A 142,119-nucleotide genomic window follows, 5' to 3' on the forward strand; every position below is an offset into this window, starting at 1 on the left:
CACGGCTCGTCGATGGTGGTCTGGTTTACACCGTCCGCCGCCTGCTTCGGTCCAGACGGAGGGGTAGGGGTCTCCAGTACCTCGTTGACTGGGAGGGCTATGGACCTGAGGAAAGGACCTGGGTGCCGGCTTGTCGGATTGTGGATCGGACCCTCATCACCGCCTTCCACCAACGGAATCCTGATCAACCTGCAATCCGTAGGGGCCGCCCCAGAGGGGTCCCTAACCGTCCTGCCCGCTCGGCTTCCTGTCCTGTGCCTGACCCTGTTTCGGGACCTGTCCCGTCTCCCGACCACGACCCTCCGGCTTCCTCCGAGGATGAGGACGTTCACTCGGACCGTTCGGAGGAGTTCTAGCCCTCCGCCGGCTCCCCTCCTCCCACCCGGCATGGTGCTGCTCTTGGGACTTCTGGGGCCGTCCCTTGGGGGGGGGGTTCTGTCATGAGCCCTCTCACTCCACCGGGTTACCACCTTAATTGGTTTCCATTATCTTCCACTCTGCTCACCACTCTCTCTACTCAGCCTAACTAGCTCCACCTGTCTCTGCTCTGCTCTGCTCTAATTACTCTGCCAGCTGCGCTGCATTACCCACTAACCTCTCCCAGTATGTAAAGCCCTGTCTTTCAGCTCTCCTTTGTCAGATCGTCTGCAAAGCTCACACCCGGAACCTGTTTGCTCGCGCTTCTGGCTGACTCTTGTTTTGTGACCACGGACCTGCCTGAATCTTGGCTACTCTTCTGCCCCTGAAAACCAGACCTGCTTTCTGCTGTAACGACTCCTGACTACTCTTCAATCCCGGACTTCCGGACCACCCACCACCGGCATCACAGGACGCTTCGCTGCCACTGGGGGGGGGGGACAGACACAGCACGTTCCCGGCTACCCCTGGAACCCCTGGAGCCTTCATTCACTCCCTACTTCCCTTTTCCCTTAAGTTTAATAAACTTTCTGGTGTGACGCAATTGTGGTCCTCTGGTCGTCTGTCTGAACCGTGACAAGAGGAAGTAGATTGGGGCCCAAATAGAATGTTCAAGCATTGTTTTTGTTTACCTTGTTGAAAGGGTCTATATGTGACAAAGCAAATAATGTCCTTTTTACAGAATCCGGAATTTTCACAATTACCGTTGTGCAGTAAATATTTTTATACAACAATCCATTTCATAAACTAGACATATCAAAGATATAAAAAAAAACATGATTGGGTGGAGGTATCTCAAAAACTAAGCCATTTGGCCCTGGACTAATAGGGTATTCTATTTGTCCATTCTATTGGCTCCATTCTATTTTGAAGACTTGTGCTGGCTACACAAGTAATTTAAGGCTCTCACAAATAAATAGTATAGCTATATTGTATATTTTGTACATTTTCTGAATCATCAGAGTGCCTTGAGTATTGAAGTTGTTGAGTTTTGTGTCCCTGGTGTTCTGTCAAACCACAGGGATAAAAGAAAGCATAGTTTAGGCGGAAATTGTGAGAAAATGTGTGCTATTTCTGGTTTAAAGAAGTCATGTGACGTCTGTGTTTGTCAGACAGGTTCAGCACTGGGCTTAAATGAAAGCCTAGGTCCCCTTTCCAATGATACCAAGCACCATATTATAGAATATTGTCAATATCCCTATCATGAGCACAAACAAGATATACACCAGATTTTAAAAACTGAATTTATCTTAGGGGGTTAGTAACTTCATGAGCTGAAAAAAGTGATTTCGCTACCACCCTCTGCACTGCTATCGTGATTCTTCTAGTGTATACCTTGCCAAAAATCTCGTCACTATGAGACTTAGTCCCCCCAGATGATACCGATGGCCCAAATTTGGGGCCCTGGCTCATGGACTACCAAGCTCTGGAACACTCTTCCATTGTACATCAGATCCTGTCCTTCCATAGATTGTTTGTGTTTCTCTTGCTTTAAGTTCAGTCTGAGGTTTTATTGGAGGTTTAATTTAATTTATTTATTTTTACTTTTAACTTAACTTTACCTTTGGATTTTATCCAACCGTTTTATTTATTTCTTAACCTGATTTTGACTTATTTGTGAAAATATTTATTTATGTTTAAACTTGGTTTTATTTTATGTTTTTATTGGCCAGTACCTTTCTTCTCAGGAAACCTAGCTGAGGCAATGAGATTGGTCATATTTCTTAAGAACATAGCTGGTTTGAATCACTTTATCTTGTTGCCAAAGAAGTTCAGCTCCTGAAGACAAAAGTGATGACAAGCCCACGAGAGGGCTTACTAGTGCAAGAGGCTTGTATTATGCAATGCTACTGGGCAATTCCATGGAAAATTAAATTTTTTGTAACATCCATAACGCCAATAAAATGTGATGGTATGGTATGATGTGAATGATTACATGAAATTTGAGCATTTGCAATTTTTGGCTGAAGAATGTACATGAGAAAAAATGCACAAAAAATGAATTATCATTCACATCAAACAAATGCCAAGGCATTTTACTGGCATGGCATTATGGATGTGACAAAAAGTCAATTTTCTGTGGAATTGCCCTACTACTACCACACTATAAAAGTTACAACAAAGAGATCGTAGAGCACAATGTCCAATTATTTGTCTTCAATGATGATGACGAAAAACCAATGGGCTTTCACCATAGTTCCATCAGCGCTCAAAAACAGATTTAATTTTTATGTCATTTTAATCAGATCGATAACTATATTTCAACTCAAAACTTAACATTACACATGTACTTCAAGTAAGTAATGTTAAATGTTAAAATGTATGGCCAGAATGCACCATGTTATATCTTGCTCATTGATATTACTGTAATAGAAGAGAGATTAAATAATAAGTTATATTGATGGGGACATAATAGTTTAAATATTTTCCTTAAAGTAGCATAATGTGAGGATTGCCCTTTTCGTCAATTTTAAATGTACTGAGTAGCCTTATGGTAGGCTACCATATTTTTTGCTGAGAATTGACTTTGCCAAGTTTGTCACTAAACCACGTACATGGTGGTGCAAAGGTATTTTACTATTTTAATTAAGGTAAACCTACTGCGGTGAGGTAGGGCTGTCAACAATATCGCAGCTACCGGTACAATTTTCACAAAACTTGTTGGAAAGGTGTAGCACAGGCTAAGGAAATCCCATACATTTTTGGGGCCGATCAGACTCAAAGGGAACTTTGAAACATTTTCCATATTGTAGCCTATTCTCGCAATATAGCGAAAGTGAAACATTTTATTTTAAATGATGAATTTGTGCGAGCCTGAGTCATTCATTTCTTTCACGTCTTTCAACATAAATAATGCATTCATATGCTAGTAGTAATGCCAGAAATTGCCGTTTATAGGCCTCTTAGAAATGGTTGTTGCATCTTGCATATTATTTAGATGCGCACTCAGTTGCGTAACCATGCAGGCAAAACGTAGGAATTAAATGTGGTGACGGCACACAAGTTGGAAAAAACTTTTACAGTGCACTGGCGGTGATAACCTACAGTTAATGTAAATCGCTAAAGAAAGGAATTTGCACCTCCATTCATCAATTAAAGGCTGTAGTAGGCCTAGTGTTTCTACATGTTGGCACAAAACATAATTTCTGTCAGAAGCCAGTCAATGCAGGGGGTAACATGAGGTGAGTCAGACAGAAGAGGGGCCTGTTCCTGAATCCTGTCCCTTTTAAACTATGTTAAAAGTGTGTGATTAGCCGCCAGCATAATAAAATCTAAATTAAAAGACAAAATCTTATTAGGCTATAAGTCCAAACCTATGAGTCTAAGCCTTAGTTAAAAAAGTGTAAGTAATAAGTCAAAGAACCACATTCTGTGTAATATAGAGTTTAACAACTCTAGTTTGTAATTCCTTTTAAAGTATACATTTTGAAGACAAATGGAGTCATAATACAGGTCCAGGGATGGACTACTGAATGGGCTTACTGGGCCTTCTCCACCCTTCTCTTTTCACAAAACTCACCAGATGTCATCATTTAAAGGGTCATTTTAAAAAAAATAAAAAATCGTACGTGAGAGAATGCCTCAGGACCCGTCTATCTGGAGGAGGAGGAGTGGGGGGGGGGGGCATCTGTGCCCAGGGGTTCATAATCCATCCATCCATCCATGCCATGCCTATGTCTGTCAAAAGTTTGGAATACCCAAATTGACTGTTGTGATTTTTAATAATATTTTTTGCATGGTAGGAAATTTATTGAAATTCTGTTTGGGGGTCTCTCAGTACCCACCACAGATTTGGTCCACCCCAATGTTGACATCATGACTACGGCCTTGCATCTGTAACATAGGTAGGTAGCTTGGAGTGATAGACAGCCAGAACAGGGCTTTTCAAAAGTAACATTTTCATTGAAGCTCTGGTCTGCTGCCTGCATCATTCCACTGTAGCTCGGCCTGTGTGTTAGCTCTGAGCAGCTGTTGCAGTGGCTCCACTAGTGTAGCATTGGCAAGAATGTACTGAACCAGGAAAGGAGTCCTAGGAAGGAATGTAGCTCAGCATTGAAATACTCATCGTCGCCAATTTGTTGGATTCTTGGATTAAACGGAGACGGATATTTTATTTAAATTCAGCATCACTCTTACACTGATAGCAGTTTTCGAACTCATATTGTAGAACTCATGTTGTGTCTCATTGTCTTACTACAGCTACACACATTGCATTCATTCATTACACCAACCAATTTGGACTGATTACAAATGGTCCAAAATGCAGCTGCTAGGCTTGGTTCAAAGGTACAAAGAAACGTCAACACAGCAGTTTTCGAACTCATATTGTAGAACTCATGTTGTGTCTCATTGTCTTACTACAGCTACACACATTGCATTCATTCATTACACCAACCAATTTGGACTGATTACAAATGGTCCAAAATGCAGCTGCTAGGCTTGGTTCAAAGGTACAAAGAAACGTCAACACATCACCCCAGTCCCTACCCAGCTGCATGGCTACCAGTGAAAGTTAGAGCTGATTTTAAAATTTTATTATTTATTTTTATAACTCTAAATTGTTTAGCCCCTCAGTACATTTCCGATCTGCTTTCACCTTACTCTGACCCCCGGTGGCCATTTTCACACATTAAATCCAAAGCTGACCATGCCTCAGAGGTGGGCACAAATACTAATCAAAAAATCAAAAACTATTTTGTTACAAACTACAAATACTGGCTCATGAAATGTAACAACATAAAATACAATATAATATAAAAATGTATTTAACTAAAATACAAATAATTAGTCATTTGAAAATACAAAAATGCCCACACAATAATCATGGTATACCAACTTTTAAAAGAAACTACAAGGCATACTGTATTTTCTGATTGGCTGACAGGAGGGCTATTACTTCTGTACACTGGAGCTCCTTTGAAGTAAAAAAAATGAGTGTATTCACTGTCCCATTTGAACTGGCCGTTTTAAAAATGAACTGCATTTCCCTTTTTGTGCTATACAGTGATGGCCAAAAGTATTGGCACCCATGCTAAAGTTGACTGAAAAGAGGAATATAAAATCATCTTTTGGAAATTGATCTTAATGCCTTAAGTGAAAAATGAGGAAATATCTAACCTTTAAGAACACCAATTTTCTTAGTGAATGAATAATGTGTCATAAATAAATAAATGTTCTTCCTTAAAATACAGGGGTCATAAGTATTCCCACCCCTATGTTAAATTCCCATAGAGACAGGCAGATTTTTATTTTTAAAGGCCAATTATTTCATGGATCCAGAATACTGTGCATCCTGATAAAGTTACCTTGGCCTTTGGAATTAAAATAGCCCCACATCATCACATACCCTTCACCATACCTAGAGATTGGCATGGGTGTTATTTCAGTTAGCCTATTAGCTGGTTTGATTTGCATTGAGCTCAATGAGCATCAAACCAGCTAAAAGGCTAACTGAAATAACACCCATGCCAATCTCTAGGTATGGTAACTTTATCAGGATGCACAGTATTCTGGATCCATGAAATAATTGGCCTTTAAAAATAAAAATCTGCCTGTCTCTATGGGAATTTAACATAGGGGTGGGAATACTTATGACCCCTGTATTTTAGGGAAGAACATTTATTTATTTATGATACATTATTCATTCACTAAGAAAATTGGTGTCCTTAAAGGTTAGATATTTCCTCATTTTTCACTTAAGGCATTAAGATCAATTTCCAAAAGATGATTTTATATTCCTCTTTTCAGTCAACTTTAGCATGGGTGCCAATACTTTTGGCCATCACTGTAAACTGCATGACTGGCAACATGGGGTATACACAGAATAACATCCTGTAAGGTGTGCCGATATACAGAATTAATTGGGGACTCCTCAGGTCTTATCCTCCGTCTCCACCATTATCTCCACATATCAGGACACCTCGGCGGCAGTTATCCTTTACTTATCACCCAGAGAGAAGAAATACTCTTTTCTGATTGGCTGGTGGGGTGGCTATTAATTCTGAATAATGAGACACCTATGAAGTAAAAAAAAGTTTAATCACCATTCCATATCAATGCTTAAGCAATGGTAACTATAACAACCATAGTAGGACAACGGTTGAGCCTGGAAGCAGGCTTTCCAACAATGGAATCAACTGTAAACAACCTAACTGTCGATGCTATCGCTGTTAGAGTCAAAGAAAGCCCGCTGCATGTCGGGGAATGCTTTGCCTCTCCCTCTTCCATTAATTCCGTAACAGGTCACCTCGGTGGCTGTTATCACTTACATAAATCTTCAGTTCATGTCAAATTCATTACAGTAAGTGGTTTTAATACTGTCATGTAGTGAGAATGAACATCAGCTATTAGGTACTTAAGGTCATGGGGTCCATGTCCTAATGTTCTACCTCAGTATCAACTCATTACAGTCCAAATTTGGTGAGTTTCTGGTGATTACTTCCAAAGATATAGACCCTTTCAAGAGAGTTCCATTATCAGCATCTTATCACCCGGAGAGAAGAAATACTCTTTTCTGATTGGCTGGCGGGTGGCCTTTAATTCTGAATAACAGGACACCGTTCCATATCAATGCTTATGAATGGTAACTATAACAACCATAGTAGGACGACGGTTGCAGCGCTCTAGAATCTTTTGGTTGCAGGCTTCCCAACAATGGAATCAACTGTAAACAAGCTAACTGTCCATGCTAAAGTTGTACAACAAGCTGAACTAGTGAGCTTCTTTTTAAACACACTGTAAAAAAAAATACTGGCAATTGTTGCTCTTAAATAGATTTTAGAATTTATTTGACTTAGAAACAAGAGCTTCCACTTACAATGAACAAAACCAAGTCTACCTAACACACTTGTCTCCATAATGACCTCACTAGAATTTTTAAATCAAAGTATCAAAGATATCTGAGTTGTAAGTACTTCAGCCTCACAGGCATGCGCGTTGCAGTACTCTTTGGGGTTTCCGTACCTCTGAGCAGGGGCCTACTTACGACAAGTTCAACTGTGGACATGCCCTTTCATGCCTGTGGATTTTGCTGATTACCTTGTGGTGGACATAGCCTTGTCTTTTTTGGTAAGTGGTGTTTATATTGATATAAGACGTGTTAATACCATTGTGTACTTGAATATGTGAAGGATTCAGTTAGTTTGCACGTTTATCATCCCAGACGAAAGTTAGAAAAGTTGGCATTGTCAACATTGTTGTTAACCTTAGCTTCGCTAGACACGTTTGCCACGTTAGCTAACAACGGCGATTTAACACGTTAATATGAATTTATAGATGGGGTTTTATGCATTGGCCATCTTTGTAGAATTTTTAAAATAATTACGCTACATAGGCCTACTCTAAATTATGCACAACCGTTAAATGTGCTTTAATGGGGGACTACGGTATTGGGTAGACGGATCTTCCAAGTGGAAGAAATGATAGTAACGTTAGTTAGCAAGTTACATGCTAAATTGGGTGACTGGCAATGTCTGCATGCAGTAACGTTAGCTACCAGTGTGCAGTAACTTAAACGCTACTAGTGGGACTTTGACAACGGCCGTGAGAAGGCCTGCTTCACTTTAGTTTAGCTAAGACATTGGTGCATCAGGCATTGAATATGAACTTTGTAATGAGTTAGAGCTGTGAGGGTACAACCTGCATAGTGTAGTTTGCCTAACTATAGTTAGCCATCCTCCCTTCAAGCCAAATTCAACCTGGCTTCAGTTTATTATCTACATTGATCTAATATTGTTATCTGTAGACTACATAGTAAAACGATGCAATTCAATAAGTAATTATAATTACACGGAACACTATAAAGAATATCACAGTTGTTGACTAATAACACATTTAAAGTTCATAAGTCATGATGATCATTAACCATAATCATAATATTAATACAAGATACAATCGTAGACATACTTTTGATCTGAGCATTTTGTAAACCTAGTTTACCAGTCATAGCCTACTAGATGTGCAGTGCAGACATACATTTTTTCCATTAAAAGTTAAAATGTGTGTAAATTATTACTAAAAATGTCTAATATTTTGTGTCTCTTGTGTTTCTGTGTTATAGAAGTGGATTGCATGCATTGCAAATTCTGTAAGTTTGAGACTTCTGAAGAGTTGCTACTGAAACATTGTCGCCTCAGTCACAAAGGTGATCACTGGCCGTGCATTTACACAGAGTGTGTTTGTGTGTTCAAAACACCCGGTGCACTTAGATCACACCTTTCCTGGTCACTTTCCGTGCATCACTTGACAAATATGTGCTTCGCCTATTAAAACTACCGGGCAAAGAAGGGAACATTTGGTCCAGAGATGGAAGACCTCCTGGATAAGCTTGATGAAGAGGTGAGTAAGTGCCTGAAGCTGATTATGTATGTGAACTCTTTCTTTTGCAATTGCCTAGTTTTCTGCATTTATTGGTTATGAGCCTCATCCAAGTCACTAGTGTAGATAAACACAATTGAGTTTGGGATTTACATCACATGAGTGTGGCGGCGGCCATATTTAGGGACCCTGAACTTTGACAAAAACAATATTACTAATGGTAGCAATAATTATTAGCCTGACGAGCCAGACCCACATTAAAATGTAGGGTCTTGGCACTCACCGTTCGCAGTGCTCAGTCCCAGGGGCGGGATTATCGGTTGTCTTTCAAATTCCCTCTGCACGCAATAGGACAGCGCTATCCCCAACGCGAGTCCCATGCGTTTTCCCACCAGTGGAACTAGTTGGCTAGTTTAAACTTTTGCCGCTAGGGTGCGTCTAGATTTCTAGGCTAATTAATTGTCACAGAGGTGAACAAAACTAATGCACAGTTATGTGAGCAATTATGTTTCCATTAGTAATAATCACTTTATGTTCGGTGTCCCTAAATATGGACGCTGCCTCACTCATGTGACCTAAATCCCAAACTCAGTATGTTGAAGCTGATGGCACAAAAGTGATTGCTATGTTTTGTCTTTATTGATCCATACTTTACATAATGTTGGTGGCAAAAGTGAACTTTTTTAATTAATCCTGTTTGAATCTACACTCAAGCCTGGGCTACTGATGACTAAATCAAACCTACCCAGTATACAAGAGGTACTTTCCCATGACACTATTTCCATGTTCCTAGGATGTGTTGAGAATGATGTTAATGTAGCAGCTGGTTAAGGTCATTAGACTATTGAAATGTTGATAAATGTTGAAAATCATGATGTTCCAGCAACTGCATATACAAAGGGAGCAGATTGTTTCATTTTTCAGTGCCATATTGGTCATTGTTACCATACCTCAAAACATTCTCCCTGTAGCAAGGTGCTCTGGCAAATTTTCATTTTCTGAAGAGCAGTTCACTTGCTTTTTTACTAGCATTGTGAATTTACAGTATTATGGATCATTTCTCGATGTTAAATGTAATATTTACTTTTGCACTTTTAGACTGAGAACATTGTGTTTTTCCATACTAATGACTTGGATGAAAATTTCATATTTTATTAATAATTAATGCTGAAAATAAACAAACACGTTTTACATTTAATATCTACAGTTTAATTCTTCATTTCATTTACACTGTTTATCTTCAGTTTTGCACTATGTGAATGGTGTTTGTATTTGTGTGTTGGTATTATCTTTAGACAAGTGACATTGCTTTTCAACGAAAGACAATAGCTCTGAGAGGACTACCCATCTTTATCTGTGAGGACACATCAAAGTTTTTCTTGAAGTGTTTGGTAAGTGATTTCTTTGTTTAATATACTTTAAAAATGTATCTGGGGTGTTACCAATGATATGATTTCTAAGTGAATTCTGATAATTTTGAACATAATAAACTTTGGAACATATCCTCAGATGCTCAAATGCAGTTTCTGTCATTCTATGAGCGGTTCATCAGTCCAGATGTGTGTTGCAAGGCTTGATGTTAAACTACTTCTGGTAACTGGTATACTAATGGGTGATGGTATTTAGGCTTTAGATTGTGAGAGCTAAATCCATCATGGGGTTGCATGTACTTAAAGCACAAAGTTCTACACAATTCCCAGATCCCTGGGTTTGCTTTCTGCATAAATGTTGTCCTAACACATATCACAATGCCAATTTCAGTGACATTAAAGGAACCCTCTGGAGAGTCAGTCCATATCCCTGTTCTTTGAGGCTGCTGAGTGCTGTTGATGGTTATCATAACGACAGCAATGAGTTGCATGCCCTCTTCGGTTAGAGTTGGCTGCCGTTTCGCTATTTGGTCTACCCTGCATGAAATTCTGTCGTTCTCATACCTATCGACAGCACTCGGCAACAGAAACAACAGGCCCACGGGTTGATTCACTCCAGATAATACCTTTATTCCCACACTGTACTGGGTTGCCTTTGGAGTTGAATGGAAAAGTCCGTAGCATAATGGTAGAATATCGGTGTAACTGTTTTGCTTTGTATTTAATATTGTTTCTGATTTCTTTAGGAGACTGACCCTGCGGATGCTGTGGTCCAAGGTGTGTCTGTTGGCATTCTGACTGTCTATGAAGATGAGGATGCCACCATATCACCAATTGTGCGAGATGTACATGTTGTGTTGGAAGGACAAATCATACTGCATGACTTACCTGACCTCCAGCCTGCCTTTGCATACCTGCCTTTGGCCTTTTGTATGCCATAAACATTGAATATCCAAAATTGCTAAAGTATACCTTTGAAGCAATTCAGACCATCTTTTTTGAGCTTGGGTCCCTATGCTCATAGCGCATCAGGTCGCTCAAAACAAAGCTTTTGCAGTAAATGTCTGTAGACTGTTGAGTCATTTCTCTTTTACCCTCTGAGTTGAGAGTTAAGAGTTGCATATATGCTCAGTGCTAGTTTTATGTGTTTCCTCAGAAATAAACATGGTATGCACACATCGTTTTGTAAAATGCCTATTCAAACTCCCTATAGGACTTTTTGTTATCCAAAATGCATACTGACAATCAAATGCTTACTGCACATTAACCCCTTTGTGTAGAAGTATAATCCTGGTCTCAAATGAAAGGTAACACTTTGAGGTTTCTTGTGAACTATTTAGATTGTATGGCAGGTGTTCTGATATAGACTGACTACACAAAATATGGAATAATTACAAAAAGGCCTCTATTTTTGCATTTACTTTGTTCAATGAGTCTGTATAAGATAGACTATACATCTATACAACTGATATTGGATAACACAACAAAAAGATTGAATTTCTGTGGATTCTTGTGAATATTTCAGTACCCAATATGTTGCATCTACTTATTGTGCTGCCGCTGCACTGCAGCCAGAAGTCAGGGTAGCACCAAAAGCGGAGGGGGGCATTTTGGATCAAATTTAATTGAGACATTATACGATTAATCTGAAAATGTAGAGCACTATACAGATTGTACATGAAAAAAAGTTGTCATTTTTAGACTCCCAAGAGTCAAAGCTTTGAAATGGTGTACAGTATAACATTACTATGCTACATAGCGATATGGTGCATACAATTGATTTAGAATGTGTGGGGGAGGGGGGTAACCATCCCGCTTGCGGGACACTGAAAATTATGTTAAGGAAAATGTACCAAAATGTATAATCAGCTTCAATTATATTTAACATTTCATAATTTTAGGGTACAGATAACTTGAGACTTGAAGGTAGAACTACATGCTAAAAAAAAACCTTTCTTTGTTATTGTAAGGAGAATAACCTGGTTTGGTCATCAAAAAACTTTAAGTTGGCTAAACTCAAAAACCTTTGTAAGGTCAACAAAAAACGAAGTTGGCTAAACTGAAAAATATTTGTAAGGGCAACAAAAAAAAACTAAGTTGGCTAAACTCAAAAACCTTTGTAAGGTCAACAAAAAAGGAAGTTGGCTAAACTCAAAAACCTTTGAAAGGGCAACAAAAAAATCTAAGTTGGCTAAACTCAAAAACCTTTGTAAGGTCAACAGTAGTAAACTTGAGTTGAGAAAACTCAAAAATCTCTTGCATCATGTTGCCTAGAAAATTTGAGTTGTCGCAACCATTTCTTTTTTTACAGTGCAGAACCGCGTGTTTACAGTGTTTACAGTGGCAACCGGGTGATAAGCGGGATAACGGCCTCCGAGGTGTGTCCAGTTATACGGAATTAATGGACTTGGGCGGAGGCAACTCCCCTCCGCTGCGCGTCGGGGAGTTTTTGCCCCTCGCCCTCGTCCATTAATTCCGTATAACAGGACACCTCGGCGGCCGTTATCCCTTACATAGTTGGCCCCACAAGACTTCCTTTTTAACATTCCATATGTTATCTTAGTGCAGAGGAAGTAGATTGGGGCCCAAATAGAATGTTCAAGCATTGTTTTTGTTTACCTTGTTGAAAGGGTCTATATGTGACAAAGCAAATAATGTCCTTTTTACAGAATCCGGAATTTTCACAATTACCGTTGTGCAGTAAATATTTTTATACAACAATCCATTTCATAAACTAGACATATCAAAGATATAAAAAAAAACATGATTGGGTGGAGGTATCTCAAAAACTAAGCCATTTGGCCCTGGACTAATAGGGTATTCTATTTGTCCATTCTATTGGCTCCATTCTATTTTGAAGACTTGTGCTGGCTACACAAGTAATTTAAGGCTCTCACAAATAAATAGTATAGCTATATTGTATATTTTGTACATTTTCTGAATCATCAGAGTGCCTTGAGTATTGAAGTTGTTGAGTTTTGTGTCCCTGGTGTTCTGTCAAACCACAGGGATAAAAGAAAGCATAGTTTAGGCGGAAATTGTGAGAAAATGTGTGCTATTTCTGGTTTAAAGAAGTCATGTGACGTCTGTGTTTGTCAGACAGGTTCAGCACTGGGCTTAAATGAAAGCCTAGGTCCCCTTTCCAATGATACCAAGCACCATATTATAGAATATTGTCAATATCCCTATCATGAGCACAAACAAGATATACACCAGATTTTAAAAACTGAATTTATCTTAGGGGGTTAGTAACTTCATGAGCTGAAAAAAGTGATTTCGCTACCACCCTCTGCACTGCTATCGTGATTCTTCTAGTGTATACCTTGCCAAAAATCTCGTCACTATGAGACTTAGTCCCCCCAGATGATACCGATGGCCCAAATTTGGGGCCCTGGCTCATGGACTACCAAGCTCTGGAACACTCTTCCATTGTACATCAGATCCTGTCCTTCCATAGATTGTTTGTTTTTCTCTTGCTTTAAGTTCAGTCTGAGGTTTTATTGGAGGTTTAATTTAATTTATTTATTTTTACTTTTAACTTAACTTTACCTTTGGATTTTATCCAACCGTTTTATTTATTTCTTAACCTGATTTTGACTTATTTGTGAAAATATTTATTTATGTTTAAACGTGGTTTTATTTTATGTTTTTATTGGCCAGTACCTTTCTTCTCAGGAAACCTAGCTGAGGCAATGAGATTGGTCATATTTCTTAAGAACATAGCTGGTTTGAATCACTTTATCTTGTTGCCAAAGAAGTTCAGCTCCTGAAGACAAAAGTGATGACAAGCCCACGAGAGGGCTTACTAGTGCAAGAGGCTTGTATTATGCAATGCTACTGGGCAATTCCATGGAAAATTAAATTTTTTGTAACATCCATAACGCCAATAAAATGTGATGGTATGGTATGATGTGAATGATTACATGAAATTTGAGCATTTGCAATTTTTGGCTGAAGAATGTACATGAGAAAAAATGCACAAAAAATGAATTATCATTCACATCAAACAAATGCCAAGGCATTTTACTGGCATGGCATTATGGATGTGACAAAAAGTCAATTTTCTGTGGAATTGCCCTACTACTACCACACTATAAAAGTTACAACAAAGAGATCGTAGAGCACAATGTCCAATTATTTGTCTTCAATGATGATGACGAAAAACCAATGGGCTTTCACCATAGTTCCATCAGCGCTCAAAAACAGATTTAATTTTTATGTCATTTTAATCAGATCGATAACTATATTTCAACTCAAAACTTAACATTACACATGTACTTCAAGTAAGTAATGTTAAATGTTAAAATGTATGGCCAGAATGCACCATGTTATATCTTGCTCATTGATATTACTGTAATAGAAGAGAGATTAAATAATAAGTTATATTGATGGGGACATAATAGTTTAAATATTTTCCTTAAAGTAGCATAATGTGAGGATTGCCCTTTTCGTCAATTTTAAATGTACTGAGTAGCCTTATGGTAGGCTACCATATTTTTTGCTGAGAATTGACTTTGCCAAGTTTGTCACTAAACCACGTACATGGTGGTGCAAAGGTATTTTACTATTTTAATTAAGGTAAACCTACTGCGGTGAGGTAGGGCTGTCAACAATATCGCAGCTACCGGTACAATTTTCACAAAACTTGTTGGAAAGGTGTAGCACAGGCTAAGGAAATCCCATACATTTTTGGGGCCGATCAGACTCAAAGGGAACTTTGAAACATTTTCCATATTGTAGCCAGAGGCGATTCTAGGGTCTGTGGGGGCCCCAAGCAAAAATTCCAAGGGGGCCCTACCGACAAGTGTTATCACCATTATGTTATATTACTATTAGGTTATTATGTTAAATAATAAAAATTCAAAAAGCGTATTATAAAAATTCTTATATTTTGACATGTATCTCACAAAATATAATTTTGAGTGCATGGTGTATGCACTCATAATGATTCTCTACAACATCTTTTTACTGCATTGCCATGAACAAAGTAGAGGCAAAAGAGGGGTTTCTTTGTTGAACAAATTGGGATGCAATGTGAGCCTTGAATTGGATGTCATGCAGGAATTAGCTAGGATCTCAAAAACGAATTATGAACATGCTTTGCCATAGAGAAACACACGATAGCGTTGGATTATAAACATGCTTTGCCACAAAAACAGACAAAAAAATCGTAAACGTGGGGTAAGTCCAGCTATATGAAGTTATTTTGTTATTTTCAGTTATTTTGCCGTCACTTAGTCTGTTTTATAACCCAGAAGGATGTACTTGATATCAAATGATCCTCTTTCATCTGACGTACGTGGCATATCTATCCGATCACGGGTCCGCGAGTAATTCAAACAAGAGTAATGGGTGTGCAGCGTTGGTTTGTGTACATGACATTATTTTGCAGTTACTTCGTCTGTTTTTATAAGTCAAAAGGATCGATATTCATGGTACTAGTGGATAGCCCTGTGTCTCCTCTTTAATCTGATATGCTTGCCATATCTATGCGATCACGGGTTTGCGAGTAATTCAAACGATAGTAATGGGTGAGCAGGTGAACGCAGAGGAGTATAGACTGTAAATATGATGCAATTTGATTTAATTTCATGATTTTCTTTTATTTTCATACTTGATCGTACAGACACGTGCGTAGTCTCGTTGGAAAGCCCCACTTCTGCTCTGTCACACAATAAAAGTTTTTATCTCGCTGCAATGAACAGTTCCGGAGCAATGTAACAAAGAAGAAAGGGTGTGTTTTTTGACACACTTTGCGTCAATCGGGCAATCTAACAAATCGCGATCAACATGTTATGGCTGACAGCCCTAATACAAACATAACGTTAACCATCTCACTAGTTGTAACTGCCGCTAGCTAGCTGAAGTTTACTGTCGTATAGATGTAGCAAACCATGTTCAATCTTTCTGCCAATTAACATTAGCCTACTATAGCTTCATAGGCTAAATGCCAAAATCCGATGTTGATCCGTCATCACTGCACCCTCAATTGACATTTACCACAGTTGCCTAAATATGTGCAGATTCTTTGAACTTTTTTGAACACAGATCCGCTGTTCATAAGGCCATAGCATAGGGCCTATGTACAGATGTAGCCTACTGTTTGTACAACAGGGCAGGAGCACGCAAAATACATCATTCAATCTCTATGGACGAAATTCTCGCTTGACCCACCGGCAAACGCGCTGAGACCAGGTCGGGGCCCCCTAGCGGCTCGGGGCTCCAAGCAGTTGCCTGGTTTGCCTGTTGACAAGGTGCGCCTCTGATTGTAGCCTATTCTCGCAATATAGCGAAAGTGAAACATTTTATTTTAAATGATGAATTTGTGCAAGCCTGAGTCATTCATTTCTTTCACGTCTTTCAACATAAATAATGCATTCATATGCTAGTAGTAATGCCAGAAATTGCCGTTTATACGCCTCTTAGAAATGGTTGTTGCATCTTGCATATTATTTATATGCGCACTCAGTCGCGTATCCATGCAGGCAAAACGTAGGAATTAAATGTGGTGACGGCACACAAGTTGGAAAAAACTTTTACAGTGCACTGGTGGTGATAACCTACAGTTAATGTAAATCGCTAAAGAAAGGAATTTGCACCTCCATTCATCAATTAAAGGCTGTAGTAGGCCTAGTGTTTCTACACACCCCAGGGGTGCAAAGGTATTTTACTATTTTAATTAAGGTAAAATAACTACTTTGTGTTTGTGTTGTGTTTAGATTTAATCACTGAATCTAGATTGATATCTCTATCTATCTTACTATGTCATCATAGGACCACTAGAGGGCCCTCTTTAACAACTTCAAGTTCTTTCAGTTTTTTCTTATGGTATGCACAGGTGTTGTGGGGATAAATCCAATAGAAGCTTATTACATGAACATTTAAACAACTTTACAAGTAAACATGGAGCTGACTGTGTCGGTTTATCCTATACTACATTGGGAAGATTTAACACTACTTATTGTACAGGCCATGGTTCCTCCCACTGGACTATTGCAATACATTGATAGCTGGCCTACCTGTTATGATATGAGACCATTACAGATTATTCCAAATGCAGCAGTACTTCTGATCTTTCATCAGCCAAAGGAAACACATTGGCTTCCTATAGCAGCCCAAACTAAATTCAAATCCCTAACATGGGCCTACTGGACACTTGATTCCATATTAAGCTCTACATTTTTTTATTCTTGTTTTTCTTAGCTTTGTGTTGTATTGGTTTTACCCCAATCTATCTATCTGTCTATCTGTCTATCTCTCTATCTATATATCTATCTATCTATCTATCTATCTATCTATGTCCCCTCTTGACCACTGACGAGAGTCTGCTGTGTTGACCATCCATTATCAGTCAAGGCTCTTTTCCTCCATGATTCCTCGCCAGGGTTGGGTCAGATTACTTTGAAATTTTTGTAATCAGTAACATAATCAGTTGGATTACCAAAAACATGTAACATAATATAAATATAAAATATAAATATGCCCATTAAGTAAAAGACACCACAACAGAATTGATAAAAGAATTCTCATTCTATTTTTCTCCACTCTTCTCCAAACATGCACAACTCAGCTTAACCTTTATAAGGGCACACTTGGACAAAGAATTTAGCTTTCGCTGGATTTTTTTGAGCCAGGGACATGGCCTAAGATTGGTATAAAAAAGGGAAGCATTAAACCCAAATGACACCATGTCCATTTCAATTGTGGGGGTGAGAAAATGATTATTTTGGGATGTTTTTCAACCAGGGGGACCTGGTCACTTTGTCAAAGTAAACAGTAACACTAAAACAAGAGGCTACATTAAGATTAGGAGGAAAAGATCAGGCAGTGTGCCGAGAGACCTGCCCCAATAGTATGTAAGTTAGTAAGTAAAGTCAAAAAAGTGAGCACAAGGCCAAAGTGATGGCAAATAATTGTTCCTGCCTCAAAACCCAGATTGCTGCTAAAAAGGTGCAGTCTACAATCATTGTGGAGACATGAAGAGGCTTGGTGGGTATTATGAACCATTTTGAGAGCTGTGGTGGTAAATAAAGATGTTTCCAGTGATTGTTTAAAAAGGGTATGAATAATTTTGGGAAACGAAGGAGTGCGCGCCCATCACAGGAGTGCAGGTGCTGAACCAAAAAAGTAACTGAGAAGAAATAGTAAAGGTCCGCACACTGATTGAAGCTTCGAGTTTGCTCGGTTGTGCGGTAAAGGATTAGCCTGATCCCGCCGCATATTATCTCATTAATATCAGCTGACTGAAACTGACGTGTGTTTTGGTGATAGCAAGGGATGGGAGGTTGATGGTGATGCACATGCGTTAGAACCCAAATGCAAATTAGAACCCAAATGCAGAAAGTTAAGCTACTGTGTACAGCTTAATTTGAATTATATTTGATGACAGTTAAAAACTAATAATAAAATTATGAATGGGGGGGGGGGGGCCCTGCAAAATGACTACTCTTCAAGAGGAGTTAGAGGCCAGGTGCTTGCACCACATATGGTTGATTTGTGAGGCATTTAAAGCAGCGATTCATTTAAGATTAACCCATGACATAATATGACATATATAGTTTTGATATTCACTTGATTCTCTTCAGCTGACATTTTTTACTAACAACAATAGCATCATACAGTATATTTACTGTGGACAGTGAGCGATGTAATAATGCATATAAAACATTGTAATGTATAAACATGTTCACTGGATCGATCATGATTTAATATATTTATGCAATGCAAAGAAAATGACATGCCGGACACACTTTAAAAAGACTTCTGTGTCATATAGGCCTACAATAATTTGTTTTTATTTTATAGACATCAAACAACAGTAAACAGTTCCCCCCCAAGAAACATTCACCCATGTCCTTTCAGAATCCGTTGTGCTTCTCTAAAAACAAATACAATGTATCACTCGTGTACTGTACATATAGCATTTTAGTTACATTAATATACACAAATCTAAAAAAAATATTCTTCATATTCTCTCCTCACTGTGGAGGTGACAGTTTTGCAGTTGCCAGCGTTTCAGGGACCCAACTGCAGATCTTGTGTTTCTGCACAAAAGTCTCACTCCAGGGAAAGGCCAGGCATCAGCTGTTTTGGTATGATAAAAAACGGCCTCTATCTCCTTTCATTTTTTAATTTCTGAAAATGTTGGCTTGTAGTTTTCAGTGGTCATTTGTTCCAAGTCATGCAAGTCAGTGCTTTTACGCGCACCGATGAGCGAATGTTCACTTTGACGCTTCAGACAGCGGTGAGCGAGCAAAACCAGGGCGACCAAGACACACACAACACAAACAATAATTCCAAGTAGACCACCGGCTGTCACAGCTGACGGGCTCTCTGTTGTGTACTTGACGGTCGGGGTGACATCGCTATATGATGGCGTGGAGCCTGATCCTTCAGTTGGTACACATTTATAGTCGTCCACCAACTCATATCCCTCACCACACCAACAGGTGTATCCACCAAAGCTGTTGTCACAATGCTGGTCGCAAGAAAAATTATTACACTCGTCGATATCAACACAAAAGCGGTCATCTCCTCTAGCGTCGATGATGAAACCATCTGGACAGTCACACTGAAAAATTTCGTTGGGGTCACAAACAGCTGGACATTCCTGGTAAGGGCAATGCAATATGCATTTGTGACGGTCTTCGTCTGATACCTTGTGTCTCTCATAGCAAGAGCAGTTGTAGCTGCCAGGTGTGTTAATGCATTCGTGTTCACATGGCATTTTAGCGCATTCGTCGATATCCACACAAAAGCCTTTCTGCATTTCAAACCCCTTCTTGCAAGTGCAATGGAAACCTCCGTGCGTATTTACGCACATCGTGTGAGCCCCCGCGCAAATTCTTTCATCTGCGCAGTCATCTATGTCTTTGCAGCTCTTGCCGTCTACATCCAGAGAAAAACCTTGTTCGCAAAGGCAGGTGAAACTTCCATTATGCGGAATGCAGATTTGCTCACACCCAGATCCCTTACAAGGATCATTCGCAGCTAAACGGCAGGATTGACCGTTGCGGTCATCAACCAAGTAGCCAGGAGAACAGGTGCATACAGGTTTACCATTAACCCTGGTACACTTCTGCTCGCAGCCGCCGTTCAAGACCTCACAGGTCCACGGTGATTTCTCCCAGTTACCAATGCAAATATACTGAGTCCCACCATTGAGCTCTGCCACACTTCCAAACGGCAAAACGTTAAGCTCAGGCCCCTCAATGCCATACGGTGTCCGGTATGTTAGGATCTGTGAATTCGACAGTGGTTGACAACCTGAGTCAAATCCAAACTCGCATATAAATCCATCGACTTTATCAGTACACGATCTCTCCCTCCACTTGAGGTCGTCTGTGGACACCGTTACGCACTGTTCGGAGGTAGGGCAAACAGCGTCGTTCTTGTCCCAGTTGCGAAAGTCGGCTTCTTCTTGTCCCGTTATCCATTTGTATCCTTTCAAATCAGAGATTTGGGGACAGTTGCCATTAAACTGTAGCCCGATCCAGAAGTCACCTTTTAAGTCGGTCAATAAAGTTGAGATGGCGCTGTTTGATATGCTTGATCGCACTGTCAATAAATGTCCGTTTAAATCTTGACAGACCTTTCTTGCGGCAGTAAAATCTGCCATGTCTTCGTGTACACTAAAGCATTGATTGTCCACACAGAAACCGGTGAATGATTCCACGTCCAAGAGGAACGTCAAAGTCAGGATCACTTGCATAGACGCCGCCATCGTCGAAGAGCTCCTTTTAGACATCATACACGGTGGGATGGGAACTAGAGCTTACAGTTTTATGGCGTGTCACGACGTGAGTATCAAAGTAGAATATACGCTGTCTTGTGAACCTTGCTGCAGACCTTTATAAACCATTCATGCTGAATACAGAGGAAGGAAGTTCCTCTCGAAGTTTAGACGGGTGCAGTTGCTTAATCGTCTTCCAATAACTTTCTCCTCCCTGCGAGTCAGCGTCAGGGAACGGTCAGGAATATGGACACGTAAAAAGTGACCTACCGTTTAACCCCAATCCCCACCCACCTTTCTTTTTTCCCCCAACTGTCGTCTATATTTGGGGATTAACTTGACTAATGTAATCGAGTGCTGCCCAACATCAGTCTAGAGAGACTTTTTCATAGACTTTTCAGATTATGTTAAAATCGTATTCCAACCCATAGCTTATCACGAATATAGTTTGCTTTGAAATTAAATGAATGGAAACACAATAGTAACGTCGGATTTAAAATACAAAATATTTTTAATATTGTCAGTCTTATTGATAGTCCCCATTAGTTAAATAGATTGTGTTATTCTTAAACAGAGCCCACTGTCAGGCGGTGAGAACCAAGGTCCTCTGTTTCTTGCATAGCCAATATTTACCTCTTAAGATAATTTTGTCTTTTAGATGTCAAATTCTAGCCTGAAGTAGGCCTACCATCATGAAAATTGGTATCATCTGCTAAATGAGTGTGAATGTATTGCAAGAGGGAAGTGTGATTAGAAGAGTTTGGGTTAATTATATGAAACATTTAATTACTTTGAAATATGTCCAAGACAGACCAATAACACACAATGCATTAGATTCTGAATGGTCATACAAATTACTGGGTTTTATGAGGAGCTATTTATGATTTCCCTGATATAGCAAAAATCATTGTGTTACATACACGTGGGTACCATAAATCATGACATCATAAATGCATGACTTACAATGACAGTGATTCATGTCAACAAGAGAAATCTAGGCAATTATTGCATTCAATTAAGGGCATAGGATGATTAATATGAATGATTAATACATTTTTCAGGTTGTTCTGTCATTAGTTGGGCTCTAGGTCTCAGCATCAGGATGGGAGAGGAAGAAAGGTGTTCTGAGCACTCTGCCCTCTTTCTGCCTGTGTGTGTGTGTGTGTGTGTGTGTATGTGTGTGTGTGTGTGTGTGTGTGAGTGAGTGAGTGTGTGTGTGTGTGAGAGAGAGAGTTTATAGAGGTAACTTACTCCACAGGAGGAAATGTGATGTGATTACATTTCCGTCTCCTTCACACCACTGGCTCAGTGCAACAATCTTTTTCCCCTTTTCCAGGTTTCCACCCAAAGAGACTCATGAACAGCACACCGCACGTATTGAGGAAAGAGCTTCTTTTGAGATGCATGTATCCTTTCCCCTGAATCACCCACTATATGAGGCATTTAGAAAAATATTTAAAGGTTACTGGAAAAATCAACTGGAAAAGAGGAGCTGGAAGAAGGAAATTGTGCTCTCCCACGTTGGCTCTGCTGTTTTTGTAATTCGTCAGAAAAGCGATGGAGCTGGTGCCACCAACAACAGGCATGACTGACAACAGAATACAGATAGGCATCTTATGATAAATACCGCAAAGCAAATCAAGGTGTTTTCGCTGGTCGTGCAGGAAGTGGAGGAGGACAAGACAGGAAGTCCACTGGGGTAACCTCCCTGTACCATGCCTCCCAGAGGACGTTGAGGAACAGTCATGAGAGGGGTGGGCACTTTTTGGGCTGTGTACCTTTCCTCTCTGGAAATGACCTAGCTGGGTAGGTCCCCATAATCAGAGTAACTGTGTAGTGTTTCCTACTGTTGTGTCACATCTCATTGCTTGAGAGTATTTTTTTTAAACTATTAGTCAGGAGCGGAGTGAAGTTCAAATAGTAAACTGGTAAAAATGAAGATTTCTACAGGTAATCCAGAGAACACAAATAGAATGTTATGAAGATTTCTACAGGTAATCCAGAGAATACAAATAGAATATTTCTACAGGTAATCCAGAAAATACATATAGAATTTTTCTACAGGTAATCCAGAGAATACAAATAGAATATTTCGGTTAAAAGAATCTCGTTGTGGCCTGCTAGAAAGCGTTTGCCAAAATCTGCACCATACGTATAATAACATCACAGAACAATCATCACATTGTTTTCATGACCCCTACCTGACTTCCCGGCATCTCTTTTCAAAAGCCCTTCAGAATTATGCTCACAGGGTTGGTGGTTCCGGAAACATAGGCGTAAATCTCGTCCTTGCAGGACTGTGGGAAGCCAGAGCTTCAACGTGAAAGATCAGAAGGTCTCTCGGGTCTTGTGGCTTGTATCGTCACAAAAAAGAATAGCTGAAGTTATTCCTCTTAATCAGCTTTAATTGCTGTAAGGTGGATGAGGGTGCTTCTTTCTGACCCCAGGTTTGAGCACATAACATGGATGTCTCAATGCACTTGAACAGATGTCAAATGAATCATTTCTACAATGTAGAAATGACACCAACTGTATTCGGTTGGGAATTTTGTGCCCCGAGCCCTTCAGTGTACATGGCCACCAATGTTGTATGAGCTTAACTAGAGTGTTGAAATGTATTTCACTGATAAAACAAGGTTCTTCAGGACTTCTAAATATTAAAGCTGCAGTTGGCAAGTCTGACAGATTGAGGGGACTTAGCCAACATTTTGAATGTTTACAGAAGAACCGGGAGCTGTGGATTTTTGCAAAACAAATAACAGGCTCTGGGTGGAGGTAGAAGTGCGGGTTTTTTTTTTTAAACCGGCTGATTTATGTTGTTCTGTCGGAGCATAGTGTCGGTTTCAAGTGAATATGATCAAAAAAATCTTGCCAACTGCAGCTTTAAAGAAGACTGGTCACAGTCGCAGGAAAGGTTTACAGGAGGATGTACAAGCCTTGTTCTTGCATAAAGCAAAGCCCTTGTAAGGTGTTCGGGTCTGTGGGGCCTGTATCCAATGTATGCTAAAAGAAAAATGATGCTATTTATCAAACTCATTGGCCTTGGTGGTGTTTTTCCACCTATACCTTTGTATTTGAATTTCCTTTTTTACTGCATTTTCTCACAAAAAAAAACACAAATAAACAAATAAATCATTCATATGATCATAAAATTTGTGATCTCACAGGGGTAAATGGCAAATATTAACCATAAATGGTTAAACCACTGGTATCACTGGTAATTGAGCTAAAGCACACGTCTGATAAGTATGGTTTACATAAATTGTTATGGCTGTATTGATTTAAAAACCTATTCATATGGTGGGTCCACCAGACCCGGGAACATTAGCTGAGTAACAAAAATATGAACACCTTACAAAGATTAAAATGATTAAGTCAAAAAAGCTGTACAAATGTCCCTAAGTTCTGTAGAATCTTAGGTTCATCATGTTAAGAACATTCATTTTATCAGGTTAAGAATAGTAAGTTCATTAAGTCACTGTACTGTATTGCCGATATGATGAAGGATTACAAAGGAGGTGGCCCAGTTTGTGTAGAAAGCTCGCTCTGAGCCACTTCTAATTTTCTGGTATGTGGCTGATTGAATTCTGCAAACGTTCTGAATACAAGCAGATTACTGCTGTTCTGTGTCTCTTGGCAGAGGGATCTGGACAAAGACAAGTGGGGGCTTCACAGGAATGCTGTGTCCGTCGAGGCCTCACATGGAGGGGGACTGGCCTTCTCCGAGCGAATTTGAAAACGCAGACATGTTCTTGCCAGCTGTTTTTTTTAACAGTCTGCTGGAGATGTTGCCAGAGGAGAAAGTCCTGATTTGTGTAAATATTTTGATACCGGTGGGTTTCGGGCCATTGTTAAACTATCACACCAAAGAGTCAGAGCAACAATGAACGAAAACGAGGCTCGTGCTAGAACAGGGGAGGCGGGGAGGGATTGTTTATGAACAAGAACGCGTCTGGGGAGCGCAGATAGGCTTGCTGGAGACCAGAAGGGATTCTTCCCCTTCAGTACAGGGCAGGCACTCCGCTGTGTCAGAAAGAGCAGTGGAAAGCCAAGATATATAGAGAGATCCCAGAGCGCACAGTAATGTGGTTAGAGTATTGTAACTACTGGCTCATGCATTCAATTTACGGAGATGCCGACCGACCACCAAACAAGATGGCAACAGATGAGACAGTGAGCGCCTTCGCCCGTACTTTACATGTCATCAAAGACGTTCTGTCAGAGATGTCCACTGAGGGGAAAAAAAACAAACCGATTAAGGAAGAAGTTACCGGATTATCTTACCCCAGGGCCCTGTCTTGTGAGTCTATCAGATTCATTCTGACACTTGAGAGCACCAGGCACATAAGTAAGTATAAGTATAAGTATAAGTATATATACTCTTTTGATCCCTATATAAGTATAAGTATATATACTCTTTTGATCCCGTGAGGGAAATTTGGTCTCTGCATTTATCCCAGTCCGTGAATTAGTGAAACACACACAGCACACAGTGTGGTGAAGCACACACTAATCCCGGCGCAGTGAGCTGCCTGCACTAACAGTGGCGCTCGGGGAGCAGTGAGGGGTTAGGTGCCTTGCTCAAGGGCACCTCAGCCGTGCCTACTGGTCGGGGTTCGAACCGGCAACCCTCCGGTCCGAAGTGCTAACCAGTAGGTCACGGCTGCCCATTCAGCACACTCATGTCAGCGCACTCAAAGCGCTGCAAGACTCAGTGACCTGCTCTACTGGGCCATGCAAATTCAGCTTTGATCTTATTATTCTGTAAGTGAGAAAAACAACAACACACACACACAGACACACACACTTGCGAACACATACATATGCACTCGGACACAGACTCACCATCAAGAGCAAGCCTGTTTGGCCTGCTGACAGGAATATTATGAACTTACAGTGAACCCCCTATTAGCGAGAATGCATTGGCCCTCTGTCATTTTGGCCTGCACTTAAATTTTTGAGCTGCAGGGTACTCTCTGCTGTAATAAGATGGAGTACAAGAGTTCCAAATATCATTTGCAATAACTGAATATTTTGTTATCACAATAATGGGTAGAACTTTGTTTTACCTTTAAAATATTTCAGCCCTTTTATTATAGTATATGGTGATGCCAGGCTCAGAAAATAACTTGCCAATGTCCCTGTGTGTTTGTGTCTGTGTGTGTGTATATTATATTATATTATATTATATTATATTATATTATATTATATTATTATATTATATTATTATATTACACCTAATGCCATGTCGAAGGTCAGTTGTTTCAAACGTGAGGTTTTTCCAATGGCTCCATCTTGTCTACATCTCAGTGTGGGATGTCAGGGAGGAAGCTGCACTCCCCAAAGTGGAACATGTGGAAGTCCTCTGTAGTGTGCATCAAAAAGGCATCTCAGCTGTCTTCACTAAGAAGGCATCTCAGCTGTCTTCACTAAGAAGAATCTCAGACTAGTTATCATACAGTTAGAGTGGAACAGTAAGGTAATTGATAACTTCCTGAGCCTGTGCGTATGAGGGTGTGCACGTGTATGCGTGTGTGTCTGAGAGAGAGCGTGCATGTGTGTGTGTGTGTGTGTGTGTGTTTGTGCAGACACATCTTCTCCTTCCTAGGCGACTATACTCACATCCTTAGTTCACGGCCTCGCAGGCAAAACATGTCAAGTAAATCACTGGAGATCGATCACATGACCACACAACACTGCGGACTAAATTCAAGTCATGCAGCTTTTTAGTCTAAAGGTGGTTTCCCTCCCAGCTGCACACCCCCCCCCCCCCCCCCCCCCCCGCTCCAGTCTCCTTAGTAAACAAACTGGTTCCTTTCTCAATATTTCCTTTTTCCTTTTTCAATATGGTGCACTCGGTGCCAATTCCAGCAGAGGAGCATTGTAAAACATATCAGGCTTGCCAGCAGAGGAGCATTGTAAAACATATCAGGCTTGCCAGCAGAGGAGCATTGTAAAACATATCAGGCTTGCCAGCAGAGGAGCATTGTAAGACGTATCAGGCTTGCCAAGAGGAGCATTGTAAGATGTATCAGGCTTACTAGCGCTTCGGACTTGTAACTTGGAGGGTTGCCGGTTCAAACCCCGACCAGTAGGCACGACTGACTGCCCTTGAGCAAGGCACCTAACCCCTCACTGCTCCCCGAGCGCCGCTGTTGTTGCAGGCAGCTCACTGCGCCAGCATTAGTGTGTGCTTCACCTCACTGTGTGTTCACTGTGTGCTGAGTGTGTTTCACTAATTCACGGATTGGCAGAGACCAAATTTCCCTCACAGGATCAAAAGACAGTGCAAAAACTGGAGAAAAAACCTTCCTATTCCTTTTGAGAAGTTACCTTGTATGCATTTCTGTTCCTTACATTCAAAACTAAATAGTAGAAAGCAATAGTAATTACCCTTGGTAATTCCATTAACGATGACTGTAGCTGTGCATCCTTACACATAGTCGGTCTTCCATATAAATTTTTGCAAATATATGGCATATAGCTATTTATACATACAAGGATACATACATGAGTAACAAATAGCAAATTGTAAAGGAAAAAAAGAGGAAAAAATATATTAAAAAATAAAAATATAAGAAATTATACTGGCTTTGATACTTTTACTATAGTATTGGGTTGTCTTCAGAGGTATTTTTTCATTTAATTTAACCTCCTCAACTTTTATCCATTATTAAAATGTATTATCCTATTATTATTCTATTACTTCTTTTTTTTGCATGGAGCTACAATTCCATGGCAAAACATGGCCAGAGAGCACAAGAGTCAGATTCCGAGTCATGGTGTTGCCAATGCTTGTGGACTAGCTGACTCACAGACCTAGAGCAGATTCATCATGCATCACACTTAGTTGGATTTGCACCCATGTATAAAAGAAAACATGGGGATCACAACTTTCAATGCATAACAGCCATTTCGTGATTTCGCCTGTTATTTATTACAGTCTGGGCCCAGAGCCTGATGATGACTCACACCAGTTTTTATGATGAAGACCATGTGTAGAGACACAGTGCCAGTACTAACGACAGAGCTTACGTGTCCACTGAAAACGCCATGTGTCACTAGAGAAATATCCCTTCATTTTTCATGCATGTATAATATTCGTGACAGTGTTTGGTTTATTGTCCTCCGTGTCAAGCCACGATTAACCATGGACTTTCCAGTACATTTTCCAGACTATTTCAGTGGCACTGTTACGCGGTAGCAATGAATCAACGTTTCCGGCTGATGTTCAGTTGTAGTTTTGCCTCTTAGGGATGGACGCACATGAGGCATGGCTTTGAAGCTTATCTCTGTGTCTCACTGCCCTGTTAGCAATGTTCAACGGGCTACTGGATCTCCTTCCCTCCTCTCTGGTCTATTTTGTTGTCATCCATCTGGACTGATTACCCAGCCTAGCTTTTTATTCGTCTTGGCATCACAGCAGTCACAATGGGGATTCCATGGCAACCCTAACGTCACAGTAACCAAATGGAACTTTTTGGTGATGTGTAAGTATTGTCGTCATCCGTGCTGTCCAGACACAGAATCACTGCATCTGTTCATCGCGCAGCTTTTTTAGGATATGAAGAAGGATATGAGTGTGCAAGCAATGACATCACAAACAACCCCAGGATGGGTTGTGACGAAAGCGAGGGAGGCATCACCCCATCTGTAAACCATTTCTCTTACAATGAAAGTCTGGAAGACCAGACAAAGCCAAGGTGGTATTTCAGGAGCAAAAGAGAAAGTGTGACATGTAAAACAAGAACACACACATCTATGAAACAGTGAAGGGATTCCGATTTTCTACAGCTGACAACATGAGGACAATGTTTTTTCTGATTGATGTTTTTTTTTTTTTTTTTTTTTAAGTTTTAAGAATGTCTGCTCAACAGGGAAATGAGCCTAGCACAGGAAATTTCCTCAAATGCATTACACAAGGCACATTGCAAGACAGTGTTCCAAAGAATGTCATGGGCAATTGATTTTGATTTCGATTCACCTTTGACCTTTTTCAGTTTGATGTTCATCACTGAAAATAAACTGGTAAGTTTAGCAATACAACAAGCAAAAAGATAAGAATGTGTCCTAATTTTAGTAATTAGTAATTTTGTTTTGAACAGTAAGAACATTTAAACTGATGTGATGTCATGCGGATATTTATTGTAACCATGGTATCGGCTTGGACATAGTGACAGGTATACGGCTGTTTGTCAATAGTGACACATACAGAGAAGCAAGAACAAGTCCCAACGCAACACATTCTATTTCATTATTGCATCAACACCCAAACTGGATCATGTTGACATTTATAGTAACCATGGTAACAATTGAGACTTGACAGGGACAGATTTACTTGTGTGGTTCTCGATAGTGACATGTACAGATAGATAGACAGATAAGAACATGTCCCGACAACAGTTTTTGAATTAAAGCAATGAAATCATTGCCCAGAGTGAATCATTTTGGACATTCATTGTGGCTAATCACAAAAATGGAATGCTAAATGCAATGAGGTCAGTCTCACGTTTGTTAGGTGTGTTGTGTGTGACAGTAGTTCTCAATTGTTTTTGAGTCACAACCCCTCAGAATAATCAGGTTGGTGTTTGTGATCCCCCACCCCACCCACCTCCACCTCCACCTGCATGCTCTCTGCACTTTTTTGCCCACAAACAGGATATTAAATTCCATTTTAGCTTTAATGCTGTGCTTTAAAATTAGATTTAGATTGGAGTCTTGAGATGGAATAACATATAACATTACTTTTTCTGAGCCATCTCCATGGGTGGAGGGTGAGGCCTCTACTTTACCAAGTATCACAGGTGTTATGGATACTTACAATGTACATGAGTCTTTATGTGTCAAATCAGACAAAATCCAGGAGAATGGTTACTGCACAGTCTTGCCTACCTAATATTTAGGTCCCAAAACTAAGACCTATATTTTTGTTAAATTCCAAAGTTTTCATACACTTTTCACCCTTGCCTTTGTATACTTTTTACACTCTCATAAATGCCTTATCTTGGAGGCCATGTTTGGGCATTAATATCTTCAAAACGTATTATTCCTAGCTTGCCCAAGCCTGCTCAATAGTTTTACTGTATATAAGGCCCTATATGAAAAAAAGTGCAAAACTGGTCATATTGAGGGTCTTGTAAACTCTTTTTTTGTATCCATATGTCATCAATCATTATTTTGTCTGCTAATACAATACGTTATCAATGTTGAGCCAATATTTGAGGTCTCTGCAACAAATGCACTTGATGATAATAAGGATAAAACAAGGTGTGATTGCACTTTTTGGAAATGTTCATAGGACTAAAATGGTATGTGGGGTAGCTAGGAACACAAAAATCAACATGGCAATAGTTCAGTTTATATTCATTTCATGTGTTAAGTGTCAATGATGTACCATGTTTCATTCATGCATAAATACACTTAATTGGTTACATTGTATACCTATACCTTTTCATTCTTGGCCCTGGGGCAAAACAATGATTTTGACTCAATTTATTTATCTATGGTACAACATTGGCACTTTGTACACTAAATGCTCATACACTGACCTACTTTCACATACAGTACCTCCAGAATTATTGGCACCTCTGCTAAAGTTGACTAAAATCCGGTATAATAAACAATCTGTTGGTGATTTATTGTAATCTTACAATGAAAAGGGGCAGCCGTGGCCTACTGGTTAGCGCTTCGGACCTGTAACCGGAGGGTTGCCGGTTCGAACCCCGACCAGTAGGAACGGCTGAAGTGCCCTTGAGCAAGGCACCTAACCCCTCACTACTCCCCGAGCGCCACTGTTGTTGCAGGCAGCTCATTGCGCCGGGATTAGTGTGTGCTTCACCTCACTGTGTGCTGAGTGTGTTTCACTAATTCATGGATTGGGATATGACTTAAATGATCCCAACTTAAAAGTCATTGTGGAGGATTTAGCCTCTATGTGACTTTATTTTCATACCATAGTGAAAGAGAAAGTCATGAACTACTTCTGAAAGTTCACAGACACTCTGATTAACTTAAATAAATTAAAATTAGATAGGGAAATGCTTCTGTTAGGTTTTGTACATACGATTTTTCAGGGGTGCCAATAATTGCGAACGACGTGTTTTTGTTAGAAATATTTATTTCTTCATGAGATTTTCCTTTTTCTCAAAATAAATTTGCTTCCCTTCAACGTTGGATTTTTCCTAATTGTTTTCATTGTGTGATTACAATAAATCACCAACAGATTATTTTTTTATACCAGTTTGTAGTCAACTTTAGAAGAGGTGCCAATATCTTCCACACATACCATTTTAGAAGAGGTGCCAATATCTTCCACACATACCATTTTAATCCTATGAAAATGACCAAAAAACAGAATCTCCCCTTGTTTAATCCTTAAAATCTTCAAGCCCATTATATGTGTTATATTGGTACAACATTAATAAAGTATAGTATGTAGAGGAAAAATAATGATTGATACCAAATGCATACAAAAACAAATTTATACTACCCTTAATGTCACACTTTTTTTCCAAATCTAGGGCCTTGTAGAAAGTCAATGAGAATGCCGTACAAACTTTCAATAATTCACTCATACTTAGAACATGTTTGTCTTCCAGTGGAATACTTCCACCCTACAAACTCTTGTCACTATTTTTTTTTAAATCATAATGAATTAAATACATCCTAAAGATAAAGTTACTCCTCACATGAAATGTTTTCTGTCCATTTCAGTCTCTCCTGAGGGAGATGTTGTCAGGACCACATGCTCAGCATAGTTGATGCAATTCATCAACTCTTAATTCCCTCTTGTTATAGCAGTAAGAATGTTAGAGATTCCCAAAGCAGACCTGATGCAAGATTTGAGCAGAAATTAGCTTGATACCTTTCATCATGTTCCTAAATAGGAGTTAAGATAATGGATGAAATTCTATAAAATTGGGACGTTATTATCCTCAAGGGGAAATTTTTGGCCAGCATTAATGAGCATTGCCAACTGGTGACTATAACACCAGGCAGTATTCCCAGATATGTCCTTTTGGAGCACTATGACAAAGCACCCTAGAATTTCATTTGTAGGAAAGTGATAAGAACCTTAGAGTTAGTGATAAGAACCTTAAGGATTCTTTTGGCAAAGTAGAGCCTTGTCCTCCCTGTTGTTATGTTCTTTGCTGATTTATTTCGAGGATCAGATCGGATCAGATCAACATTTTTCTTCACACAATAGTTTACATGTGTTCTTGAGCTTATTCTCCTTCCATTTACCTTCATATTGTTTTTCTTTATCTCTCTATCTTGCACTTTGTGATGTTATTTAGCCTGTATTTATTTCAAAATGTAATTATCCTCAGGTGCGCTTTATTATTTCATGCTATCAAAAAGCACAACAGCTCTCTTTTTTTTAGAAGTATATTCTCTGGGGCTTTTTGCCTTTCTTTTTTCTTTTTTATAGGCTGGCAGGAAACGACTGGGAGAGAGAGACGGGGTAGGATCGGGAAATGACCCAAGTCCCCATGGGCACTGGCGGGCACCCGTGGGCGCTTGGACCCATATATGGTACGCACGCTGTAGCCAGTTGTGCCACAGTTGTGCCCCCCCCAAAACCCCCCATCAGGAATTTAATGTATTTTATCTTGTTTTTGGCAAATGGCTATTATTATGATTCCAAGATGTCTTTATCAGCACGGCTTCTTCAGGATCGATCATTTCATTGGCTAACCAGTATATTCTCTCACCAGCAGCCTCATTGCCTCATATCCTCCCATTCCATCATTATGCCATGTTGGCCATCCAAACCCAACATTGAAAAAAGGGGTCAAAACCCCCCCCCCCCCCCCCCCCGCCCACTATATTTAGACTGAACTCTCACTGCCCAGCGGATGCCAGAGTCCTTGAGACTGTTGTACAACACATTGCATGAAAAAGTGATGAGAGATTTCTAGCTCTCATCAGACAGGTAGGGGGACCGGTCATCCTAATGAAGCATTTTCACAAAACAGGATATGTCATTGTGCAGGGGTAACCCAGTGGGTCTGTATTTCATTGGACTGCTAATTGATAGCACATTGTCCACTGTCATCAGATTTACATCTGAACGCTTTGCCAGGCCAAGGTATTGTTGGTGTTGGCATGGATACATTAAATGACAGGAAAAACAAGGGAAAACAACCACATTCATGAATTAATATTCGCCTTTTGGTCGGCAACAACGAGGACCATGTGTGAACTCTTGGCTGGATGCTGGCCCTTCAACAGAACAATGATCTTTGTTTTCACGGCTTCCTATACTTGTTAGTGCCAGACGCCCATGATTCAGCACGCTGCTCAGAAGTCACAGAGTGCAAATGTATATTCATGCTTGTGCATACGTACAACCTTTTAGGGGTACACAGTTGATGTTCTACATTGCAATGTAACAACAAACAATCATCTATCATCTACAGTAGCAAGAAAAAGTAAGTGAACCATTACCTGCATTACAGTAAGTATGAATTTTTCTTGAAGTACAGTCTGATCTGAATTACAACTAGATGTACTGCATAGCGGTACAAAATATTACCACCGCTCAGTCCCTCACACTTGTCAATTTGTCTCCATCTCTTACTCCATCACCTATTCTTGCAACTTTTGTGTATGCTTGTATGTGCTGCCTGTATGTGTGTGCGTGCTTGCGTATGTGTGCGTGCTGTAGAAACAGAAATTTATCTGAGATTTTTGAGAAATGCTTGCGTATGTGTGAATGTGTGTGTGTTTGTGTGTGTGTTTGTATGTGTGTGTGTGTGTGAATGTGTGTGTGTGTGCATGCGTGTGTGTTTGTGCGTATGGATGCATGTGTGAGTATGTCAATTTATCTTCATCTCCTATATATATAGAGCCTGACCGATATGGGACTTTGAAGGCCGATACCGATTTCAATATTTGAGTTTTTCAAAATCTGATAACCGATATATCGACCGATAGTCATTTTTAACAAACACAATGTCAAAACAAGGTTCTAATCAAGGTGGGGCATTATGTATTTGAATAGGCCGAACTATCGAGTTTTCCAATGAAGGGCTCTTCATATAGGCTACAGTAATTTATTTGTTTTAAGAAATAGAAGAGTGTATAGAAAGAATTGTAAGAATAAAAGAGTTACGTGATTGCCACAAACTACATTGTGAGCAGTTAATGCTTAATGACTCTCCATTTATGCAGGCAAAACATTTTAAAAGTATGATCAGTTACTTTACTTTACTTTTAGCCTTTGTAGCCTAAACTATGCTCTTCCTTACTTGGAACACCTTTGATGAAATACAAGAAATTGAAGACTGAAACTAGTCTAGTGGTTGTTTGGGAATGAATGTAAGCTCAGATGCTCACATTTATTTCGTGTAGACTTTTTGTGGTCTTAATGCAACATTTTACAAAGCACTGACAGGGCCACCAAGGACTCTGAGCAAGTCAACAGCAGAAAAACCGGTAACACTTTATAATAACTACACACAATTCATCATTTATTAAGCCTTTGTTACTTATTAGTTAATGGTTTGTTGATCATTAGTAATTTATTGTTCATACATAATTTATCATCAGTAAAGCATTTCTTTACACAGTAATAAATGGTTTGTTCATAGTAAATAAGCCTATATCTAAAATATGTTTATATATTTTTGTTAATACTTAATAAATGATGCAATTGGGGGCAGCCGTGGCCTACTGGTTAGTGCTTTGGACTCGGAGGGTTGCCAGTTCGAACCCCGACCAGTATGAGCAAGGCACCTAACTCCCTGAGCGCCGCTGTTGTAGCAGGCAGCTCACTGCGCCGGGATTAGTGTGTGCTTCACCTCACTGTGTGTTCACTGTGTGCTGAGTGTGTTTCACTAATTCATGGATTGGGATAAATGCAGAGACCGAATTTCCCTCACGGGATCAAAACAGTACATATACTATACTCACACACTGATGGTGTAGGCTGCCATGCAAGGTGCCAACCTGTACATCGGGAGCAGTGTGGGTTTAGTGTACAAGATAGATAGATAGATAGATAGATAGATAGATAGATTAAAATGTAAATGATCAAGGTCTCAGTAGCATACAGACATCACACTCAACATGCACTTACAGCAGAAAAAGTAATATATATATATAAATATAAAAAAACTCCACTGCACAATAGAGACAGTAGAACAAGGACACATCACTGGGGTCAAACCAGTTCCCCTACCTCCTTAGCCACCGCTGCCGCACAATGTGCCTATTGTACGATTAGTAGACTTTCTCAAAAAATATTTCAATTTATAAATTAAAAAAAAATAATTATCGTAAATTTTCTCCAGACTGGAATGCTCGAAAATGCTAAAAATGTACCTGAAATGGTCAGAAGGGTTTGAGGATCATGAAAATGTGCCCAAAATTCCTAACATTCCTAACTCTATAGAACCAAAATCTTAGCATATGTGGTGAAATTCTGAGCTATGGCCATAGACTTGAATGGAACAGTCGCTGCCTCTGGTCTGGACAAAGGGGGATTTTGACCCTCCCTCATGCAATATCTTGTTCCGCCTATGTATATAATCTTTGATATTAGTTCAGATTGATGACGTCATCCAAGAATGACTCGACCGACCCACTGGTCAATCAAGTGAACTTGACTGATATTCTAGGCAATCTGTGAGAAAAAATCACCCAACCCCAAACTAATTGCATATTCTGTTTATGAATTTTAACCATCAGTTTTTTGATAATTTTAACCACCATTTTCTTGAATCAGCAGAATACCTGGAAACCGTTATGTGGTTCCCTGCAACATTGCTCTAAAAGTTGCCTCATGTATCATCCATAATTACACAATGCTTGTGGGACATTGGTGGGCCTTATGTGGCCCTTAATTTCCCTTTGGGACTTAGATTGAGTCATGGCCACTCCTCCACCCCCTACCAGATACAGCGATGACTTCCAAGTTAAAGGAGAATTCCGGTGTGATTTTGACCTAAAGTGTTTTGAAACATGATACCGAGTGTGAACGTATGTCTCATAGCCCATCTCGGCTTGTCCCCTGCACTCCGAAATCTGGCGCTAGTTAGCCGATGCTACCAACAAGGCGGTCAATGGTTGTGCCTCGGCATCGGCATAGCCATGCAAATAAATCACTGTTTTACACCATTTACGAGGCTCAATGTATCTCCACACTTCATTGGTAGACTTCCAAGGGCCCTGAGATTTAAAACGAGACATTGAGAACTTTGAAAAAGCACTGGTAGTTTACTTACAAGACGATTTATACAGACAGTATCTTCTCGAAGTTTAGCGTTTGCAGCCATCTTGAATTTAGTCACGATAAGTCGAGCGACGAGTAAGAATGAACAGGTATGATAAGGGATCAGATTCCAAAAATAATTCTGTGGAAATGCATGGATTACAGTTTCTTCCAGTAGCAGCAACTGGAATCCATGCATTTCCACGGAATTATTTTTGGAATCTGATCCCTTATCATACCTGTTCATTCTTACTCGTCGCTCGACTTATCGTGACTAAATTCAAGATGGCTGCAAACGCTAAACTTCGAGAAGATACTGTCTGTATATATCGTCTTGTAAGTAAACTACCAGTGCTTTTTCAAAGTTCTCAATGTCTCGTTTTAAATGTCAGGGCCCTTGGAAGTCTGCCAATGAAGTGTGGAGATACATTGAGCCTCGTAAATGGTGTAAAACAGTGATTTATTTGCATGGCTATGCCGATGCCGAGGCACAACCATTGACCGCCTTGTTGGTAGCATCGGCTAACTAGCGCCAGATTTCGGAGTGCAGGGGACAAGCCGAGATGGGCTATGAGACATACGTTCACACTCGGTATCATGTTTCAAAACACTTGAGGTCAAAATCACACCGGAATTCTCCTTTAATGTACGAAATGAATGGAACTCTTGTTGGATGCAGATGTGTTGGATTCAAGGGAAGTGTTTTGGTTTATTCCAAGAAATTATTCTGTATTGAAAGGGTCTAAAAAGGCCCTGGTGTTTTATTTACATGCATGTGTGCATGTGCATGTGTGTGAGAGAGAAAAAGTCAAAAAAAAAGTCCACAACAAAGCATCCCATGGAAGGGTTGGGTGTGGGGGGTGGAGGCAAGCTGTCTTTATATTCGGCCTACTTTATACACATTCACTGCATGATTTAGGTCAGTTACTTTAAAGGGGGAATATTTATGCAATCGCTTATTTTCAATGGTCAGATATTTTTTAGAATGCTTATTCTACAACATTCTAATTACAGTTTTGTCAGTTTGCTGAAGGATAATGCATAAAAACAACTCTCATTTTAACATATTTCCACCAACTGGATTTTCATGGACTTTCATGGACAAGGATCACCAATTGAAATATAAAAAAGCAATTAGTTTTGGGTCATACCTTACTTTGCCTGGACTATGAAAGATCAATGCCTTCAAGAAAAGCATTCACACCAGACTTCTAAGCATATGGCTGAACTAAAGGAAGAATGGGCTAAAGTTCCTCCTAAATGTTGTGCAGGTCTTCGCCATATAGCCATTCATTCCATTCATCTCTAAGCTCTGTTTGTGACAGATTCGCTCGTTTTCGGCATGTTTTCCTGCACTGAAATGGAAAATCACAATTACTGCCCAGCTATAAGCCTGAAATTAAGCTATTACGCTTTTTTACTATTATTCTGCACTAGGGGAGAACGGGGTAAGATGAGCCATTTTTTACATTCTTCATCATTCTAAAGTGTCCAAGAGGTTTTGTTTTGTAACTTCCAAACCAAACAACAATTCTACAACTTCAGTAACCAACAACTCTTTGATAATGTATAAGGGTAAAGAAGAGATATGCTCTCTGCAAAAAAGTCTTGTGGCACAACTTACCCCTAATGAGCCTAGGTGTGGGGTGAGTTGGGCCAACACAAACATTTCAGGTAAAACATGTTTTAATCTTTTTTCAAAAAATAGTTTAATTTCCACAAATAGTAACAAACACCAACATTTAACTGTGAATTGGCCAAATAGATTCAGCTATAAATTTGCCAAGACATAAGACTATAACATTTTTGTCACCTGTTTATCTTGGAATTTGTCCATTTAATTAACTTAAATAAGTCTGATTAATTTGCTGCTAAGAAACCATGTAGAATGAGGTCACAAAATCAAGGCAAACTTAAAAATCTTACAGATCTGTGGCTCATATGACCTGGTGGCTCATATTACCCTACAACCACCATTTTGAAAGAAAATGCTTCTCACAACAATCTAAGGTAACATTCTTGATTTTCTTTAGCCCTCACATCTTAAAATGGCACCAGTTGTGGTGTAATGCAGTTGAATGTTGTTCACGTTTTCTCTAAATCACCCTAACTCTGGACATGAATGGAATCCACTTGGAGAGCAAAACATTCATATTTTTAAAACATATATTTTACCACATTGACCATGTGCTGTACCTTTCCACAAATTGTAAAGAATGATTCATTTTTCCTTAAAATGCTGTCACAATAAAATTGCAATAAATTTACGGTTTCCTAGAAAAAAGACCTCTCAAGGCTAATCTTACACTATGCTCAGCTTACCCCGTTCTCATATGTAAAAAAAAGAAATCACACAAAAATGAATAAATAAATCTTAATGATAAAGTGCTTTACATCATAGTACTCTTCACATTATTTTTTTGTCAATTTCAGTCTCTCCACCTGCTCAGGAGAGACATTAAAAATTACTGAATTGTAATTTAATGATAGTTGATGCTATTCATCAACTCTTAATTCCCTCTTGCTATTGTAGTAAGAATGTTACAGAAAATATATTCCCAAAGCAGGGCAAGAATTGAGCAGAAATTAGTTTGATACCTTCATCAGTCATCATGTCTTATTCACAGTTACCAGGAATGCTTGGGTGGGGTGGTTACTCCAAAAAGAGTCAAGTCAAGTTTATTAACAGCATTTCATACACAGAGGTTCAATGTGCTTTACATAAACAAAAGCAAACAGTAATAACAAATAAAAGCATAGACGGGCAATATAGTCAAAGAATAGTTCAAAAGATCATAATAAAAAGAAAACATAAAACGCACAAGGTAAAATAATTTAAAAATAAAGAATAATTAATAAGCAAAAAAACAAAAAACAAAGCCAAAAGCAGAAAAAAAGTAATAAAAGGCAAGTTAATAATAATAATAATAATTTTCAAGGCAGATTCAGAATTTGTAACTCAGCGCAGTTAGCAGAAAGCATCTGAGAACAGTTTCAGTTTGGTCTTAAGTCTAGATTTAAAACTGGCTACAGTTGGGGCCTTTTTGATGTCATCCAAAAGTTGGTTCCAGAGCTGAGCCGCATATAGCAGCTAAAAGCTGCTTCACCATGTTTAGTTCAAACAGTAGGTTTTACTAACAGGTTTTTCACCTGGGACCTGAGAGGACAAGAAGGTGTGTACTGCTGAAGCATGTCTGATAGGTATTTAGGTCCTGCTCCATTTACTGATTTATAAACAAGCAATATTGCTTTAAAGTCAGTTCTGTGACATACTGGAAGTCAGTGCAGGGACTTAATAATTGGAGTAATGTGGTCAGTTCTTTTAGTTTTTGTTAGAATCCTTGCTGTTGCATTTTGTATCACCTGAAGCTGTTTAATAGTATTTTTAGGAAGGCCTGTGAACAGTCCATTGCAGTAATCAACCCTGCTGGAGATAATTGCATGAATGAGTTTTTCTAAGTCATGTTTTGACATCAGCCCTCTAAGTTGGGCAATATTTTTGAGGTGATAAAAAAGCTGATTTAGTTATCACTTCCATGTAGCTGTTGAAATGTAGATCGATCACTGTCAATTAATACAGATTTTACAGATAAAGATGTTTAACAGTATACTTTGCCTTCAGCCCTTTTGTATCAAGGAGAGTGGCAAGTCTTTCCTCCTTTTTACCAGAGGCTGACAGAGTACACAGCTTTATTACTTGAGTAAAAGTACAGATACCCTTTGCTCAATTTTACTCAAGTACAAGTAAAAGTACAACAGTCAGATGCCTACTTAAGTAAAAGTAAGTACTTGTTTTTAAAACTACGTGAGTATCAAGAGTACAAGAGTAGCCAACATTTTCGAAATATTGCATTACTACTGCCACAGTGCTTACATTTATGTACAGAAACGTCCTACATGGAGTTATGAAAAATGTTAATACCTTGGAGAATGTAAAAGGAATTGAAAGTAAAATCAAGTCATTTTCATCTTTTTACCATGTTGCCAGGGATGGACAGTATTTCTAATACATGTATTTAAAATACGTATTTCAAATACAAAATACTATTTTGTAATTGAAACACTTGAAGTGAAAACTATCATTAACTTGTTCAGAAAGTTGAAATAGTCTGGCGAGGTGGGGCCACAGGTTGGCACATTCCCGGGATGGACCTGCTGCGTCTTCATCCATTGTTTCGTCCATGGTTACGTCTCTTATCTAAATCTGACCATGGAGTTGACTTTGCCGGAAAGCTGAAGGTGATTGCTGATAGGCTGTCCCAATCAGTGGCGCCTGCACAATCCAATCACGTTTGAGAGGGAAACAACAAATTGAGGGTTTCTGAGAATTTTCTTTTTTCCTTTTTTTTTTTTAGAAGAAGTAACTGGTACTCACGGTTATGGATAGAAATGTAGTGGAGTAAAGAGTACAATATTTGCCTGTCAAATGTACTTGAGTAAAGTCATGAGTACTCCCCAAAAATGATACTCGAGTAAAGTACAGATCCCTCAAAATTGTACTCAAGTACTGTACTCAAGTAAATGTACTCTGTTACTGTCCGGCTCTGCTTTTTACCAAATAAAATTACAGTTTTGTCTTTGTTCAGCTGAAGAAAATGTTAAATCATCACATTACCAATGGTTCGCTTAATGTTTTATGTCCAATACAAGATGATAAAGATAGTTCATCATCCGTCTATAACCTCACCCACTGCTCTCTGCTCAACCCCAGATAAATGGTAGGCGTCTTTATCTTGTTTTAATGTGTTTATTTCAGTTTTTTTGTTGTATACTCATCCACTGTTTCTTCACAGGCATGATGGACGACAGGCCTGGTACTGCTGTTTTTGTTTCAGCCTATTGTTTCCCTCCATGATTGCTGTCAGATTACTGTTTGTGTTTTTCATTGTGGTTGATTCCTTTTCTTCCCAGAGAGCAAAAATACAGACCCAGCTCTAGGCATAGGCATTTTTTATGCTTACTTGGGCCTTGGGTCCATGAGGGTCATGGTAAGAGTTGTCTTCTACTGTTGCTGAACCGTGGAGCACATTTCCCCTTCAATCCCATCAAGGCCACAGTGTTGGGTAGATAGCAAGCTTGCAACCCCTACACTCTTAAAACAAATCTGTTGAAAACAACACAACTTGCGTTGTTTTTAACACATCTCTGTGTCCAGATAGGGACAACACATTCATTTTAAGAGTGTTCATCGGCTATTCTGAGCTGCATGTGGAGCTATGTACTGTAGTGAGAGGGTTACTCTTGTTCAGTGTATTTGTAGCGAAATCCTTTCTTGATGTTTGTGTTGCGGGAGCATGATATTGTCATGGAAACCCTGCAACAATGCTACTCGTCTGTCTCCCAGGCTCAGGGAGACAAAGCTGGCGCAGTAGTGGAAAATAGATGCCAACACTTGACCTGCACAGGCTGCCTGTCCAGGCCACATGTTGAGCCTACAGAGCCTGGCTACTGTCAGCTGCCCCCTGTTTTGTCACCGAGTACTGTCGGTACAGAAAAACCCCAAAACAATCGGTTCTATCTAGCTCGAGTTGCTTCAGCCAACAGCTGGAGCTGCCAGGCAGCTAGTGCTACACTCTGGGTTCATGTCCTGCAGCAACCCAAGCTAGGTACTGTAGAACCGATGGTTTTAATTTTTTTTTCCATGCCAACAGTACTAGGTGACCTCAAGAAACAGAGATCTATGTGAAAAAACACCGGTATTCTCCTTTTTAAGCACATTGCGTTTGTCTACACTTGTGACTAACTTTTTCTTGCCACGGCATATAAAGTCTTAATCTTCCTCTCTCAGATTTAGCGAGAGCTATTACCTCTTAGGAGCATAGAATGCATTAAAACAACAGATGTAGATCACATTATATCAACTGGAAAGACATTACTTTTGGGACTCCAAGACATTACTTTTAGCTCCATTTAGTCTCTGATTTGATTTTGTTAAAGGTAAAGCTAAAAGTGTGGGAGAAAATGCTTGAATCCCATAAATTACTTTTGGGAGTAATTGTTAGCTCCATTTAGTATCTGATTTGATTTTGTTAAAGGTAAAGCTGAAAGTGTGGGAGAAAATGCTTGACTCCCATAAATTATTTCAGACGGCCCTGTGAGGAACGGCCAATCCCCTTGCCAGACAGTTAAAATGAAAACAGATGGATTAGGGGCTGCAATCATTGAAGCTTTGGTTAATTATTCTATTAAAAGTTAAAGGCACAGGGTGACTATAACAATGTTTGCATTTTAACAAAGGCTTGAAAGGAGTGATTATACCATGTTTATACTGGAATCACTTCCTATAGCCCTATGTAGAAGATCAGAACACCTCGTAAAAAGAAAGTGTTGAAATGCGCTTCCATTTCCTACGAGTTTCAGGAGAATTGATCGGATGAACGGGTCGCCTCTAGCGGCTGCCGATTATGTGGAAAACACTGAAGATGCACATGATAGATAGATAGATACTTTATTGATCACCAAGGGGAAATTCAGGATACATTTGCAGATGTTTGTTGTTGTTGTTGTTGGAGACCTGCAGCGAGGACGTGATAACACAGCGAGGCCTGAGGAGGAGAACAGGGAGTTCCTGCCAGGGATTGCTGCCCTTTTCATGAGGACCATTTCACCCTTCAAGCCATGTACTGTACCCAAGCTAAATAAGCCCTTTGTGTGAATTGGGGGAAAGGTGCAACTAACTCGTAAACATTTCTCAAAAATATATTTTTTTCCCCTCAATTAATTTTAGAGAGGAAATTCCATGTTATTTTTGCCAAAGTCAGGGTTAACCACAATCTATCAAAAGCATTTAGGTTGAGTTATTACAGGCCAGATCATTCCAGTGGTCTGCTTGCCTCTTAATGGATTCTGAAATGCACCACAACAAAGACTGCTCTATGATCGGCATATTCTAGATAGATAGATAGATAGATAGATAGATAGATAGATACTTTGCTCATCCCGACGGATTTTTTTTTGTTTTTATGCAGCCAATGATCCTTTAATTTTGGGTATACACATATACACTGAATAATATGTGTATTTTTATTTTACACTACAAGGCCTTATGGTGAATGCTAAACATCAACATCTACATAATTTTATATAATTTATTTCAAAAGGTTAGGAAATAGGAGGGGAGATGTTAAATGATTGCAATGGTATTGCAAATAGCAGAAACATCTGTTGTGAATGATGTTGTGAAAAGTTGATGATAATCTGACATGCCACATCTGCCTTAGTCAGGTATCAGGACTTCTGACAGTCACAGACAGCTTTTCAAGTTGGGCACACACAAGTTGCTACTAGAGCTAAAAGTCTGTTTTTATAGAAGCCATATTTATAAGTGCAGTCCATGATTGTAATGTTCAATGCATTATAAATGAAAAATAAACTCATTCTGGCTCTGCTAATTTGGAATTGATTTGCAATTGAGCTCAAATATCAAGAATGTTTCCCCAGAATTGTAACCACTATTGTGACAGGGTTAGGGTTATACGCTGTGAACTGTGTGAGCCAGTTCTCAGCATAGGCAGCACAGCCCTCATCAAACCTCTGCCCCAGTGGTCAAAGAGTAGTTATTTAAAAAAAAAAAATGTAACATTCATCTTTGCCCAAGTATTAAATTACTTAATTGGCAGAGCCAGTTGAAGAAACCACAATCTTTGGTGGAACTGGAGGACATATCTGCAAATGAATGTGGCATCCCATAATTTACGATGTTATTGAAAATGAGGTTTTGAGGGGTTTTAATCTGTTCAGCAGTGAAATTGAAGCCTTTAAGAACAACATGAACTTTTGACCCAAGAGCCTGCCATATATAATGGACATGGGTGAACAACTAACATGAGAGGCCAAGGACAACAGACCCCCCCCCCCCCCACCACCACCACCACCACCTGCTGTAATCCCACACAGGCATACACACTTGACAGATTATACGTCTCCTCTCTGCTCAGAGACTTGCTCTCGGACATTCTCGTTTGTGTGCTGGAAGGAGCCAGCATGTCCTTTACAAAGCCAGCTGCTTCCTGAAGGCATGCTCCATCATCTGCTTCTGTTGATACCACGAGAGACATCTGGCCTCTGGGGTCTATCCTGTTGTGTGAGAAAGCAAATCAAGTGAAGTGCACAAAGGCACTCACAATAAGGTAAACACAATAATTTATCTGATTGTGCAGTGTGAAAAAGCACATGTGTATGAGCCAACACCACAACAAGCAGCCTATTGTGATCCTAAAAATTCAAATTTTGACGTGGGTGATGCTTTTTATTATTACATGCTTCTGTAAATTAATTTCCAAGTCATAAAACAAGGTTTCTGAGTAAAGCATATCATGCACATTTTACAATGTAACACTGCAATCAGGAAGACTGCAAAAAACTGCACTTTTATGATGACTGGAAATTCAACAGATCTGGTAGCAATCAGACAAAATGGCTGCCAGTAGGCTTTGGCAAACCCCTAAATGTATTCTACTGCTTGTCTTTAGTGAAATGAAGGGGGTGCGCTCCTGCGTGAAAAATCTATATGCTCACAAACTCCCTGTGTCAGTCCGAGCATATCATCTTATGGAATGCTACTCCCACGGTTATATTTTAAGATCTCCCCCGTTTACATGCTTGTGCATTCCAATGTCTGGCAAATGCATATGCTACTTGTTTTTTTGACATTGCTATGAGAAGTGATAACAACACCTACTCTGTTTTAAAAACAAGCAAAGTTATTACTTGTTTTGTGTATTTGTTTTTTGTTTGTTTAAATCTTTGTAAACATATCCCTTAGGATTGGCGTTTTGGCTCAGAGACTCATGTTAGGGAGCTAGCGTAGCCAGTGAACCTGTGGTCGTTCATCTGCACAGTGACAGTTTGAGGGTACTCCAGGGCCATGCTGTCTGCCTCTCGCCTCGGTGATCGAAACAGCAGAGAGCAAGTTCTTTTTCTAATTGGCCAAACACCCTCAGCGCGTGCTATTGGGTGCGTGTGTTGTAGCCTACATGGTCTCCCCAAAATGCAAGAGGAATGCGAGAGATAAACATTGGCAGGGAGACAAAAAAGCAGAAGTTTGCACTGTTGAAATGATGATGAATGCTGCCTCATACTGGTTTCATTCAAAAACACGAACAATCTGTGAACACGTTTTTCTTGTCTCTTTCCTCTGTCATATAACAACACACATATATGATACCAACCCATGTACAGATCTTTCATCTGACTCATTTAAAAATATATATATATTAAAAACTCCCTGTGCCATTCTGGGAAGGTTTCCCTCTAAATACGATGGGGCAGTGAGAGAGAAAGGACATCCAAATTGAGCTGGGTCCAGTTGCAACAACAGAAAACCACATGCAGCCCGTAACATTGTGTGCCTCAGTATGTTCCAGCATGTGCTCGGATCTCTGGAGGCAAATTAATCACGCATGTGTCAGCAACAGAGCAGTGTATACAGAGCTGAAGTTTAAAAAGTGACAAGAATTAAGAATGGGGTTGGAACTAAATCTGATGTCCCAAGTCAATAATAGCTGTTGAATTGACTTGGGACATCTCTTGGAGATTACAGCTGTCCTAAAAGAACGTCCTCCTGCTCTAGTGGTTTCTTCTGAAGGAGTTTTCAACAAACTGCCTTCAGTCAATGAAGTCCAACTTTGTAACTGTTTCCAGACCTACTATGAGCTTTGACACTCTTCTTCTTCAGTGCCAGTGTCACTGGCATGGTGTATTGCAAAATAGTGCCTGAGAGCGTCCACAGACCAGACTCTGGTTCATTTTTGTCACCTTATACTACACTACGATTCTGTAAGATGATACTGTAAGCTGCTCTAAATGAAACCATGCCCCAAACCATTGCCACACATTACCACCTGTATTTCTGGTATTTCTCCTTCTCTCTCTTACGGTCTCTTTACATTATGTCAAATGTGTTTAAGGGTGGCTTAAATGTAAAATAAAATAAAAATGAAAAATGAAATAAAGAAAATGAAACATAGAAAATAAAGAATGGGCATTATGAATGCATTAAACACACCCAGGAGATGCAGGTATTAAATGTGGTTTGATTTTGCCCATTTCCTTTTGAGGGGAACGGTATTTCACTGAATGTTTGTGTGGGTTGTGGGCAGCTTTGGGGTTAATATTTTCCCTCACGCATATTTTTGTCCCGGACAGATATCCACACCCAGGCACTAACTCTGCACGGAGACATACTCCTCCCTTGCGTGCTCATACTCACTCTCACTCACACTCACACAAGTGTCTTGTTCTTGTGTAAGTGTCACAGGAGCATGATCGCATAGCTCTGTGCAACACATTCATCTGCATTCAATTGCAGCTGAGGTGACCGAGTCATCATCCTGACGTACGTTCAGCGCCTTTTCGCCGGCTGCCCATGTTTTTTTGTTTTTTTTTGCCCCTGCATTTTTTTTTTCTTTGAAAGAGGATGTATGACTGTCAAGGCATAGCCTGGGTGTGCTGATTGGAAACAGCTGTCAGAGATGTCGGTGCTGTACCGTTACTTAGCATGAGGTAATATGTAATTACAAGGAGCCTGGTGGAGACATTGTTGCATGTAAGATGATCCGAATAGCTAAGAGTCACATGTCAGAAACAGCATGTTTAACTCCCCAACCAACTCCCCAACCAACCTTCACACTTCGCATTAAAAACGTCATGATGTATGTGTAGTTACACATGCATGGATACAAATGGGTTTTTATAAATATTGTGCTCCCGAAAAACAATAACATTGCTGTTTACGAAAACCAGCCCTACCCAACACAAGCCTTTAGCTTGTGCCAACCAAACTCTACAGGCCAAGGATTATTTCACGCCACTGTAACTCACTATGCAATCCGTAGAGACTCTGAGTGATGTGTCGGCCTTTCAAAAGGATCCTTTTAGCATTACAGATAAACAAAACAACGCGATGAAATCATGAGGATTAATTTTGAGCATATTATGCTGAGGCGAGGCAGCTCCTCAGGTTTTCCATTTGCTAACTTTACACTTTGTTGGATTGAAGGATGGCTTTGGAACTTTTACAGGAAAGGTTTCACAATGGTAGGATTGGTTGAAGTCTTTTTTCTTTTTTCCCAAGTTCATGTTCTTCATTCTTTCATAGATCTATAAATGCTCTTGAAGCTGCACTAAACATGTGACTCATTTGCTTAAGATCCTTGTGTATATATTGAGTGTCCAAATAAAACAGAGCTATTTAGTGAGCTGGGCTGTGGAAGCTAAGTACAGAGATCTAGGTGAAAAACAATGGCCTGAACTAAGTTCTAAGCTAAACAACTGACTCAAAACTATGCTGGGAAGAGGACAATTCAACATAAAAATATATTAGAATATCGTATGTTGGTGTGTGGCTGAGAGAGAGTAAAGAGAAGAAGAGAATAGAGAGGGAGACAGAGAGATAGAGAGGGAGAGAAGACGGAGTATGCAGTTCATTTGGAATATTCAAAACAATGACTCAGCCATGAGTTATTTCTAGCTGTGTATACAGTGATCTGACACATGCAAAAATGATAAGGCTTTGTTGTTAAAGTCAAGCCTAACATTGCTATTATTATAAAGGGTGTTTTAAAACATAATTATTCAACTTATCCAACATTAAAGGGGTATTACATTTGACAGATTGGTCTCCAGTCTCTTATCGTAGCCAAGTAACCTGGGCCTATCACACACCCATTCTCCCCTGTCTCTGGGTGGAACAACATACTGTTTAGTGCAATCACATTCTGAATTTGTACGTTATTCCAAACACCGTTAAAGACGTAAGATAAATATTTCTGTACAGCTAAGAGAGTTTAGTTCAAGTATACTTGGATGCTTGTGACCTAAAAGGGAAAAAAATGTCTGCTTTCTTCCTCTTGGTAACGAATCCATTGTTTTCAAACATGGACATATGAATTCACTTACATAATCTATTGGGTACTGAGCATGTAGGCTTAAATGAGTTACACTAGGATGGAAGAAATATTACAGAATGCAAACTGAAGTATAAATGAAACATCTGGATCAATCAATTGCAATGGAGGTGGTGATTGTGGAGTCTTGACTGTCCTTCTTTGACTCTCTTAGTAGCACTGAGTCATTTTGTTTTTTCTCTTTCATTCAATTTTATTTGAACGGTGCCATACACAGCCATGTCCTCTAGATCCTGGCTTGACATCAGGGGTTATACACTAGAACTGAACACATAGGACAACTTAACTCTTTGATGAGATGAACAGTTTTTTCCTAAAAACAGCTGCCAGAGTAGAGAACAGGGCTACACTTTAAAGAGAGTCATTATTTTCTCTGTGAAAATGTCCTCCAGTTTCTTCTCCAGACAGTTTACAATATGATTTGTTGCATCACATGCTACAAGTGACTGTCTGGTTAGGGAGGCAGCATACGAGAGGTGCAGACACATCCTTAAGCTGTGGGCCTGAAGCTGCCATTATTCTTGTGGACCCGGGGAAAAGAGGCACTGATTAGATTTTATTGCAACACATTATTCCCTGAAGTATATTGGCTCGCATGAAACACTGCACATGTCAAAATGTTCCAATAAAAATAGAGAATTTTAATCCTATCAGGGAGTTTTCCCACCTTATTTTGTTTAATATGATCTTTTTTTCTTTATTTGCTGCGGTTGGATTTACAGGCCTATACTTTTTCTTTTTTTTTTTGGATTTTTAACTTCATATCTGATATCAAATGTATTTAATACATGCTTTGGCAGTAAAAATGTGTTACTTAATCCATATAAAAATGCATGAATGGATCATATTCACTTGTCCAGGGAGTTGGGATATTTTAAATATGTCTCACTGAGTGCAAACACAATCATAAAATATGATAACATAATTTATTGACTGAGTATGACTTTGAGCTTAAGTTGACATGACTTTTATGTTGTCTGTTTGCAATATGATTCAAAATATCAATATTTAGACTGAACTCTGTTATCAGACAAAACATGTTATAGGAACTATATAAAGAATTTAAAGCATTTTTTGCATCATGATTATCATCACATGCAGAATTCCGGCTTATGCAAAAACAACAACTGAACTAAACAAACTAAAATGATCTTTTCCTCTTAAATAATGTACTTTCTATGGAACAATATCTGATTTGACAAAGAGCACAATCATATTTCACATTGTTCATGTTACAGATTATTGTTACATTGTTACAGATAATTTTAAGCCATATCAGTCAAGATTTAAAACAAATATATATTTAGCTACATTTTAATCAGACTCAATTATACTCCATTCACAGAGGAATAAAAATGGATGCAAGTCTGCACATATGCATGTATTGTATAGGCAACATATGAGAGTGACGTTGATGAAACTTTGAATAGATGTTCCTTTGCTTTTCTTTTACTATGTTTGCACATAAACAAATTGGAGTCAAACAATTAACTCATATTATGATCATGTTTTAGGTGAACTGGATGAAGGTCTTGTTTTGGACCAAATAACTATCAAATATACTGGAATGATATAGCTGGCATCTGTGTACATGGAACAAAATTAATTTGTCAGCCTCCAGTGGTATCAAGATCAAATGATAGTCACTGTCACTTGGCCAACACATTGGCACCTTTATCTGTCATGAAATCAAATCTTTGTGTGCTTATTTGAGTAATTTGTGCTTCCTTTTTGCAAGTCTGTTACAGACATGTTCACATGCTCAAGTGAAGTGTGCTGTTGCCTCAGCAAAGCAAAAGCATGACTGAGGATGCAAAGCCTTGTGCCTACTATGGGACTACTGGGTCTTTATCTCTAGAATATTTGAATTAGGAGTTACAGCAGAAAGCCACCATCATGAATTCAAATGTCATATATTTCTTTAAAAAGTGTTAATTCAGTATTTCATGAAGATATCTTGTAATTATTGCAAATGTCACTGAGCTCACATATGGAGGGGATTTTTTGTTTCGATGTCGAGTTCCAAAGCACTTCCAGTTGAATCATTACTGCTAATTTACTTCAGTCACAGATAAATAAATTGTGTTGAGGCTAAATTTTGTGTCACTATAAGTAAGCTATTCCTTTAGGCCTAGTAGAAATAAACATTTTGGCTGCTCTTGTACACTGATCTTAAAAACTTCAGACACTCAAATGTTTCAAATTTTGCAGTTTAATCTTCAAAATTATCATGTGATCACGTCCAGTTAGTTCAACTCCATACCTGAACAGATCCCTGAAAGAATTATACATTTAATTCTTATTTTTTTATCGACAGCGGTTTTGTTATAGGCTAAGAAAGCTTTTTATCATGTTTGTGACAAACTGCAAAAAACGCTGCTGGAGCACATGTGTTTGTCATTACTGAATCACATTGATCCAGACCGTAAATCATCATAGGGGAAGCAGATCCGAAATATTTTATGTGTGCGCTGAGCAACAAGGCATGCACCTCCTCCAGAGGAAACAGTTCAAGATGGCCTGGAACAACCAGCGACTCCATTCAGCTATGGAAACAGGAACAGTTCATTGTGGCATATTATTATGTAGCCTATGTCATGAGTGGCTCTGCATAAGTGTGACTTCCCCCCTCATTGTTAGCCACAAGCATGGGGGAGCTATTAGGCTGTTTTTACCTCACTGTTGAGTAACATTTAAGGTGCCAGAGGAAAAAATCACCTCTCAAAATGCTACATTGTCTTTATCTGGCATTTATCACAAATAGTTGGTGCAAATTATGATTTATGATGTGTTTAGGTTGTAATTGCACCCAAGTGCATAGCCTACCACATTTTTTTTGGTCTGATATCAGAGTGTCCTGTACTTGTGACCTACTCTTGCCACCTAGAGGGTAAAAGACGAAGTGCTGTTACCCTCATATACTAGTAGGACATTGTGAGGCCAGATTAGACCAAAAAGAATGATTTGCTATGGCTATTTTCTCTCAAAGGATAAAAAAAAAACTGCATATATTGGATAATTGTGATGGGATAACTTTCTTATTAATAACTTCATTTTATTATTTGGGGACACAAAGTAGAAGTAACAGTGCAGCTGCATAATAGAATGACTGTAATACGTTCTTTAATTTTTCACATTAAGATCTAGGCTAGCCTACTGTAATCTTTTGTGTCATTATAGGGGAACAGTGCAGAATAGGGTGGTGACAACATGGCCCCGTGGTTGGAGGGCCCATTATTAACTCTCGTGGGAAGCAAGATTTAATTAAATGGGGCCTGGAATAATATCCTTGCAAGCAGAACAGAATTCCTTCCCTTAACCCTTTGAAAGGGTATCGAAGTCTAACTTTGTAACGAGTTGACGGAATATTTAGATAGGCTACAACTGGTTACTTTTGCTTTGTTTCCGCCAAAAATGAGAGCGCCGCGTAAGAGCAGGCATAGACCTATACTTCACTTCAGTGTCCCGAACAGTTTTGAGACGAAAAAAACTTGCAGCCTAGTCGATGGGTTGGGCTGAAACTTCTCTTCCTCGTTCTCTGTAGGCCTATAGACCTCCTGAACGATTCGCGATATCCCTTCTCAAATTACAAGCGCATAGGTAGGTCACTGATTCGTCAACTTTGAGTTTTGTCTGCTCCCGTTGGCTGTAGTTTGTAGTACACGTCAGCAGTCAATTTCTAGTCATCCCCTTGTACACGAACTGTCTTTTTCCTCTTCCTGCTTTTTAGTTTTTTATGACACATGACAATTTCTATAAGGTGAGTGAACTTTAAGATTGTATAGCTACTACAACATAGAAGTAATACGAGTGTTGTACTTTCAAAGTTTGAAATTAAACGGCCTAACGGTGGTTTATTTGTGTTGTTTCATCTCAGGTGCTGCTATACCTAAATGAACGTTAAGCAAATGTCATAGTCTACTTTGACACAAGCGCCGATGATCTCGTCTACAGAACAATGTGTTGAATGCGTATTTGAAGACTTTCTGCAGAAACGGAGTGCGTAATCTAAAACGGACAAGTTTAATAACGCACTTCTAAACCATGAACACGAATGTTTGTCTGTGCTCCCATCTGTAGCCTGCAAGCGAATTCATGAATGTCTGTAGCTCAATGTGACAAAATGAGATTCAGACTTCTCCGACGAAACCTAATTGCCTTCCTGCTCGTCTCCCTAGTTGTGCTAATTTTAATATATACAAAATTAGCTATAGTCTCAGAGAAACCTCCCGAGACCCCACCTCAGGACCCCAACACCCAAGCCACTGTCATAAGCAAGTTTCAGTATGGATCAGTCATGGACATGCGCACATCAGTTTATGACAGTAACTTCAAACAGGTTATTCAGAATGATGACAAGTTCCCAGGTGACCCCGAAGTGGTCATTGTTGTGCAAGTTCACAACAGACCAGCTTACCTCAAGATGTTAATTCAGTCATTGGGAAATGCTGCAGATATTCACAAGTTTTTGATCATCTTCAGTCATGACTATTTTTCCCAGGAAATGGCCGATATAGTTCAAGGGATAACTTTCTGCAAGGTTTTGCAAATTTATTTCCCTTACAGCCGACAGCTCTATCCAAACGAGTTTCCTGGACAGGATCCAAAGGACTGTCCACGGGATATAGCCAAGGCTGAGGCCATCAAATCAGGATGCCTCAATGCTGAGCACCCAGACTCCTATGGTCATTACCGGGAGGCGTCTATCACACAGACTAAACACCATTGGTGGTGGAAACTTCATTTTGTGTGGGAGCGGGTACATGCTCTTCAGGGATTCAGCGGTTTCACCATCTTCATTGAGGAGGACAACTACATCCTCCCTGACTTTTATCAGTTCTTCAAGGGCATGTTGGAGCACAAGAAGTCCGACTGCCCGGACTGCGATATGCTGGCCCTTGGCAACCACGATGGTCTTGGCCGCTTTCAGGAATTGTCAGGCAAGCTGGAGACAGCGAGCTGGCTGTCAACGAAACATAACATTGGCATGGGCATCTCCAGGGAGGTCTACTACAAGATGATGGGCTGCAACACCGAGTACTGCACCTACGACGACTACAACTGGGACTGGACCCTGCAGAACCTTTCTGGGACGTGCATCTCCAAACCCCTGAAGGTGCTTTTGGCACGTGGCTCCAGGGTCCTGCATACTGGCGACTGTGGCATGCACAAGAAGGAGGCCTGCCGCCCTGAACAGGCCCAGGTGAAGGTGCAAGAGTCGCTCCAGCTAGCAAAGTCAGCCCTCTTTCCACAGACTCTCGCCGTGACAGACCACGGCTCTGCACAGCACCAGCCGCACATGAAAAATGGGGGGTGGGGGGACATCCGGGACCATGCACTATGCAAAAACTATGCCAAACGTCTCTAAACACCTTTATTGTTTCCCCAAAAAATGTTTGGGGGGTTTTAAAAGTGCCATTAAGATCATTAGAGCAAGAAGTTGCTGGAAAAATATTTTATTTACTGTAATTTACAGTGTCTTCCAAAGATGCACATGGGCAAAAAGAGATAACACGCATCACTTTTTCAGGAATGTAAATTTTAATTTCTCTAAAAAAAATATGATGTGATAAATGTACTTAAATGGTAAGATTTTGCCTGTAATCTCTGAGTAGGTTTGCTTTCCAACCATATAACTGTGTTATTATTGTTCATTATGTGTTTTTTTTTGTATACAGCTTTCTTTTCGGCCATGACTACAAAACAAAAGTGTATTGTGAAGCTAAATCATGGCTGCAAAAGACCATCCAAGTGCCATATTAATTTCTATAATCCGTCCCAGTCTTTCACATTTCAACTTCTGTGAGGACTCTTTGAGCTTCCATTCTATGAATCCATAAACTATTCTGTGACGGAGAGCAAATGCATTCCATATAAGTAGCCTTCCTAAACGTGTAAAGCCTTATTTCTAATTGAGACACATTTTAATCAAGTTAGTGTAAAAAGAATGAATGTCCACCTTTATTCAGGGTCTTTCCATGTGTGCTTTGTTTTATTTTATTTTGAATAAGGGTCAATGTAGTGTTAGTTTGATCATGGTTATCTGGTATCTGTCCGCCATCATTTGCATGGGTGTTTACACAGTTCTGATGGAGGAAACCACATGGAAAACAACTGTTGCTTCACATGCTAGCAAGTTTGGTTCCACAATGTTATATCTCCATTTTAAAAACAATAAATCATATTATTTAATAGTGTATCTCAGGTAATATCAATCCAATTGCAGTTGTGTTGTTTTGATTGAGTAAAGATAAATCAAATAACAATACTCAATTACAGTTCTACTGAAATTACTGGAGAATCAAAATGTAAAAATTCATGAAAATGGAGGATGTAGCATTTTGGAACCAAACTCTTCAATTGTTTTGCTTTTATGGGCATTTCTTGTAATATTGATGACACAACAGGACATTTATTTTTAAATAACAGTGGAAGGAGGCTTTAGTTTAGGCTTATCTGCTCTGCAGTTGTTTCAAAGGTCCCTGTTGTGTTTGTCTTTCTTTGTGAAATGTTGGTTTTGCTGAGCTGGACATCTGTGCTTTCCTCCATGCTGACCTTTGTTCTACAGGAAGGTGTGTTTCCTCTTGGTTAGCGCCTACGAGGTTGCACTATCGCCAGCACCTACCACTGTGATCACACTACTGTTGCAAGTCCTCTAGCTATCACACTGATGTACTGTACGTCATACTTAAAGCATTATCTTTCTTACAAAGAGTGCATGGGGCAAAGTGGGCAGGTTCTCTTTTGTCACACCACTTCTGTTGCCTTAAAGAGATTTGTTTTTTAATCCAGGAGAAATGGGCCAAGGAAATGTTACATATCTGAACACCTCTTCCTTTCCTATAGCTTCCAGACCAATTCAGTAATGAAAGCCATAATCTGAACTCCCTGTGTTTCTATGCATGTCCTATTGTTGTGTTCATTTGGATGTTTTGTATGCGTTTTGACTGTAAAATCCAAAGATGAGTCAGTGGTGGAGGGATAGCAAGACCTAAATGTAAATAATCTTTCGAAAAATATTTAGAGATATTCTAAATGAAGACAGCTGTGGAATATGTGGACAGTGATTTCTCAGACTGCCACTGACTGTAAATAAACATGAAAAATTCCCAGTGCCCTACATTTTCAGTTGATCTGACATTTATTTGAATGGTTATGACAGGAAGAGCATCCATGCGGTAGCCTATTTATAACAACGTTATGCTGCAACATCGATATAAAAAATGTATGTTGAGATTTGGTAGATGTTTAGTTTTCTAGTTCCCCATAGTAGTTTCATGATTCTTCAAAAGTATTTTCACTCACCTTTTAGACCAGGGGTGTCAAACTAGGTAGTGGGTCGGATTTGTTGGAATGAGACCTCGTGGTGGGCCGTCATGGTCATTATCTTTTTCTGCATGGGTTTCAGAGTGTTATTTGATGATATCACTTATGAGCAAACAAGTGGGCCTACAAATAATGTACTGCTGTCATACTGCTCTTTCTCTCGCCCGACTTCCATGTTAGTTTTTCCGCTTCTTCCTTCCTGAGGACGGTTTGTAGTGTTATCAGTTTATGATATCATAGAGATATTTCTTATTACACATTGTTGTAGACAACTGGACCTTTTTTTTTTATTTCCCTTCCTACCTAAAACATCTGGGGGGCCGTATAAAACCTGCTGGCGGGCCTGATCTGGCCCCCGGGCCTTATGTTTGACACCCCTGTTTTAGACAAAAGCGCTTATATATTTGGGTTAGCAGAAGTCTGATAATATTGCTCCCCTTGAGGTTAACGAAAATCGTGAAAATGTCTCTGGTTGGCAAATATGGTAAAATATTATTATATATATTAAATATGTAATGATTATTCATAATAACCAAGTAGCCTAGCCTAAACAAAATATTTAATCAAGGATGAAAAAGTTTTGTAGTGAAGAATTATGGGAAATGCGCTCAGTTGAACATCATTGGATCAAAGACGGTGTTCTGTTGACTTTGATTGGACCATTGCCTTGTCTGTCAGTTTGATTGTTAGCGCTGTAACGTTAGCTGGAAACTTCATGCTAAAGAGAAACTCGAAGCCAGCCCTAAATGGCAGATTAGTAATGGAGAGTTCCGCAAATTGTATCTCCCCCTCCACAGAGGACGAGGACGATGTCGCTGATGATGAAATATGGTGTTTACAACGAGTTGGGAGAGAAACAGATTGGCTCCGTTTATTCGAAAATGCGGAGGTAAAGTTAGCAGACTATGATAGCTAGCTTGGACGCCTAGCTCTATGTCAATTAGCTTGGCTAGTGCTTTCGTTTGTTAGGTAAGGTTTATTGGATAGCAACAATTGGTCAGCAACAGTTAGGACATTAAGTGTGTGATTCTGCACACTTAATAGGAATAAGAGGAATTCATACGCATTGTCGTTTAACCCTCAGTCAAGATCAAAACACCTTTCTGGCACAACTTCATACCATACCATAGCATTTAGCTGCATGTTTGCTAAGAAGATGCTAGGTTAACGTTAGTCTGTACAGGAGTCCTCTCTGTTGCTATCAGATTGCTAACGTTAGCAGCTACTAACTCACGCAAACTAATTGTTCCTTCATGTCTTAAGATGAACTAGCCGTAGCTTTCGAAATGGGTTAAGAATAAGAAATAATTAACGTTAGCTTATCATGTCAATTAATGTCGTTAACGCACCATGTTTATCGTTAACGTCATCTAGAAAACTGGTAAGGGACCTGATGTTAGCCAACTGTTAATGTTATCTTATTTGTTTTGACCTCTCGCTGTCACTGTTACTGTTGTGTTCTTACAGGTTACCATTGGACGTGGTATGGATGTTACTCATCGGTTATTATCCGTGACATGTCCTCTCATGATATCTAGGAAGCACTGTATTTTCAAACAAACCACCAGTGGTCAATGGACAGTAACTGACAATATGGTATCTATCTCTTTCTTGTGTTATGTCATCAAGCTGATTTCATCTTAAGTTTCTTTTTTCGTGTATGTTATGCAATGCAATAGGTTCCCTCATTCCGTTCTCTGTGTCTCCCTTGCAGAGTGTAAATGGTGTGTGGGTGAATAAGGAGCGAATACCTGCTGGAGTAGCTCATGTTGTGGAGGAGGGCAACACCATTTGGATTGGGGTGCCCTTGAGTGACTCCCCAGTAGAATATGAATACACGCTGGTTCGCCGGAGCCTGCAGGAGGTGGAAGGCTGCCTGGCCAAGCCACTCTGCCCCGGCATGTACTCTTACAAGGTCATTAAGCACAAAATTGCCAAACGGAAACGTCCCGTGGACGAATCTGAGGTGTGCGCCTCGCCCAGCTCCAAATCGAAGCTGCAACGCAGCTGCGCTTCCAACCAGTCCCCTGCCCAGTGCTCCCCTCTACAGCCCCTGCTGCACCCAGAGAGGACTTCCTGCCCCGCCGGGGCTTCCCAGGAGGCTGGGCCCAGCGAGGTGGCCTCCGCCCCGGGCAAGACTCTTGCAGGGGGTGGCCCAAGCAGCCCCCTGGTCCCGGAGGTGGGCAGCCAGGAGCTGGAGAGCAGCGTGCGGCACTACAGCCATATGCAGGCGCTGAAGGAGCAGGTGGAGGACACGCAGAAGCAGGTGCACGCCCTGGAGGGCCGGCTGCAGCAGGACTCCCAGAGGGAGCAGGAGGTGAGCGGGCTGCGCGCCCAGTTAGAGGTGCTCAGGGGCCAGCTGCGCTGCCAGCAGGAGCAGGCCCTCAGCCGCATGAAGAGCCTGGAGAAGACCTATTGCGACGAGGAGAGGAGACTGGAGGTGAGCCTGTGCTGCCGCAACTCGCTTGCTTGCTTATGCTAGACAGATAAATGGCCAAATTCAGCAGCCGCTCAATTATTAATCATTATGTTTTGTCTAAAATCTACCAGCCACTTTCATATACAGTTAAGAACAAAATGATTCATACCCCTGGCCAATATTGATTTAATGTTGATTTTCTCTTGACCAATGTTTGTTCTGACTGAAAATGACACTGTCACATGCCAAATGCTTGTAAGACAATGTTTTACAGAACTTGGAATCAAAATTTTATCTTTTTTAACATTTTTATGAAAAATGGCTAAGTTATTCAAACCCTTTTTAAACAGTCCCTGGAAACATCTTTATTGGCCATCACAGCTCTCAAAATGGTTCCTACCAATATCTACCAAGCCTCTTCATGTCTCCACAATCATTCTAGACTGCACCTTTTTAGCAGCAATCCAGGTTTTGAGGCAGGAACGATAATTTTCCATCACTCTGGCCTTGTGCTCACTTTTTTTGATGGATTGAGGTCTGGACTCTGGCTCTACCACTCTAAAATGTTGATATTGTATTCTGTTAACCATTTCTTGCCTTGTTTGGCTTTATGTTTTGGATCATTCTGTGGTTTAATGGTCAAACCCGCCTATTGGGACCGGTCTCTCTTGGCACACTGCCTGATATTTTCCTCCGTCTTTTATTTTCTTCTGGGTCTGATTTTTTTCTTTCTTTTATTTTTTGTGGCAGTTGGAAAAAGCCCAGCAGCAGGAGGACGGCTTGCGGAAGCAACTGGAACAAGCTTTACAAGAGGTAAGAGACCTTTAAAATGTGTCCTGTCTGTTTGGGAAAAACATAAATTGTGCCAAACTTTTACATTTATGTGTTTTACTTTTATATTGAACCCAAAGGCATGTTCACTATTCTTAGACCATGTGTATATATACGTAACAGGGTATTTTTAAAACTGATATTTCCCCTCAGTTTAAAAAAATAATAATAATAATTCCGTTCACACCTATGCTAAAACGGCTGGGGAAGGGTGACACGAACCCCTCAAGTGGCCAATCAGAGATTTCAAACAAACGAGGGAACAACATGTCACAATGCAAAAACACTGTTTTCCCCATTTACATGTAATCGTGAAACCAGAGTTTTTTCAAATCTCCACTTTGGCCAGAGTTTTCAGAAATAATCGTTGTACGTGTAAATGGGGCCTTAGACTGCCCGTCACTGCTTCCTGCTGCTATTGTTTGTGTTCAAGTTAGATGCCAGTGAGTGCAGTCATTGAGCTGGTTTTAATCCATTCTTTAATGTTTCATTACAGCACCGAAGAGTCATTGAAGAACTGAAAAACTCTTGCCAAGGTTTCGAGGAGATTCTACAGGCCAAAGACAAAGAGCTAGAGGTACCTTATGATCTGCCTGGGGAAAAAGATGTTTGTCATAAAATTTAATAAAATAAAATTGAAATGAGATGACTGGAGGTGTTTCTGGTTTCTGGCAGGAAGAGAAAGAGAAAGCCAAGGCTCAGAAGGAGGAGGTGGTAACCCAGATGACTGAAGTGCTGGAGAGTGAACTGCAATGCATCATCTGTTCTGAGCTCTTCATCAAGGTGGGACCTTCAGCTTGAGAAATGTTCCCAACATGATGACCCAACTCCATACAGTATTATGTGTAATATATAGCCCCAGTAGGGATGTAACGGTATGAAAATTTAACCTCACGGTGACCAAAATTATCACGGTTTTCGGTATTATCACAGTATTTCTAAAAGTGTGTTCAGAAAGCACTGATAGGCCTACACAAGCTGAAATAGTTTCAAAAAGTGTCCCATTCACTTTTTTCTTCATGTTTAATTGGCTATGTGCTTATAGCTTAACTTACCCTACCATAACTTGGATTTTGCTATTTCTGTTATTTGGATGCAATGAGTGAGACCAAAGTAAGCGTTCAAAATAAAACTTTAGGCTACTGTATTCTCCTGATAACGTGAGGGGAATGGATTTAATGTGGACGCGAACATAAAAAGACGCAGAGTGGCTACATGATACAGTGCACATTTTGCGGTGAAAAAGTTCCGCCTTTTAAAATCAGGAGTAGCCTAATACGAATCGTAGTTAAAACCATCAATTAGACAACAGAATCAGTAGGGTACCAGTTTTGTTTCATTGTACCAGGCCTACTGTATGTCAAAAGCAGGCTCGGATAGGTAGATAGATGATGATGAGATGGATACTTTATTGATCCCCAAGGGGAAATTCAAGGATGAAGCTGGGAAGGATTAAACACAAGGTTTCCACACCGCGGTAATCAACCGTGATAATCATGATATTTGAAATGAAAACGGTCATTGTTATCGTCAACATTTCTATCGCGGTTTACCATTATACCGGTAATCGTTACATCCCTAAGCCCCAGTTACACTTGAAGCGCTTACTAGAGTCAACATTAAGGCGAGGCTTGGTTGTCTTGTTTTTTGGTCAAGTTGAATACGATTTTGCAGTAGGGGTTAGATTTTTCAGCAACATGTGACGCACGCCACAGGAAGTTCGTCATATGCCAGGCGAGCCGCCAATCAGCTGTATCAACAATGGGACCTCAATCGCAATTATAAGGCTTCAAATTTCACACGTAGGAATGAAAACATTTTCTGTATCTCCGATATGATTAATCCATCTTGTGAATCATGATGTCCCTTTGTTAACTGGTGATTGCGTTATCGTTGGATGGGCAGGGTATGCACCTTTTGGTGAGGCACACTTCCTGTGACGTGCGTCACAGGTCGCTGAAAGATCTAACCCCCTCTTTGATTTTGGCCATAGCTGTGCTCACAGTGCATGACTGTACACTGCACACGACAAAAAATTCTGACGTGCCAGAATTTCACTCTGATCGGACCGTAGCTGAAAGGTTGATTTTTTTTTTTTTACCGTATGTCACAGGTCGCTGAAAGATCTAACCCCCTCTTTGATTTTGGCCATAGCTGTGCTCACAGTGCATGACTACACTGCACATGACAAAAAATTCTGACGTGCCAGAATTTCACTCTGATCGGACCGTAGCTGAAAAGGTTGATATTTTTTTTTTTTTTTTTTTTTTTACCCTCTAATGGGACATTGTGTGCCTGCTCAAAATAGACAACAGATTGGACAAGAATGTTGGATCTGACTGATTTGTGGCTAAAAGCACGTCAAACAACACGCAGTGCCTGCTTGGCATAAGGGGAACCCATCTGTGTGATGTTGTACAGGTAGTGATGGATGGTGGGGTTGCTGGATGTGCAGATGGGAAGGAAGATTAGGAGAAGCAAGTGGTAATCATTAGAACAGACCAGTGACTGTTTCAGGAAGCAGTTATTTGAAATTTGGTGGGATCTGTTGACATGAAGGAAAAGACAGCCAAGCATAATGTTCCAAATTTCAGGGAGTGGTTGCATTCCTGGCACGTATGAAATGTACTTTGTGTTTGTCTTGTGATGATCTCATGGGGAATTGGGAATGTGTCTATTGTCTTACAGTAATTCATACTGATATGTTTTGTTATATACAGTGTATATATATATATATATATATATATATATATGCAGTCTACCTGAGAAATAACGTTTCAGAAGACTTACATTTTCTGATCACTTACCATGTGTGGGGAAAAAATGATGAACTGCTCCTGCCTCCTTTAGCCTCCAGTCCTTTCTGCTGTCCAGTCAACAGTTTCCTCTCACCTTGTCCTCTGACAGGCGGTGACTCTGAACTGCGCCCACAGCTTCTGTCTGCACTGCATCCGTTCGTGGCGGCAGCGCAAGGACGAGTGTCCCATCTGTCGGCAGGCCATCAGCTCCGAGGCACGCTCTCTGGTGCTGGACAACTGCATCGACCGCATGGTGGAACAGCTGAGTGCCGACATGAAACAGCGCCGCCTTGAACTCGTCGCCCAGAGGAAAGGTGAGAGGTGCGTGCTGATGCTGATTTGGACTAAGATAAGACGACTTTATAGCACACACACACTCAAACACATAATATAGTGGACCGTACGTTTTGTGGCAGGACCTTTAATAACGATTGTGTTATTCCCAGTGCCTGTGTGTTTAATATCAGCAATGTTGTCGGTGAATGTTAACTGTTAGGCTATAAGTTAACATTCAAAATCAATGTGTTTACACATAATGTTGCTGCTAGCTCACATTACCTGCATGTTACCTTGTGTGTTTTCCTTGTTTTTGATGAGCATCACAATTCAAATGAAATTATTTTGTTTCCTGATGTTTACCAATCTGTAAAAGTAAAGTTGAGGAAGATCAATAGGCAAACATATGTGACCCTCCACAGTAAAACCAGTCATAAGTCGCAAAGTGCTGTTATGAGATGGAATTTTATTTTGGCATAGTTTCACATTATAGTGTCTGCACTTTCATATTGTGAATGAATTTTGCAGAATTCATACCTTATACCTTATCATTTAAAAATGCCTTTATTGTGTGTGTGTGTGTGTGTGTGTGTGTGTGTGTGTGTGTGTGTGTGTGTGTGTGTGTGTGTGTTGAGCAGCCCGCACTCCAGCAACTCCTCCCCGGCGGTCGAAGAACCGCCACAGCAGCCCCCACCACGGCAGCCAGCGCCTCAGCAGCGACGACCCCGACAGCGGCGACGATAGCAGCATCAGCAGCGTCAACAGCAGCATCGGCTTCCCGTTCTTCGGCGCGGAGGACAGCTGGGACAGCAGCCTGTCCTCCTCCTCCTCCTCCTCCTCATCTGGCAGGAGCAGCAGAGACAGCACCTCCTCCCCCATCTTCTCCTCAGATGAGGAGGAGGACGAGGACCGGGATTTGTTTTAACACTTCATTTCCACAACGGTGGGGTTCTTCTGGCACGACTTTACCTCATGATTTTTTGTTTGTATGTTTGTTTGGTTGTTTGTTTGTTTGGTTGTTTGTTTGTTTGGTATGTTTTTCTGTTTTATTTTTGCTTTTTTTTTGTCTCCAGAGTTTTTCTCTGAGAGGACGAATGTTAGCTGAAGCAGAAGGTAAGCCTCAATGAGGAAGAACACATGCATTCAAAACTCATGCATTCACATACAAGTTGAGTATGTGTTGAGTATGTATGCATTCACATACAAGTTGCTTTGAGACCTGTTTTTTTTTTTTTTTATGTTGATTATTTTCTTATTACAGTGTTAGATTGTCATAAAGATTTTATTTTGGTTGTATGTGTTCATATCACGTTGAATATTGTGTTAGCCGAATAAAGCTACTTATTTATGCCGCTAACTGAGTACAGTATGGTTATGGTTATATGATATAGTGTAACGGATGCCAGCTAGCTTAGCTGTGCTTGTGGAACGTTGGTAAACCTCACTCCCCGACGCCTCAAGAGTGCTGCTGGCATGCGAGCCAGTAGCCTGGGCTATTGGCTCAATTGTTAGCGTGCTCGCCTCCCGATCTGAGGTGCTGCTGTTCGCGGGTTCGAGTCCGGGAGTGTGCAGGGCTGAATCGCGCAGGTTCAACACAACGCAGGTTACAATAGCATATGCTTTTGTCCAAAGCGACTTACAAATAAAAACAATGCAATACTTAAAAATTAACAGTGAACAGTTTTAAAAAGTTGGTAAGACTATAGCAATAATAAACAATAAGGTCAATGTAATATCAATATCAAAAGCAATAGCCTAATGAAAGTAAACAAACACCATAATATACAAACCATAACTCGTAAGAACCACTTAAACAATTAAGTGTATGATGAACAGATATGTCTTAAGGCCCCTCTTGACTCAAAAGACCCAAAAATATCACAGGAACGGAGAGTACTGGGCAACTCATTCCACCAACGAGGAACCACTGCGGAAAAAGAGTATGAGATAAGAATGGGCCTCAAAGGCCACTGTTGAGGTTATTATAGGTTGCTTGACCGTTGCTTGACATTTACTTAGCAGAGATGTGTAGTTGTTGCTGTATAGTACCTCATGCATCAATAACTAAATGAATAGTGTGTCATCTTTGTAATAAACCACAGAGTATTCTTGAGAGTTGCTTGTCCACGGATTTTAGGAAATTTATCCTTATAATCCCAGCAGGGTTGCAAATGTTGAGAGATTGGTGGCGCACAAGGCTGTTTCCAATTACAGCAGTGCAGAACAGGACTGGCTGGATCGTGTTACATAGGTTTGTTTCTTAGAATTTCACAGTGAGGCAATGTTGGACGTGGTCCCCTCTGACATAAATATAGTGAATGTTTCATATGTGGGCAAACAAGCTTTTATATTGGTCTCCTTAGCATCCTGCTTTTAGAAGATACTGAAACTACATGGCATGGGTAACTTGAATGTTGGTGTGTGTTTTGGTATTGGTGATTCTGGTGTTCAAGAGGTCCCCTACTGCTCAAACAACAATTACCTGAATGCTGGAAGAGCTAAAGCCTTATACATTTTTAAGAGTCACATATTTGCACTGTTAGCCTAAATCTATGAAATATTATATTCATTTCAAATTTTCGATTTAGCCAATTGTCTCAAAGTGTTGGTTGTTTGATTACTCAATATGATATGATGGGTCTTTTTTAGGGAAAATAGCATGTACTACACATGGACAGAGGGTGGCACTAAAATCAAACAAATCCCCTTCGTGACAACTACCGGTAAATGCTCTCTAGGCCTGTGCTTTGTATTGTCCTAAAGTCAAATTTATTTGTATAGCACATTATCATACACAATCATCATTGTATGTGCTTTACATAGACAGAACAACATGGAAATGGTCATTACTGCCTGCAGGCTCAACTTAAAGGCCACTATTCCTCTGGCCTTTTTGTTTCTATTTATGTTGAATAGATAGATAGATAGATAGATACTTTATTGATAATACTGTGGCCAAGTACAGTTTACATCCCAAATTATACGTTATTTCTTTAAAAAAAAAAAAAGAAATATCATTAATATAGCTTAAATATCTGAACACATTTCTGGAACATGAAAGGAGTGAATCTCACAGGAAGATGGGTGTTATTGGTTGGGTTTTGGGTGTAGTTGTTTTTACAAAGTGTTACTCAGCATCAAGTGCATGGCATTGCTGTGTTATGTCACGTGCATCTGGTTCCATAGGTTAAAAAGATCCACACGTGATTCTGTAACTTTCAGTACAGACTCCACCCTGAACTTACAGGAACAAAAAAAGAACATCCATGTGCTGGAATGAAACTCATCTTGTTTCCTGTTGCTGGGTGATTGAAACCACACAGTACATACACATACCTTCCTGGAAGGGATCCTGTTCTCAAAACAACTATTTCTATCATACTTATTGTGTTTACAGGTTCTTATTTTGAGTTTCAGTGCTGAGGCTATTATAATAATAATCAGCAATAATAATGAATATAATTTATGTAGCTATTTTTGTAAAACATCCTCTGGTTTGTTTGTTTATAACATCTGGTTTGTCTGTCCATTTGTCTGTCTGTGCACAGGATTATGCAAAAACTACTGGCCCAATTTTCATGGAACTTCGTGGAAAGGTGTAGCTTTGTCCGAGGATGAACTCATAACATGTTGGAGCAGACCCGACTCTCACCCTTGTGCCACATGGCATTCACACCTGGTTTATCCTCTTGTATTCAAGCCAAGGAAATGTCTTTCTTGATGGTTCGTTAGCATACGAACCGCACCAGAGTTCTATCTGTTCCAAAACCAGGAAATAAACTGCCGTTTTTGTTTGCTATGTCTACAAAAGTCAATTGCACGCTGATATCTCAGGTTTGATTTGCATACACCAGAGCTAAATGACCTTGGCGGAGATCTGTTTTCTGAATGTCCTAATTTCATCTGTGCGAAGAACCAGCTTGATGTCTGATGTGAAATGAGGGCTGTGAAGGGTTAATTGGGTTATTGATTACCACCCACACTTCATCCTCCATCACATAGCAGCACAGGGTCACTGGTGTCATTTTCTATAATGTTCTCTTAATTAACTGCATTTGCAAAGTGCAACCAATTAATCTCATGTTCTATAGAACAAAAGCAGAAGACCTGAATTTTCACTACTAAAGAATTCTCTTTGGTTTTTGAATTTAGAAAAGCCTTTCATTTCTCTCTAAGATGTCTCCTACAACGTTTCATGGTAGACAATTGCTTGCTGGGGGCTAGTGTTGTTGTTTTTGCGACCTGAGAAGGGAAAGTTCACGTCCGAATACTTCGCAGTATACGCAGCCGCGCACGTAAACATGCCATGTCGCATGTGTGTGAAATGGGGAGATTTTAGGCCGATTTCAGCTGTGTGTGCAGGAGCAGCTGCGTATATCTCTGCAAATGATTCACCCCGCTGGGCCTGTGTGAAAGGTGTACTTCCCCGACAGCTTCTGGAACTCTCCCTCTGTGTCCCTAAGCAAGGGGAAAGGTGGTGGGGGCGTCCTGTGTCATGGCTGTCCATTAGCTGGCAGAGAACAGCATGGAAGGCAGAGTGAAGCATGTCTGTCAGGTGCAGTTGCGCTGGTGTGACAGTGATGGATGGCCTTAGGCCACGGCCAGAGTCCAGCCTCTCTCCAGCCTCTCCTCATCGAGCATCCATGATGATGAATCATCAAAAGAACAATGACAGCGATGGTTTCCACCCCTTTGTCTTTCCCTCTGCCCCCCCTCCCTCTCTCTTTTTTCTTTGACTCTCTCTCTCTTTTTTCTTTGTATCTCTCTCCTTTCTCCCTCCTCCAGGTCCACGTGATAATATGTCTGAATCACTTTTATCCAGGCTCTGCTTATTACATAATGCCATTAATAAGCCAAGGTTTATCTAGGGAATGTGACATGTCACAGTGCATGGTGCACGTTTTGTGCTTGTGAACTTTTAGCTCTGCTTGTGCTTTCAACACATTTGCACTGAATGGGCCTTTTGTAGACACAAAAACAAATCAAGCGTTTAAGGCTTGTCTACAGCCAGAGACCAAGACCCTGAGACTATGGTAGCTATGAGCTATGACACCACTGTAGTGTACACACACAAACACACACACAGACCATTGAGCAAATAAACTTGGCCACTGAGACATTGCGCATGCAGACTCGCAGAAGCTGCCTGGAAGGGAACCACGGAATGCTTGCACGCTGCTGCTCGCGCTCATGCTGCTGCTCATGCTGGCCCCTGGCCTGGCTGATGAGCTACGCCTGCGCTGTAGACCCCTGGGGCACATGCTCTCTGTGTCTCTCCCCTGGCTGGAACTGTATGATAAGGCCCCTGAAGCTTCAGCTCCTGCTTACAGCGCCCGTCTGCTGCTATTGTGCTGGGTGGAGTGAGGGGGGATTGTGCTGTGGCATTGTGCAGTGTGGTTAAAGCTGATTGATACAGCTTTTGTTCAGACTAGTGTTTGCTGCTTTAAATATAACTATGGTTAAATGGGCTAAATTTGGACACAAAATGGCTATTTATTTGACAGGTTATATGGATGTGCTTTTAAGAGACATTTATGTGGAGAAATCATGAGGCCTTTTCGTATGTTCTTATTTACCATTTTGGAGAGTTTATTTACAGTGATTAGGGTACTTAGCCTACATTTCGGTTAGAAGCTGTGTTATTGTTGGTATCCCAACCATCACCAATGCTGTTTTTGGCATGCTAGTTCTGCTAAGGATCGATCTTTTCCAACTGCATACTTTCTAAGCCAGAAAACCATCTGCCAGAGGCTACATCTTTCACACACATGGTCCTCCCAGCAGGATGAAGCCATGGTTATCTCTCGTGCAACTCTTGACATCATCTGCCGTCCTCCTCGACATTGTTGTCACAAGTGTAGTCCAGCTGCAGTTCTTTCTGTCCCTTGTTGCATTCATTGGCAGATTTATATATACATGTGCTGGCCTAGTTTTGCCTACCCCCATGCTGAGCAATTGAAGTTGAGACTTTATACCATGGCACATCCCTTTTTTGCTCACATTTGCATTTGTTTGAAGTGTAATTAAATGGTTTTATAAGCCAGGGATGTTGCCTACTATGGTCATTTTTTCCTATAAAATATAAAATAATGGAGCTCCCAGTTGGGCCCATATTTCATAAACATAAAAGGGTTTGGAAATAACTTAACATTTCTCCTTTTTTTGCTATACACCATTTAGGCTAAATAATGTTGGTCTCTGTTGAAAAAAGACTCTAAAACTCCTCAACTGGTCTTCTAGTTCTCAAAGTGTGGTCCGCGAGCAGACCTGGTAAAATATAATATCATGAGTTGTTTGCAATATTGAACCAACTTATATAAATCCAAACAGTTCTTCAACACTGCCTAACTAATTTCCCTCACGGGATCGATCAAAAAAGTATATAAAAGTACTTAACTATGCCAGTTTAAAATGAATCCGACAATAAGCAAGGTGGTTCATTGAGTAGTACATTTATTTATTTATTTATTTATTTATTTATTTATCCACAAGTTACTACTACAAGGCTACTAAAAACCGCAGCTTAGTTCTACATGGTTAAAATCTTTGCTTACCAACTTTCACTTGCCGCAAGACGTGACGTAGGCAGGGCCGCCCGTAACCAGGGAGATTGTCAACTTCTGGAAGGAAAGCTAAGAGGGAAACTGAGGAAGTCACATTTACGTTAGCTACATTAACTGCTACTGTATTCTCCTTTGTAATAAAACTGAGATTCGCCAATAGCGTGGTGTTATCCGGATAGAATAACATTATAATGTTAGGTAATTTACGAGATTAGTTGTCTGCATCAATGTCGTGACGCGGGTCTGCCAATGCAGTTGTCTACTTGAGCTAGAAGCTATGCAATAAATTGCCAGCCTAACGTTATTGCTGGCTAGCTATCTTTCATTTATTTTTGTTACCAGGACAGAGTTGATGTAGATGACGTTTTTTAAGGAATAAAGTTCAGATGAGAGTTTAGCCTAGGCCTACCTGAAAATATTTTAGAAACGTCAATGGCTGAGACTGTTGGAGCGATTCTCATGGACCCTCCAGTAATAAGACGCAACCTCGCCGCTGATCCCAGGAAAATGAGGCGGATAATTGCGGAGGATCCTGAGTGGTCTCTCGCTGTGGTACCTCTTTTGACCAACCTGTGCTTGGAACACATTGTTAGTAACTTCGAAGGTAAAGTTATGACATGCATTTTCTTTTGATACACTCATACATTAGCCTACATTACAGCCTAGGCCTACAGGGGTGGCCAAAAGTTTTGGCAGTGACACATTTTGTGCTTACAATCACTGCTTCGGCAAACCTATTTTCGATTATTTTTCACATGCATAGGCTACTGGCTAACCATTGCTAAAACAAAAATACATAATTTTAAGCATTTCTTCCCTTCATTTATAGCAAGCAGTCTGCTCTTATAATTCAGTCTGGTAGAGTGATTTCTACGGTGGTGCATTGCATTCACATCACAAAAAAAAAATCAGGTTATCTCATAATTACGAGATAATTATCTCTTTATGAGATAAGGATAGGATCCGTGCTGAGGATCTAAACAGCCTTTCAATAAAAGCAAGCACATATTTCCTACTGATTTCCTGCCTTGAATGACTTTCGTAGGCTACTTTGAGAGATTAACATGTCTTTAAGACAAGTGGCATGAAAAATAAGCCTGTCAAATAGCCAACAACCCTGCTTAGTTTTACAGTGAATTCTGCTACAAGTCTGCTTAGTTTTACAGTGAATCCTAAGTAAAGGTTTGAAAGGAACTTAACTTCAGACTTTCTCTTGGGAAGCTGTTAGGTGTATCTTCTCTAATGTAGCTAGCTAGACCATGTCATTGCCACACACAAGTGGGGGCAGAATTGGAAATGTGTCATAAATCATTGTATGTGTCATGTAATTATGAGTTAATTATCTCGTAATTATGAGATAATTATGAGTTACTATCTCGTAATTATGAGATAATAATCTCATAATTATGACATACTATCTCGTAATTATGAGATAACCTGATGTTTTTATTTTTTTTGTGATGTGAATGCAATGCGCTACCGTAGATTTCAGCTGACTTAGGCCCTAAATCGTTCACACTTTCCCCTGTGCTGATGGTGATACTGAAATGACATTAGCTGATCATTTGTGCCAGGGCCAAAATACATTAAAATGTGTTTTGTGTGTGTGTGTGTGTGTGTGCATCTGATCACTCGACACAATAATCACCACTACAAAAACGGAAAATGTGTGTCACAGTCAAAACTTTTAGCCACGACTGTACTTTTAACAGTTAACTATACACTTTTATTACAGTACAACCAATGCTTCATGATCTCCTGCCCAGTCATAAGGCATACGTGCTGGAGAAACTGCCTCCATCCTTGCCACTGGAGGTGACAGCCAATTTGATCAGTGATGAAGGCTACTGGAAGAAATGCTGTGTGGAGCGCTGGGGCCTGGGGGATGTCACAGCCTATGGGAACAGCTGGAAACGTATGTTCTTCGAACGGCACCTGGAGAAAATCATTGAGCTCTTTATCCCCGATGTCACTGATCCCAAGACGGTTCTGGACATGGTTCCACTCTGCAAGAACTATGTAAAGAAACTGAACATCTCCCAGCTCCTGCCTCCCATCAAGGCTCCTCAGAAGGCAGATGACAACGACTCCTCAGACACAGGGAGTGACTCGGGCTTTGACGGGCCCTCTATGGACCACTTTGACTTTGGTATCTTACTGGACAAACTTATCTACCTAGAGGAGCTGCATTTAGTGTATGGGGTCAAAGGGTGTGGCATGAACTTTGAGTGGAACCTTTTCGAGTTCACATTCCGAGACTGTGAATCGCTGGCAAAAGCTCTTAAACAATGCAAGACCCTAAGGGTAAGATGTAGTTTTGAACCCATCATTTTCCTTTGACATAAATTATATGAACACTGGCAATAGCATCCATTCCTCATCTTCAAAGAAGACTTAACAGTCTATATTTATAGTAGAATCCATACACTCTTAAACGAATGTGTTGTCCCTATCTGGACACAGAGATGTGTTAAGAAACAACGCAAGATGTGTTGTTTTCAACATATTCGTTTTAAGATTGTAAGCATTAAAGGCATCCTATGCAAGTTTGTTACCTTAATATAAGTAATTTTGATGGTAAACTAACTTGAAATAGGAAAAATAGCACACCTTCTGCAGCCGTATCTTATCCGTCTACAAAGAACCTGCCATGCAACTTCGCTCTCCCCCGACCCAGGGAATCATGAATTACTTTATGGCATATGTGCAATAATTGTATATTTGTATGAAATTGTGTAATATTACCTTGTCAGTCGACATGGCTCTTCGGAGATTATCTTTGCCGGTTTGTAAACAAATCCACATGAACCATGTCGAGGGGAAAGGTGCAAGCCATGAGTGGTATTTACACAGTGTGTACACAAGAGCCCAGTAGCAAAAAAAAAAAAAAATGATGCCTTTAAATGAGCAGCAGACAGCAGGTATGATTTGAATTTAGATCGGGTGCTCACACACAGTGTGCTTTTGTGGTGCCTTGTCCTTGAAATGATTTCACAGAGCCACACTTTCTCTCACTGTCAATTGTGTCTTGCTCATTTCTATATTTAGAAACTGTAAAGGGTAGTTCTTTCATTGTGCACTGCTAATGGTGTAAAATTGCCTTAGGTTCCTGGCATCAGGCCGTTATCTGGCCTTCCCTGAAGGGGACATTTTCTGCTGTTTTTACAGGTGCTCAGAATACATCAGAGTAAAGTGGACAACGAAAAGTGTCGCCTGCTGGTGAGCTACCTCCTTGATCACCCATCCCTGCAAGACCTTGACCTCTCCCACAACCTCATCAGCGACAGGGGCGCCCGGGCCGTCGGCAAGCTCCTCAACCGGAGCCGGCTGCGCTCGCTGAACGTCTACGACAACCAGATCGATCCGCGGAGCCGGTGCCGAAGCGCTGGCCTACGCCCTGGCCAAGAACACCAGCCTGCTGACCCTCAACCTGCGACTGAACCGTCTGGGGGACGAGGGCGGACAGGCCATCGCTCAGGCCCTGACCAAAAACCAGACCCTGGTCAACCTCCATCTAGGTGCCAACCAGCTGACCGAGCCCACGGCCATAGCTCTCTCCCAGGCTCTGGTGCAGAACAACACCCTGAAGAGCATCAACCTTTCCTGCAATCGGCTCGGAGTGGTGAGTTAAGCCAAGGAAATTCACTAATAGCTCCAATTGATTGATTGATGATTGATTGTTTCATTGAATCTCTGAAACTGTCATGTCATCTAAAAATTATTAAGAGCATTGCTATTTGTTTGCTACGTTCGTGCCATAAAAATAATTGTTTGTGCTGTTAAGGATTTTAAGTGATATTGGTACAAATAACGACACAAATCAGCCAAAATACAGTACAAATGATTGAGACTATTTTGGGCAGATTTGGACGGCGAAGTATGGAGGAAGTATGAAGTATGGAGGAAACAAACAAACGGCAGTGCTCTTAATATTTTTTTTTACGATGACGGGGGGGTCCAGCTTCATGGAGATGTAACATCTGTACTTCCAAAAACACAAATCTATGAATATATGAATGTGAATATGAATATCTATGAATAGCACCCTTCAGAAAGTACACACATCTGAGCATGGGCACACGTGTTGGTAGAAAGAGAAGGAGCCTAATATGCACAATGAGGAGCTATGATGATATGCCATGATATGTTGGCAGAGTTGGCAAACATTTTAATGCTCACATGATCCCGTTAGTCATGGCACAGAAAGTCCTCCTGTGTCAAACCATCTCCCCAGCACATTACACATTCATCAGATTCACACATGACTGACTTTTAAAAAGTGATCGCGTGAGGATTAGGTCATGTGCCGCTGTCTTGTGTGTACAAGGTGGCTGTGTCATCTTGACTCATCCAGGCAAAGTGGTACAGTCAGCTGCTAAATTATATCTTGGCACACACTGTAAACTAAAAAAAGATGATCTTAACTTGACAATACACAGTGACCTAACTCAAGTCATAGCAACAAGATGAGCTGACTGGGTTATGTTGAGAGGACTAATATTTACGTACAGCATACAGTAAGTATTTGTTTTTGTTGCTGTGCTTTGCATCCATCAGAAAGTTTGCGCTCTCTGGTAAGTGCTCAGCTTCCTTGAGAAAAGCACAAGGGTCGGACTGTTTCCTTTCCCACGCCTGTTTGATGCACTTTGAATTATTCATCAAGCAGGGGAATGATGGAAGTGCAGCCTAATGGACAAGTAGGGTTTTCCAGTGGGAGGGAGGGCACCGCTCCATGCAGTTTGGAGCTTTGATCATCACCCTACGCCCACACCAGACTGCCATTAGATAGCTGATGTGAATTGCTCAGTCCTTAAGAAAAACAAGCTGAAAATGGGATGAGACCCTAATTTGCCTGTGTGGCAAAATACGATATGCAAGGTAACCTGTCCTTGGTGGCTATATACAGCAGTCTCATCATTCCAAAGTAGGCTGGCACATAACTGTGGGCGGACAGGAGGTCATTGCAGCTTGGGTTACAACAGCACAATGTGTGAGCTCACAAAACTTGACAAAAATCTTTTTTTTTTTCATCTTTAGTGTCATTATTGTGTTTCAAATCAATTGTTTCCTATTTTTGTGAAGAGGGAAAGACAAAACAAGAGGTGATACAGTGACACCAGATACTGAATACATTTTATAAAAGTCTTTTTTTTGTATTGCTTGTGTATCTAGGATGGGGGCAAAGTTCTGGAGGAGGGCATGTCACATAACGACACCGTAGTGGACTGTGATGTCCGACTCACGAGCATCGAGCAAGAGAGTGAGGTCTGCATCAGCCAGATCTTGCGCACCAACCAGAGCAAGACTCGCAGGAAACATACACAAGAACCCATAAAATGATCCCCAGAGCACCTGTGTAATATTTAGTATCCACAGCTACTCATTAAAAAGCACACATCATATTTCACCTGAGTCTTCTCCAGCAGTCTTAGGTCTGTATGTAGGTCTGTATGTGTGTATGTGTGTGTGTGTGTGTGTGTGTGTGTGTGTGTGTGTGTGTGTGTGTGTGTGTGTGTGTGTGTGTGTGTGTGTGTGTGTGTGTGTGTGCGTGCGTGCGTGCGTGCGTGTGTGTGTGTGGGGTGTGGGGGTAGTGGCGCAGGGTTTGCAGGCTTAAGTGAGCTGTCGGGTCCAGTATTGAATGGCTCCTGAGGGAGAGATTCATTAACGTCTGATAAATTAGCCTTTCCTCGAAAAAGGTCAGTGACTGCAGAGAGTAGGGGGGAGCTGACCAGAGGTTTTGGTATGCCAGAGGGAGGGAGGTGTGTGGGTGTGTGTGGGTTGTGCTAATGAGATTAGGTCCTCGTAGCATGATGGAGGACTGGGCTTTGAACTGTTAAAAGACATCTCCAGGCCGAGGTAGTAATTATCGGTGCAGCACTTTACCTCAGACACAACTGGGTTGGGTTGGGGTGAGTCTTGCGTTACTGAGAATCAGGCGTTCCAAATGCAATATGCCCTTTTTATAGTCAAATTACTATAATGGTTGAAACACTGACAGCGTGTTGATACAAATGCTCAGGGCTGAATGATTGTAACAAAACAGCAGACAAAAAGGATCACAATCAGCTAAGAATCCATAGGAATATGGTGTATAGCGGTTTCTTTTTCATGATTCTGATCTTATTACATCATTATTGTTGGTCTACGTGTATTTTTATCTTTCGACAAAAATGTCAGACTCTACATTTAAGCACACAGTATGGTTGCAGGTGTCGTAGAGTTCCTCAAATAACTGAAACCTGTCTTTTGCTTATTAGGTTTCGTAATACTCTTCCAATAAACTGTAAGTAAAGGATAAAGCACATAAATAGACAGCAACATTTACTGTAAACTTCATTCAACAGTAAAGACACAGACTTCTTTTATTAGATTTGCCATAAGTGACTTGAACACACAGATTTGGTTTTCAGTTGTTTTACTGGTATACTGTATGTAACAGACGGCAAAGGCAACATTGTGTTGAAAGTGTTGACATACATACAGACTTGTCATTTTTATTCCAACACATTTATTATTGAGCAATCCATAAACACCTACCAGTGAAAGAGTTAATCTAGTAAAAAATGTCTGTTGCTGTCAGGAATGGCTGCATTTGAGCCAGGCTTTGCGCACACAACTTCAGAATAAGGAAGTAGAAAAAACATGGCTGAAAGAAAAGGAAACAGTGACCTCCATTTTTATCTAATTGATCTTGACACAAAGAAATCCTGAATGGTTAACATGCCATTACACTTGACTTTGTCATCATTACAGTGTGTGTGTATTATAAAAGAGAGCTTGGCATCATTCGCACTGCACCAGTTCTGTCATGTCCAAGGAAACAGATGTCAAGCTGAAATAAAAAAGTGCAATTTCTTTCAGCTGAATATTTTGCCCTTAAAGCATAAGATGTTCTAGGCTTCATGGTCTGTTTTCATATACAGTATACAAACACACATCTACCGTCAGTTATCCAAATTTGACCCCCTTTTCAAGGAGATTATTAGGCTGTATTGAATGGTTTAATCATTGTATATACACACATATAGTCTTATCCAATCACAAATCCTCTACATTTAGCTTTAAACCAAACTCAAACAAATGATGTGCTGTTCAAGTGTGGCACATTCAACAAAACAAACAATACCACACAAAACATTTTCACACCTCTATTCTATGTACATTAACAAAACCTGTCTCTCCTTGAAAGCCTCAAAATTGTATACAACCTCATAAAAAGAGATTCACTAAGGTGACCGCAAGGTGAGAAACAGAAGAAAATGACATCTTGTCTTGTGATAAAGGGTTTGATGTTAACAGTCAAAATGAGGTCAATCTTGCCCCGACTCTGCTTTCCTGGAATTGTTCTTGTGACTCAAAGACAAAAACATTCACCTAATGCCTGAGCAGCTACCTCACATGAAACCACAATAAAATATAAGAGTAAAACATGACCCGTCAACTGCTCCGTTTTAAAATCTAATGAAATAAACATGGGCTGTATAGGAACATGAGGCCGATCATAGGCCTGCCTGCTGAAGAAATATTGTGTGCTCTATTAATAATAAGCCTCTTGAATACCTCAGAGAGTGGTAATTAGGAATTAAGACAAGGGGGAAAAAATCCTTCCTGATGTAGGACTCATTACGACAAACAGACCCCCCTTTTGTAAAACACCAAAGCCTTAATTGGTGCAATTTACACATCACAAGGAAATTAGCTCAACGTGTGTGGAGGGCTCACCATACTCTCAATAGCATGAAAACATGATCTGCCTATCCCTCTTCAACCGACACATAAGAGTGTCATAAGATACTCAGAAAAGAAAGGATTATGGAAGAAAATATGGCAGAAAGAAGGAATTAAGGAAGGAAAGAATGAGTGGTCCAACCTGGCAAGTGCTTTCATTAGGTGTTGCATAGCTGTGAATCCATGGGGGAGGTACGTGATAACGCAGCACAGAAGACTTTTGGCCTCAGCACAGGCAGACTTCATGGCCCCTATAGTGTGTGTTTGTTTTTTGGTACCTTGAAAATGCTTTTTTTTTGTTGTGGAAATACGCAGAATATCACAGAAAAGAAAAGGTTTGGAACAGGAAGATGTATTGTAAGAGAGCAATCCCATGCACCACACCATTTCAGTAACGGACCAGTTATATACTGTATGTATACAACATTCATATGACCTTAATTTTCCACAGGGCAAGGTCATCATATCATTCAAAAATCGTTACCCCCTCAGCTCAACCTGCATCTTTGTGATATGGACTCTATAAAAGGGAGGGAGGTCATAAACATGGTGTATAGTGCTGATGGGGAGCAAAAGCAGTGAGCTTCTCAGAGCTGAAGGTCACAGTCAAACAGATAGCACAGATATAAACAGATATATAGCAGGAGTCTGCGCACCGCTAACCTCCCCCCTCCAGTCATGCGTTTAGAAGGAGCTAATAGAGTACAGAGTCACCTCAGGGGAGGCTATGAGTGGGCAGGCCGGCCAGCTGATCTCAGGTCAGTTGCTGGATTAGTATGAGCGTGTGTCGCGCTGTGGTCGTATTGCGGTGGGTATAGCCTATGGGCCAAAGGTGACGTCCAGCCAGCCAGCTTACATTCAATGTAGCATTTATAGGAAGTCCCCCTAGTCATGGCCTATTTCCTCTGTGAATACACTTACTCATGAGCTACTATGCTATACAGGTTCCTGATGATCAGGTCTTGTGGCTGACTGGGTCATGTGGTGGAAGAAGTGAAGGTGGTTAGGGGAAATCCAGAAGAGAATAACCCTGCATTTCTATAAAGACGATTACCTGTGCATTAGCAATACTGTGGGGCTTCATTTTATTGTCAAACCCGCATGATGAAAGACTATATGGCTCTGTCATTTATCTGTCAGTGTTCTGATATTGATATTGGTTCTCTGCTATCATCACTGCTTTTGTAGTCGTTTAAATCTGTTAAAAAAATATATTAAACTGAACTGTGGCAGCCTTGACACAGCATTCTCTTTCTCTCTGATCCCTCTCTGTATCTAAATTGAACATCTAGACTTCCTAAATGAATGTGAAGCCTGCGGCGACACAGATATGTGGACTATTTTTGACCAAGGGCTCTCTCTTTCTCTCTCGCTTCCCACTTTCATTGGGATCTCTCTTTCTTTCTCACTCATCCCCCTCTCTTTCTCTTTCAGGTGTCAGCAGCACAGCGGCAGGGTGTCAGGTTTGTTATCCAGCCCTTTTGTCTCCTGACTGTCTGCCTGGACAAGGCCTTACGAAGCTCAAATAGCGAAAGCTGCTCCAGTCGGAGAGGGATTCTGCAAAAAGGAATTTTATGTTCTTATGTGAAACGGCAAGGGCATCTTAAAAAAAAAAGAAGCTCAAATTAAAAAGCCCAAATTAAACTGAATGTCCAATTTTCCTGGAATTTTATACTCTTGCAGTAGGTCATGTGGCACAAAAATGTCAGATTATTACGAATGGAAGATTACTGTTCCGTGACACGAGTGTTCTGCACCCTTTACTGACTTCCAAAACTGGTCTGGCAGCTATATACTTAGCCTTCCATTTTCAGTTGTTTTTCCAAGTTTCCAGGGAAAACTACATTATTATCATTAGAACATAAGAATCCCCACACGTTTTGTGTGTGTGTGTGTCTATGTACAGTATGTGTGCAAGGCAGACAGCAAGCAACATCTCTCAACACCCTCTTCATTCATCATTCATTACTCATCATGTATTACTTGGTCCTTAAATCAGGGCTTGAAACATATCCTGCCTCCTCTATTACTAAAAAAAATCCTACTTTTCCTTCTGTAGCTGATCTCAGTCACAAAGGACTAAGGATCTGAGCATTTTGAGGCTACATCAGCATCAGGCACTTAACAGATTACAAAAAAAGAGGTAGTTCTAAGAAACCAAAATGACATGTTGAGTATGTCAGGGCCTTTTTGCAACCAGAGCAAGAGATGCGGGAAGTGAACTGTGCCCTGTTTGCAATTTTACAGTATTAGCTGTAGCATGTTATCATCTCTGTTGTTATTACTTTGAATCACTTTCTGGAGGTTGCTGCAATACACATAAGCCCTACTCTATGACTATTCAAAAATGGTTGATTGTTGTAATAGGTGTAATAAGGTGTAATGATGCGGACTAATAATAATAATAATAATAATAATAATAATAATAATAATACAATTAATAATGTGGCCACTCACATACATCTAAACCTAACAAATTGCACAACAGCCTATATTGTGCTCCTCCATTTTAGAGAAAAACTAACCAAATGCCACAAGCACAGCTTTGGTTAGCCTTGGGATTGAAAGGCCGTTCATGTAATATTCATTAGTGTGAAATGGCAATGTTAAGAAATATAGATCTACTCATCGCCATATCTAAAAAAAATCTTGACCCACATTTAACAGTGTTTCTGCAGCATATGACTGCTGTGGTGTTGTTAATTGTCTGTCAAGTTTTCTACGCTAGATCCATTTTAGTTCCTGTAAGCACTGCCTACTCTTTCACATTTCATTTCTTGAAATCCCATGGTATGGTTGGAATAATTTAATAATTCCCGCGTGTAACAAATCTGACAATAAAATTGAGATGGAGTGAGTAAAAACCAAAACAGGTCATTTTGAAAGAGGAGTGTGCTTTGAGCCTGTTGTGATAGTTCCCTTTCGGCATTACGATAAATGACAGCTGGCTAAAAGCTGAACAGACCACTACTCCCTTCACAAACACATAGGCTGAATATATCACAATACCTTCATTTTCATTTCATTATTTGACATGTAACTAGACAGGACTTCTGCATGAAGAGAGAGAGAGAAAGAAAGAGACTCCAGGAAACGTCAACCACAGGAATTCCCAAAGCAGCATACTTGTCTAGGGAAAGTAAACATTCCTCTCTTAAACCCTCGGATTACTCTTCCTCCTCTACATTCTTCCAAACGTCTCCTTAGTTATTCACCCTCCCTCAGCATGTCCGCTTGTGGCGTCATAAGGAAGTCTCCACACAGGAGCCGTTGCGGTGCAGCGAGCGGTGGTCGTGGTTGAGGCAGCCCTCGTTGCGGTGCACGATGAGCACGGGGAAGTAGAGGGCGTCCTGGTAAGAGGGCGGAGCCGGCGTCTGCTGCTGCTGCTGCTGCTGTGCGGTGTCTTCGCCGGGATCACCGACGCCGGTGGTAGTGGCGCCGGAGGAGAGCGCCGGTCCGGCCAGGCAGCGCGTGCTCTCGGTCGGGCAGCCGTGGTCGCCGAGGCTGCCGCCGCTGTGGCTCCGCCAGAGGCAGCTGCGGCGGGAGCCGTACAGGCGGCTGAGGGAGAAGCGGCTGGCGCTGAAGGGCAGGCGCGGACCGCCGCCGCCGCCAGCGCAGATGCTGAGCGCGCTCCGCGAGAAGATGGACGAGCTGCTGATGGCCCGGTGGCACCGCTCGCAGTTCTGCCGGTAGCCGCCGAAGCTCCCGATCCTCATGCCGCCGACCGCGCCGCACGAAGCGTAGGTGTTGCTGCCGCCGGCGTTGCCCAGCGCCAGGTCCATGAGCACGGCCTCGGAGTAGCTGGGCACCAGCTGCTGGTTGGAGCGGATATGCCACTCCAGCTCGGTGCTGTCGATGGTGTTGACCCGCGGGATGTGGCGGCAGAAGGGCGGCCGCTCCTCGCACGCCGGCGTGACGGGCACGTAGTCGAAGCCGAAAAGCTTCTCCACGTGGTAGTGCGCCGACGCCGTGCGGTACTCGGTGAGCACGCGCAGCGGCCACGAGAACGTGAGCGCCGCCGCCGCCCAGAAGACGCCGTGCGACGCGTACCACGGCAGCCGCGTCGGGTCGGCGAACGCCACCACGTGCTCCTTGAAGTCGACGTTCTTCAGGTGCATGCCCTCGCGCGCCTCCATGTAGTCGTCCAGGCCCTCGTTTTCGGTGAAGAAGCGCGCGCGCTGCGTCAGGTACGAGTTCTCCGACTCCACGTTGGCGAAGCTGAAGCACTTGGTGAAGCGCAGGCGCGTGACGGGGAAGCCCTCCAGGCCCGTCAGCCGCTTCGAGATGTCCTTGACGCCGCAGTTGCCGTAGTCAAATTCCGCCTCGGCCACGTGCGTGTTGACGCGCTCGTGGTACACCTGCGTGGTGGTGTACGCGTCGCCGTTGCGGTAGCGCGTCACCTGCCGCGTGCGCCGCACGTAATGGTAGCTGATGGCCTTCCACCAGATGCACGGTGTGGCCTGCTGCATGCGCCCGATGCGCTCCGACACGCTGTCCACGTCCACCTTGAACTGCAGCTCGTTGCGGCTGTAGCAGTGCCAGCACTCCACCAGGTAGACCACGTAGAGCATGGCCAGGAAGGCCAGGGGGATGTAGATGTAGCCGTTGGCGCACGGGCTGTCGTGGTACATCATGGACTTGCCCTTGTAGGCGCTGTCGAAGGACAGCCGCGTCACCTTGGTCACCAGGCACCAGGCCATGGCGCCCACGCAGCAGTACATGAGCAGTGACAGCACCAGGCATTTCCAGTGGGACTCCCGGCACAGCGACTTGCTCAGGGACTGCTTCACGGCCCGCTGCTGTGGAACACAGACAGACAGACAAACCAAACTGTCAGCAGTGACTCCACTTACAGTACGTGCTAACAGACACTGTGCTCAAATAAGTACTGTACAGGAAGGCGTTTCATGTAGATTGTTGCTAAAGATATGAGAATGAATTTTATGGGGGTGGCATGTCTGGAAGGAAATCTCAACATGACCTGACTGTCACGTATATGTATCGTATGGTGGTGCATTGTGTCACATATATGTATCGTATGGTGGTGCATTGTGTCACGTATAGACCCTTTCAACAATAAAAACAAAAACAATGCTTGAACGTTCTATTTGGGCCCCAATCTACTTCCTCTGCATTAAGATAACATATGGAATGTTAAAAAGGAAGCCTTGTGGGGCCAACTATGATGCTGATAATGGAACTCTCTTGAAAGGGTCCATATGTATCGTGTTGTGGTGCATTGTGTCACGTATATGTATCGTGTTGTGGTGCATTGTGTCACGTATATATGTATCGTATGGTGGTGCATTGTGTCACGTATATGTATCGTGTTGTGGTGCATTGTGTCACATACAGTATATGTGTCGTGTGGTGGTGCATTGTGTCATGTATATGTATCGTGTGGTGGTGCATTGTGTCATGTATATGTATCGTGTGGTGGTGCATTGTGTCATGTATATGTATCGTGTGGTGGTGCATTGTGTCACATATGTATCGTGTGGTGGTGCATTGTGTCACGTATGTGTCGTGTAGTGGTGCATTGTGTCACGTATGTGTCGTGTAGTGGTGCATTGTGTCACGTATATGTATCGTTTGGTGGTGCATTGTGTCACGTACAGTATAAGTATAAGTATATATACTCTTTTGATCCCGTGAGGGAAATTTGGTCTCTGCATTTATCCCAATCCGTGAATTAGTGAAACACACTGCACACAGTGAACACACAGTGAGGTGAAGCACACACTAATCTCGGTGCAATGAGCTGTCTGCAACAACAGCGGCGCTTGGGGAGCAGTGAGGGGTTAGGTGCCTTGCTCAAGGGCACTTCAGCCGTGCCTACTGGTCGGGGTTCAAACCGGCAACCCCGAAGTGCTAACCAGTAGGCCACGGCTGCCACCAGTATATGTATCGTGTGGTGGTGCATTGTGCGTCAGTTGATGCAAAACAGAGAGACACTAAACTATTCATGCATCATCAATCGTATGTGCTAAGAGACTCCAGAGGAGTTGACCATTGCCTGGGACTTCCCCATCATAACTGGCTATTCATATTGGCTGGCTTGTGCTTTGCATAGTACTGTATAGCATGTCTGACTATGCACAGATAGTAGATATCAACAGTATATAAAAGTGGAGCTCTACTGTAAACTCCAAGATCACTCTAAACGAGAGCTGCTCAATTATGGCAAAAATTATCATTATCCATTAACCATTATCAAGGTTATTTTGTTCAATATTGATATCACGATTATTAAACACAAGTACTGTGATTTTGGATTTTTTAGATCCAATCCAGGAGGGACAAACATGAAACAGAGGGATATCTCCGGAAAGATCCTGTCCACATTGGCTGATGACATGTTGAGCCTTGTCAATGGTGAAAGAACAGTTTTATTTGATTTGACAACATGCCAGATAAGTTTGTATCACATCGCTGCTTATTTATTGGTGGTATTAGTGTGCTCATTCAATCCTGCGCCGATTCTAATCAATTTAGTCCCTAATCAAAGTTTGGACCTTAACGATCGATCTAAAACGAATAGACATAATAGAAAAAGAGACAGTATACTTGAGACTAAGTAGACTGCTGCCTGAAAAGTAAAGACAGGGAAAGTGTGTCCTTATACAGCATGCTCAGTGACCGGCGCTGCCAGCTGGTCATTCAACCATATGGTCAAAAACAACAACAGGAAGCAGCACATCCTCCTTCGGAGCCTGAAAACACATGCAAGAGGCTTCTGACCCCAGCCCTGGCTTTCTCCTGAGCTTACAATGTTATTATTGGCAGACGACTGAATCAGCAAAGCACTGACATTGCTGAACTCAGAAAAAGAGAGAGAGAGAGAGAGAGAGAGAGAGACAGCCTGGCAGCCGTTGCTGTTTCTGGTCCTGTGACAGCAGGGCAGCATCAGCACCACTGCCGTTAGTGGTGCTGGAGGGTCAGGTCACCCCATTTCACTGTAAAGCACTTTGTGTGCCCCTAAATACAGCACTGTTTTAATGTAATGTGTTGTTGATGTTGTTTGAAAGTTAACAAATCTCTGGATGAAAGCTCTTTACTGTTACAACCTAATCAGCAGTGGACAGTTGATTGCCGGAATAGCTTAATTATGGACAACAGATAGAGGCTTACGTGTGTGAGTGTGTTGGTGTGGGTGTTTGTGTATTGTGTGTGTGTGTGTGGGGGGGGTGTTGTGCTGGGGAGGAGAGAAGAAAGGCAGGCATGGGATGGCATGGGTGCTTGCCAACTTTGCCAACAACCAACTTTGGCCTTTTTTTTTTAATCAAAGGTGGCCTTTCTTTGCCCAGGTATAAGTTGTCTTAAGTTGTCTCAGTTACCAAGTGAAAAAGAATTAAAAGGATGTGCTGGATCTGAATCTGTGCATTCTACTAATATGCTTCGCATCTGCTGTTTTTTTTACCTCCCATCTGCTTGTCCATTGATAGAATGTGCAATAGCACTGGTAGGATTTCTTATTGAGTTTGTCTAATGCACCACAGAGGCACCGTAATGTTCACTTAGAGAGGCACGCCTTCCATTTAACACAGAAGACAACCTCGCCGAGCACAAGGCAGATAGCATCTCTGCTGCTCGTGTACTCTTCCCATATTGTCATCCGATCTGCAGTTACACACATCATCCTTTTTCAACCATCCACCACCATCCTGGTTCAACATTCTTTGAGGCTGAACTCTGGTAGCCTTTACAGCGAGTGAAATATTAAACGGGAGAAGTTGATTTGTAAGTGCTGCAGCATGCCTTATGCATGACTACAGTGCAGAACGCTCGTATCTGTGCTCGTCAAAATCAAACATCCAACGTACGCTTCAGCCCTAACTGACATATTTTAGAGTGTATTTTTTCCAGAGACTCATCTCCAAAGAGTCACCACGTATCAGGCACGGACAGGGGATGCTTCCTGAATTTTAGCAAGGAAAATTGGTTTGTGCGCGACACAATTTTAACAGGGGAAGTCATGCACGCATTCAACCAAAGTATCTTTGAACTCACACACAACCTCCAGGCATCGTTAACTACCAGCAGACCACATCAATGGCCTGCCACGCACCAGGGGACCATGCGCAGGCCTAGGGCCACTCTCAGGAGAGGACGAGTGGATCAGTACTCACTACATTAACATATGTCCGTGAGCTGTCAGTTTTACCAGTTCTAAGTATGTGAAGAGCAATACTACCAAGTTCCTCAGGATCCTACACTAATGTACCCTGTAATTCCAATTAAAAGAAAATCTGTTGTTAATTTGAAGTCGTTGTGGAGTAGTGGATGCTCAGTCACTGTTATTTGGCTAACTGCTCTTGTGGAGAGTTACTGAGAGTTTGTTTTGCGTTTTTGTGCCAGTGTATGTGCCAGTGTCTGTGCCAGTGTCTGTGCCGTGATGGCGTGGCGCTGGTTGAGCATGAGGGCACATGACGGGGGTGGTGCTTTTAACATGGCAGCAGCCAGTAAATAATAGATGTGGCTTTTCCATAATTATCCTCCCCACCTTGTCACATGGTTCTCCCTGAAGCCCACCCTGCCATAACTCCCAAAGGGTAGGGAGGAAAAAGAGGAGGAGAGACAGGGAGAGAGGGAGGGAGGGAGAGAGAGAGGGAGAGGGAGGGAGAGAGAGAGGGAGAGGGAGGGAGGGAGAGGGAGGGAGAGGGAGGGAGAGAGAGTGGGGGGGAGAAGGAGATAGAGAGAGACCTTTTCCACTAAATCAATAGATGTTAGATTACTCTCTGATGACTATTATGTTACATGTTCACTTTAGATGTATTATTTGTCCAGCTGACAAAACTACAATGCTGTCCAAGCAGTATCCTTAGCACAATGTAGGGTTTTTATAAACAAGTATGTGTATTAGATATTTTATGAAACTTTTAATCCTCCATCGTCTTGAATGTCAAGACTTTCTTTGTTATGTATTTCCTCCTATAAGTACAATGCACAACATTAGTTGCACTATTTCTTCTGCCCACTTTCACATTGCAACTATGTGTGATATGACACCCATGAGCATTTTCAGAACAAATCATTCTAACATATTAAAGGCCACATCCAAAAATGAGGGGTTTTAGTTGAAGTAAACTGAAAGGTTGACTATTTTATAAAAAAATAAAACAAACCCATCAAGTTCCACATTAAATATGTGGTTCTCATCCAGTGGTTTTTATTTCAGCTTTTGCTGACCGCAATGAGATAATGCTCTTGTTCTTCTCTTTCCCACTTCCTGGTCTTGGCCTCCCTTAAGATGGCACATTAGTGCAGTGAAACATCCCCTGGGTAATAGAACACTGAGCTATAAAATGGACCAGTATAATGTTATGAGCTTTAGTGGAGATCAGCAAATGTGCGTTGTTTCATGGAGCTAAGAACTGCGTGTTTAAAGATGTCTCATTTTAAAAGATTAAGAGAAGCTCTTTGTGAGTGAGGGATGTGTGAGCACATACTGCCTCTCCTTTACACTGGTAGGCAGATAGGCAAACCCACATAATTAACACTCACACTGAAACTCACAGTGTTCATTAACTTCATAGCTGGATGTGCATGTTCAATAGTCTATTTATAGTTTCAGTGGACCATATTATGTGACCTCTATCAGGCCTATAAAAGCAGTGACTCAGGACCGTGCAGCCTTTGGAGGGGGAAAACACTGATAAAATGAATAATCCATCTCTACATTTGAAATTTGGAAAAATAAAGTTCTGGTGACAAATATATACAATGTTAAGCTTTTGTGGCATAAATAAGGATACATTTTGTATATCCTTGCTGGGAGTGAAGGATAGCTATACACCCTGCAGGAACAAACAAGGCCTGTGCTCTTAATAATTAGTTTTATGATCCCAGATTCATCAATTTATATGTTCTTGAAATACTGACATTCACCCAATATATACACAAAAAGAGTTTCTACTGACAGTAATTCCCTCTGTAATATCTCATGTCGCTATAACATGTTGTGACAGTACTCTCCCATGGCCCCAATATCTTTTCCATTCATCTTCATGTAAAAATCGGCCAGCCACTATAACTTATGCAATCCCAGCAAGCCCTGTCAGCACTAGTCTTGTACTGTAGCCCTTCAGAATTCATTCACAAGTCACTGAAAGACCCTTGTGTCACGCTCACACTGCACTACATTCATCCTAAATCAAATAGTGTCTGTGCTTATTAACAATGTAGAAATTAAATGGTAAACGATGCCTATTCCACATTCTCATCAAGTAGGCTGTTCATTTCAAAACACTATAATAAAAGTTATTATATTGATATTATATTTATGTTAAGTAGCTCTACTTCTCTCACAATAATTATGTCATTTTTATCATGTGATAAGGCATGGAAGATGAAGAGAGAATGTAATTATATAGCAAGCCAGCGAATCTGAATTTTGCTGGCTGAAAGAGTGGCAAAACTTGAAATAAATGAGCACACATATGGTCAAATGGGATGAACACACTGCCTGAGAACGAAAGCATGCCCTGTCATTGCAATATTTCATGGCTCCTTGAAGAGGTGCTAGTCGGAGACAGAGAGATGCCAATCAATTTGATACCCACCAGGGAGCAGGCATTTAAAAGGGATGGTGGTGGTGGGGGTTGCATTTCAGAGGCTTGAGGGGAGACAAACAGACGGCACACATACACACACTACACACTTGCTGCGCGCGCACACATGCTCACACACACACACATATACACACGCGCGCGCGCACACACAGACACAAACACACACACAAACGCGCGCAAACAAACAAACACTTGGATGCACTTATACACACAGCAAAACGAGCACTGGCGAACCCAAAACCAACAGAAACTGATATAAAAAAATTGGCTATCATACCCATCCATCCTAATTCTTATAGACCTGTGACAGGATTAATGTGCTTCCTGGTGATTTGCACCTTCATCCTAATAAGACGTTCTGATTACAATTACACATAAAGAATTGAAATATATGAATGGAAGACGTTTTGCATATGTGTAGTTTGATAATGTGTGTTTTCACCTCCTCTCGGGGGCTCTCCGCGTCCTCCTCGGGAACGGTGGTGGTGCTGCTTTCACTCGCTGTCGCAGCCGATGCCAGGGACATGTTGATATTGGTAATAGTAAAAGCTCATGGATCACTTTAAGACCAGGCTCCAAATAGCAACGTAACATAAACTCGCCATGCATCATCCAGGATGGGTGACTGTTGATTCCAAAATCCTTAAATCGTTCAGCGCACAGCGTCTAAAATTTCTCCACGCGAAAAACATCTCTGACAGACAGAAGCACAAACCTGACCGTAGTCCATTCACGTAGCCAGCATCATGAGCCCTTTCATATACATCATCGCCTCCAAGCTCGTGAATGAAGAAAAATCCAAACAGCTGAGTAGCAGGTGCATCAACAACGGCTTTTCTTCACACCGAAAAAAATGGGCGACAGATAAAAAAAAAAATCCCTGACAGAACAGTGTAGCCCTACGAAGAACAATGGGCAGGCATGTAAATAACGAGACAGCGAGCGGGGAATAAACGAATTAGCACTAGGTGAACGATGGCGTCGTGGGCACGCATTGAAGCCACATCCTCTTCAGGTAACAGCGGGAAGGAGTTGGGGGAAGGAGTTGAGCCGCTCGTTTACGTTCATCTCCTACGGGAGAGGAACGTGACCTTGTCCATGCGCCCTGGGTTACGCACCTCTCTGTAGCTGGAGGAGATGTGATGCTGACTTGCAGATAGGTCAGGCCCCAGTTGTGTGGAATACATATAGGCACATTTACTATATATGTAAGTCTATACATTTTCAAGCAGGATGTTACTGGCAGTATAAGCGGTGCAACTCATAATAATTTAAAACGGATGAAACGCGCACCTTGCGACAACTATCACACAATTTAAAGTTTAAAAAGTGTTTTTTCTTACCATGCATATGTGTTCAGAACTTTGACGATAAAGGCAAAGGGATTGATGCCTGTTCTTCTACAGTGCACTTTATCACTGAGGCATGATGTGACAATGCTGCCACACCCACTTGCTCTGCCTGTGTTCCTGATCTGTTGTGATCCTGATTCATTTGATGCAAGATACATATTAGTAATAGTAGATGCCAACGTAATGCCAAAAGTAATGACCAGTTCAGAGAAGACATCTACTCCGTTCAGTGCACAACACCATGATGACCTGTGTGAAACAACTTTTTATCTCTAATTCTGCACCAGATTCATCATATTAAATGTGCACTGAACATTATATTGTACAAACACCATCACTGTCCACTTTTAAGCCCCTCCAGAGACTGGGGGAAAAAGTCATGGACCACAAAGGGCACCGCTAATGTTACGCATCCACCAAGAGGATGCAGCAGCAACCCACCAGATTATTCTCTCCACACTGACTGGCAGTGAGCTAAGATAAGCAGACAGGAAAACCCCCAACAAACCCATCAGCTTCCACCTAGACCACTTGTCAACTGTTTGCAAGAACTTAAAAACTGGATGACCTCTATAATCTTCTCAAACTGAATAGCAATAAAACTGAGCTCATGGTGGTGGCTTCTAAGCCATTGCTCAAGAAGGTTGGGGGATCTTCTCCTGGACGTGGATGGCTGTTCCATTGCCCCATCCCCTGAAGTCCGCAACCTGGGCATCATCCTGGACCCTACCCTGTTATTCCAATCCCACATTAAAGACATCACAAAATCTGCATTCTATCACTTGAAAAACATCTTAAGTCTCCTGAGCTGGAGCAGTCTCTGGAGCTAGGTGAACTGCTATCAGTCGTTTGCATAGAGTTTGACTGTCTTATATCAGGGGATCTAAACTTGCATGTGGATAATCCTGAAAACAATTATGCCAAGGAATTCATTGCACTAATCGATACTTTCTCCTTAACACAGCATGTACAGGGGCCAACACAATGTTTCGGCCATACCCTCGACCTTGTTATCACAAAGGGTCTCGATGTCTCTACAGCTGTTAAAGACCTGGCCTTATCTGATCATTTCTGCGTGTTCTTTGATGTGTCTATGTCCCCACACACTCAAAACACAGCTATGATGGTAAAAAGGAGAATCATAAATGATCAGACAAGTGCTCTCTTTGAGCAAGCACTTTCACTAAAGTTAAGTCAACTGTCAGACTCTGTAGAAGACTTATTTGATCACTTTAATGCAAAAATGGCAAACATTATGGATGACATTGCTCCATTACAATTTAAGAAAGTTAAGGACAAACAGAAAGCACCATGGAGGCAAAATCCAGCAGTTAAACTTCTAAAAAAAGAGTGTAGGAAGACTGAAAGAAAATGGCGTAAATACAAACTTCAGATCCACTATGAAATCCATAAAGAGATGACAGTCTTTCTTTTCTAACATTATCAATAGAAGTTCAAATAACACTCATATTTTCAACTGTTGATAAGTTAACAAACCTCATAGCAGCGGATGTCCTTCCAATTGTAAATGTATCACTGCTGTCTGGCACTTTTCCTAAGTCACTGAAAACAGCTGTTGTAAAGCCACTTCTCAAGAAGAATAACCTGGATGCCTCCATGCTAAACAATTACAGGCCCATATCCAATCTACCTTTTATTGACAAAATTATTGAAAAAGTCTTTAATCAATTAACCACCTTCCTCACATCAAATGGGTATTTTGATTACTTTCTGTCTGGTTTTCGGGCAAATCACAGCACTGAAACAGCTCTCATTAAAGTGTCCAATGACATACTGTACGCCTCAACACAGATTCAGTCCTAGTGCTACTGGACCTTAGTGCAGCATTTGACACTGTTGATCGATCACAATATTTTACTACACAGACTAGAACACTGGGTTGGATTTACAGGCATAGTTATCAGCTGGCTAAAATCATATCTACAAGAAAGGAGCTTCTTTGTTGCCATCGGAAACTGTACCTCAACACCAACGTTCTTGACCTGTGGTGTTCCCCAGGGGTCGATCTTGGGGCCACTATTATTTAACCTCTATATGCTCCCACTTGGACAAATCATCCAAAATTTGATTTCATATCATAGCTATGCAGATGACACACAAATGTACTTAGCTCTGTCACCAAACGACTATGGTCCTCTTGAATCTATGTGTCAGTGTAGAACAAATCAACACCTGGATGTCTCAAAGTTTTCTTTAGCTGAACAAAGAAAAAACTGAAGTAATTATATTTGGTAAAAAGGAGGAAAGACTTAGGGTTGCCACTCTCCTTGACACAAAAGGGTTGAAGGCAAAGGATACAGTTAAAAATCTTGGTGTATTAATTGACAGTGATCTAAATTTCAACAGCCACATGAAAGCGATAACTAAATCAGCTTTTTACCACCTCAAACATATTGCCAAACCAAGGCCGTAGTCATGATGTCAACATTGGGGGGGACCAAATCTGTGGTGGGGTCTGAGGGACCCCCAAACAGAATTTCAATACATTCCCTACCATGCAAAAATATGATTAAAAATCACAAACAAGTCGTTAGTTAGGTCAGTCAATTAGGGTATTCCAAACTTTTGACGGACATAGGCATGGGATGGATGGATTATGAAACCCTGGGCACAGATGCCCCCCCCCCCCCCCCCCCTTCAGATAGAGGTGTCCTGAGGCATTCTCCCACGGAAGATTTTTTTATTTTTAAAAAAATGACCCACCAGATGACTTCTGGTGAGTTTTGTGAAAAGAGAAGGGTGGAGAAGAAGCAACTTCACACAGAGGCTTGGGCTTCAGGGCCCCCTGAGCTCTTGGGCCCAGTAAGCCCATTCAGTAATCCATCCCTGGACCCGTGACTCCATTTGTGTTCAAAATGTATACTTTAAAAGAAATTACAAACTAGAGTATCTTATGATAACCTCTATATTACACAGAATGTGGTTCTTTGACTTATTACTTACACCTGAAGATTAAACTAAGGCTTAGACTCATAGGTTTGGCCTAATAAGATTTTGTCTTTTAATTTAGATTGTATTATGCTGGCGGCTAACACACAATTTTAACAGTTTGAAAGGGACAGGATTCAGGAATAGGCTACTAAGACAGGCCCCTCTTCTGTCTGACTCACTTCATGTTACCCCTGTATGCATTATAGACTGGCTTCTGACAGAAATTACTTTTTGTGCCAATATGTAGAAACACTAGGCCTACTACAGCCTTTAATTGGTGAATGGAGGTGCAAATTCCTTTCTTTGGTTATTGTCCGCGATTCACATTAACTGTAGGCTATCATCACATTGTAAACGTTTTTTCCAACTTGTGTGCTGTCGCCACATTTGATCATGTTTTGCCTGCATGGATGCGCGATTGAGTGCTCATCTAAATAATATGCAAGATGCAACAATCATTTCTAAGAGGCCTATAAACGGTAATTTCTGGCATTACTACTAGCAGGGCCGTAGTCACCATAGACATTGAGGGGGACGTGTCCCCCCCAATATTCAAATATGACAAAAATGTCCCCCCCAATATTCGGAAAAATAAAGAAAGAATAAAGCCTTATCCTAGGCCTACAGGAAACCAACACGTATCTGAAATGTAATCAAACGTAAATAACGCACAAACCTATGGTTCCAGAGTAGCCTAAATCCTTAGCCTGTGCTACACCTTTCCAATAAGTTTTGTGAAAATTGTACCGGTAGCTTTTGCGATATTGTTGACAGCCCTAGCTACCTCACCGCAGTAGGGTGCAGTAAATGGAAGCTTTTGATAGCGCACGCCACTAACGAAAAACGGAAAATCACCAGGACAAACCACTCAGGGATGTAGGGTACTCTGGAACCATAGGTCACTAATTTGTGCGTTACTTTTGATTACATTTCTGATCCTGTAGGCCTAGTATAGCGCTTTATTCTTTCTTTCTTTTTCTATGTACGTATATATTGGGGGGGACATTTTGGTCATATTTGAATATTGGGGGGGACACTGTCTAATGTCTATGGTGACTACGGCCCTGTGCCAAACTCAGATGGCTGATGTCAAAACATGACTTAGAAAAACTCATTCATGCATTTATCTCCAGCAGGGTTGATTACTGCAATGGACTGTTCACATGCCTTCCTAAAAAGACTAGTAAACAGCTTCAGGTGATACAAAATGCAGCAGCTAGGATTCTAACAAAAACAAAAAGAACTGACCACATTACTCCAATTATTAAATCCTTGCACTGGCTTCCAGTAAGTCACAGAATTGACTTTAAAGCACTATTGCTTGTTTATAAATCAGTAAATGGAGCAGGACCTAAATACCTGTCAGACATGCTTCAGCAGTACACACCTTCTTGTCCTCTCAGGTTCCAGGTGAAAAACCTGCTAGTAAAACCTAGCCTACTGTTAGAACTAAACATGGTGAAGCAGCTTTTAGCTGCTATGCGGCTCAGCTGTGGAACCAACTTTCGGACGACATCAAAAAGGCCCCAACTGTAGCCAGTTTTAAATCCAGACTTAAGACCAAACTGTTCTCAGATGCTTTCTGCTAACTGTGCCGAGTTACAAATTCTGAATCTGCCTTGATAATTATTCTACCTTGTCTATTACTTTTTTTTACTACTTTTGCCTTTGTTTTTGCTTACTAATTATTCTTTATTTTTAAATGATTTTACCTTGTGTTTTATGTTTTCTTTTTATTATGATCTTTACCTTTTAACTATTCTTTGACTATATTGCCCTTCTATGCTTTTATTTGTTATTATTGTTTGGTTTTGTTTATGTAAAGCACATTGAGTGACCTCTGTGTATGAAATGCGCTATATAAATAAACTTGACTTGACTTGACTTGACTTAAGACTTCGACCCTCCCTATCCGACTCAGTAACCAAAACCCTCATCCACTGCTTCATCTCCACCCATCTGGAAAATCCTGATTCTCACCTACAAGGCCCTCCATGCTCTGGCCCCTAAATACCTTTCTGACTTACTCCACCACCACACCCCTCTGCGATCCCTCCGGTCCTCCAGCAAGGACCAGCTGGCTATACCCCGCACCAGACTTTTGGGGACAGGGCCTTCTGTGTGTCTGCCCCAACTCTTTGGAACCAGCTCTACCTCCATCCGCTGTGCCTCTTCTGTGGTCCTGTTCAAAAAACACCTCAAAAAACATCTTTTCACTGAGGCCTGAGGCCTCTAATCCCCTCACCATCCCCCCCAGCTCTCCTGTGCGCACACACACACACATGCACACACACTTACTACCACCCTTTCTTGTAAAGCGACCTTTATTATTATTATTATTATTATTATTATTATAACTGTACAGTGGTAGAGTAGGAAGGCCAGCTAGGTCAGTTCCCCCAAGGCACAGGCTGAGTTTGTCGTACGTGGGCCCCGTTTAAAATGTGTGAAATTTGGAAAAGAGAGAGACCATGGTGCATTTCAGTGTGCACTTGTTCTGCCTCTGATTGAGAAGGAGCAACAGAAAGCTGTGTGTATTCTCATTAAAGGTGCTCTAAGCGATGGCACACGTTTTTTAGGGCTAAAACATTTTATGTCACTGCAAACATCACCTAACCATCCGCTAGCTCTCTGTGTCCTGAATACACTGTAAAAAAACGCAATCTCTGTGGACAGCCCAGGCTCCAAAAACGGCAACAAAAACAACCTGGGCAACCCTAGCCCATAAAAACATAACAAACTGTTCCAGCAAATCACAGACGAGATGCGCGTTTAGGAGAGTTTCAATTGTACGGGAGCCGCACAGGAGGGAGGGGGAGGAAGTAGCGAGCTGTTTTGTTTGAAAGTCAACAGAAGTGACGTTACCCAGCATCGCTTAGAGCACCTTTAAGCCAATCTTAAAAGAACAGTCCAGGATTCAAATCCTGTAGATTTTTTGTCATGTTCAGCAAATTGGTCCTTACAGTCCTCTACCTGTCCTTTCTTTGTGTGCACATTTTGGGAAAGGTTGTTGATGTGTGAGGTCAACAGACAATCAAATACCTCCCTCACCTTGTGCACTCCTGAAGCATGATGCTGATTGGTTGAGAATGTTAAATGTTAATCGAATAGCCTGAACAAGCAGCGAATAAGCAGCGAGAGAAGCATGAGTTGCTGACTATGACAAAGTGTATGGGATTAGAATCTCCATCATGATAACAGCCGACCCTGGATCAGGTTTAGCCCAGGGGCTGATTCCAAGTACAGAGTTTAGTGATGAGTCTGGGTAAGTTAAGTCAGAATAATTGGTAAACCTCCAAAAAAAGAGCCCAAATGCTTTGTTTTTTTTTAGGAGCATGAAGCCATAGGCTTTTATTAGCCAGGTTCAGTACCGGAGTGGTAATTGGGAGAGTTGGCAGAATGCTCGGTTGGCGGGAAATGTTTTGAAGTCTTAAAAAGGGCATGGCATCGTTGTTTGCATAAGTTCTTTGCTGTGCCCTCCAACAGTGTAATCACAGTCCCTCACTCTCACTCCCCTCCCCTTACAGCCCTGGAAATAATGTGGTAACAGCTGTGATGACCTCACATACAGGTTATGAGATGCATATGAGATGGGTAGAGACTACTGAAGATTTTAGATGTTTTAAGTAGCCCTGGATTCCCCCCCTAAAATAGGAATCAGGCCAAATTGGGTCATAGGCTACTCCCATCAATGCCACTGGAGGTTGACATCTCTCGATAATATTAGCAGCGTCCCACTCCGCCCTGGACGGGTTTATGACTAAATTATGTACTTGGAATCCACCCCAGCTTTGGTCCATAGTTGTGATCTGAGTAGTCCCTTTCTATCTCCTCCCTCAGATTTGCAGCGTCACTCAACAAGTCAAGTTCAAGTTCAATTTATTTCTTTGTCCCAAATGGGCAATTTGATTGCAGACAGGATCATGTACCACACAACAATAGACACAACACACTACAATACAGACAGATATGCACAAAATAATAATTTAGTTGTGATAAATAGGTCTGACGATGCCTAAAAAGATGAGTCAGTAAAACCAAGATAAAACTTTATATAAAAAAGTTAGATATAACAGGAGGAAGTGAATGGGGGGGGGGGGTCACTAAATGGACAAATCTATCCTTTCCTGTTGTGTGCATTTAGTACTTTGCTATCGCTTTGTTGAACACCTGCTTATTAAAATATTCGGTGAGACTAACAAACTTCACTCCCACTATCTTACTGGCCACATTTACAATCTTGGAAAGTGCATTTTTGTCTCTGATGGTGACATTTCCATAAAAAATGTCCTCCTCCATTTAACCATGTTGTTTAAATGCAAATGATACACTTTTTAGACACTACCAGTCTGTAGGTGTGTTGGAGTGGAGTGGACATCTGAGACAATATAGTGTTTATTATTGTTCCTTCTGTCAACATGATTTATGCTAGACTGGTTAGGTAAATTGCATCATCATATATATTCACTTCACTTCACACTGGTGAAAACAGCATGTTGAGGTATGACCCTGTGCAGGGGCACTGCTAGAAAATTTGAGCCCTATGACAGACAATAATTCTGGGCCCCCGGATAATATATATTATTATTGGAGGGGGGGCTCTGGGGGCCCCCTGTCAGTGCTGGGCCCTTAGAATCGTCCTAACCCACCCACAACCCCCCCCCCCCCCCCACCAGCAGCAGCGCGCTGTCCCTCTGAATAAAGCTGTTTTTTTGCCTTTGTCTCGAGTGTATGAAAGGAGGATGTCATACATGTGTTATGAGCATGATGTGAGGTTATGTTCTGCTCTTTAGTGGGTATGTTTTGCCAATTTCACAATTAGGGCATTAGTGCCTCTTCTGCCCTGAGTAAGATTGAGAAGAGTCCTAGTTCTATCATAAGTTAGCATGCAGATTAGTATTGGCCATGGTTCATATGATGTGTTGAGGTGATGTTTTTTTTTAAAATGAAACGTCAATTTGAGGATGGAAATGGTGTTTGATTTGAAATTATAGCCTATGTGTTTTGTGCCAACAAATTATATTTTGTGCACTTCTTTTCAATTGTCAATAGGTATTGTTATTAATAATAACATACAATTATCCGACATAATCACATGTGCTACACAGTCAAAGACATATAATGCCAAGCGCATTTGTGTAATCATAGGCTGAGTCATCTTTTTTCAAAGCTGTAGTCGGTCTATCTATGGCTCTGATCTTTTTATGTGTATATTGCCCTCGTGTGGTGAACAGGAAGTACGACCCGCGCAAGGCAACATTTTAAATCGAAACTGTTTTTAATCTTCATCTTTAGTCTGAACTGCGTATAGTTAAGTTAGCCTACATATTTGTATGCATTCAAATAGTAATATGTTGTTGAAGATAATAGGCCTATGCCCTCTTTTTTTCCCCCACATATTTAATTCGTTTCTAATTTTATTGCCTAATTTTGGAATATCATGTTAGAATTCAAGCTAAAAGTTGCTGTGAATTACCCCAGGTCAAGTGATCTGGTGAAGCCAGGGACACTCCAAAGTGCAAAGGAACTGGAATAGGCTTATAATAACATGCCACTCCCTTTGGGGAATCCCCCCAACAAAAACAGCTCAGGCCTACAGACTTGCGCGTCAACCAAATCGTTCACATGGCGTTTCCCTCTCCTGTGAATAGCACTCTACAATAGCGCTCTGAGCTAGGTAGACATAAAACAAGTTTAGGGCTCCAAAATTGTTTGACGTCAGGATTCACCTAATGCGGCAACTTTAAGTAGCCGTATGCTTAGCCTACAACAACAGAAGTTTTCGGCGAGTTTGAATATGAGAGAAGAGTTTCTCTTTTTTTGGACCGTGGTAAAAGCGAAGCTATCGGTGGTGGCATGAAACTCAACAATTTCTCGACCCTTTGGTTTCACGACGGAACGGCTGTTTTTCAGGTGAGATTGACTTCTTCATCTCTTTGGAGCGGGCCCACTCCAAAGCGCCGGGCACACTGTCGGGAGCAGGTCATCTGACTGCATTATGGCGAGCGGCGACGAGGAGAAGGGGAAAGTGGATCTCTTGGAGGATAACCGAATTGACTCCGGTATTGATTCTTTCAAGTCGCTCACTAAAGACGAGCATTACTCCAAGCCTGTACATGAACTGAGTCCTCCTGAGGATGGAGAGGTTAAAGACAAACTCGACAGCGTGACCGAGGAACGCCATGACTCTGCTTACATTTCATCCTCTATCACAGTCGACAACATTACTGACATTTTAAAGACTTGCTCGGCAGGCTCTCAGGACACGGAGAGCGCAGAGACCCCTGATCACAATGAACAGGAAGTCAAGAATCTTCTAACCACCATTACAGATGATGGAGACACGTATGTATTTTTAGTTATTGCAAAACTCAAGGATGATTTAGCATTTTTGCAAAAGAACATGTTCAGGAGGATGGCTAAATAATGTTACAGTGTTGACAACTGTCTTGCATTCCTTCCATTACAGTGTTGCAATCAGTGCATGCAAGCAGAATTGGGTAGGCCTAGTCTTGAAAATCTGGAGGTATTGTGGTCTAGGCTTATTTGATAGTCTATATTTAGACCCAGGGGTACATCTTTTTTGTATTTTGTATGTCCATCATAGCCTTACTTAATTTCAGTTTACAAAACTACAAAACAAAAGCAAGTTGGTTAAAGAGAGCAACATCATTTAAATTCAACTAACAAAAGTTAATGTGTTCCCTTTGTACACACCATACTGCTACTCGCATGGATAAGCACATCTCTTAACCACCACCCACCTCAACTAGTTGGTTTCAACATTTTACATGAATTTCCTCATTCTACTAAGCTTAGTGCAATCTGATAGGCCTTAGGCCTCTTATAATAATAATAATAATAATAATAATAATTAAAAACACAACAATCGTCTAGGTTTTGTGTTTCTAGATTAAGGAGAGCTGTTATTAAGTATGCACTATAATATACCTTTTATATTAAATAATATTTAATAGGCTATATGCTATTTGCTCTTGTGAGTAGGAACTTAAAGCTGTCTGCCTCAGTCTACTGCTGTCACAGAAAGCAGAAGTGTAGAATGATGGAATTTCCCTTGCTGGGCTGGACACGTTCTGATACCCTTCTCTGGCCTCCAGATAAATCTCTCTCTCACACACACACACACACACACACACACACACACACAAAGACACGCATATGCACACACCTGCAGACATAGGAGAGCATGTTAAGAAGCCGAGTGCACACCCCATATGCGAAATGACTTGCTTTTGCTTTACATGTGCATGCATGCTTCACTGACAAGGCTTTATAATTCAAGATATTTGTGTCACTCAAACACTTACTCTTATAGCCATAGCCATCGGTCATCTCTTACACATTTCCCATCAGACAGGTTTATTTCAGTTTCTGTTATAGTCTAGTTCATTCATTTTTGACAATGGCTTGTTTCTCTTTCACAACTTAATTGTCTGACAGTTTGATGTCTGAGTCTCAAGGAAACTTTATTGTGCTTACAACAAAAACAGCTTAAATATATTGTACAGTTTGCAGTCTGGGCCCAGCCATTAATTGCATTCACTTAGCTGACTGACTGAGGGCCAAACTTGACATGGACACAGGTGTTTACATGCAGAGATTGTCCAATTGTTAATGTCTCAATTACCCTGTCTGTCTAAATCCTAATACATAACAGAAGCAATTGTGATGTTGTTTGAGCATGAGTTGCACTTTAAAAAGTAAAGGGTTGTTTGCCTGAAGTGCTCTTTTACCAGGAAATGGAACGACCCATTTGAAGGTGAAAGCCTGAACCCTTCACTGGCAACAGTGGTTCTTTAAGACTGAACAGAATTTGAAGTGGAATTTTTACGGTCTTTTAGGCACAACATTTGTTCTGACTAGGAACATTAAGCCCTACAGTCTTAGAATAGTATTGGAAATCAATTTCAGCAGGAAAATAATATTTTTAGGCTTGCTTCCAAAATAAATACTCCTCTCGATGTTACAGAATGAAAGTGCTGCCTTGCACGTGTTTACATTGTTAGGAACATCCTAGGAACCTTATGTGTGGTTGCCTTTTAAGTGCTGGACATTTGAAAAACATATGGTACCATTTGGTGGAACATTTTCTTGTTTTTTTACCCGTGTACCCTGTAACTTTTTTGAATTAAGAATACAAGTATTTAATGCATATTCTCACTTGCATGTTAAGTGAAATGTGATGATCATCACATCACTGCATTACGGAGAACTTGTAGAGCTTCAAAGCCTTGGAAAGACTTTGCACGTTGATTTCAAGGCTGTGGCCAAAGTACTAAAGTTCCAGTGTTGCGCAACATCAACCACCGTGTTTTGACAGCCTTCCACTACCTGTGTGCCTGTTGATGCTGATCTTTTGCTCAGACGTTTCTCAGTATTTCTTGCCACATTTTCCCCCTGCTCTCTTTTTATTTTCCTTTGACACTGTTCTCTTTTTGAGTTGGATGAACAATGGTACACCTACATTCATTCATGCTCAATTGGTACATGGATTCTGAACATTTACCGGAAACCTCTCTTTGTCTTTGTCCAGAATCCTGCACCTAGCCGTAATCCATGAGGCCGTACAGTTTGCAGATTGGTTGATTGAGCTGTTTCCCAAGCAGGTTCTGGACCTTCAGAACAACTTGTATCAGGTAACCACGGCAACGTGCTTCATGACTACTGTGCGTACTGTGGCTTTTGTCGTTGTTTGTTTGTTTTGTTTCCCCCAGGTGAATTTGTGTCCCCTAGCCTCATGATCTAAATCCAGCTCATGGCTTTCTATCTGTGTACCGTCTCAGGTGCTTTCATAAGGAAGTGCGTGTGGTGGAACTCCCCTTTCATTGACTAAAAATATGTCACCATTGAGAAAGTAGGTTAGGTTATGTTCTTTTGGGGCAAGGTGTGAGAACGCTTACATGTTAGATAGATACTTTATTATCCCGAGGGGAATTTTAAAAGCACATTCTAACATTATCATATATACACATATTAATACTGTAATGTTACTGGAAAGCTACAGGTCTTGTTTTGTAATCCTTCTTAGAACTGGTAGCAGCATCACACTTTTAAATGCACAATTTAATCTTGTAGTTTGTTACTTTTGGTATCTGTATAGATCCTACAGTGATATGACGTGAAACGAAAACGAAAGATAGAAATTAAAAACAAATGGAAAGATAACACCTGGGTGGGTACTTCCCTGAAATTGTTATCTAACCTTTGTTACGCTTTACGTTTCTCGTTAAGCAACAACATGGATATGTAGCTCTTATACAAAGACCATCCACCACTCGAAAAAAAAAAGCCATGTTTAGTCCACAGGCAGAAGCTGATACTAGTGACAGTCAGCGTTTTAGATGACTCATGGAACACTGTTTTTCTCTTGAGTCAAAGAAGTTACCATAAGCCACGCAAACAATAAGTCCAACACATTAGCCGCGTTGCTCACCGGTTTCCTCTTGGTGGTCAGTATATGTTCCGGTATTGAGTAAGCACCAAAATCATCACCCCACAGCCACAGCCTGGGGTGAAAACTCTCTTGTTTCTCAATGAAAACTAGCTCATCATAAACACTTTGTGTGCAATCACTGATTCATGTGCCTCCCACATGCTGGTTAGTCCCCACACACGGGTGGCGCCGCTTCCCCCTGCAAATCGCCTCATCACAAGCCTCCACTTCTGTCTGACGGTGCCCTTTTACCAGTTGGCACCTAGACTCGGACACTTCCTCTCCCTGATTCCATATGATATTCACTCTTAAAACTAATGTGTTGTCCCTATCTGGACACAAATGTGTTAAAAAAAAACAACGCAAGTTGTGTTGTGTGCTTTCAATGCAAGTTGTGTTGCTTTCAATGCAAGTTGTGTTGCTTTCAATGCAAGTTGTGTAACAAGTACAACACAAACTGTGTTGTCCCTATCTGGACACAGAGATGTGTTAAAAACAACACAAGTTGTGTTGTTTTAAACACATTCGTTTTAAGAGTGTTGTTAGTCTATCCTCTCACAGATCTCATGTCAAATTTCCCTCTCTTCATGCCATTCACCACTGTCTTTTGCTGAAGTTCAGTCTCCAAATTCAGCACCACAAATGCAGTCTGTCACCCCCTCCCTTCCAAGCTACACCATTGCAGCCATCCAGCCTTTGTTGTTGTCCGGCTGTGTTGAGATATTGCTAATTGGTGAGACTCCCACTGTCTGAAGGATTCCTCCCTCACAGTCTGTTGTCTTTTATCTGCTGTTGCTTCTTAATCTTCCTTGCTTTTGTAGATTTGTGGCGCTACAGTGACTTCATTGTGCCTTTTGTATATTTTACTACATGAGATTTTATGTTATAAAATAAATGTATTATATTTATTTTACTTAAGTTGTGTTAGTCTACCGGTCAACATACATTTTGATTGGATGAATTCTTTCTTCTTGGAACACTTAACATTTTCACACATCTCTGTGTTACACAGTAAGAGTCGTTAAAAACCAACACAAGCAGGGGGAAAACCCAATAAAGCAACTTCTTTTTTTGTGATTAACTTTTTATTGAAGGTTTCACAACATAAACAAAACTACACTAACACTCAAAAACTGACCGTCACCACAGTAAAAGCAAAACCAAGGAAAACAGTTGTACACCACTTAATACAAGTAACATAAAAGACAAACAAGAAGATGGGCCCATCAAATAAAAAAGTAAAACAAATAAACAGCATTTTACAAACGCGCATGCGATTGGCCAAATAAAGTCAGCAAAATACCCTCCAGTTTATATAAGTATATATAGTATATATAAGTATATTATACTCTTTTGATCCTGTGAGCGAAATTTGGTCTCTGCATTTAACCCAATCCGTGAATTAGTGAAACACACACCGCACACAGTGTACACACAGTGAGGTGAAGCACACACTAATCCCGACGCAGTGAGCTGCATCAACAGCGGCGCTCGGCGAGCAGTGAGGGGTTAGGTGCCTTGCTCAAGGGCACTTCAGCCGTGCCTACTGGTTCGGGCTTCGAACCGGCAACCCTCCGGTTACACGTCTGAAGCGCTAACCAGTAGGCCACGGCTGCGATGTATACTACTTTTTTACTTTTCAATAGTTATACTGCACACCATCAGCACCTGGAGGAAGAAGGGCTGTGCACAGGGATTTTGAAACCTTGACACATGCTATTGGTCTGTAAGGAGCTCATTCAGAATAAAGCAACTTCTTTGCTTTCGATTTGATTCTTGCAGACGCCATTACACCTGGCTACGTACCTGGACCTCCCGGCGGTGGTGCGGAGGCTGGTGGAAGGGGGAGCCGGCCTGGCGCTGCAGGACCACGATGGGAACACCCCACTGCATGTAGCCTGTGAGCAGGGGCGCGGGGATTGCGCCAGCGAGATGACGCGGGACATCCCACCCAGCCAGCTCACCCCAGTACTAGAGGCACAGAACTGGAGAGGTGGGTGTCACCTGGGCTGTGTGGTCACTATGTGGAGATGCATTATAGGAAATATATGGGAAAGGGTTCTCACCCAGTAGTGGTGGTTAGTATACAGTGGGCTCTCATCCACAGTTCTTTTACCAGCTGAACAAACTTTCATATAAAATGTCTGCATGTCACCCATGGCAGCTCAATCCATCAAAATCTCTCTGCATTACTCTCTCTCTCTGTGAATGTTGTTTGTCCAAACAACATAGTTTCTCAGAGAAAACACACATCATCATAAATCATTAATCATGTAACTCACTCATGTGAAATTTGAAGTTGGCCTACAGCTGAAGAATTTTGGCTCATCACCAGCAGTTGTGCAAATTTACTGATTAAAACATTAACAAATATACCAAAATAGTTTTTACACAAGGGTTGACATGTCTGATGCATAAATTGGGAGAAATTAAACAATTTATATAAAACAATAGAATCCTGAGCAATCATGTGGATATACTACTGTAGAACACAATCTATTGCTATTGTTTAGTTAGAGGGCTAGAATGTAAGGTGAAATCCTGATTGCTGCTTCTAAGCCAGTGAATGATGGAATGTATTGATTGGCCCATTTGCAAAGCTAGGACCACAAAGGGAAAGCGTTATAAAGACACACTAGAAGCATATATCTTAACTGATATGGATATATAAGCTGATATGGATAATATGTCTATTTTATTAGCTATCTCCACCTATTATGGTGAGCTATGCTAATGGAGATGTATCTCTGTTGGTAGCCTACCAAGTTTGCAGATGTTCTAGTTTGAAGAGTGTATCTTGGAAAGACATAGTGCTGGCAATGTTGATCCGCTATTAAAGAAAGAAAATTCACTGTCTGCACAAGAGGAGTTAAATATTAACTATAAATAATTACGGCAGTTCTCATTTTAGTCCTCCAGAACAACTGTTGGTTAAATAATCCAAGTATTTAAATATGAGGCAAGATAGGGCTACTTAAAGAAGCCCTATGCAGGGCTGGTTATTCTTTCGCTGTTTCTGTGTTTTCGCCGGATTTGGGATCGCATTTTTCACGACATAGCTCCCCCTGCAGCTTCGGTAGCAAGTGACTGCTACGCTAAACCCCCACTAGCTAGCGAGCTAGCCATCAAGAAACCAAGCTAAACACATACAGGGCTCACAATAAAACGTCGAGCAAACACATTGTTCAAGAGACTATCAAACCACATTACAAAAAAGTTCACCCAAGGGTAGGCTACTTACAATTTCAACAGCAACAAAGCCAAGTCGGCGTCGTTTTGCAGTCTTCTTAGAAACTACAATCTGACTACATTTTCGAGGCGCGATTGGATACTTCCGCTGAGTCACATCCAGATTTACCCGGTCCGGGTTTAGAAAGTTGCATATTCAGTTTTTCAGTGGAGAAGCGATAGGGGGAGACGAAGCACCCACCAAACGACCCAGAAAGTGTTGTAGAACCACCAGAACGACTCTCAACCTGCATAATTAAGGTCATTTTTGCTAAAATTGTTGCATAGGGCTTCTTTAACATGAAACACATACTTTATATGGTATAGACTTTTGTTGACCTATGAAGTGCTTATTTACTGTATGCATGTATCCTCAACAGACTTTTTCATTGATACAGTATTTTGATGATGGTATGGCTAAAGGCGTAGTGTAGTGTGGATGATGTCTGCATTTTTGTGATTTTAATCAACAATAATATTATTAAATATGTGTGGAAAAGTGCAACCACTGAAACAAATCAGGCCATTATAGAGATGTCTTGGGCTGCATGCGGTATATTATGCCATCAGACTTGTTACAGCTCTATCAAGCAATTGTTTTCATTACTGTCACTATTGAAACACTCACAGACCAATTTGCTGGAAAAGTCAATGTCTCAGTATTTCGTGTTTACTGTCAAGTGGCAAAGCTTCACTTTCCCAGTTTCCAAATGGAAGCCCATTCACTATTGATGAGTCTCACTGTTCAGATGGTCTTGAATATTGATTTTCTTAGTTACCTGTGCATACCTGCTTTCAGGTGTCACCTGCCTCCACCTGGCTACGTTGCACAGACGCCATCGGCTCATGAAGCTCCTGATAAAGAAGGGTGCCAACCTGAATGTGCAGGTGAGCTTGGAATTGTGTGCTGTGATGCGGTATATGGCAGTAATTCATACTTCTAACTGGAGCTGAGCTCTGATGTACTGAGAGCTATAGTGTCTTCCTTGTCACCTTGTCACTTCACTTGTGCACTTTTGGCATAATGCATTTTATTGCAAGGCCACTAGACTATGTGGTGGTTCTTTTTTATATTTCTGATCAGTTTACTCGTCTTAAAACATGAAATTGATTGCATTAGAGCTACTCTTCTCATTAGAGGTACTCTAGTAGCTATCATGACTTCACCAAGTTCAAGAATTCAGGGCTCAGAGCTGAGGTGATTTGAGCTAGTTGACTGGATCTTGTAAGAGATTCATGAGGCTGTAACTGGAGTTGGGACATTAAAAGGTTCAGGCCCAGAGGGCTGACGTGCAAGGACTTTTTCTGGAGTCCCCCTGCTTCTGCCAGGCCTCTCATATGACCACAAGAAGAGCTCAGCAACAACGGCCATTTCAGATTCACAACGTTATAAAGGGGTCACAGGACACAGGGACAATGCTGAGCTTATTGCCAAGCTGCAGAAAAAAACCTCAAAACTCTTTTTTAAACCACAGACTAAAGTTTACATTGTCTGAAACTTAAGTGTATTAATGAATGCTGTCTTAAGGAAAGATTTGGTGCTAGAGCTGTAATTTTTTTTTCCGGCTCTCATGGGGGGTGAAGTGTTAACTTGTTACTGTATGGTGGCCAGAAAGCTTGGATTTCTTCATATTGTGTGTCATTTCACACCCCTTTCTCACACTTGATTTCCTATTTTTATCACAAGTCCTGTGGGCCTCATGATCTCTCTCCTAGCAGACACAGCTTATGTTCGCTCTCTTCTTCCTTTCTTTTGTTTTAGTCAATTGGGTCTGAAAGCAAGGGCATTATTTATATTTTACAGAGCAATGTTTTGTAAGTGTTAAAGTAATAGTAATAGTAGGCCTACTTTGTACTGAAGTATTTTTGACAGATTACTTTCCAGATGATGTTCAAATAATTGTAGTGAATTTTAGTGGCAATCTTCATCTTCCGCTTCGTTTGAGCCTGCTAATAGTTCACTATAAATCTGTGGTCATCATCAGCATGTGTCTGTTTTTTTGACAAACATTCTCTTATGCCTGTGCACCAGGAAGGGACTAGTGGCAAGAGCCCGCTGCACATGGCTGTGGAGCTCCATGACGTGTCAGCCGTGACGTTGCTGCTGAACAAGGGGGCGAACGTCGACGCCGCCATGTTCAACGGCTGCACGCCTCTACACTTGGCAGTGGGCAGGCAGGATGCCACCATCGCCAACCTGCTTTGCCAGTCAGGAGCAGACCAGATGATCAGGAACATGGAGGATGAGACGGCGCTAGACCTCGCCGATGGCAATGATGACGTAAGTCACAATCTCTTTGACATACTACTGACCGTTATGGGTCACTTAAAGCATACAAACATTTTTAGTATAAGTATATATACTCTTTTGATCCCGGGAGGGAAATTTGGTCTCTGCATTTATCCCAATCCGTGAATTAGTGAAACACACTCAGCACACAGTGAACACACAGTGAGGTGAAGCACACACTAATCCCGGCGCAGTGAGCTGCCTGCAACTACAGCGGCGCTCGGGGAGCAGTGAGAGGTTAAGTGCCTTGCTCAAGGGCACTTCAGCCGTGCCTACTGGTCGGGGTTCGAACCGGCAACCCTCCGGTTTCAAATCCGAAGCGCTAACCAGTAGGCCACGGCTAACATACCTAGTAATCACACTGGTTAGTGCTTCGGACTAGTGCAAGACGGTGTCGGCTATAGCTCTATTTGCTCGTATGCCTTTATCTAACTTGTTTTTGTCAGGGTCATCTGAGTTGTAGTCTATTCTTAACAATTATGTGTGTGAAATGTGACTTCTTCTTTCTTGTCCTACAGATCCTTGCCCTTTTCCCATTTGATGACATTCAGATCTCTGGAAGATCTGTGGTAGGGGTGAATTTCTAAATCAAAGAGCAAGACAAGGCATGCTCACAGAACAAGCCATAATGCCTTTCATTCACTGGGAACCTCATAGTATCTGCAGCTATTTATGTATGTATAGAAAACAACAGTATCTCTCTCAAAAGTAACTAATGCTTCAAGTGCTTTAAGGAGTGAAGTAAATATCTTATGAATTTTCATCATCATGGCTTGAAGAAGTTTTACATCATTAAAGGTACCAATATTTAAAGACATGTCTGTTAAGTTTATTATAATAGTCAAACTCAAGGTGGGGAATAGTTCGTTATTAGCTGATCTAATCGGGCTATTTCTCTCTTTTCTTGAGATAGATGATGCATTATAGGCCTTTCTGCATCTTAGTATGGATATGATAAAGTCTTGCTGTGTATGATTTTATAGTAATGTTATAAGAAATGAGCCATGCTTTCAACCACTTGTACCCAGCAAGATTGTGTTAAATCATGTTTACCTAATTCTGATGGCATGATTGTCTATTTCCACAACAGTTTGAATTGCTCTTGCATCTTCTTCATGATCTCAGATTAGTCACTGGGGAAAATAAATATTGGAATATGCCCTCCATTGTCAGTTGAATCCATAGGCTATATTTTTCACACAGACCCATCACAGTAAACTATGTGTAAGACACTGGTGTGTGAAACGTTCTCTATACTCTTTATTTAAATGATCTGGCGCTAAGAGTGGACAAGTTGGTGGCCTGTTTAGTCCATGACACTTGTACAAATAAGTTGTTAATTTTCTTTGTCTTGAATATTCTTAGTGGTTAAAGCTTTAACCAGTTTGGCTCAGTTATTTTCTGCAAATGTACAACAGTAGTCTATGTTTTTTAATAAAAAAATTAAAATGATCTAATCTGTTTTCTTTGTTAATCATTTGCTTTCCCATGTGGGAGAGAAGATACTACTGGGTGTTGTTTTGCCATTGCAGCCTCTAAATCTTCAGTAATGTAGATTGTAATTCAGCAATAGGTCATCAATCAATTATTCATACATGCCATTGTTTTAAAAATACACAAACTGCCACCTCTTTACCAGACTTTGCCCCTACTTGGCATGTATGACTTGACAGTTTTTGCCTATTGCTTACACACCTTTTGCAGAATTTGGCTCATTATGTCAAAACTCTTCACACAGCCATATAAGACATAGCACATGGAGATGAACAACTTACATGCCAAAATGAAACACTACAATTAAAACTCAACAATCCTAACTAAAAATGTAATTATTGCAATAAAACTATACACACATGCACCGTTTGAATTACTCTTTCAAATTAGCAGCAACACAATGATGTGTTTTAAAACACTGCAGTCTTTGTGTTTCTATTTTTATTGTCATTTTCTCAGACTCCAACCTAAAAGAGATTTTCTACTTTTTTTGCAACAAAAGTTTTTTACAAAAAACAAAAGAAAAGTAGAATCACACTTATCAGTGCAATACTGTAAGTGAATGGACTCTAAACAAATAAAAAATGTAGCAACAAAACAAAAGTAACAGAAAAAAAATACAATTACTGGAGAAATTGCTGTCGAAAAAAACATGTATTTTTTTACTTGTGTGTGTAGGTGGTGGGGGCTAGATCCTGCCTTCTGTTCAGATCTGGCCACAAGTCCTCGTCGAAGTCGCAGGTGATGTCCTCTCGGGCTAGGCAACGGGGAAAATATCACCTTGTGTGCCATATGCACCCTTGAACTGACCCCATCTCAATATCTCTGCATGCCCCTTCCATTGCTTGCAAAAGAGGCATGCATGTATGTGGTTTGTGGTCATACTTTTCATTGGCCCACTGAAAATAATTCTTTGATAGGTTTTAAAAATGGGGAGTAAAGGGGCAAATACAGAACTGAAAACGTGTACTCAATGTAAATGTACATACTTGAACAGGTATTGTACACAATAACTTACCTGTAGTCTATTTGTAGTGCTAAGCCTCAGACTAATTGGTGTTCAGTTTTCTCTGTAAGTGTTTTCAGGTATGTGTGTGGGTTGTGTATTGTCTAATGTAAGAAATCGTGTGTAGTGTTTCTCAATAAGTGTGTTGCAGATTATTGCAAACAATGGGCAAAGCTATGGTTAAACAGTGTTTAAAGTATGCTACAAGAAGTTTAAGTATTGAGGCTTTGGTCTAAGCATTCGATTTTAATGTGTAAGCAATGGGCAAAAACTGAAATTAGCTGAGGCTCGTCTCGGGTCAAAATGACTATTATAAATTCTTTATTCTAACTTTTTGAGATAGCCTTCTGGATTTTTGATTCCCATGAGCTGTAAACCATAATCATCAAGATTAGAATAATCAAGATTAAAACAAAACAAGCTTGACATATTTAACTTTAGATGTAATGAATCTAGATTATATGAAAGTTTTACTTTTTGACATAAATGACAGGAGAAAATTTACTTTTCCCATACTATTCTAATTTTTGAGATGCACATGTGTACTATGTTATCACTGTAATAAACTGAGCATGCTTTGATTTATTTTATGGAGAGTGGAGATTATCTGTTGACTGAGTTGCCTACTTTCTCATCTCATCTTTAGCGGCTATTGCCTTAACATTGCACCCTGGTCTATGTGTAATTACAGCCAATGACAATGCTAACTCACTTTCAACACATAACTTCCTTGCTGAGCAGCAGCCCTATTTCCTGTAAATTGTGTGTCTGTAAGAGATACTATCTACTATCTTCCTTCTTGCAGTCTTGCTCTTGTCTATTGAACACAATGGTTCTACAAGCAGGCCTATAGCGTATGCCTATTCATTACCTCCCATTCTCATTGTTCATCAGCTCAGCATGCAAACTACTAGGCAGAATGTTTTGAAACTTGGTGGAGTGTTGGGCATGGGCCAAAAATGAAGTAAATCTAGACAGATAATTTAACTGATGTTTATAGATTATCTTCAAATACTGTGTTATTTTATATGTAAGGTAAGCCATTTATCATTTTGACGGTGCCAGACAAGACAGGCCTAATAATAATATTCTTTTGAATTAGTTATTGCAGCTATTACAGAGTAGACCCTAGTTGCCCAACACAGTAGGCCTGAAATGTTAAGTGGCTCACACAATGAGCAGTTCGTGTTGCTCTTGAAAGTGGGATAGACACCCACATAGAAACGTTATTGTGTTTTAGTGTAGAATGGAGTTGGTAGTCCTCCCTTCCAAGTGGTGTCAGTGTTGGTCCCGAATAGGTCCATAGTCTGTCATGGTGGTTTCGGGTTTCAGCACTCCGTTGGCAGTGACAAGGGAGGAGATTTATTCTGATTTGCATACTGAAGGAAACCCTACGTTTCGCCAACTGTCCAGATGAGAGCAGTGTGTGGAGACAAGTTCAAAATAATAATCTCTGCTGCCAACGTAACTTTAATATTGCTTATCTTATTTAAAATCGATTCTCTGCAGTTCATGCTTGGTCTCAACGAAGGTGGTACAGTGTGCGGCGTCTCTGAAACGCCAGTGTTCAGAGCTCGAGAAGAGTTGAGAGAAAATGCCTTCTTTTTCATGGAGGTAAGTGGTTAGCACTTTACATATGTGTCGGTCCTTTTAATATCGCATACCTCTGGAGAAGTTTAACTGTCTTGGCTGCTTTAACATTTTTGGTCATCTCTGTGGTGGCTAGGGCAGTCATCAACAGTTTCAACTGCTTGGTGTCTTGGTAACGTTAGCCAGCTAACAGCCATTTAGCATTCATAAGTGAACTGATTGAGCTAGCTATCTTTTTAGAGAAATGTATCTAGCATCTAATACAATCTCCAAGACCTTTTTAACCTGTTTTCTTCTTAGCTTCTGAGGTTTCATGGTGATTAACCCGTTTAGTTGACGTTGTGCAGAAAAACGACTTAGCATGCACTCGCTGTTATTACCTCCTTTGGTCTAACGTTAGCTAAGGATAAAATATTGGCTAGCTAGTCTACCCCATAGACAGTTAACTACCCACAAAGTCATCTGCAAGGCAACGTCAACTAAGTTAAGGTTAAACGTTACTATCAGTGACGTTAAAACGTCTTTGGTTAGTATTGACAAGTAGGCTAATGTTACAAAGCAGTAGTGAACATGCTATCATGGCTTACTAGGTCCTAGCATTAATTTATCTTAATCTGACGTAAACGTTACTTTAGAAAACGCGAGGGTGCCTTCATTCTCACATAATGTTTCTAGTCATGCCCCTAAATCAACTATTATATCGTAATGCAACCATCATCTTATGTACCTGTGTTCTTTGTTGTAAAGGGAGGTCGGGGTCTTATCATAAAAGTTTGTTTGTTAGTGAATCTCTTATTTACTCAAAAAACAACAAGAAGAATATTGTTTTATTGAGCCCAAGCATCCGATTGTAGACTAAATAACTTTCTGGCTATTGCCTTGTATGTGCACAGGGTCATGTTGGTTATTCCCAACTCAGAACACGAACAAACTCGGATTTTTTCCGCCAAGAGATGGCATGCGTCTCTGTGGTCAGTCACCAACCTATCATAGATGCATTAGGCCACGCTGGCAGAATATTTGAACAGGAAAATAGCTGTCAAGCTTTCCCTGCTCAACAGCAGCAATCATATCCTGGAGGATTTAATCGCAATCCTTCTGAATACAGGCGCGCCCACCCTGTCTATTCATACACAAATGAGACAATACTGAAACTTTCTTAGGCGACATAAAATATCTGTTGACATTCCTTTCATTTAGCATTTAAGAAACAGGTGGGAAAGCCCGTCACCCGTTCAGTCATCAGGTGAGCTTATGTTTCCAAATGTCTTAGCAAAGGAAGGCATTCAATTCCTTCTTTCATGAACTGCCTGCTCAAAAGACCAGGTTGTTCCACGGTGGGCCTGTGCTGGTCCTGTCATTGGCCTGGATGCCGTAGGGCTTTGACACAAAGAGGCTCTGTTAGGGCTCTGGCCTCTGGGAGGAGGCCTATTTGAAGAATCTCTCTCACACACACACATACACAGAGCGCTGTATATGAAAGGAATCATGTCAAAGCTTCTGAAATGACCTTTTTTTATCATAGAATCCTAAAAATGTTTTAGCCTTATAGCTCTTAGCTAACTTTTGTTTCACTACTTTACCCTATTGTGTTCTCGACTAGTGAAGGTAATTTGGGGCCTGACTGAGACTCCCTTTTCCACCTGTGTTCCCCAGGCTGTTTCTCATGCTTGGCACTTTGCCCCTGGCTCTTGCTGAGTCAGATGAGTCCTCTTTACTGGATGGCTGGCAAGATATGTGGGTCTTCAAGTTCCTCCTCAATGTCCTCGGCTATTCCACCATCATCATCCCCGGCTATTTTCTCATCAGCTACTTCAAGAGGATCAACTACTTAGAGACAGGTGAGGGGTTAACCATTTTGCTCATTTTTTATCTTTCTGATCGTTTTGATAAATGCTTCATCAAGCACATTATTAAATATACCCCCCCCCCTCCCCAGGTCGAGGCCTTTGCTTCCCAGTAATAAAGGCCTGTGTGTTTGGGAATGAGGCAAAGGCTGGTCTGTTGGATGATGCACCGACACCGTCCAGGAGTGACACAGAGTTGTCTTCCTCAACAAGCCAGGCATTTAAGTTGATATTCTGTGCTGCAGGACTTCAGGTGAGATTATGCCATTGTGTGATTGAATTGTTCAAACCTCATACCAAGAACACAATATTTTACAGCACTTTCCATTCATTGGACCGGGGTCAGAGCAGGGTTATTTGAATCATGCTTAAGATGGATGGATGGATAGATAGATAGATAGATAGATAGATAGATACTTTCATCCCGAGGGAAATTTTAGGCATCCAGTAGCTTAGACAACCATAACACAACAAACACACATATATCTCACATACATAAAAATCACTCACAGAAATTTAGAGGTAGAAATTTGTGAAGTGATTACAAAGGTCTGGTATGGTCGTGTGATCCAATAACCATGACAAGGTGCTATGGTAGAGTGTGTGCAATGGTGGTAGTGCAAAAGTGAACAGTGCAGGGATTGAACAGTGCTATAGCTTTTCACTTAACTATTCTTTTGTCAATTCAAACTAAGCCAGTCAGAATTGTTATTATCAGGTTGTGGCAATTCAGATGGGACCTGGGTTATCACGTGGGAGGGAAGCATCAATCATAACAGTATACAGTTGGTTGGGAGTTGTGGGAATGATATTTTTGCTGGTTTTACAGGTAGTTAATTGAGATTTATCTGGAAGAACCAGAAGTATCGACCTCTGGCACGCAATGTTGAGGCTGTGCTGTATCTTTAGAGTTATCTCTAAAGTTGTCATATCATTCAAGAGATGAACAGACTCTACAATGATCACAAATTCTATTTATAAGCACCTTTCAAGTTACCCAAGCACACTGAACAATTGACCTGTCGCTATGCCCCATGCCTTGATGATGTAGTAAGAATATAGTAGTTGGCTAATGAGCATTTTTATCTTGGGATTTAACAGGGAACCTGGTTACTGTGCCCACGTTGTTGGCTTAGTAGCCTACAGTACTTTGAGCTGTTGCAAATGCGAAAGACGTCCTGTAGGCTATTGTTAATGAAATATACCCCCGTTTTCTAGCTTCTCGTGTGTGTGTGCGTGTGTGCGAGCGCGTGCACGCACTGCATAAGGAGTGACTGCACGTGATTGGTGAGATGATACAGAAATAAAGGAAAGTGGATAGTGTTGTGTTAGGAGGCAAAAGGGGAAAGCTATTCTGAACAGATGTGTTTTTCAGCATGGTTTTGAAGGTGTATAGTGCTATGCATTTGCACACTGCCAGTGGCAGGGCATTCCAGAGTTTAGGCCCAGCCACACTGAAGGCCCTGTCACCCATGAAGCGAAGCTTGGGGGGGGGGGGGGGGGTGAATAGGAGATGGGCATCTGTAGAGTGAGTGTGGGAACGTGTGTATGGGGTTAGGAGATTTGATAGATAGATAGGGACTAGATTGTGGAGCCACCACAATCCCTTCCAGAGCACTACGGTCAGTTGACCAACTGCTGTTAGAAGTGCCCATGTCCAGGCTAAAAACCAAGGGGGAACAAAGCCTTCGCAGTAGCAGCCCCTAGACTCTGGAACTGCCTCCCCCTCCACATCCGTGCAGCCCATTCTCTTGCCTTTGATTAGTGTCTCCTTTTTTAAGTGTCGGTGCATAGTGTAGTGCTACCTTTTTAAATGTTCTCTTTTTTTGCATTATTTTAACTCCTACTGTCATTGTCTTGTTGCCCTTTTCGTTTTTCTTTCTTTCTGCCTTTGGTCATTCCTTTGTTTATTGCACTTAGCACTTTATTGTGAAGCACTTTGGTTCGGCTCAGCCGTCTGTAAATGTGCTATAGAAATAAAATTTGACTTGACTTGACTACACTGACAGACTTTGCAAAAATTTGGAAAAGATTTTTGAAAGATTAGCCTCAGACCCTCTCACATCTAAAGGCTAGTCATAGAGTTTTAAGTCACAGACTATGAATGATTAGGGATCTTGCAAGGTCACTATTTAATACTGTGACTGCAATTTCCTATCGTGCAATAATATCAACAGAAACTGAAATGATAGCCTACTTATATCAAAGTCATATTTTCGTGTTTCTGCAGCATTGAGTGAGAGTTGGACGTTGTATGATTATCTTTATAAGTATCATAAAAATGCCATGGCTTCGAAGGAACTCACCCACAGGTGAATTTACAACTCCCTGGTTTGTTGTAGGACACACCTGAGTGTATTGACCCACCCAGACATGTGCATAGGATCCTTTGCCTGGTGGTGCCTGGTCTAAAGTGAAAGTGTGTGCAAGCGCAGGTGTGTCAGAAATGTCACCTGGAATAGTGATGTGATCATGTGAGCTCACCAGGAAAGATGTCTATGGTTGTCATAGGTGGGATAGTTGAAACTTTGAGAATTAAATATTCAGAACGAGTATATAGGGTAGCAATACAGCCGCATGTTCTATTCTAATTTTATGAACTTTATCAGTATTAGACTGATAACCTTATGTTGCCGTTTTTGCATATGAAAAAATAGTTAGTTTGGATGCTTATGTTAGTGGTGAATCTAAAATCCTTTCTCAGTACTGGAGCTTGCTGTGAAACTACTCAGACAAGGACAGCTATAATGCTATTAGATCTCATCGCGGCATGGGCTGCTTAACATGAATGCCAGGCCTTCCCTTTGTGCCAATTCATGAATGGCCCAAGTATGCTTTGTAGCAGAGTTATCTCAGGCAGGAAACAGGATGCTTTGTAACTGCATAATTTTGTGTAGGTAAAGAGAGGTAATCCTATTTACCCATTCGGAAGATATGTACTTTGGGGCAGTCATTGTTTCTGTGAGTTATGTCAGCTTGTTGGATTGAGCTCGAGAGTAAATGTTGGCATGGCATTAAGTAAACCTCTGACATTTAAGTTGATGACAAATAGAATGTCATATATCTGGCTATATGTGTTAAATACTTTTTGTAATGGCTAGCCATATAACTATTGAAATTCCACTAAGGTAAGATTAGTATATATAATATAATATATATTATATGTTTAATGATGTGTAATGAAGTGTGATATTTTTAATGGTGTGGAAACAAAAAAACATTTGTTTATACAGCAGTTAGACTAACTGTTAAGGCACAGAGACTGGGGCATAAATCAGTAACTCGTACAAATACAGTCTACACAGGAGCATTTTTGTGTCTTATGCCAAGATTATGTTTAAACACTTCAACCCTCTTTGGTCGCTGTAAATTGACTTACACATTGTTCTAGTGTTGGGTTATCCCAGTGGCGGACCGTGCGTTCATTGGTTAGGCCTTCAATGATATTTTTTTTTCATTTCTGCGTTAAAATGTGCAATTTCACGGTGGGGGGGGGGGGAGTTTTCTCTTTTTCACGCAAATCTGTGTAGCACTCTATAATCTTCGTTAGACAAACAAGTAATGTTCCAAGCTGAATTCCGCATTGCTTAGATCTTTATTAGGCGAATAGCACCCGGCCATCATCCTTATCAGCAGCAAAGTGAATAGGCTGCTAGGCTAGGCTACTTATTTATCACCCATATTCATTACAATCTGCTGCCTGCTACTGTCCGGTGAAGACGTGCAATTTAGTCCATGTCATATTGAAAGTGAACACCAAGTGCGCTCAAGTATGGGTTTGTGCAGACTATTTTGAAATATTTAGGCTATCGGTTGGCTATCTTATGTTCATGACTTGCACGCACATATAGCACTGCCACAGGTCTACAATGATGTGTTCATTTAATAGTTTAATCTGACATCAGCAAACTTGCTTCAGACTGTTTGTAGGGCTCTCCTACTTAGCTGTAGCTTTAACGTTAACGTTACAGTGCAACTGTTTTAGATTGTGCTGCTGCTCTGATTATTCAAAAGCTAATGTGGAACTACAGTAGGCTATCCTACAGTGTTTGCCAAAAGTATTTATGAGAGTGTCTCAACAGAAAATGCTAAGAAAAATTCTCAGCACACCACCATGATATTAAACATAAAAGTTAGAAAATGTATTGCCCTATGCTGCTACTACTGCTTGTTGCCTATTTCATAATGTCTGATGGCCATGCCATTGATTTCACCAATAATGTCCACAAAACACAATAGTCAGACTAATTAGCAGGGCAGGAAACCAAGGCAAATGACAATTTTCACATAGATGCCGATCCAGACAGCTTCACCAAAACCACATCAACTCACACACAACTTCAAGCTAGCATACAATCTAGTAGTAACCAAGCACTGCGGTTTGCAAGCAGCACAAAAACACTTTTTATAGAAAAGGGCCAGATTACAAGCATGTATTACAAGTCTATGTTATCAAATAAACATGAAACAAAACTTACCAATTCCTGCATAGGCTACTGACCAGCTATGTGCAGAGCTAGCTGACATTATGTGCATCTTGCTAACATGTAGTCCAGTTGACACTGTAACTTTACATGATATAATTTTGCTTAATGAAGGCTTATCAATATATATTTTTTAAACAAAAACGGTCAATATACTGTCCATAGCTATAACCAAAGCCATGTCAGTGTGACATCAGAGAATGTCTAATATCCGTAGAGGGGCTCTGGTGACATGTACGTTTCCAGTGAATGTCAATCTGAAAATAGTTAGGTGGAAGGCCCTGACGGTCCGCCACTGGGTTATCCCATTAAAGCTACACCAAAGATTATTTTGTACCTTAAAATAATGTTTCCAAAATCGTTTCAGTGGTTCATCTACTCGTAACAGGGTGAACGGCACTTCTGCATTTGCTTCACGGCCCTCTATCGGCTATAACCGCACTATGCAAGTTTGCCGGATCTGGTAGCGGATCTGTAGTTTGAATGAGACATAAGAAACTACAAATTTGACTTGCTTCAGCTGATGTCGCAATGCATCATACTTTCATAAAATCATGCAACATACTCTACCTTGTCTGTGGACATTGTTATTTCCAAAGCCGGTGCTGGATAAACATTTAGCAGGAGTGCTTTGGTGTTGCTTTAATGTGTGTCTGTGTCTGTGTCTGTGTGTCTGTGTCTGTGTGTGTGTGTGTGTCTCTGTCCACAGGTGTCGTACTTGACATGGGGCGTGCTGCAGGAGCGTGTGATGACACGCTCGTATGGCGCAAGCGACGGAGGCGAGGCCGGCGCAGGCGGCGGCAGCGGCGAGCGCTTCAAGGACTCTCAGTTCCTGGTGTTCATGAACCGCATCTTGGCGCTGACCGTGTCCGGCGTGTGGTGCACACTCTTCAAGCAGCCGCGGCACGGCGCGCCCATGTACAAGTACTCGTTCGCCTCGCTCTCCAACATCCTTAGCAGCTGGTGCCAGTACGAGGCGCTTAAGTACATCAGCTTCCCCACCCAGGTGCTGGCCAAGGCCTCCAAGGTCATCCCCGTCATGCTCATGGGCAAGCTGGTGTCGCACAAGACCTACGAGTACTGGGAGTACCTGACGGCCGCGCTCATCTCCGTGGGGGTCAGCATGTTTCTGCTGTCCAGCACGAGCTCCAAGCACCCGTCCACCGTCACCACCTTCTCGGGCGTGCTCATCCTGGCCGGCTACATCATGTTCGACAGCTTCACGTCCAACTGGCAGGACAACCTGTTCAAGTACAAGATGTCGTCGGTGCAGATGATGTTCGGCGTCAACCTTTTCTCGTGCCTGTTCACCGTGGGCTCACTGCTGGAGCAGGGCGCCTTCTTCGACTCGGTGAGCTTCATGCTGCGCCACTCGGAGTTCGCCTTCCACGCCGTGCTGCTGTCCGTGTGCTCGGCGTGCGGGCAGCTCTTCATCTTCTACACCATCGGCCAGTTCGGCGCCGCCGTCTTCACCATCATCATGACCCTGCGGCAGGCCATCGCCATCCTGCTCTCCTGCTTCCTCTACGGCCACGCCGTCTCGGCGCTGGGCGGGCTCGGCGTCGCCGTCGTCTTCTTCGCCCTCTTCCTCCGCATCTACGCCCGTAGCCGCCTCAAGAAGGCCGGCAAAAAGGCCGCGCCACCACTGGTGCAGAAGGTGTGAGACACAGAGGGAGGACAGTGGGGGGGGGGGGGGGGGGTTACAGAGAGTGAGAGTGAGAGAGAGAGAGAGAGAGAGGGGCAAAGGGGAGAGACTTCTGTACAGATGCCTCATTTTTGACTAGTTTGTCAGTCCCATTCTTGTTTTCTTTTCCGTTTTGTTTTTGATACTTTTTTTCCCTTTCTCAACTTTTATTTCTTTGTGTGTGTGTGTGTGTTTCTTTTGGTTGCTGAATTTGTACTGTTACAGGGGTACTCAAAGCGTTAGTGATTAAAAGGGATGATGACCTATCTTGGTCTTCAGCTGGTGATAAGGGACAAGAGTCGTGGCCTGTCGTAGTAATAGTAGTAGTACCAGCCCAGACGCTCAGATTTTGACGTACACAAGCCGGAGTCCTCGATTTACACCGCTACTGTTGCTGCTTCACCCAAGTTTGTTTGTTTGTTTTGTTTTTGTTTGTTTCTCCGGAGCTGGTCAGGTGGTGTGAGTGACCACAAAAACATTCAGTGACTGTCCAGTGAGCCAGTTGGTGCTGAGTGTGTGTTGACTGTCCAGTTGTAGGCCTTTCCGGTTTAGTCACATAAATCCACATTCCCTCTAACGTATGCTTTCTCTGACTCGATGAAAGATGAAGGCTGATGCTTTTCCTCTGCTCCCCAATCCATTGAGCACAATCGTCCCAAATGAGTCATCCCTTTCTTCTTACATCCACCCCATTACATAGCTACTGGTTGCACTTGCTTATCTCCCCCCACGAATGTATGAATGGCACGCCTAGCCATGAGAGTCAGCCTGTGCGTTGGACTTGTGTACTGGGAATAGTACTTCCTTACAACATGCAGTAAAAGGCATGGAACCTGTGAGGCGTTTTAGGGTAGGTTAAAAGGTTAAAACCCATAATAAATGGGTTAATAATCAGAAAGACTTTCCCTATCCTTAAACTTTTGTTTTTAATTCATGTGTCGGGTGGTTATGTTACTAGTCACTGCATAATATAACTGTGTATAAACAGGTGAGCCTTGCTTGAACAAAGGGGTCTTAATTGTGTTGCATATGGCAGTTAGGATTATATTTATGTTATACCTTTATATTATACCAGGTACACACCTAGCAGTATGCAGCTGCAGAGCAAAGCAAGTAGGTAGACTGAGTTGTTGAATGGAATAGAACTGTGAGAATAGAACACAGAGTGGTGTATCATGTTTTGATGACATCAGACTGTGTGTGTGTGTGTGTGTGTGTGTGTGTGTGTGTGTGTGTGAGAGAGAGAGAGAGAGAGAGAGAGAGAGAGTGTGAGTGAAACCATAAAGGACTTACTAGGCCTATGGGTTTTAATAACTTTCCCTCCGCTGTATTCTCATAAGCATATTATTAGTGTGAATTACAGCTTAGTAGCAATCAGGCTACACACATGTTAGAGTAGGTGAATGACTATTAGATAATTTGATCCTTGACTAGCTTTACAATCAAACCAAATGAAACCCGCTAATGACACTAAGACACTAATATAGATCTTCGCTTGGAATTCTCACCTTGGAATAGATGGCATCACGTGACAAAATTCCAAAATTTTCTTTTGGAAAATTCACAGCCCATTACAGTTTGAACAGAGGTTGTTGTGGAGGCAACGCAAGCATTAGAAAATAATGTTACTGTTTAATTCATGTGGCATTTACTAAAAATGATGTTTGGTATTCCTGAATCCTTAAACTGGATTATTGCACGTGAAGTGAAGTGCAACCCTTCCTAAAAGTGAAATTACTAGATCAGAGTTCTGACCCTTTTTTGTTTGGAATTACTATGCAAGTAGGGTGGAATATGGTGTGTAGTTTGATATGTCATTTTCAATATTTGTTTACAATTTTTTTTGTTTTCTGTGAGGGTGCTCACATTATTTAATATCCTTACATTTGGAAACTCTTGCCGATGTTAACACTTTGATCTACCATACTGTACTGTAGCTGTGCCATCTACCAGACCTTTTGCTTTGATTTGGATGATGTCCTTTGCTGTTTGTCAAATGATGCATCACTCTCTGAGAGAGCAGGTGTGTGTGTGTGTGTGTGTGTGTGTGTGTGTGTGTGTTTCGCTCCTTATATGAATGGCTCCCAGAGTTTTGTTACTTTCTGCTTTCTGGGGCTTCTTCCTCACCCTTTTCTAAAGAATGTGAAGAAAAGACAGGTTGAGGGAGTGTGGGGGATTTTGGAATATGTTTAAATGAAATACGATTAAACTAATGTTATTCTTGTTTCTACTCTTACTATCCCTTGTTTTTGATTATACAACAAAGAAGCATTGATATTAATTTAAATACATGAAAACAACTGTTACAAATGCCTTTGGTTCAGTGTCTTTGTATTGCACAGGGTCATGTGTGTCTGTCTGTCTGTACATACATTACATACATAAGAGCAGAGGTCAACAATTAACTTTTCCCAATATAAATATCAGCCACTGACAGATAAATGACAAAATGTCCCAGCCACTCACTAGCACAATATGTTGTGTCTGAAAGCTACCAGCCACATTCACAATTTACTTGCATTTGTCTGTTGTTAATTTTGAGCCCTCCTTGGGAATGCATATGGAATTCCATGACAGCATGTATTTCTCAACAAGGAAATGCATTTTACCTTAGCATGTGTGATCGTGGAGTGATCTAGGTATTCCTCACAAAAACGGAAGTAGATCTGGAGATAAGAACCAAGTTTACGACAAACGCCCATTAACAGCGTTGATTGACAGTAGGGATGCACCGACTGTGAAATTCTGAGCCGACACCGATGTTTTTATAATTGTTTACTGGGTTGTTGTTGTTTATTATACCCTTTAGTAGAGTGGAAACAAAGCTGTTCATAAACTATTGTCAAGTCTTTCAGACCTTTGTAGCACAACATTGACATTGTGCAGAATTGATGCAAAATAACACAAACATCATAAACTGGTATCAGTAAATGTCATTAATGTGCAATATCTGTCAACAAGGCTGATATTGGCTGAGACTGATGTGACCTATCGGTGAATCCCTAGTTGACAGTAATCTCTACAGAAACAGAAGGGCTTTTCATTACATCCATAATCACATGTGGGCGGCGGATCAAAACGAAAATCAATAGTTCCGTGTCATCCTTGTGGGGTTACATGCCCACCAAGTTTCGTGGGAATTGTTGACACAAAATTACTACAGAAGACTGACTAAACCTATGACTGCTAGTGGCAGTCATAATAACACTTGGTTAGATTTTATTAGATAAGCTGTTTTTGCAGTATGGCGCTCAATTGGCATTTGTCATAGAATACAAAATTGGCAGGTCCGCCACTGGCACCCTGTGCTTTTTACAGATGAGAGTAGGTTCACCCTGAGCACGTGACAGACGTGAAAGAGTCTCGAGATGTCATGGAGAATGTTATGCTGCCTGCAACATCATTCAGCATGACCGATTTGGTGGTGGGTCAGTGATGGTCTGGGGAGGCATATCCTTGGAGGGACGCACAGACCTCTATGGGCAAGACAACGACACCCTCACTGCTCTTAGGTGCCAGGATGAAATCTTCAGACCCATTGTCTGACCCTGTACTGGTGCAGTGGGCCCTGGGTTCCTCCTGGTGCACAACAATGGCCGGCCACATGTGGCAAGAGTGTGCAGGCCGTTCCTGGAGGATGAAGGAATTGATACCGTTGACTGTTCTCCACACTACCCTCACTTAATCCAATAGAACTCGGGACATTATGTTTTGGTCCATATTTCAAATGTAATGGAAACATTCACATTCAATTCCATTTCAAATTATTACCAATTATCAAGTTTTTACAGGAAACAAAGAAACCCCTGGTATACGATAAAGATGTCCAACATGTATGAAACCCCTGGTATACGATAAAGATCTGCAATATGAAAAGCATCCCCATACCATGATTTTTGCACCACTTCACAGTAGTTGTTTGAACACAGCTGTATGTCAGACGACCCCCGGGTACTGAATTGAAGTAATACTTTGGTCAAGAAGTGTCTGCTAAATGTAATGTAATAATAGTACACTGTGAAGCATGATGGTGCAAAAATAATGGTATGGGCATGTTTCTACTATGGTGTTAGACCTGTTTATCGTATACCAGGGGGTCATGGATCAGTTTCAATACATCAAAATACTTGTATACATACATGTGTAAATTTGTGCATTACTCAATGCCCCTGAAATGTGGGTTTCAACAAGACATCGACCCCAAACACACAAGTAAGTGAGCGAAATCTTGGCTCCAGACATAAAGGATTGAGGTAATGGAGTGGCCAGCTCAATCGCCTGACCTCAAACCCCATTGAAAACTTGTGGGGTGACATTAATGCAGTTTCTGAAGCAAAACAGGAACTGTGGAACAATTAATTCTTTCTGACTAGAAATACGCGTTCATAGGTGCCAGAAGTTGGTTGATTCTATGCAACGCAGAACAATGGTTCTTCTGATAAATATTAGTTCAGTGATTTAAAGTGAAGCTAAATCTTGAAAAAAATATTCAGTTTATGTCAACTGTTTGAGGTTGAAGAGAAAAATGTCAATAGTGCTATTTTCTTTTAACATACTAATATTCCTTTTCTTTCGTTTCTGTAAAAATGCAGACTTGATAAATAATTTGTTAATAATTTGATTTGGAATTCAATGTGGAATGTTTGACGTGGGATTTTACACTTTATTCACTTTTTTGAATACACTGCTATTTATTTGAACACAACTGTACCAAGAGTGCTCCATAAACGTGTGTGTGTGTGTGTGTGTGTTTAGTCAGTTGAAAGTAAATGAGAAAATAAGAGGGTGCCCATCAATAGCCCTTTGTCTGTATGAAAATGTCCCTCCCACTCATTGCTGTACAATTCACCCCAACCTTCCACCCTCCGTACCCCTTCTCCTGAGAGTGCAGCGTCATCTCTGTTCCTCTTTTCAGTAATTCAAATGAGGAGTTCAGTCTCTGAGTTTCAGATCTCTTCCAGCATCCTGCCTCAGAGGAAACTGTGAGTAGTCGGAAATATAAGATTGTGAAAGTTGTCTGTGGTTTGAGGTGTGTGTGTGTGTGTGTGTGTGTGTGTGTGTGTGTGTGTGTGTGTGTGTGTGTGTGTGTGTGTGTGTGATTGCGCAAGCACTTGTAGAGTTCTGGGTGCCATGTGGTGCTGAACACACACACCATTTTCCTGTTTCTGCATTCAAAGATTACACTCTGGTGGCTGCCACTGCTTGTCAGGTATCTCTTACTGTAGGTGATTCGGATCGACAGATAACCTTTCTGTGCAGACTGCAGAGGTTGCTTTCTACAGCGCGGTGTTTGTCTGGCGGATTTCCACAACAAGTGAGCTTGCATGGCAAAACCAAGCCAGTAGTGACCTTAACAGTCTTCTACTAGACTGTGCGACTTTGACGAAGACATCTACCCATGGCGTAAAGTCAAACTCAAAAGTGCACTGTATGCGGTAAGGTGGTGTTGACTAAGTGAACAACAAGGACTAAATACACAGACATGAATGTGACCAAGATAACACATGATGCAATAAAAGATTGTGCACGACACCCACACTTATAAAGTGAATCTACCGAAATGCCTAATCAATCTGAGTAAGACACCCACCAAACCCAGTCCAAAATATTTTGTCATAATCGTATGGTTGGTGACTCAATGTTTCTAAAGGGTAGTTATGTTATTTGGCAGTTCGGTATGAGTGTTACGGAGATGGGTCTGTTGACAGATGTCACCCCCCCCACACATACACATACACCCCCAATCAAGTTTCCTTGTGTCGTAGGAGAGAAGGAATTCCCACTTTATTATTAAGAGTAGCGTTTTCAAACCCCTCAACAACAGCTTGTTTCTGTGGGCAGGTTCAAGCTTATTTCAAAGGTCATGGTGGTCTGCAGAATAGAAATACATCTTGAATACATGCATAGCTACTCACAGAGACAGGTCACCCTGTGGTCATGCAGTGGTTGTGATTGACATGCCAGGTTTCAGATAACTATGTTTTCTCATGGCCTCCATTCCTGATATTACACAATGTCTGACATTTTGTGGTCTTATTGATGTCCTTTAGTGTCTGCTATTTGGTGACGTTGAGAGTTTCATGAGGTCACACAAGCATGTCTCCAAATGGATGTCATCTTGTCAATTCATACCATTTTACTGTATTTATTTTAGCTTGTTTTTTTTTGTCTGACCTAGAAAGCATCTTTCAAAATCTTATTATGCCATGCTTTCAGATCATACCATACCATAACATGTCTTATACCTAATCAGCATCCAGAAATAAAACTTGTGATTTTGTTTGTTGAGAAGATGCTGATGATAATATCAGTAAGTAATACAGTAAAAGTTTAAACTGGACATTAAGGATGTGTAAGTTGTTGAGAAACACGTTGATGATCTTGTTTCATATCTGGTTAATGTTTTGAGTCGTTCGTACCATTTGTAGTTCTGCCTCTTCTGGTAGGCGCCACGCCACTCATGTCTTCTCAGAATGACTGGAGCACTCTGGGAAGTGGGCTGCATGGAGTCAAACACCCACGCTCTGCTCTGACTGCACACTGAAATCGCGAGTGCGTCGTGGTGAGCCTACTCCGCCGATTCATTTTGCACTGAAAGCTCACTGCATACTAGACCTCCTCTTCCACACGCCCTCGCTCTCGACTACCATCTGTGTCTTTACTCTAAATCATGTGATCTCCAAGAAAGCAGTGTCAGGTAGGTGACCTTACGCTCACAGTACCCCTGAGCCACCAACAGGATGCGAGCAAACAGTCACTTTGGAGGAGAGAAAGGGTCCGTTGCTCTTAGGATCGGGCTGAAAGGTTTATGCTTTTTCAGTTTTCTGCATGAGACTTACTCACAACTTCCAGTATGTAATTTAAAATCAATTCCAGTATGGATTCCCTTTAATCAGATTTACCAGTTCCTGGAGGCCTACCTTTGCAAGGCACATTTTGAATAAAATTATGTTTTAAGATAAGAGATACACAAAATGAACACAAACACCCAAAAAGCATAAAGAAAATCAAGTCAACTTCGTATCCTAAGTCTAAACTTACCATGTATCTTTTATACATATAGGCAGCATGTAATTAATGGATAAAATCAACTTGTAGCAAAAATAGGCCCAAAATGGCACCTTTCCATAAACCAGGAGAAATCTGATTCTCACTCAGTGTATTGATGGTCTCCCTTATTTTGTTGGACTTTGTCTGTAACTTTTGGATGTGGGCATGGGGGGGGGGGGGGGTACACTATAAAACAACAAAAAGAGGTCTAAAACTGTTTGCCCAGGATGTGGGTTTCATTCAATGTCAGCTGTGTACCACTGAACTCTTGGTCAGTCGATACTATCTTAATTTGCTGCAGGGGAGGTTAATGTTTGTCTTGTAGACCTTGTTTCGTCTTCCACAGATAACTGGTAGTATTCTTGGTATTCTTGGTAGTATTGTTGTGTCTCAGCAGGTTTAATATTAAAAGTATATATATAATTGTGTTTGTGAGGCTGTGTCTCATACATATTAGGGCTAATCCTCAAGGCTAGTTCAACCTATGACTTTGGCCAAATCATCCAATTACAGACATAGCAACCCTTTTATTCTTTAGAAAGTATACTTATGAAATTAAATGCTTAATTTTATATTTCCTTTTGAAGGGTGTGTCTGGTAAAATTGAGCTCACTTCAGTTTCAAGTGACTAGGTGAACAAGATGCTGACTCAAAGAGTTGTGTCATAAAATGTAGTAATTTCATTTCTGAGATTTTGCACTTAGTTTTGGAGAAACTGTGTGGCAACTCTCCATATGTGAACTTACCTTGCACTTTCTGACTGGTCCCTAAAGACCTAATTGCGCCACCTTGTGGAGAAAAGAATTCCTAGCATTGATATGAAGGCGAGTAGAGAAATGGCCTCCAGTTTCTTTTCATAAATTATACAAAATATTATAAAATATGGGAGCATATTTTACATTTACTTGTTCCCCTGTTTATTCCCTACTCCACATTACTAAACTTAACATATCTTTTAATGAGCTGTATGTCTTCAATCATTCACAGAGAATCAAAACCATTCGGGTATTCTGGTGTGCATCAGGTTTATTTGCCAAGATCCACTTTCTCTTTACTGCACTTGTGTTAGACAGCAAAAAGTGGAAACTCTGGCGAGGAAGATTACAGGGTGAAATAAATGTACACTTCCCCATTGGTGGAAATACCCCACTAGACAGGCTTCATGGTGTACAGTAAAGCTCTGTGACACATCCGCATAATGCACCACTGCCAGGCTGTCATATGCACTGCAAAAAAGAAAATCTAACCAAGTTTCATTAATCTTATTAGTCATTTTGACTTCATTTAATAAGAGTTTGACTTATTTTAAGGAGTCTTATCAAGACAAATTTGCTCAATGCACTGGCAGCCAAATTTGCTTGTTTTTAAGACAAATTAGTTTAACACACTGGCAGCCAAATGTGCTTTTTTTTTCATGATGAAACGTCTTAAAATAAGTCAAACTGTTATTAAATCAAGTCAAATGATTTTACAGACAGATACTCAAAAACAGCATAAAGTTATTACAAGATTATCAAGGTGCAAAAAAAGAATTGTAGGTTCATATTCATGTAAATGAATGAACATAAATACTGGCCAGGGGTTTTCAAGTCTTAAAACAAGTGTTATGCAAGACAGGAAAAATTAATAAACTTAGTCGTGCAAATTACAATACTGACAAAATGTCGCGACACATTAGGCCAATTAAATTCTTGACAAATATAGGTTAATGAGACTATGGCATTATTTTTGAAAACAATATGCACACATGGTCAAATAGCACTTATCAGACATAAACGTTGCAGTAGCATAGAAAAAGATGGCCAGACATTGTTTACCCCCAGGGTTATGGCATTTAGACACAGTAAGTCATGTGCAATGTACAATATGTATCCTTGAATCTGTACGGCATATTGGCAGTAACTCAAAGATAACACATGCAATTAACTTGATTTTATCTGAATGGGGCAAGGCATCAGGCAAGGAGTTGGCAAGTGTCAGTAAACAGCGTTTGCCCAACATGTTGCGCTTTTAGTAGTTTTGGTCTAACAATGAGAGCATCAATAGATGTATCGAATCACAGGTCGAAGGTCACCATGGTCATCTTTCTACTTTTGTTTTGTTTATGTTCTGTTTCACCAAAAACAAAACAGAAACTCACAATTTACAGGAACAACAAAGGGAGTCTATATCAAATACATCCTGAGCAGCTCCATGGATGGATGGATGGACTAGGAGAGAGAGAGGGAGAGCGAGAGGGAGAGGGAGGGAGAGAGAGAGAGAGAAAGAGAGAGAGAGAGTGGGGGATGCATGAACCACTGGGGGTTCTTGGAGTCCCTAGAACAGCTGAATCATGCATTCTCTGGACTTTCCGACTCCAACCCATTTGACTGGAAAAAGAGGGAAAGCATAAAGCAAGGTTAGCACCTCTGAATTAAGCAGACCATTACTTCAGCCAGGCCAAGAAGTCACGGTCAAGTTTCAATCAGCTGACCTCAACCAGCTGACAGCTCAGCCAATCCCTTACATACACACACATTACAATAGGCTGCAATTGGCTACATACATTCACCTTATTTAAACTGCTTTAACCTACGTTTTCAAGCAACATTACAACCCACCTCCATCCCAACTCCTCTTTCCACATGTAAGGGTAGAAAGGTCCCAACAGAGCCCCACCAAAATAATGGTTGTCAAAATAAACCGACATATTTTCCCAGCGGACACAAAAATAACTTTGAATATGATAATAAATAGTACATCTACAGGATATACAGTAGACCCTTTTTTACATAAATCATCTTCCCCCTACACTGGTCCCTATTGGAATGGCATCTTACTTGTTCTTTAATGCACACTCTACTCTGCGCTAGCTTCCTGGGATCACAGTCACAGACGGGGCTTTTTCTTCTAGGCAGACTTACTTGGAACGCCGACGTGGTTTTCCACGAAGCGGATGTAATTCTGGGCCTTGGGCGGCAGGTCATCCCACTTCCTGCATGGCGAGGTGTCACTCTTCCACCCCGCCAGCTTCTCGTACTCCACCTCCACCTTCTGAAGAATCTCCATGTTGGCTGATGAGGAAAAGAGAAGATTTCATGACATCAGACTATCAGAGAAGAAAACCCTGCCAACAATTTAGTCAGTGATTTCTCAAGATTAACTACAAGGAGAAATCACTTTTGCTTATGTAAATGCCTAAAAAAACAGCTATTTTCGCTTGCAACAAACTGGAAAGAAAAATAAGCAGCTGTCTTGAAGGTACTACACTGCATGCAATGTGATTATTCTCTCAGGCATAGACTCAACTTGTGTCAAGTCAGTATGTGATAGACTTAAGGAAGATGTGGGAATGTGCTATTTACTCTGACTCAAAAACATCTGAATCATTCTTTAAGATAGTACCTGGAAAGTATGGGATTCGCTTGCCGTTGATTTTGTAGGCCACTCCAACTTTGATCTCATCCATCACATCAAGAATATCAAGTTTAGTTAAAGCCAGTCTGAAAAAAAGGGCAACAAAAACAAATCACATGGACACGTAACACTTAAAATTAGCTAAACTTTTACTCTTGGAGCTTTTCCTGGCCTATAGGATAGATCTCGAATATTCTGTCGATTGGGGCGGGGGGGGGGGGGTAGTAGAAAAGAAGTTTGAATCCTGCACTGACGCTGTGAAACCGTTGATCATGTGGGCGTAGCGCAGGATGACCAGGTCCAGCCAACCGCAGCGCCGCTTCCTCCCGGTGGTCACCCCCACCTCGTGACCCCTGGTCTGAAGCAGCTCCCCCATGTCCTGCGTCATAACAGAAAAGCAGACAGAGGGAGATGGCATGTTAGCATGTTAGCGCCAACGCTAGCCACCACTGTTAGATTTACAGTTATGTGCAGAATAATAGCAGTGTGTTTTAAAACGTTTTTAATAAAGCTCAAAATCCTTAGAATAGCTGTTAATCCCATAATATCAATGCATTGGGAACACTGCACATTCAATTTCAAATCAAAACATGACCAATCGTGCACATAACTGTACATTTATTCATGATCCAAAGTGATTTACAGTAAATATGGAGAATAACATTCAAGCATTTATTGTTCCCAGATCAGCAGCTATTTACAAGGTGCTGAGATGTAAGGTGATCACACACAGCTGGGCTTGAGACTTTTAAAAGAGACTCACACACTGGCCTGTCAACACTGGCTTGTGTGCTGGCCGCTGAATCTGAGCTGTGGTAAAAGAAGCATTCAGGAGCTCCGTCACCTGACGTGTCATGGGATGGCCCGTGTTTTGAGTGACAGCTGGGAAGGGCCTAATGATGCCAGCAGTGTCGGGGACAAACATCTTACTATCTACAACTGAAAGGCCATCCTATATAAAAACTCTCCCCCTGAATATGGTCACATGACGTAGTCACTCATCTCAAGTGTTTGACAGTGTCACACTATTTTGGATCTGGAGTGTCTTGCGACACAGTCTTGCTAACACTGGAGTGCGCTAAGGCTAAGTGCGGCCATTGTTATGTGAACTATGTTATGTGAAGCTACTCAAGTACAGTTCCAGCGAAACAAGCAACACAATGTAGCATTACAAAAAAAATAAACAAATTAGAAATATATTGCAAAACAGAAAATATTACACTAGACCAGTTTTATGTCAAGAACACTCTGAAGAATGTATGTTTACATGTAGGCTCTGTAGGGATTCATAAAATCAAAATAAAATTAAGGCATAATTCTAACACATCACACTCACATTAAGCTGTTCTGTGGGAAATGCACCGATGCCCACACGTGTGGTGTAGGCCTTGACCACACCGTAAACATCCCCAACATTCTGTGGAGGAATGCCAAGCCCAGTGCACACTCCGCCGACGGTGCAGTTTGATGATGTCACAAAGGGATAAGTACCTGCACGTACATTAAGAATGAGAAGTGGAAAACTCCTATATGGCAACATCTTCAGTGTTGAATATTGACTGGTGTAGTTTTGACTCATGTATATACTGGGTAGGGTTGGGGGTAGAGGTGTAAACAAAGATTTGTCTCTCTAACCAAGAATTTGAACAAGTCGTCCACAAACACAGGGGACAGAAGATATTTATTGGCCATGCATACCACACTCCTCACATGTATTGCATGTATACATACACACACACACACACACGCACGCACGCTCACATGTATTGCATGTATACATACACACACACACACGCACGCACGATCACACACACACACACACACACACACACAAACGCACGCACACACACACACACACACACACACACACACACACACACACACACCTGGCCCATGCTCAAAGTAGAAACAGTAATGTCCCTTCAAAGGGACTTTGTGGAGGCACCACCAAGAAAGACAGAAGTATTGCCTTACCAAAGTCAATGTCAAGCAGGGCAGCATTGGCCCCCTCCACAAGGATCTTCTTTGGGACTCCATGTAGGGCCTCGTACATGAAATAGACACCATCCCGCACCATGGGCCGAATCCGCTCGGCATACTCCTGCAGGGTTTTGCAGAGGGGGAGAGAAATTCTATGACCTTCCCACAACAAAGTGGACTGGGGTCTGACTGCAAGTCACACTGGGGTGAGGGCAAGGAATTCACACCTAACGATCAACAGTTGACAGCAAGAGAGAGGCATCTGGTTGTGTATAGCAAACATCTGGTCTGATGTATAGCAAACATCAACAAGCAATATGTGAACCACATGCAATAAGTTCTTGCAATAAGTATGGTAAACGGTTTCTTTCCCAAGCAAAGCTAAATAGTTATTTATAGATAAGTATCCAAAAGCACACACACAATACTGGGGGAAAATAACAAGTATGTCAGTAGTGGCAGTAGCACTCTGCACTGTTGTAGCTGTAGATAGAAATCGACAACTTAAACACCCTCACTGAATATAGCCTTATATTTTCCTCTATGTGCAAATGAGCTGTTAATTTACTAGGTATGTGCATGCCATCTTTATCTAATTTACTAGGCCATAAGAATGTCAAGCCCAGCATATATGAGATAAAATCATCCCTTCATTTAAAATGAAATAATGCTATTTATAAGATGCTATAAATAAGACAGAGACTGGTCTGAGGACATGATTTAGGGCGTACTCGCACAATGGCATCCGTATTGTGCTGAAGTATGTTTGACTCCCAAAGTCCGGTTTGTTTGACCAGTGTGATCGCTCCGTACCGTACCGTAAAAACCGTACCGCACTGTACGCTTGGGTTTCTGATCGCTCCTGTGCAAAGATTCTAGAGCACAACAGCTCAACCGTGCCTGGGTATAGTTTGATAGTATGTAGTGTGAGTGCGGATCAAGAACGGGAGAGAACCGTACAAGAGAACCATGCCCACTGTGAGTACGCCCTTAGAGTGCTGACGCTTCCAAGGCCTCAGGTGACTCTTAGCAAACCGTAAATGTAAATGTAAATGTAAATCAGGTTTCTAGGCCAAGTATACTTGTGTATACAAGGAAATTGGTCTCTGCATTTATTCCATCCGTGAATTAGTAAGACACACGAAGCACACAGTGAACACACAGTGAGGTGAAGCACACACTAACCCGGAGCAGTAAGCTGCCTGCTACAGCAGCGCTCAGGGAGCAGTGAGGGGTTAGGTGCCTTACTCAAGGGCACTTCAGCCGTGGATGTGGGCATGAGAGAGCAATGCTGAACCACTTCCCCCGCCCACATTTTTTCTACTGGTCGGGGATCAAACTGGTAACCCTTCGGTTACAAGCTCGAACCCCTAACCAGTAGGCGACTCTTACCACACACTTAAAAGACCCTCCGCTCACCTGAAGTTTTTTTAGCTGGCCATCGATGTCTACCTCCAGAGTAGGGAACATGGATTGGTACTGTTGCGCAAGCAACTTGAATCTAAATCACAACAATAAATGTGTTGTTATGAGGTTAAATATTGACAGATATTTTATTAAGTGATAATAAAGAAACAAGCACAAGTACTGTGTATAACTTGGTCCGTTAATAAACATACACTGTGTCCTACCTGGCTGAAAACTCTTTAAAGTCGGCGAGCAGGTCACAGATTCTCAGGCCAGTGCGAGAGGCTTTACTGGAGTAGGTCGGTCCAATTCCTTTTTTTGTGGTTCCAATGCTGTGAGAGAAAAAAATAGGACATATAGACATCTATGAGAATCTGCCACAATTTTTTTTTGAATTTCATTTGAAATACAGTAGACAGTTAGCCTGGCTAACGCCAAACCTCATCTCATTGAGATGGGGTCTGGGAACTACACATTCACCCAGGCTAGTAGACAGTGCCATTTGTATTAAACAAAACAAAACTCTTTAGGCTTAAATAGTCTCTGTACAGGATGTTGGTATGCCCATGATTACTGTCAAATGAATGTTATATACAAAACTGCAAGTAGACATTAATTGAACTTGTGTCCAGGCTTCTTACTTCTTCCCTTCCTGGGCTTTCCTCTGCACCTCCTGCAGTCCGTCCACTGCCTGGTGAAAGTCAAACACTGTCCACAAGAGAGGAGCGTCTCAGCACAGCATTTGTACATTTGTACATGTGAGCAAATCATTTGTCTTGCCAGGGAAGTCCCTTACCTATGTGGGCCCTGTCTGAGATGACCAGTCTCTTCTCCCAGTCTTTGAGACCTGCGCAGGATATTATATGACAGAGAGGTGCTTTCGTAACAGTGTACACAGTATGTCCATGCACATCAAAAAGAAGAAATAAAATTACATCATTTCATACTCAAACAGTGAAGCTAATCATTACTTGCAGTACAAGTTTTTCTTATCTCTTAAATATGTTTGATCCAGCTCCAGTCAAATGTATCCACTGTTATATTTCCCCTGCTTTGCCCCCATTAGGTACAGTCTAGAATAGGCTGCTTTGCCCCCATTAGGTACAGTCTAGAATAGGCTTTTTTACCTTTCCCCTGCTTTGCCCCCATCAGGTACAGTCTAGAATAGGCTTTTTTTTTTTTTACCTTTCTTCTCGTTTTTATCTCCTTCCTCAAATAATCCAGGTAGATGGATGACAACTCCATTTCCTTAAAGGAACAAAGAGAGTTTCGACATCAAAGAATAGAACTCTGCTGACACACCACATCACAGGCTTGTTCTTCTTTTCTGGCAAGCCTATTATGTTAGCCGTTAGCTGTATGAGACGCTCATCTGATTCCGTATACCTACCGATAAAAGAGGTGGCTTTGGAGTTGATGATGCCGCTGGGCAGGAGGTGGAAGTCATACTCCTTCCCATCCACCACCACAGTGTGACCCGCATTGTTGCCTCCCTGCAATACAACATGACAGGAGACTGATAGGCCATTTAAAAGAAATCGAGAGCAATGTTTTTGGAGCAACGTGTTAAACACTGCATATACATAGAAATATATTTAAGGTAAAATATGTAGATTTTGATGTGAAAATTAAACAAGTCAATGTGATTCTGAGATGCACTGTCATGTTTTTTAAAAAACGAAATAGTGTACATTTAAATGCTATCAAGAACACAAACGACTTGCTGCTTGCTGGACCAGGACACAATTGGAAATGTACCAACTGACACACTTACGACATGTACTGTAAACATTCCATGACAGAGTCTTCAAATATTGCCCCGAAGAGTCCCTCCACTACATTTGTGCCTCATTAATTCCTAATGCCACTCACCACTGTGGAACAGCACTAGCAAGAGTGATAATAGCTGTGGCATCTATTTCATGACCAAGCCACTGGTATTGGCCAGTGAACTGGACATGTCAGAGCATGCATGATTTAGGGAACCTGGATGATTAACAGCCCTCACTGACCACTGGACTACCAAAGCTGTAACGAATCGGCTGGCCGGGAGTATCATGCCATTTGACACCTAACTAAGGCCATCCTGGAGGTTGCAAATAGTTAGACTTCTACTGTAAGGAGTCCAACTCAGAAATCCAAAAATGGCTGTTATTAATGAACGGGACATTTATCTGAAAAGGATATGAACAAGTCTTCAGTAGCCTACATTCCATTTCCACAAGCTGGCACATCAAAGGTGTGTACAGTCATTTCCTGTGTATTAGCCGCATTGTGTATAAGCCGCAGGACAGTGTTTTATCCAAGTTAAAAGAAACAAAACACCATATTAACTGCCCCCGTGTATTAACCTCTTAGCTGAGGAAATTTTGCAAAATCAATGTATAAGCCGCAGCTAATAGTTGGGAAATTACGGTAGACAATAAGCACAGAAAACTGCCCATGGTATAAGGCTACAATCAAAGGCGAAGTGAAAACATGTCTGCATGCACATCGCAACATTTCAGAAGGCATTTATTGACAGGTGCCACATCAGATCACATGGTTTGTAGCTCTGGGCTTTTCTATTTGTTGGTAGTGACTAAAATAGTAAAGCAAAGTAACCAGTGTCACTGGTTCCTGTAAGCAAGATCTAATTGAATCAAAGTTTGCTAACGTCTGTAAACAAACACACCACCAGAGTCTGCTTACTGTATATTCGAATTTGCTTTGAAAAGTAGCTTTTAGGTGTCGCTGTCTCAGTAACACATGGACATAAATCAAAAGGTGAAATGGGCTGCCAGTAGGTAGCCTACTGGATGTCATCAAAGTATTGAATTATAACGTCAAGGCCAAGAGAGTCTGAGTTCCTACAGCAGGTGCGGCAGAATTATTATTTTGTTTTACAGTCACCAAAACCCAACTGCTTCTGTTTCAGACTGTCTGTCCCTTCTCACCACCCACCTTATGCCTTCCTCTTTCTCCTCTGATGCCAGACTATGGCTAGACTTTGAAGGCCCACATCAAGTTACCCTAGAGAAAGAGCTATTTTAACAGGGCAGACAACGTGAAGCCAGACAGCAAGGGGGATCTCAGCTTGCCCTTCTCATGTGTCGTCAATGCCCCCCACCCCACACACACCACCCACAGCTGACAGACGGAGCGAGTCTGGAATCCCCCTACCAACCCCTGCACTGTAGGCACCCAGTGTTAGCAGCCAGGCTAGTTGTATAATGACCAAGAATGAAAGTTGCAGTCTTCCTCCCTCCATGCCGTTTAAAGTGGTATTGGTGTATTAAATGTGCACTACTATCTTACTATGACACAGTAAGACTTTATATTGAAATGGTATTTAATTATGACTTATGTGGCTTATACTACACCATGCAGTAGTTATGTGATGATTATTCTGCCCTCACACGTAGGTGCGTAGGTTGACCTCAAAAGTCTGGCAGACGTAAAAAGCAACAAGAACATGAAGATTTGCAGCAATAGAATAGGCTATACAAATTGTCTTCATTTTTGGGACGTTAGTCTGAAGATAGACGATTTGTATTCCACAATGCATGAAATCAATGCACATCACATCAACATTCATCACTGTTTTCTGGTCACACAGCACCCTCTGAAGGCTTTCTTTATTTTTGTATTAATTTTCTTATCTAGACTTAGGGACTCAGGACATAGGCCTACTGCACTTGCTTGCTTCATATTCTACTACTATAATATAGTTTAAATTTGAGTAACCTGATGTCATTATCCTTATTCAAATAATGTGTTTCAAACTCTTGAGTAGCGCTTAGAAGTATTACACACACATGAAATGGCTGTAATATCCTTCCTGCAAACTTATTGGAATTTTACCATCACTGCATCCTAAAAGATTGGATTTTCTTCTCCCACTAACAACCATATGCAACCCCTAGGTCCTACCTGTTTGAGGCGTTTTGCCTCACCACGGCACCCTCAGGAGCACGCGAGGTAGAGATGTAATTTGATTGGTTGTTGAACTCAACCATCAACAACCGAATTAAGGCTGCGATATCATTATCATAGGGGCAGAGGATAGGTCAAATGCCAGCACGCAGATACCATTACAGTACTTGAATGAACAGTCAACACACACAGTATGCTATAGCAACAGCCTGTATATGCGAAGGTCATTTGCCAATATTTATAGAAAATATAGCAGTAGAAATTTTAATTTTTTCGTTAGCATTATTATTTCATTCAAGTGAATAGCTTTCACCACGGCGACAGATAAACTGCACATTAACTGCCTGAAACCGTGAGTAGCCCATCCCTGATTATTCTTGGGTTCCTTCACTCAAAGAATTCCATGACGAAGTTATGGACCGTTAGGAGGTTAGAGAACCCATTCACAGCCCCTATCTTTACTTGCAAACATACGACTTAACAGAACACATTTTAGAAAACGTAGGCCTAGTATAGGCTATTCTCTTCACTCAATTGGAGTAGGTTAGTAGGCATCATAGTAGTTTGCAGTCTACATATTGAGCCATAACGTTTTCTGAGTTAACTTCAAGTTACCTGACATCTGCACACAATGTCTGACTCAGTCGCAAGCAGGTCGACAACTTTCCCCTTGCCTTCATCGCCCCACTGTCCCCCGAGAACAACAGTCACTTTGTTCCCCACATCATTCCGGGGGCGCTTCCTCCCTGGGTTAGGGCTTTTCTGATCTTTAGCCGACATGTTTACACCAGTCTAGCGGCGAGCGCCTCTGGACAGAAGCAGGTCAGACTGACTGTGGCCAGAGTCCAAGTTACAAAAGTCGGACCACCCTAATATGGTTCAGACCTCTGTGATGTCAGAGGAAGCAATCACAAAGTGACCTTAACATGACCAATCGCCGTCCGCACGCACGGTTGTACAATTGTCCGAGCCAGTCTGTCTCTGTCTATAGCAGGGGTGTCAAACATACGGCCCGCGGCCCGCTAGATGGTTTAATCCGGCCCAGACTTGTAGAGAATAAATTTCTGACGATGTCAACAAAAAAAAAAATTCTAGCCCATTCCTGTGAGGAGTTATGCATTTTCAAAGAAATAACCGAAATGCTCAATTCAGCCGCTAGGCGCAGCCAAAAAACAAAAAAAAAGTTCGGAGTTGACTGGTCCTGTGCTGTCAGTTTGGCTACATTGTCGGGAGAAAAGCAGGCGTTGCGACAAAATTTAGAGACAAAGTGCAGCCTGCAAACGGAGGACAAGATGTTTGGGCATTTTATTGTATTTTGCACCAGGAAGTGTTGTGTTGTAAAACACTAAACTTGGATCATGTTAAAGTTGTGCAAACTGTACATTTAATCAGGTCGCGAGGTCTGACTCACCGTCAGTTTGACTGTTTTCTTAGTGATAATGGCATTCTGTCTGGCTTACCATACCACGCTGTAGTACGCGTTTCTTTGAACTACGAGAGGAAATTGGACAGTTCTTGGAGAAAAGGGTAGCCTAGAAAAAAGGCAGACCAGTAGCAATTTAAATGCCCGGAATGGGTGCAGGATCTGGCCTTTATGGTGGATAGCCTATTACACAGCACCGCCACCTAGCCTACAAAATTATTTGATCTGATGTAACCTAATCGTATCAGTTGATCGTATTGCTCATGCACTGCTAACTTATGTTTGTTAAATTCATTTTATTTTTCATACATTTGCACATTTACATTTTTAAGGCAGGATGTTAACTTTCTTCATAGCTCCCACTTGAGTTTAGTGTGGTGAGTTGGTTCAGGTGGTCAGATGTAAAAATGTAGGCCTATCCACTCAACTATAAAAATAAACCAGTTGTTTATGAGAGTGAAATGCATTTTATTTCAATTTCATTGGCCTCTCTGAATAAATGTGTAATAATCGAATATATCCCTTGTGATTATGTAGGTTACAAATGTAGGCTGAAGGGTAAAGCATAGCCTACTGAAAAAAACTAAGCTGGAGATTTGGAGTTGTCAAAGGATGTTTTGCAATTATTTCACTGGTCCGGCCCACTTGAGATCAGATGGGCTGTATGTGGCCCCTGAACCAAAATGAGTTTGACACCCCTGGTCTATAGCCTACCACAGTGAATAGTACCCCCCCCCCAAGACACACACACACACACACACAAACACACATACACTTTACTTCCCAATAGAAAGTAAACAATACAGTTTGGAAAACAAATGAAGCAGCCATTTTATTGCCATTTTCCCCCATTCAGTGAAATACAATAAGAGTAAATGTAACAGTTGGCAATGTAAACATTGTCATATGTCTTAGTACGAAAATATAGTATTTTGAAATTATACTTCAGCGACCAAAGCTTTGTTGGTCTGAAGAGTGAAGAAACATTTTTTGTCAGTAAAGATTGCTTATCACATTTCTTTGAAATGTGTTTGAATTCCAATCACTTTCTACATGACATGTCTACTTCATTTTCAAATAAACAGGCACAAGTCAGTGTTTTCATGCTAGAGTCACTGATGGGGATAATCTTCATTCATTTATTTCCCAAAAGTCAGGAAACTTAGATTGATTTGGTCATGCATGGATAACAAAATTCCATAATCAAATGTCCATCTATTTATTTGGTTTGGATGTGTGTACTTTGGACTTGTTTTTGTTTCTCTTCTTAGCGCCACCTGTGTAAAGAACGAAAACAGCAAATGTGAGATACAAATGAAAGCAAGAGAAAAGCAAGAAAGTCAATCACATTAAAACAAATACTACTATAGAAACAGTCAAATCATTAAAATAGCAATTTTTGTAAAAAAAGACGGACAGTACAGTTCACCAAACGAGAAAAATGAAATACATTAGAAAAGCCAAGATGATATTTTAGAGATAGAAAATAGACATAGGCTATGCAGCTAGCCACAAGAAAGTGGACTTGCTGGAATTTAGCAGACTTTAGATGGCACACTAAAGGTTCTAATTTCTATGTCAAATACAACAATGGTAAATTTGTATTTTGTACACACCAGTGGTGAGGTGTTCATTAAAATCAGTATCAATATTTCATATTTAATATTGATACCAAATTTTAATGAACACCACACCACTGGGTCCGCGCACAGACAAGGTAGTTTTCAATACATGAATTTGTTTAAAATCATAGACAACAAGCTGTCTTTTAAAGTCAACCTCTATATTTCTCTAAATAAAACACTTACAAATTACTGAACTGATTTCTGCTACACTGTTTTGAGCAATGCGTCATTAAAGGAGTACCGTCACACCGTTGTGACGGGAATGTTGGGAAATTAACGTTCTAAAGAATATCTGGGTTCATTGAATTCAACATAGAATTTTAGAACCTTCAATTGTTGCAGAACTTAGAATGTTAAAAAACCTACACCTTTAAGGGTTAAATAGTCAAATTGTGGCATCACCACCTGTTCTCACTGCATGGTTTCTGCACCATGTTCTAGGTATGGCCACCATGCTGCGGATTCAAATAAGTGCCATAAGAGACAGGGCATAGACAATTCTATCAAAAGCATATGACATGGCATGGATGACCCTGATGTTATTTATCACAAGCTGCCAAGAGCATTTTAAAACCACTAGTCTGCACTCCATACATGTATCAATTCCACTGAGTTGTGGGGAAACAGAGTGTGAGTGAATTCAATCTCTCTCAGAGTCATTAAGTTAGACCAGTCAGTTTACTAATGTAAGTTAGATCTTTCACCAGTCAGTTTACAATAATGGAAGTGACTAAACAACAAGCACAATGACAGGGGAATCAAGAATGAAGCATTAAAGTTGAAAATGCATAGATGCATGAAAACATTTTAAAGTGTTGACAAACATGACAAACGTTGCACATTATGAAGAAACTGAGAGACACAGTGCAATCACATGCCTAAGTGATTAGGCATCCAGTGGACCTGTGACACAGACCTAATCACACCAAATCAATACAAAGCCCAAGAGACACTCAGTGTGTGTGTGTGTGTGTGTGTGTGTGTTGCAGTGATTCTCCATAAACTGGGAGCACAAACAAAAGCTAGAAAAAAGATGTGGCATGGCAGAGCACAATGCACTGTTCCAAACTGGGTTGCATCATCATGGAAAAACTGGAAACCCCTGGGAGAGTGAGGAAGGAATGGGAGGGGGGGGGGGGGGGGGGGCTCTGGTCATGTGGCTGCAGTGTGTGGGGAAAAGTCAGGCCTACTGCCGTTCAATTTGTCCATCCGTGGACTTGCCTTGCTCTCCTTTCAGCGTGGGGAGAGAGGATAGAAAGAAGAGAGAGAAGATAGATTGATGGACAGATCAGAGGATCGATAGATAGATATGTATAGACAAAGGGCCCTATTTTAATGGTCTAAAACGGAAGTGTCTCGGGCGCTGATGCTATTTTACCGGCGGGATATTTGACTGTTGCGCCCGACGCAAATCTAAAATGGGGTTGTCTGAAGTAGCTACATTAATCATGGGTGTGGTTTGGGCGTAACGTGCAATAAACCAATCAGAGCGTCATCTCACATTCCCTTTAACAACAGGCACGCTTGTTCCATAGCTGATTGCTATTATGGTGGCGTATTTGCCAGGCGCAGCCAGGAGTTCACAGCGCTATAATCACTGTTCAGTTGGGAACAGTTAGCTATTGATTTTTCATCTTGACCAAATGTAATACAGAATTGTCACAAAGACATACTTTCCGATGTTTTGGGATTATTCTCACTGAATCACGAGGTTATGAATGCATGGTGATATATTTGCAATGTACAATGTAATCTAACATTACCTCTCTATAGACAATGCATATCTTCTGTCAGTTAATCTCTTCTCTCCCGTGCTGCCGCTGGGGCATTAGGGTTAAATGGCATCGGCATGCAGTACAACATTACGTCTCCTTAAGTCCTCTAACATTTCCTAATTTATGTCATCAACACATCAGTGATTCATGAAAATGTGTAGGCTACGCTAGATTTATGCCTATTTTTTCACATGGACACCACACTGATTTCCCTCGAGTGGTAATATTTTTCTTTGAAATTATGTATGGTTTACAGAAATGGGAACAACATTGTATAGATGAGAGGAGCTAAGTGTGCGTTGCGCAGCACAGGCGGCCAAGCAAGGGCTTCGTTTAAGTTGACCTAACTTTCAACTCTGCACAGTATCCCATTAACTGCGTGACAGTAGACTATTAACAATATTTTCTGTAAAGCAGAGTTTGTAAACACGTTATCATCAACTTAATTCACGCACAACATTTATTTGAGCAGGAGAGAGAATAACAATGAATGGATGCAGCAACTGAAATTGTACAGAAATTGTAACCATACTTGCTGCTTTCTTGTACTATCTGTTGCTGGTTAACAGCACATGAAAAGCTGATTTAAGCTAATTCACTAACTCAAGACTTCAAGGCCATCATGGATATAAAACGTTTTTTGAAAATAACAAAGGATGGAGGGAACATAGCAAAGCTTGGAGTTATTTCAGATGGGCTACAACAAGGTAGGCAAAATTATGGTGCTTAAAACCTTACACAACGGTAAATTGGAACAAAACTAAAAGTAACTTTAGCCTTTATAGGGCTGTAAAGTTGTCCAGATTAATAGGTCATAATTAGGCGTTGTTGTAAAGATATTGCATGTAGATGTTGTACTATATAGGCTACTAAATATTTAGGTCACCAATGCACGAACAAAACCGGCAAATGGACAAATATTATCAAGGCTTTGAATGTTTCCGTCTGTGCACGGGGGTGTCTGTAGATTGGTGTGCAATGCATTCATTCATGCAGGCCTGTGGTCATGCATGCGCCCTTAAAATAGCATCTGCATTTTCGCCACAGACTTTAGACCAGGGAGTTCCTGGTCTGTGGCGGAATTGTTTTCTGAAACTGCAAAATATCAACAGTGAACGTTTGCGCCGGAACACGCCCCGTCTTTTCGCTGATCCGCCCCCATGGGCGCAATCGAATTCCCTAATTTACAGGCATGTACCTGTGGAGGGAAAATTCCAATATGCGCTGACTGCAAAATAGGAAAGACAAACGCGCGAGTATACAAAGTCAATTGCGCCGGGACGGAAGATAGAGCCCTGAATGTCTAAGTTTGTGCGTGTATACCTAAGGGTGGGTGTCCATACCAAATTGTGAATTTCAGTGTACACATAAGACAGAAACAGTGTTTGACAGACAAAAAAACATTTTGTTTCCCAAAAGCCCCACATAGCCAGACATACAGTGAAGTGGACACAGTGAACGCACAGGTAGTCAGGGATAGACGCCGAGACACTGGCACCTGGAACAGTGGTAGTCAAGGAGAAGTGTGAACAGGATTAAAAAGGAAAAGGGAATAGCCAGCGACACCAATGACGTGAAAGCTTTAGTGCGAAGGGTGACAGTTAATTGGCCCTCTCCATGGTAGAACGGCGACCGACCTGGAATATAAACATACCTCATTGCACAACACACAATTTTTTGTGGGGTTTGTTGTGCTT

General features: G+C 41.1%; 8 protein-coding genes and 1 pseudogene across 13 annotated transcripts in view; 5 read left to right on the top strand and 4 right to left on the bottom strand.

The window, feature by feature from the left end:
- Positions 1-18,874: 18,874 nt before the first annotated feature.
- LOC143109883 (thrombomodulin-like) lies at positions 18,875-21,077 on the bottom strand. The gene has a single exon (XM_076272690.1). The coding sequence runs from the start codon at positions 20,851-20,853 to the stop codon at positions 19,225-19,227; it is 1,629 nt and encodes a 542-aa protein (XP_076128805.1). The 5' UTR covers positions 20,854-21,077; the 3' UTR covers positions 18,875-19,224.
- Positions 21,078-51,617: 30,540 nt separating this feature from the next.
- Positions 51,618-55,078, top strand: LOC143109889 (alpha-1,6-mannosyl-glycoprotein 2-beta-N-acetylglucosaminyltransferase-like). The gene is made up of 2 exons (XM_076272696.1): positions 51,618-51,718; positions 51,836-55,078. Exon 2 carries the CDS (start codon positions 52,058-52,060, stop codon positions 53,324-53,326), a length of 1,269 nt encoding a protein of 422 aa, XP_076128811.1. The 5' UTR covers positions 51,618-51,718; positions 51,836-52,057; the 3' UTR covers positions 53,327-55,078.
- An 866-nt stretch (positions 55,079-55,944) lies between these two features.
- LOC143109881 (E3 ubiquitin-protein ligase rnf8-like) lies at positions 55,945-65,283 on the top strand. Of its 5 annotated transcripts, XR_012983995.1 has the most exons (10): positions 55,946-56,173; positions 56,752-56,880; positions 56,999-57,724; positions 58,454-58,516; positions 59,031-59,111; positions 59,210-59,317; positions 61,442-61,646; positions 62,247-62,551; positions 62,682-62,721; positions 65,157-65,283. XR_012983995.1 is itself a non-coding variant. In XM_076272687.1 (9 exons), exons 1-8 carry the CDS (start codon positions 56,000-56,002, stop codon positions 62,531-62,533), a joined length of 1,773 nt encoding a protein of 590 aa, XP_076128802.1. In that variant the 5' UTR covers positions 55,946-55,999; the 3' UTR covers positions 62,534-62,551; positions 62,682-62,974. The 5 variants fall into 5 exon arrangements, 3 of the variants coding, with proteins under 3 accessions (XP_076128803.1, XP_076128802.1, XP_076128801.1); XR_012983994.1 differs by having other exon boundaries at positions 62,247-62,721; XM_076272687.1 differs by lacking the exon at positions 65,157-65,283 and having other exon boundaries at positions 62,682-62,974.
- A 3,052-nt stretch (positions 65,284-68,335) lies between these two features.
- On the top strand, positions 68,336-73,559 carry LOC143109886 (dynein regulatory complex subunit 5-like; annotated as a pseudogene).
- A 5,582-nt stretch (positions 73,560-79,141) lies between these two features.
- Positions 79,142-86,996, bottom strand: LOC143110016 (transmembrane protein 151B-like). The gene is made up of 3 exons (XM_076272834.1): positions 86,913-86,996; positions 79,361-80,698; positions 79,142-79,291 (listed from the first exon to the last, which is right to left on the bottom strand). Exons 1-3 carry the CDS (start codon positions 86,994-86,996, stop codon positions 79,142-79,144), a joined length of 1,572 nt encoding a protein of 523 aa, XP_076128949.1.
- A 9,385-nt stretch (positions 86,997-96,381) lies between these two features.
- On the top strand, positions 96,382-107,198 carry LOC143109170 (NF-kappa-B inhibitor epsilon-like). Its single transcript, XM_076271821.1, has 6 exons — positions 96,382-97,119; positions 99,329-99,431; positions 102,011-102,221; positions 104,256-104,344; positions 105,489-105,737; positions 106,265-107,198. Exons 1-6 carry the CDS (start codon positions 96,773-96,775, stop codon positions 106,331-106,333), a joined length of 1,068 nt encoding a protein of 355 aa, XP_076127936.1. The 5' UTR covers positions 96,382-96,772; the 3' UTR covers positions 106,334-107,198.
- Positions 107,199-109,618: 2,420 nt separating this feature from the next.
- Positions 109,619-117,840, top strand: LOC143110032 (adenosine 3'-phospho 5'-phosphosulfate transporter 1-like). Its single transcript, XM_076272861.1, has 4 exons — positions 109,619-109,860; positions 111,493-111,677; positions 111,776-111,936; positions 116,877-117,840. The coding sequence occupies exons 1-4, from the start codon at positions 109,841-109,843 to the stop codon at positions 117,828-117,830; spliced, it is 1,320 nt and encodes a 439-aa protein (XP_076128976.1). The 5' UTR covers positions 109,619-109,840; the 3' UTR covers positions 117,831-117,840.
- An 8,069-nt stretch (positions 117,841-125,909) lies between these two features.
- Positions 125,910-136,498, bottom strand: LOC143109934 (adenylosuccinate synthetase isozyme 1 B). Its single transcript, XM_076272732.1, has 13 exons — positions 136,215-136,498; positions 133,075-133,177; positions 132,870-132,932; positions 132,481-132,531; positions 132,326-132,392; positions 131,909-132,016; positions 131,697-131,778; positions 130,272-130,398; positions 129,634-129,788; positions 128,552-128,676; positions 128,286-128,383; positions 127,805-127,954; positions 125,910-127,270 (listed from the first exon to the last, which is right to left on the bottom strand). The coding sequence occupies exons 1-13, from the start codon at positions 136,377-136,379 to the stop codon at positions 127,218-127,220; spliced, it is 1,347 nt and encodes a 448-aa protein (XP_076128847.1). The 5' UTR covers positions 136,380-136,498; the 3' UTR covers positions 125,910-127,217.
- Positions 136,499-137,828: 1,330 nt separating this feature from the next.
- Positions 137,829-142,119, bottom strand: part of LOC143110181 (inverted formin-2-like) — a 50,462-nt gene continuing 46,171 nt past the window's right edge. Inside the window, exons 22-23 of one of the 2 annotated variants that reach the window (XM_076273054.1) lie at positions 142,077-142,119; positions 137,829-138,299 (exon numbers count right to left, since the gene is read on the bottom strand). The exon at positions 142,077-142,119 is cut by the window's right edge and continues 17 nt beyond it. In XM_076273054.1, coding sequence (XP_076129169.1) covers positions 142,078-142,119 — 42 coding nt within the window. In that variant the 3' untranslated portion in view covers positions 137,829-138,299; position 142,077. The remainder of the gene's footprint in view (positions 138,300-142,076) is intronic. The other variant, XM_076273053.1, reaches the window with a different exon arrangement.

The sequence above is a fragment of the Alosa pseudoharengus genome, unplaced genomic scaffold (assembly GCF_046254945.1).
Source record: "Alosa pseudoharengus isolate Yale_2024_CS ecotype anadromous, Long Island Sound unplaced genomic scaffold, YU_APseudo_1.1 YU_APseudo_1.1_scf_7, whole genome shotgun sequence".
NCBI lineage: Eukaryota > Metazoa > Chordata > Actinopteri > Clupeiformes > Clupeidae > Alosa > Alosa pseudoharengus.

Excerpts from the sequence above, each read along its gene's own strand:
- LOC143109883 (XM_076272690.1), bottom strand. The coding sequence starts at position 20,853 with ATGATGTCTAAAAGGAGCTCTTCGACGATGGCGGCGTCTATGCAAGTG.
- LOC143109889 (XM_076272696.1), top strand. The coding sequence starts at position 52,058 with ATGTCTGTAGCTCAATGTGACAAAATGAGATTCAGACTTCTCCGACGA.
- LOC143109881 (XM_076272686.1), top strand. The coding sequence starts at position 56,000 with ATGCTAAAGAGAAACTCGAAGCCAGCCCTAAATGGCAGATTAGTAATG. Across the intron at positions 57,725-58,453 it reads ACGAGGAGAGGAGACTGGAG|TTGGAAAAAGCCCAGCAGCA; the intron begins GTGAGCCTGTGC and ends TTTTTGTGGCAG. Across the intron at positions 58,517-59,030 it reads TGGAACAAGCTTTACAAGAG|CACCGAAGAGTCATTGAAGA; the intron begins GTAAGAGACCTT and ends GTTTCATTACAG.
- LOC143110016 (XM_076272834.1), bottom strand. The coding sequence starts at position 86,996 with ATGTCCCTGGCATCGGCTGCGACAGCGAGTGAAAGCAGCACCACCACC. Across the intron at positions 80,699-86,912 it reads CGGAGAGCCCCCGAGAGGAG|CAGCGGGCCGTGAAGCAGTC; the intron begins GTGAAAACACAC and ends TGTGTTCCACAG. Across the intron at positions 79,292-79,360 it reads CCGAGAGCACGCGCTGCCTG|CAGCAGCAGCAGCAGCAGAC; the intron begins GCCGGACCGGCG and ends GACACCGCACAG.
- LOC143109170 (XM_076271821.1), top strand. The coding sequence starts at position 96,773 with ATGGCGAGCGGCGACGAGGAGAAGGGGAAAGTGGATCTCTTGGAGGAT. Across the intron at positions 102,222-104,255 it reads AGAGGCACAGAACTGGAGAG|GTGTCACCTGCCTCCACCTG; the intron begins GTGGGTGTCACC and ends ACCTGCTTTCAG. Across the intron at positions 105,738-106,264 it reads TCGCCGATGGCAATGATGAC|ATCCTTGCCCTTTTCCCATT; the intron begins GTAAGTCACAAT and ends CTTGTCCTACAG.
- LOC143110032 (XM_076272861.1), top strand. The coding sequence starts at position 109,841 with ATGCCTTCTTTTTCATGGAG. Across the intron at positions 111,678-111,775 it reads GATCAACTACTTAGAGACAG|GTCGAGGCCTTTGCTTCCCA; the intron begins GTGAGGGGTTAA and ends CCCCCTCCCCAG. Across the intron at positions 111,937-116,876 it reads TCTGTGCTGCAGGACTTCAG|GTGTCGTACTTGACATGGGG; the intron begins GTGAGATTATGC and ends CTCTGTCCACAG.
- LOC143109934 (XM_076272732.1), bottom strand. The coding sequence starts at position 136,379 with ATGTCGGCTAAAGATCAGAAAAGCCCTAACCCAGGGAGGAAGCGCCCC. Across the intron at positions 128,677-129,633 it reads TTCCCACAGAACAGCTTAAT|GACATGGGGGAGCTGCTTCA; the intron begins GTGAGTGTGATG and ends GTTATGACGCAG. Across the intron at positions 128,384-128,551 it reads ATGATCAACGGTTTCACAGC|ACTGGCTTTAACTAAACTTG; the intron begins GTCAGTGCAGGA and ends CCTTTTTTTCAG.